Source organism: Arvicola amphibius, chromosome X, assembly GCF_903992535.2.
Source record: "Arvicola amphibius chromosome X, mArvAmp1.2, whole genome shotgun sequence".
Taxonomy (NCBI): Eukaryota; Metazoa; Chordata; class Mammalia; order Rodentia; family Cricetidae; genus Arvicola; species Arvicola amphibius.
The window spans coordinates 136,418,908-136,555,253 of NC_052065.1; the positions used below are offsets into that span (position 1 = coordinate 136,418,908).

General features: G+C 48.0%; 10 protein-coding genes and 1 non-coding gene across 17 annotated transcripts in view; 8 read left to right on the top strand and 3 right to left on the bottom strand.

Annotated features, from left to right (window-relative positions):
- Positions 1–3,094: 3,094 nt before the first annotated feature.
- On the bottom strand, positions 3,095–29,497 carry Flna (filamin A). Of its 2 annotated transcripts, XM_038316153.1 has the most exons (48): positions 29,396–29,497; positions 25,965–26,453; positions 22,831–23,079; positions 22,629–22,726; positions 22,393–22,540; positions 21,545–21,663; positions 21,377–21,454; positions 21,121–21,283; positions 20,837–21,037; positions 20,154–20,291; positions 19,950–20,073; positions 19,665–19,801; positions 19,371–19,564; positions 19,032–19,145; positions 18,797–18,940; positions 17,656–17,779; positions 17,408–17,568; positions 17,233–17,323; positions 16,978–17,147; positions 16,676–16,793; positions 16,289–16,551; positions 15,248–15,845; positions 14,991–15,164; positions 14,739–14,901; positions 14,498–14,658; positions 14,238–14,408; positions 13,758–13,881; positions 13,516–13,672; positions 12,748–12,937; positions 12,566–12,589; positions 10,103–10,350; positions 9,898–9,993; positions 9,637–9,739; positions 9,408–9,548; positions 8,961–9,089; positions 8,588–8,761; positions 8,340–8,501; positions 7,912–8,115; positions 7,680–7,832; positions 7,453–7,575; positions 7,097–7,363; positions 6,804–6,941; positions 6,472–6,587; positions 5,808–5,940; positions 4,977–5,153; positions 4,598–4,816; positions 4,310–4,513; positions 3,095–3,602 (listed from the first exon to the last, which is right to left on the bottom strand). In XM_038316153.1, the coding sequence occupies exons 2-48, from the start codon at positions 26,335–26,337 to the stop codon at positions 3,415–3,417; spliced, it is 7,944 nt and encodes a 2,647-aa protein (XP_038172081.1). In that variant the 5' UTR covers positions 26,338–26,453; positions 29,396–29,497; the 3' UTR covers positions 3,095–3,414. The 2 variants fall into 2 exon arrangements, with proteins under 2 accessions (XP_038172081.1, XP_038172082.1); XM_038316154.1 differs by lacking the exon at positions 12,566–12,589.
- A 5,030-nt stretch (positions 29,498–34,527) lies between these two features.
- On the top strand, positions 34,528–37,375 carry Emd (emerin). The gene is made up of 6 exons (XM_038316707.1): positions 34,528–34,861; positions 35,026–35,133; positions 35,272–35,349; positions 35,557–35,690; positions 36,502–36,548; positions 36,631–37,375. Exons 1-6 carry the CDS (start codon positions 34,780–34,782, stop codon positions 36,959–36,961), a joined length of 780 nt encoding a protein of 259 aa, XP_038172635.1. The 5' UTR covers positions 34,528–34,779; the 3' UTR covers positions 36,962–37,375.
- Positions 37,376–51,872: 14,497 nt separating this feature from the next.
- Positions 51,873–54,042, top strand: Rpl10 (ribosomal protein L10). Its single transcript, XM_038316817.1, has 6 exons — positions 51,873–51,971; positions 52,657–52,715; positions 52,800–52,907; positions 53,053–53,191; positions 53,545–53,707; positions 53,817–54,042. The coding sequence occupies exons 1-6, from the start codon at positions 51,949–51,951 to the stop codon at positions 53,967–53,969; spliced, it is 645 nt and encodes a 214-aa protein (XP_038172745.1). The 5' UTR covers positions 51,873–51,948; the 3' UTR covers positions 53,970–54,042.
- On the top strand, positions 53,361–53,496 carry LOC119805622. Its single transcript, XR_005283940.1, has one exon. It is a non-coding gene; the product is annotated as a small nucleolar RNA SNORA70 (small nucleolar RNA).
- A 70-nt stretch (positions 54,043–54,112) lies between the features above and the next one.
- On the bottom strand, positions 54,113–61,849 carry Dnase1l1 (deoxyribonuclease 1 like 1). The gene is made up of 8 exons (XM_038316816.2): positions 61,676–61,849; positions 57,197–57,501; positions 56,809–56,897; positions 56,432–56,518; positions 55,577–55,677; positions 55,314–55,426; positions 54,985–55,233; positions 54,113–54,862 (listed from the first exon to the last, which is right to left on the bottom strand). The coding sequence occupies exons 2-8, from the start codon at positions 57,347–57,349 to the stop codon at positions 54,740–54,742; spliced, it is 915 nt and encodes a 304-aa protein (XP_038172744.1). The 5' UTR covers positions 57,350–57,501; positions 61,676–61,849; the 3' UTR covers positions 54,113–54,739.
- A 1,284-nt stretch (positions 61,850–63,133) lies between these two features.
- On the top strand, positions 63,134–70,886 carry Tafazzin (tafazzin, phospholipid-lysophospholipid transacylase). 4 transcript variants are annotated; one of them, XM_038317104.1, is made up of 11 exons: positions 63,134–63,193; positions 63,320–63,518; positions 63,679–63,807; positions 64,060–64,105; positions 64,345–64,430; positions 68,603–68,683; positions 68,763–68,804; positions 69,035–69,100; positions 69,255–69,307; positions 69,694–69,771; positions 69,888–70,886. In XM_038317104.1, the coding sequence occupies exons 2-11, from the start codon at positions 63,410–63,412 to the stop codon at positions 69,987–69,989; spliced, it is 792 nt and encodes a 263-aa protein (XP_038173032.1). In that variant the 5' UTR covers positions 63,134–63,193; positions 63,320–63,409; the 3' UTR covers positions 69,990–70,886. The 4 variants fall into 4 exon arrangements, with proteins under 4 accessions (XP_038173032.1, XP_041910326.1, XP_038173033.1 ...); XM_042054392.1 differs by having other exon boundaries at positions 63,148–63,518; XM_038317105.1 differs by having other exon boundaries at positions 63,148–63,518; positions 69,038–69,100.
- Positions 70,887–78,622: 7,736 nt separating this feature from the next.
- Atp6ap1 (ATPase H+ transporting accessory protein 1) lies at positions 78,623–86,113 on the top strand. The gene is made up of 10 exons (XM_038317284.2): positions 78,623–78,830; positions 79,133–79,259; positions 81,605–81,679; positions 81,939–82,132; positions 82,707–82,747; positions 83,321–83,406; positions 83,770–84,008; positions 84,676–84,723; positions 84,809–85,037; positions 85,248–86,113. Exons 1-10 carry the CDS (start codon positions 78,688–78,690, stop codon positions 85,455–85,457), a joined length of 1,392 nt encoding a protein of 463 aa, XP_038173212.1. The 5' UTR covers positions 78,623–78,687; the 3' UTR covers positions 85,458–86,113.
- A 396-nt stretch (positions 86,114–86,509) lies between these two features.
- Gdi1 (GDP dissociation inhibitor 1) lies at positions 86,510–93,519 on the top strand. Its single transcript, XM_038317348.1, has 11 exons — positions 86,510–86,812; positions 87,949–88,056; positions 88,208–88,307; positions 88,466–88,600; positions 89,023–89,221; positions 89,474–89,605; positions 90,737–90,836; positions 91,690–91,861; positions 92,122–92,266; positions 92,369–92,423; positions 92,518–93,519. Exons 1-11 carry the CDS (start codon positions 86,768–86,770, stop codon positions 92,668–92,670), a joined length of 1,344 nt encoding a protein of 447 aa, XP_038173276.1. The 5' UTR covers positions 86,510–86,767; the 3' UTR covers positions 92,671–93,519.
- A 1,134-nt stretch (positions 93,520–94,653) lies between these two features.
- On the top strand, positions 94,654–101,705 carry Fam50a (family with sequence similarity 50 member A). The gene is made up of 13 exons (XM_038317307.2): positions 94,654–94,893; positions 96,071–96,155; positions 96,255–96,354; positions 96,844–96,989; positions 99,205–99,281; positions 99,397–99,463; positions 99,804–99,865; positions 100,031–100,107; positions 100,450–100,504; positions 100,693–100,741; positions 100,823–100,893; positions 101,023–101,133; positions 101,515–101,705. Exons 1-13 carry the CDS (start codon positions 94,783–94,785, stop codon positions 101,521–101,523), a joined length of 1,020 nt encoding a protein of 339 aa, XP_038173235.1. The 5' UTR covers positions 94,654–94,782; the 3' UTR covers positions 101,524–101,705.
- Positions 101,706–115,063: 13,358 nt separating this feature from the next.
- Plxna3 (plexin A3) lies at positions 115,064–131,075 on the top strand. Of its 3 annotated transcripts, none has more exons than XM_038316149.1 (33): positions 115,064–115,195; positions 117,002–117,624; positions 118,022–118,561; positions 118,999–119,181; positions 119,574–119,702; positions 119,773–119,873; positions 120,261–120,384; positions 120,468–120,624; positions 120,708–120,807; positions 121,066–121,180; positions 121,315–121,515; positions 121,775–121,871; positions 122,005–122,195; positions 122,281–122,426; positions 122,497–122,617; positions 122,739–122,875; positions 122,985–123,155; positions 123,372–123,510; positions 123,592–123,831; positions 123,922–124,065; positions 124,146–124,380; positions 124,469–124,611; positions 124,703–124,959; positions 125,084–125,150; positions 125,256–125,402; positions 125,483–125,642; positions 125,791–125,894; positions 126,083–126,179; positions 126,451–126,641; positions 126,868–127,037; positions 127,537–127,749; positions 127,891–128,041; positions 130,028–131,075. In XM_038316149.1, the coding sequence occupies exons 2-33, from the start codon at positions 117,028–117,030 to the stop codon at positions 130,121–130,123; spliced, it is 5,664 nt and encodes a 1,887-aa protein (XP_038172077.1). In that variant the 5' UTR covers positions 115,064–115,195; positions 117,002–117,027; the 3' UTR covers positions 130,124–131,075. The 3 variants fall into 3 exon arrangements, with proteins under 3 accessions (XP_038172077.1, XP_038172079.1, XP_038172080.1); XM_038316151.1 differs by having other exon boundaries at positions 123,417–123,510; XM_038316152.1 differs by lacking the exons at positions 126,451–126,641; positions 127,537–127,749; positions 127,891–128,041; positions 130,028–131,075 and having other exon boundaries at positions 126,868–127,019.
- Positions 131,076–135,590: 4,515 nt separating this feature from the next.
- Lage3 (L antigen family member 3) overlaps positions 135,591–136,346 on the bottom strand; it is a 1,295-nt gene continuing 539 nt past the window's right edge. The window contains exons 2-3 of the mRNA XM_038317220.1: positions 136,214–136,342; positions 135,591–135,914 (exon numbers count right to left, since the gene is read on the bottom strand). Of these exons, the coding sequence (XP_038173148.1) occupies positions 135,800–135,914; positions 136,214–136,342 (244 nt within the window). The 3' untranslated portion in view covers positions 135,591–135,799. The remainder of the gene's footprint in view (positions 135,915–136,213; positions 136,343–136,346) is intronic.

The window sequence follows — 136,346 nt, forward strand, 5'->3', positions numbered from 1 at the left end:
GTGTTCGGCCCCTTGGGCACCCCTCACTGACCATAGTAGCGGGGCCTCAGTGTCCTCTCTGGTCTGGGTGTTGTAGAGAAGGGACACATACTGTCCTTCTGTCAGGGGATGAGGAGAGGGCCACGGAGGCCACTGTCATACACTGTCCTGTCTCTGGTAGTCCTCGGCAGGCAACATGACTCGAACTGGTGCCCTCTGCCTGCCTTCACTTACCAGTCTTGGGACCCTGGTTGATCCCTCCTGTCACCCACCTGAGTCTCCCTGCCTTTCAGGCCCTGGCTGCCTGGCATGTGCATGGGTGTTTGCTCCTCCACTGATGTCTACAGCCCCCACCCCACACCGCAGCTGTCTTGTCTGTGGCCTCTGTGGGTTATTCAACAATCACCTGCTGCTTGTCCCCTCTGCTCTTTTCCCACCCTGCCCCCTTGGCCTGGGCCAGCTCTCTAGAAGCCCAAGAGACTACTGGCCAGTTCTTAGTGGAGTACAGGTGCTGTGGCCCCCACTGCCGAGGGGAGCTCTACTGAAGGCATTATCCCCCTTGCCTTATGGAGGTGATGGGGGGGGGGGGGGTTGAGCAGAGTGTCTGGGCTGTCAGGCTGACTAAGGGAGGAGGAATGGTCAGCTGGGCCTGCCCCCTGCCTCGCCCTGCCCTGAGTCCAGCCTGAACTTGCAGTCTATGGGCCCTGCTTTCAGCTGGAGCCAATCAGCCCCTAGTCCCCTTCTTGGTGTCACTGGGTGGGAGGGAGGTCAGGCTGTGGAAGGCTATGGCCATGTGGCCTTGACCTCTTGGCTTCTCGTACCTGTTGGCCAACAGAGCCAGGGCATGGACTCTGTTGTAGTTAGGTATCGCCACCCCACTGCAGACTCTAGGCCATGTGGCCTGGCTGACTTGCAGAACCAGCTGAGGCGGACACAACTGTACACCTTGCCTGCCTCTTCCTGGTAGCCTGTGGGACCTCCTGTATTTATTTCCTGAGTGGCTGGGTCTGTCAAGAATGGTAGGCATAGGACTGGAGAGACGGTCCAGCTGTGACTTGCTGTTCTTCCCCAAGACCCGGAATTGACTGGTTCCCAGCATCCATGTTATAGTGGCTCGCGACTATCTCTAGTTCCAGACTCAGGCAATCAAATGCCCTCTTCTGGCTTTTGTAGGCACCACATCCATGCAGGTAGACACTTAATACACATAAAACAGTTAATTCTTTTTAAAAGGATCCATTAAGGATGATAGGCATACTTGCAGGTGTCATATGCCTGGCTCCCGGCTGGGATGGAGCACCCATCTCTTTTCCTTTTGCCTCCCCGGCTAGGTATCTTCCAGTTCACTGCCTGGAGCCTCTCACCAGGTGTCCTCAGAAGCCAGTCCCATCCCCAGTCAGGCATCTTCTGCCCTGTCTACAGCCCCAGGTATTTCAGCCCCCTGTGTCCGATGTAGAGACAAGGAGATGGGGACCCCTGCTTAACTCAACTCAGCCTTGGGTGGTCAGTGGCTCCCCTGAGTAACTGCCAGGCCTTGGCTTGAGAAGAGGATGTGAAGGTGGGCCTGTGTAGGAAGAAGTGGTGCCAGTACTGGTTAAGAGACTCTGGGTGATTAGGGAGCAGGGGTTGTCCCAGGATGCAGAGTCCTAGCTATGTAGCATGGATAGCATTGGTCTTAATAATAAAACCCTTAGTCAGATATAGGATTAATGCTGAAAGCTCAGAGAAGCAGAGCAGCCAGCCACTAGTTCTTACCTCTGCTGAATCCTCAGACCAAAGGGGCCATCCTGTCCCTACAAATACTCAGACTGAATGCCATCTCTACGAAACCTCAGACTGAATACTGAGCTTCTGTCTCCTCCCATCTTATATTCCTTTCTCTGCCCAGCCATATCACTTCCTCCTTAGTGCTGGGATTAAAGGTGGTGTTTTAGACTGAGGGGGAAGCTGTGTCAACTGCCTCTGTTAGTGCTGTACCTCCTTGGATTTGCCTTTGATACCTCTCTTCCCCTGTCCAGGTGGGCAGCTTCTGGGGACTCCTAGAATGTTGGGCCCTCCTCTCTATCCTGGCTGTTTAACAATACCACCAATGGACCAAGGGAAGGGGTGTATCTAGTTGTGTCTGCCTGCCCCTTGGGCAGTGCCTTCTGGGACTGAGCAGCCTCAAATGCACAAAGTGAGAATCCCAGGTATACCTGATTCTGCCTAGTGTCAGTGTAGGAATGGGGTTCAGAACCTTACAGAGTCATGGGACTGTTTTGGCTCAGCACTTCAGTCCTTTATCCCCTTTATGTTTTTTTCTTAAATGAATAGCCTCTGGCCAAGTGCTCTGATGCCCTGCCTGATGGGGTTCAACAGAGGTCATGCCAATGAGTCAAGTGCTAGGAGCTGAGAGAGGACATGACCTACATGGAAGGTTTTGGCACTATGCTTCCCTAGGAGTAGACGTTTCCTTTTACTGATGGATAAGAAACATACCCTATTGTGGTAAGCATCTTTATAATGGTGCCTTATTTAAAGGGTTTATAGCAAGCTAAGCATGGTGGCTCACCCCTTGAATCCCATTTGGCAGGCAGATGCCAGAGGATCTAGGCTAGCCTAGTCTGCATAGAGTTCTAGGTCAGCCAAGGTTACATAGTGAGACCTTGTCTCCAAAAAAACCAATATAAGCCAGGCTGTGGTAGTACACACCATTAATCCCAACATTGAGGAGGCAGAGGCAGATGGATCTCTGAGTTGGATGTCATCATGGTCTACAGAGGATTTCAGGATAGCCAAAGCTGTACAAAGACACCTCTCTCAAAAACACAAAAATAAAAAGCTGGTATTATGTTCATGGTGTCTAATAAATGGTTAGGCACCAATGCTATTTCAAAGATTATTCACCTGATCATCACTGTTAGGGCTCACCAAATAGCTAGCAATAAATCTTAATGACCCACATTTTGCCTACTTGATCCTATATGCCATTCTAGGTATACCATATGCCCACCTCTGTGAAGCAAAGAACAAGTATAGACTGTGCTACCTGGAGATACCACAGCCTATGCTTGTGCCTTACTGGTGCCCTTGGCAGTTTGGCTTTCATCACTCTTTCCATGAAAGCTACAGACACTCACAGGACAATGAAAGCAAAATTTTATTCCTCCTGGCTGGGAAAGAGAACTAGCAGATGGTTGTACATAGGACTCCCACCGTCCCAGAACCAAAGGAGACAGGATCTGCCACCAAATGGCTCCCTCTGCCCAAGTGAAAGCCCAGAGAGGCAGGTGAGCACAGCGCAGGGCAGGGGCGACTGCAGTGACAGAGTGGCCAGAGTGATCTAGGGGAGGGAGGGCCCAGGGCTCAGGAAAGAAATATGGGGCTTCTTGGGGTTGGGATAGGTGTGAGGATACTCTTTGCCATGGGAGCTTCTGGCTGGAATAGATACCAGGCTCAGGGAACCATAATGCGGTATGGGCTGCCTGGGATATGCTCATCACCCCACTTGACCACCAGTGTGTACTCCCCTTTGTCTTTGAGCAGGTAGGAGACACTGTAGATGCGGCTGCCCATGTGTTTCACCAGGATCTCTTCACAGGGTGTCCTTGGGCCATGCACCCCCACCAGCAGCATGTTGTTACCTGAGGTAGAAATAGACCTCAGTGACCAACCTTAACCCCTTCCTTCATCTGTAATTGCTCTGAGCCCTTCTTCCTATTCCACATCCTGTCCCTTGCCTGTTCAGAATAACCCTTTCCCAACAAGCTTCTCATAACCCACCTAGGCCACCAGAGGATGGATTCCAGGTCCTCCAGGACATTTTCTTCATATATTTACATATTTATACCAACATATACACACATTTGGTTTTTTGAGATGGGCTTTCATTGTGTAACAGTCTTGGCTGTTATAGAACTAGCTCTGTAGACCAGGCTGACCTCAAACTCAAGAGATTCACTGGCCTCTGCCTCCCACATGCTGGGATTGAAGGAGTGTACCACCACCACCCGACAATTTATTTATGTACATTGGTGTTTTGCCTGTATGTTTGTTTGTATAAGGGTACTGAATCCCCTGGAACTGGAGTTATAGTTAGTTGTGATCTGCCATGTGAGTGCTGAGACTTGAACTCGAGTCCTCTGGAAGAGCAGCCAGTGAGTGCTCTTAACTGCTGACCCACCTTTCTCCAGGAAGCTCAAATAGAAGGTAACCCCAAAAGCAACAACCATAACCCTAAAGGCAGTTCCTGCACTTCCCACATGCTGACCGTCCTGTTACTTCTCGCTTTGCTGACTGTCCTGTTATTTCTGGCTTTGTACTTCTAGAATCTAGAAACAGGACTACTTACCTGCTTTGCTGCAGTCTACTGTGAAGCTGCTCTTCTGGCCTGCATAAGCCTTGTTCAGCCCCAGGCCTTTAGCTACTACCTTGCTCACATCAGCAGGACTTGGGCCTGCGGCTGCAAGCTGAGGAACAGTGGCAACTTTTGTCAGGGAGTCTACAAACACAGATGATGTCTCATGGAGGCTGTGGTTGCTAACAAGGCGGGGACCTGCAGGACAGAATGGGTGAGACTGAGAAATGACTGGAGTATCAAGGAATTGGGATGGCACCAACAGCTTAGGCTGAGACTTACCTGTGACCTTGGCTTTGAAGGGACTTCCCCCAATGTGATAGGGCCCACCATACTTGATGGAGATGAGGTAGCTGCCAGGTGCCATGGGGGTATAGGTGACACGGTAGCCCTCAGGGCACTCCTGGCAATCCATCTTCACCTTGGAGGGTCCATCAATGGTAACCGAAAGGGCACCAGCTCCCGCATTGCTTGTGTTCACGATAAACTCAGCTGGGCTCCCTGGGAGCATGGAAGGTCAGGCAGAGTCTACCTAACTGGGTTCCCTGTCTTCAACCACCCAGTACAGCCTTAATACTTCCACATGCCTCCTGATGCTAAGAGCTTAGATGCAGGGCCCCAACAACTGCATCCACACTCAGAGCTGTACCCGTGAACATACCTGTGACACCACCCTCCAGACCTGCTCCATAGGCGGACACCAAGCCTGGGTCCCCTCCATGCCCAGGTTCCCCAACTCGGATCTTGAAGGGACTTCCAGGGATGTGAGTACCATTGAACTTGACATCAATCAAATAGATGCCATTCTCTCGTGGGATGAAACGCACAGCATACTTATCTGAGATGTAGAAAGACATGTTAAGGGCCTGGGGTACTTTTCGGTATGTAATGAGCAAATAGTGTCTGAAAGGAATAGGCTTAGTACTAACCATCCCTTTCATTTCTTGCTACCAGCAGGAACCCAACTGCTCCATGGAGACTCCTCTGCTTCCAGAATTGTGCTGGGTGCCCACCCCAACAACACATACACCCTGAGGACTAAAGCTATAAATACCTAAGAAGTCTACCGGTGAGTCTTTTGGACTGACAAGCAAAATGCCCACATTGCTGCCTCCTTAGACAGTGTACTGTTAATACCATGCTGTCTACAGATTAGCAGGCTTAGCGAGGAATCCGCTCAGATCATGGACCTTGGGGGGGGGGGGAAACTAGTGTGCTTCAATACAATTGTTATTCCTCTAGCCACAGGGATAGACTGTCTCTCTTGCTCTTTGTATCTCTGTCTTTGTCTGTCTCATGTATGGAACTGCTAAAGCTTTCTTCCCAGTGGCCATGCTGATAAGCCCTATCTTCATGGGTGCTTATCAGTCTGGGAAGCTGAGGAGCCCAATTTTGGTTGCTTACAGAATCATTACTTTCCTTGTATACACTCAGCCTGGTTCTAGTCCGCTAGGGCAGATAGCTGAATGGCTAGACAGGAATAGAGCCTCACCTTGGTCAATCTCTGTAACATAGCACTCCTCCAGAGCTCCTGAGGGGCTGTGCACCTTGGCATCAATTGCCCCCTTGGCTCCATTCAGGCTGACTGCAAAAGAGGCTGGCTGGTTGACCTTTAACCCTGACTCCTAGAAGCATAGCAGATGTGGTTAGACAGGATGGCTAGAGCCAGGGTAAATGGAAGAGCAGGAGACCCACAAGGTCACTTACCCATCTTGTGTCCAACATGGTTTAAAGAGAGAGAGCCATTAATCTGTGAGGGCAGCAAGCCACAGGCACACCCCCAACCTCCTATCCCCTAGACATGTGGTCCGCAATCACACACCCAGGAAGCAGAAAGGGAAGGTGACCCCACCCTGTGGGTAGCACTCAGCTCTAGCAGGCTCTCCCTCTTTAAACCTTAGCCCTGGTGCTCAATGGGCACAGGCTTCTGTTCAAAGCCTTTAGACCTGAGACACGAGAAAAACGCCACGCGGTAGGCAGGGTACTTCCTGCCAACCCCAAGCGTGGGCTGTACCCGGTCAGAGCAGAAACCTAGCACCCAGAGTTGTTTCTGGGTAGTAGGCCACTCAGCTCACAGCCAAGGCCTGCTTGCCATGGTGACTCTGGTCTGGCCGGGCCTAGGAGCCCCAGGTGGGCAGTTTCTCTCAGTGCCTCACCTGAAGACTAGAAACAGTAAGGCGGCGGGCATCACCAGACGGAGAAGCCACAGGCACCACGAAGGGACTATCAGGTATGTGCTCCTCATTGAACTTCACTGAGACTTCATAGTCACCTGGATAGGAAGAGAACATAAGGCTGTGTTGGGGATGCCACATATCTCCAAGGACTAGCCTACGAAAGGTCTATCGCCTTCCACGGCCACCTTGGGTGTCCCTGGAACCTCAAGATGGAGAATCAGCACCAAGTGAAGACTATGTAGCACCTGGGGTCAACACACCCACACTCAGGTTCTACTTCCCCCTGCCCTGGCCAATTCTGTTCCCAGTACCTGGCTCCTGAACTACATAGGCCACACCACAGGAACCATCCTTGCGATCCTCGAAGGAGATCTCAGCCTTGCTGGGGCCCTCAACTGCAATGGCCAGGCCTCCAGCACCAGCTTCCCTGGTCCAAATGCTGAATTCGGCTGTGTGAGAGAGCAGTGGTATACATGGATTGAGAACTGATCTCCAACCTCAGCCAACTCCAAGCAAAGCCAAGATCAACATGATGGCCAGCTACTTCCTACAAACACCCACCTAGGCCCACCCAGGATAGCAAGAATTAGACAAGCACACCTACCTGGCACTCCAGCTTCAGCCCTCTCTAGGCCAGGGCCTCCAGCACGGACCTTGTGGGCGCCCCCTTCCCCCAGAGGCCCCACAGTGAACTGGAAGGGACTCCCAGGCACATGCTGGCCCTTGTACTTGACACTGACTGTATGCATTCCCATCTCAGCAGGCACAAATCGGATACAGTAAGTATGGTTCTCTCCTTCTACAATCTCTGCCTCGTGGGTCTTGCCTGATGGGCTGGTCACCTGGGCTGTCATATCATGGATGCTAATTTCTACAAGTAGAAGAACGGCTTGCTGAGCAGGATCCTGTCTCTACTTGTGCTTAGGGTTACCCAAGGAACCCTCCTGATCTTTTCCCTACCAGGAATCTTCAGGCTGAGGTCACAATGACTCCCAACATTGGCCACTGAAGGGGCACGTCGCCTGCGTGTAATACTTTCTTTCACCCGGCCCTCACCCGTTACCTTCACAGAGAAGGGACTGCCTGTAGGAAAAAAAAATGACAGTCCATACCCTGCACATTTACATGTGGGCACTGGGGTGTGTCTAGGGGCTGCCAAACCACAGGGGTGTGGCTGCCGCACTCACCAGGCACATGCTGGTCAGCAAACTTGATGTTTATGATATAGTTTCCAGGCTCTGTGGGACAGTAAGTGACCCTGCATGTGCCATCCTCCAGGTCTTCTGTGTTGATGTCTACTTTGCTAGGGCCTTCAATGGAAAGACTGAGTCCACCATAGCCTAGGGGATAGATAGCAGTTATAAGCCAGAATGCCAAGTGAAGCTGCATTGCCCTATCTGGTAGGTCACCACTGCCTACCTGCATCTCTGGTGTCAATAATAAACTCTGCAGGTTCAAAGGTACGACCTTCATGGAGGCCTTGACCAGAGACCCGCACACGGCTGGCATCACCAATCTCCGACTGGCTGATCACTACTGGGATGGGACTGCTTGCCACATGCTGGCCATTCTTCTTCACATGCACCAGGTGCTCCCCTGTCTCCTTGGGCACGAAGGAAATCCCTGGGCACAGAGTAGGGCCATCAACAGGGTGTGGGTGGGCCCACAGCCTCCCTCCTTCTTTCTTTTTTCCCTCCACAAGCCAGGATGGCTTTAACTCACTATGTAGCCAATGACTGATTCCCCCAATTCTCCTGCCTCCACCTCCAAATATTGGGATTATAGGCAATCATCACACTTGGCTCTCTCTCTTTCCCAGAAATGCTTGATCCCTCTTAACCTCTTACCCACGTGGCCATTGCGCAACCGCTTCAGCAGACAGGGCTCCTCTCGGCCTGAAGGTGGCACCACTGTGGCTGTGAGTAAACTGAGGTCTGTTTCTGAGATATTGATGGGAATATCAGCAGCAGAACCCACCTTTAAGTGGGACATACGCATGGAATCATCACCTGGTAAAGGTACAAGTCATCAGTCACTATGGATCCAGCCCCAAAGAGACTGTGCCCACCCTGTCATTATTCCTGATGTTCCCCACCTGTGACTCTGGCAGTGAAGGGGCTGCCTGGGATGTGCTGATCATTGTACTTGACTAGGATGCTATAGTCACCAGGTAGCACAGGTAGGTAAGAAACACTGCATGTTCCATCCTGGTTGTCAGTGCAGCTGATTTCTGCTTTAGATGGACCCTCGATGGCCAGAGACAAGCCCCCTGAAAAGTATTACAGGTAAGAGTAGGAACTGTGCCCAGACATGCATTGCTAGGCCTTCGTGGATGAGCTGACTTGATGGCTCAGCAGAGGCAGGAAGACACAGTAGAGAACTTTATTCAGGATCATCTCCCATACCTAGCCCTTAGCCAAGGGAAGGAAAGACAACTTTGGCAGGTCAAGCCTAGAGCTTCTCCTTACCCTCTCCAGCATCCTTGGTGTTGACAGTGAAGGTGGCAGGTTTGTTGACCACTCCGTGGGTAAGACCAGGCCCATAGGCAGTGACATGGCCACAATTAACATAATCCACATAGAACTGCAAAGGACTTCCTGAGGCAGGAATAGAAACCACAAGGAATAACAGCCTCATTCATGCACTAGTCTATTTGGTTTTGTTTTTTGAAATAGGATCTCATGTATCTCTGGATGGTTTTGAACTCGCTATGAAGCTGAGGATAACCTTGAACTCCCTAATCCGTCTGCCTCTACCCCCAGTGCTAGGATTATAGGCATGTGAATATCTAGTTTATTCAGAGCCTCATACATGCTAGGCAAGCAGTCTGACCTATAACCGTACTCCAACCTGTTCTTTCTAACATGGTAGCAACAGGGGCCTGGGATGGGGTGGGCAAGAGGCTGTGAGCCCACCTGGGATATGCATATTGTCATAGCGGATGTCCATTTCATGCAGGCCAGCTTCACTGGGTGAGTAGCGTACAGTAACAGTGCCATCCTTATTGTCCGTGATGGAAGGCTGGGCCACCTTGCCTGAGGGCATTCGAACTTCCCCTAGAGGTCAGAGGTTTTGAAGTCAGGACAAGCAAATGGCACACCTTGGTATCACTGGTTTCCAAGTTCCTTCCCAGCCCTCACTCACCAGTGATCTCTCCCTTCTTAATGGTAAAGGGGATAACAAGATCAAAGGGCCTCAGGCTAGTCACATCCAGCCCATTAACACCCACCATGGGTCTCTCTGGAACCTACAGTGGAGACAGAAGAATCAGGTGAGGAGCTACAATAAGATCTGAGGTTTCTCTGCTCATATGGAAGAACAGGGCCACATGCAACACCCAGATGGCCAGCTCCAAGTGTCCCTATGGGTCAGGCAAATTGAATAATAGACCAGGTCATGCCTTACCCAGGTTTGCTGGCTACCCTGAGGATATGTATACTGTGGAGCCAGTTGCTGAGGCCGTAGTGGGGTCTGCACTGTAGGTTGGTCCCCAGCCAAAGCCTGCAAGGCAAAATGAGAGAGCTGGAGACTGTTGTCACAGAGGGACCTGGAAGGACAAACTATGACCTTCCCAGATCTCCCTCCCCACCCGTCTTTGGCCCCTTCTCACTGTAACTTGGAAGGGGCTGTTGGGCACATGCTCGCCACCGAAGCGCACACAGATGACATATTTGCCCGGCTGGGGGGCTGTGTAGAAGATGTCAAAGGTGCCATCCTCATTCTCCACCACGTCCACATCTACCTCTGAGCCATCGGGTGTGCACACAGTGCAAGTCACCTTGCCTTTGCCTGCTGCTTTCGTGTCCACAGTAATCACTGTCTCCTCCCCAATCTGGATGGTGGGGCCAATGCCAGCACCTGGGAGGGCAGAGTGGATCCCCAGAGGGGAGCCAGCAGGTGAGCCTGATATTTTGGTTACTACCATTAGCCTGCCACCCATCCAGGTCTCTTACTGCTACAACCAAGCACAGCCAGCCCCAACCCCTAGCCCAACCCATACCCCAAGCTAGGATGGTGAGTGGTTTCTCAGAAGGCAGGAAGGATTCTCCTGACCACCTCAAGCCTCTTTATGAGAGAGGCCCAACAGGTGGTACCAAGGTACCTGGGAGGAAAAGTAAGGGACCATCCCATCCCAGCACAAGCATTTACTGCCACTTCCTCTGCCAACTCAGCCTCAGCAGGTACCATGGTCTATGCTGACAAATACCAGCACTCTGACTAGGCCCATGGCTACCTGCGCCCTCGTTTACTAGCCCTGGCCCCAGTGCTATGTGTGGACGCAGTGAGGCAGAGTCCTGCTGCAGTGTGGGGAGTGTGACATTTTCCTCCCTACCCACCCCCCAGGCCTGAAGGTGAAACTGGAGTTTCCTGACAACTGAGAATGCTTGCTCAACCAGAGGCTTGCAGTGAGAAGCAGCCCAGCACAGCCTGGCACAGACAAGAGCAAGCAGCAGGGAGACAGCAGGGTTAGCACCCATGCAATGCATTACAGCAGGCTTGGCAAAGCAGTGGCGGCACCCAAGGAACAGGGAATAGAAGGCCCAAGCCACCATTGCAGGGTTGCAAGGGTAAAGCATCTAAGCAGCCTCTAGGGCCCCATAATGCCCAAGGAAAGGGTAAGGACAGTGACATTATGATATGGGGCTCAGCTGTGGAGGCTTGGGAGCTGTGGGTTGTAAGGCCTGGCAGCAAGAGCACCCCTGCAGCCCAGCCTCCCACAAGGAAAGCAGCTAGGAGCACCAAATCTACTTGAGGACCAAGTTTAAGGGCCCTCCTTACCAGCCTACCAGCCTGCCACCAAGCCCCCATTGACCTTGGTCTCATACTGGCAACATGAGACTCAACACCTTTAGCTATATCGTTGGCTGCCTGCTACCCATGCTGCCCTGTAAGTTTTCTGAATACCTGCCCTGTATCATCTAGCTAATGATTTGAGCCCTCTCCTGACATCTACTTGATTCCTCATTTTTGTACCCAGGATCCAGGTGATCAGCAGGTCTTAACCATAGCACCCTCAAAGTACACCTGTTAATTGGACTACTGCTTAATGTCCCAACAGCCACCAACCTGGTCCAAGCCAACCTTTTAGCTTGTCCAAAGGTGATTTAAGTTCCCTTCCTGGCTTCCTGCCTCCATTCCACTCATAATGGTCAGAAAAATTGAAGTCATTCCAAGTCCATAGCCTGTTCTCCAATCTCCTATCCTATAAACACGTGTGTCATATCCTATCCCATGGACTATTCTACAAAGCAATCTAGTCTCTTGCCAAAAAGACCTAGCTATCTTATAATCCTGTCCTTGGCCACCTACCCAAGTGCTGGGCCTACAGCCTTCAGAGGGCTACAAGTAATTATAGTTTTATATCAGTATCCCTGGGGTGTCTCTGTCTTTGGGCAGACAAACCTGTCTGATAGGGGCTGTCTAATTAACGTCACTGCTGAGGGAATAGAAGGAGAGAGGGAAAAGAGATGGGTTGCAGAATGCACTTTGGGGCTCTGAGGCTGGGCCAGGCCCCACCATGCTGGCCACCCAAGCAGTTGACACTGGCACTACTGCATCACCAGCCAGCCCCACCCACTCATGCACCTCCCTCAGCCCAGGACACAGATGCCCCTGGGAGGCAGGGATGGAAGTCTGTGGATCTGATAAGGCCTAGAGACTCCCACTGGGTGGAGGAAACCACCTTGTCCCCTGAGCCCACACAGGAACCCTTGTGAGAAGGAAGCACCTGCTGTCCATCCCCAGGGGTACCAAGATCCCCAGACCCCAAAGTCCCCAGTGGGGTGCCTCCTAGGATACACTTTACCCCAAAGCTCTCAGCTGCAACCCGAGTTCTCAGATGGGGAAATGGAGGCCCAGAGAGGGGAGAACCAGAGCATTCATGCTTAGCTCCAGAAACCTCCCTGGGCCCTGACCCTCCAGCCCATGACCCTGTCTGCACAGCCTCCCCCGCTCTGTCCTTGCCTAGAGCTGCAGCTGGAACTGTCCTGGGAATGAATTAGCAATGAAGAGGAAAGGAAACTGCCTCTCTGGGCAGCAGGGGCATTGGGAGTGGCCCCAGCAAGCAGCTTACCTAGCCCGTGACCTCCGATTGACACTGAGGTGAGAGGGCAGAGAGCAAGGAGAAAGGTCAGGTGAGTCACTCAAGAGGGCGGCCCCCATTCCCACACGCCGCCCCAAGCAGCGAGCCCTTGCACACAGGCACACCCAAGCCCCGTGCTGAGCGTCACGGTGGCCGATGGTGGGCTAGCTCACCTGTAACTGTGCACTTGCTGGCATCTCCAGTGGGCACAGCCCGGACACGGTATGGGGAGAAGGGGATCTCATCACCACCATACTTGATAAGGATTGTGTACCGGCCTGTCACATCTGGCACATAAGCCACTGTGTACGTGCCATCATGGTTGTCTTGGATATGTGTTTTCTTGGGCTTGCCTTCAGGGTCCTATGTAGCAAAGCACAGGGGAGGAGGTTGGTCCAAGCCTAGCAAGGCCTGGACTATCTCAGGCCTTCCATAAAACACCAAATACTGCTATAATAGAAATAGTTTTCTGTTCCCCTCTACCCCCATGGCCACAGTGGCTGCCTGCCTGTGGCAGAGTCCAGAATGGAAGTCCCCAAACATCCAGCATTCCCTGACATGACAAGAGAGCAGCTTGGTGCCCAGCCTCAGTCCTGGGCCTGTCATAGGGGCACTAGGAGCTTACAAGATCTCAATGTTGTAACATTATACCTGTTCTGTGAGACTATTACATGTGAGGAAGCTGCAATAGCAACGAATGTATATTTGAGAATGCTTGTTCCTTTCAACTTGGAGAAAACTGCTACACATCCTAATGCAGTTATATTAGCAGACCAAAAGCAGAGGTCCTTCCCTTACAGTACAGCTCCAGGCAGACTAGTTATCTAGACTGGGCTGCCTGTCCACCTGCAGCCTTACACTCCATCTGCCCAGGTCTTGTTCCTCGCCTCTCCTCCCTTTGCCTGAAGCTACAGCACAGCTCAGGGAGCCAGCAAGCTCACCGTAATCTGGACAGCCAACAGACCCTCCCCAGCATCCTTGGCATCAATGGTGAACTCCACAGGCAGGCTGGCAGGTACACCAGTGGTGTTGAGTCCAGGTCCACTGGCCTTCACCTTACTGGCATCATGTGTAGGCAGTACCTTGACCTTGAAGGGGCTGTGGGATCAGGGTGTTATGAACCATCAGAAAAGTTTCAGTGCCCAGCCTGACCCCAGCATGCACAGTGAACCCTGCTTCTTACCTCCGTGGAACCTCTTCTTCCCCATATAGCACAGAAATGCTATAGGACCCTTCTCGGCTGGGCACATAGTTGACAGTCTGAGTACCATCGGCATTGTCCACTACATCCACTGGCTCCACCAGGCCTACCCCCAGTCCCAATGACAGAACCTTAGGTTGGCTCCTTGTACCCATCCCCAGCCCCATCTCACTGAAGGACTAGGAATGGGCCCAAAGCCTAGACCTTATCACGTCCTTAACTATCCAATTTCAGGAATGACTCCAAGACCCTGTAGTATAAAACATATCTAAGTGCCTCCTTAGGCCCTCTCTCTTGCCACATCTATTCACTGGCCAAGTCCTGTCCATTATACCTTCTCTAGAGTTCTGCCTGGTTCTGTGCTTACATGAAACCCTTCCACTATCGGCCCTAGCCTCCACATGCTGGTCTAAAAAGATGATAGCTCCATAACTCCCTGCTCCTAGGTATGTGAACTCTCACCTTTAGGCCCCTGCACTTTGACTTGCAGTGGGGCAACTCCAGCCTTGCTTGTGTCCACCTGAAAGGACTGAGGGAGGTTGGCACGGACCATGCCTGGTGTTAGGCCAGGCCCAGAACACTTGACTTTAGATGCATCTGTCACATCATGCACAGGGACCTTGAAGGGACTACCTAGGGGTTGATACAAAAGAATGGTAACTAAGAAACTGTGGGTATTAACAAACAGTCCTAGGGTTCCATCCTCATGATCATCTCCTCACCTGGCACTTGGTGACCACCATAAGTGACATTAAGGCTATAGGTGCCAGCTTCATAGGGTATATATTCTACCAAGCAGCTGCCATCTTTATTATCCATGCAAGACATCTTGGCCTCGGAGGGGCCCTCAACAGCCAAGCCCAGACCACCTGTGCCAGCTCCCCTATTCCAAACAGACAGTCTGTCATTACCTGGGATTCCCAATCCCATTGGCTGCCCTTGCCTCTTCAGTGACTCACTCACCTAGTCTCCACTGTGAACTTGTTGGGTTTGTTGGTAGTACCACTTTGGATGCCTGGCCCATGGACACGCACCCGGGAGGGATCACAGCCCTCTGTTACAGGCACCTTGAAGGGGCTGCTGGGCACAGGACTGCCATCATAAGTCACATCCACAGAGTGTACTCCTAGAGGGTAGAGCAAGTCAGGTCAGGAAGAACTGGGCTTCTCCACTTACTCTCTGCCCTGCCTAAGCTATATCCCAGCACATTCATACCTTCCTCATATGGGGTGTATTCCACTTTGTATGTGCCATCACCACAGTCCTGAACATAGGTTTCAGTCAGGTGGCCTGAGGGGTTGGCCACACGAGCCTTGACATGTGATCCTCCAGTCTGTGTAAGAGCCCGGGCATCCACACTAAACTCAGTGGTTGCTTCTCGGAAGACACCTGAAAAAGGCCACAGTGAGGAGGCTGTGGCTATAGGACTCTGCACCCCATAACTGCTACTCCCCTACAGCAGGCCTCCTTACCTTGACCCTCAATCCCAGGTCCATAGCACTGCACACCTGAGGTGTCCACAGCAGGCTCCACCTGCAGCTTGCTGGGGAAATTGGGCACAGGCTGGCCGCCGTACTTGATTGTAACAGTGTAAGCTCCAGGACAGAGAGGAATATAGGTGATGGTGTGTGTGCCATCACCATGGTCCTGAATGTATACTTCAGCTGGCAGTCCTGCCTCAGAGCAGATCTCAATAGTCAACTCAGCACTGCCAGCACTTGAGCAGTCCACTTGGAACTGGCCTACCTCACCAGCAGTAGCCCGCTCCAGCCCAGGACCTGAGCATTTCACCTTAGATGCATCAAAACAAGGAACCACATGGGCCTTGAATGGGGATCCAGGGATGTGGGTGTCAGCAAAAAGGATGTTGATGTTGTAGTCACCAGGCTCAGTAGGCACATAAGACACAGAGCATGTGCCATCCCCATTGTCCAGGCACTCAAGCTGTGCTTCACAGGGGCCTTCCACTGTCAGGCCGAGGCCACCAGTGCCAGCTCCCTTTGTATCAATGGTGAAGCGGGCTGGGGAGCCTGCATTGCCCCCCTGTAGCCCTGGTCCAAATGCTTTCACCTGAGAGAAAGAGGATGTCAGAAGCAGTTACCAGCCCAACCTTTCTTCTGCCTCTTTTTGCCCTAGCTCTCCTCCTTACCCAAACAGAAACATGAAAGGCATAGGCTGTCTAATAGGTAATCTACCCATCAACCATAAAGACAGAAATGACAAAGGATCAGGACAAATCTGGAGAATATAGGAAGATGGGAGCTGGGTGTGGTGGTGCATGCCTTTAATCCCAGCACTTGGGAGGCAGTTACAGGCAGATCTCTATAAGTTTGAGGCCAGTCTGGTCTACAGAGTGAGTTCCAGGACAGCCAGGACTACACAGAGAAACCCTGTCTTAAAATTATCCCCACCACCCCCCAAAAAGAGGGAATGAGGGAAGGAAGGAAGGAAGGAAGAAAGGAAGGAAGGAAGGAAGATGGGCCCTCCCCTTATAGACTCCCAAACCCAATTACCTTGCTAGGTTTGGTGGGAGCCACAGCTTCCAGTGGAAAGGGACTGCCAGGCACAGGAACACCATCATAGGTCACCTCCACCTCATAGGGCCCCTCTTCTCGAGGCACAAAGCGTACCACACTATTGTCAGCTCCCAGGCCTGGCTCTACCTTGCAGGGCACTGCTGCACCTGAGGGACTCACAATCTTGGATGCTACTTTGCCTTGACCACCTGCACCCTTTGACTTCACTGTAAACTCCTGATCTTTGCCAACATCCACTTCTGTTGCAATTATGAAAGTAGAGAAAAAAGAAATTATCCATTTATTTATGCAGCTCCAGGCAAGACTCAGCTGGATGGAGCTAAGTGGTTCTCAATGGCAATAGGAAGTATAGCAACTACTTACTGTCACCAAGGCCAGACACCTTGATCTTGCTGAGGTCCAGGGTTGGAGATACTCCCACTGAAAATGGGCTCTTGGTGATGTGATCTCCTCCATAAGTGACACTGACACCAACTGGACCCTGAAATAGGTACAAAAGGGCAGGGGTCACTAATCAGCACTCCAGTGTCTTTGGCCTACAGCTGCTGAGCTTTGCTCCTCGGCCCCGTTCCCAGGTGAGAAATTAGAAACTTCTTGCAGCAGCCTAACTAGCCCGCTATATAAGGAAGGGGAAGGGTATGGCTGCAGCAGATAGAGATAGCTACCTGCTGCACAGGAGTATACTTGACTGTGTAGGTATTATCGTGATGATCAATGATGTCCACATCTCGCACTGCATCTCCCTTAGCTGGTCCTGAGAACTGGACATCCAGCTTGCCTTTCCCAGCAGTTTTAGCATTGACCGTGAAATGGGTGGGTTTGCCAAGTTCAACACCTGAGGAGTCATAACAAAATTGAGGCACCCTACTCTGAACTCCCTGCCCTTGGCTCCACTCAACGTACAGAATACTCATCCTTACCAGTGCGACTTAGGCCAGGACCCTCAGCCTTCACCTTGCTGGCATCATGAGAAGGCTCCACTTTGACTCTGATGGGGCTGGTGGGTGTGGCCTACAAGTGATGGGAAAAAAAACAGCTGAAGACAGCAGCACTCCAACACTTAGCAGTCTAAGAACTGGGAGCAGTAACACCTACCTGGTCAGCAAAAAGGACCATGATGGTATAGCTGCCAGCCCCACAGGGTGTGTATTTCACAGTGAAGGTGTCATTGTCATTCCGGATTATATCAAAGTCAATATCAGCCTCGGTGGGACCCACCACTCCAGGGGCACACTTGATACCAATGCTGACATCTCCTGTGGTTAAGAAGTGGGATAAAAAGAGACTGGGACTTTGTAGAGACAGCCTACCCATCTGTCCTCCCATTCAAGGCTAGGCCTTACCCTGGCCAGCCTCTGTACAATCCACAGTAAAGTAGGTGGGTTCATGTGCCTTGAGCCCAGTTTTGGCCACTCCTGGACCATACACCCTGACTTTGTTTGGGTGGCTGCCAGCTCCCACATTCACCTGTAGGGTACGGGGCAAGTGAAAAGACATGAGTTTGTAGCAGGAGAGGTGAAAGGCTCCCTCAGCTGGTAGGCAGGACAAATATTGCTGCTGCCTTGGGACAACTGGAAGTTCCTCAAACAGTTAAAAGTGACTGCACGATACTTTGATTCTACTTCTAGAGAAGTGAACACCTAGGTCCACACAAACACGTACCCAAATGTTCCTACCAGAGCTATTCGCACAGCCCAAAAGTAACACATATCTGCCAAATAATATTTTCCACCTGCACAATGTGATGTAAAAAGTATTCAGCCATAAAAAGGTCTGAAGCACTGACAAAGGTCTGACAAAAAGTCACAGAACAAACATGGTGGCCCACTCCTTTAATCCCAGCACTTGGGAGGCAGAGGCAGATGAACCTCTGTGAGTTCAAGGCCAGTGTGGTCTGCAGAGCAAGGTTCTAGGCCTGCTTGGTCTTCATGGTGAGGTCTTGTCTCAAAAAGAAAACATGGGGCTGGAGAGATGGCTCAGAGGATAAGAGCACTGGCTGCTCTTCCAGAGGACCTGGGTTCAATTCCCAGCAACCACATGATGGCTTATAACCATCTATAATGAGATCTGTTGCCCTTTTCTGGCCCACAGGGATACAAGCAGGCAGAATATTGTATATTTAATAAATAAATAAATCTTTAAAAACTTTAAAAAAAACACACACAAAGATCACACTGTGTGTGTAATATATATAGTTAAAAATCTATATAGAATTGCATCTATATGAAAGGCCCAGAAAATGCAAATTCATAGATCAGTGATTACCAAGGCCTAAAGAAAGGGGAATGGAAAGCATAGAAGTTTCTTTGGGGATGATGAAAATGTCCTAAACTAGACTATGGTGATGGCTGCCAACTACCCTGTAAATAAGAAAACTGTATTGGTATGCAAGCTTGATCCTGTTAAAAAACTGTTATAGAAAAAAATTGCTATAGAACAAAAGGGTTCTGGGGAGATGGGCTAATGGCCCATGGGCTGGCTTACCCGGAAGGGACTGTTGGGGATGCTGACACCTCCCCAAGAAACCATGGCTGTGTGCTTCACTGGCTTTCTGGGCACATAAGAGCAGCTGTAAGTGCCATTGCCATTGTCCTTGACTGTCGCCTCCACAGGGCAGCCCTCATTGTCCTGTAAGGCAGGCAAAAGCAAGCAGCCTTCTGGTCAGTACCCAGGTCCAGGGGCCTACAAGTCCTAACCCTAACATTGGTAGGCATCCCACCTGAACTTGAACTCGGAGAGGGGCCTTCCCAGCATGCTTGGCATCAACTATAAACTCTGCTGGCTTGTTGACAGCCACACCAGTCTTCTCCAATCCAGGCCCACGTGCCTTCACCTGGTAAGAAGTCAATCCAACCTCAGAAAATCAAGGCAAGGCCACCAAAGGCAGGTAGGGCAGTAAGTAACACACACACTGGTAGGACATGTTTCTGGGAATACCAGCCAGGGTCTGAGCTCTTAACCCCACCTCACTGACAAGATGAGATAATGCCCACCCCCAGAAGCCTTCTCCAGAAGAGGTAGAAGGCCAAAGTTCAGGTCAGTGTTGTGTGCCATTTACCCTGTCTGGGTAAAAATCCTGAGGTGCCTCACGGATGTCAGCCATGAAAGGACTAAGACGGATGTCCTCACTGTTACACAGCACATGAACAGCATACTCGCCAGCCTCCTGGGGCCAATAGCGCACATCACAAGAGCCATCACCCTTGTCATCACATTCGATCTTGGCCTGTGATGGACCTTCCACGGAGAAACCTGAAAACAGTCATCAGTGGTATTGGTACCCTGGAGCCTTGGGATAGGCTTCCTTTGTCACCCTCTGCTTTGGGTGCCTACTCTGAAGCCTCCAACTTACCCAAGGTGCCTACATCATCACCAATAGCCTCTACCACGAAGTCTGCTGACTTGCCAACAACGCCACCTTCCAATCCAGGGCCCCAGGCTCGCACCTTCTGATTGCCACACTCAGTGCCCACCTTCACCTCGAAGGGACTGCAAGCGAAAGCACCACATAGGTAAGCATCAAGAGGCATTGCTCTGTGCCCAACAGCTGTGGGCCAGGCAGAAAGATGCCACTGGTCCCTTGCCAGGTAGGGAGATGGGAGGGCTCAGAAATGGTTGAGTAGTAGAGGGAGCTCACCTGCGGCCAATGTTCTGGCCACCCCATGTGATAGTGACAATGTATGTGCCAGGTATTGTGGGGTAATATTCAAAGCCATACACGCCATCCCCTAGGTCCTTCTGCTTTACACGCTCCTCGCCCTCTGCAAAGACAAGGAAGAACTCAGGCCTGTTTAACTATGACCTGAGGTCCATTACCCACCACCCCACCAGACAAACTTACTGGGGCCCTTTACAGTGACCTTTAGCTCCCCACTGCCAGCGCCCTTGGTGTACACCTTGAAGTCGGCTGTCTCCTTCACTCGCACACCTTTAGGCTGGAGGCCTCGACCAACTGCCCGGCAGGCAGCTGGGTTACAAGCTGTGGGCAAATAAGCCAGCTGAGTTGCTGAAAACTGGGGCTGGTTGCCCCTTCCCTTGCCACACACAGGGCCAGGCCATTGGGATTGGAGGGTTACTCAAAGTTTGGCCCAACAGACTGGTAAAGCACATGCAAGAAAACTGAAATGGGCCATGACCCCAGAACCTGCACCCCAAGCAGGGACATGGCAGGCTTTCTCCCAACTGTTTGACACCAGCCCCCAATACCTCCACCCAGCCCTCCACACCAAGAGGAACATGGATCCAAGTACCGTTGACCCTGTGGGCAGAGCAGAGAGCAGCAGGTTTCTAGACAACTGGAGCGAGCTCTTCCGAAGGTAAAAGCATGGAGAAGAGAGATGAGAGGGGCAAGGAGAGGAAAAGGAGCAAGAAGGGCCCAAGTATGGGAAAGGAAAGATAGTGCTTGCCCAGACAGTAGAAGCTCGGAGACTAGGGCTTCAGTGGGACAGCCCTAATGGGCTACTCCCCCCCCAGGAGGCCCAGACCACAGCACCACAGTAGAGGAGCATCCATGGCCAGGCCTACCTTGGCCAACAGTGACAGTGTAGGGGCTGCGAGGGATGGGAACACCGGCGAAGGTGACATGCACTGTGTGAACACCCTCCATGGTGGGCTGGTAGCTACAGCGATAGGTGCTGTCACCCCTGGCCTCCAGTTGAGGTTCCACTGTGCCTTTCTGTCCAGTAGGGTCCTGGATGACGACTTCCACTTCACCTGTGCCAGCTCCTGTCCCAAGGCACAGACTTAGCTCTGGGACTCCAGCACAGCTCTCCCCCATGGCTGGCTGGGCCTCGGCTGCCTCCCCTCACCTGCAGTGAAGATCTCAAAGTAGGTAGTCTTGTTGGCGATGTTGCCGCTGGGCTCCAGACCAGGGCCCTGGGCAGTCACTTTGCTGGCATCACCCTGTGACTTGTCCACATATACCTCAAATGGGCTCTTGGCAATATGTTGGCCAGCAAAGAGTACAGTCACCTATTCCCAGGAGGGGCAGGCTGTGAGGGTGAGGCAAGGGGTCCTCTGCCAACTACCCATGGCCACCAACCTCCTTCTCAGTCAAGGACTCACCTTATGAGTCCCTGTCACTTCAGGGACATACCACACAGAGAAGGTACGGTTCTTGTCATTATTGGCAGTCACTTTTGCCTGTAGTGGGAAGGAGTCTATGAGTGTTAAGAGCAGCCCTTCTAAAAGAGGATAATACCAGGATCCTGCCCTGCCAATGGATAACCCTACCTCTTCCTGGTGTCCAGCTGGGTCTTCCACATACACCAGCACCTCTCCCTGGCCAGCACTTCGGGTCTCCACAGTGAATTCTGCTCTCTTCTTCACCATATTGCCTGTAGGCTCGATGCCTGTCAGGAGAGGGTGAGGAAGCCATGGACCAGCTGGTAGGGCCACTCCCTCACCTCTATACAGTAAGAGGGACACAACATTAGAGACCCCATCCTTCTACAGGTTCAGTACCCCTCCCCAAGCTAGGGACAATCCAATCAGAAAAGTTTGTTCAATGTAAGCCCAATATATTGAGCCTGGCCTCAGAACCCAGCTGTGTGTGCTCTTGCCCATGCCCATTCTCTGAAACAGTCTGATTTGCTGCAGTGGTTTCCCAAACCCTTGTACTTGCTTCATCCTGACTGCTTCATCTCCAGTTATAGAATACCAACACACTGGGTCCTCTTTCAATCAAGAAACTTCCCACAAGCCAATATGACTTAAGGAACTTATTACCATTCCCTTGTCAAGGCATCATTTCTCTTTTTTTTTTTTGTTTTTTTTTTTGTTTTTTTTTTTGTTTTTTCGAGACAGGGTTTCCCTGTAGTTTCTAGAGCCTGTCCTGGAACTAGCTCTTGTAGACCAGGCTGGCCTCGAACTCAGAGATCCGCCTGCCTCTGCCTCCCGAGTGCTGGGATTAAAGGCGTCAAGGCATCATTTCTGATCAACCCTGATCCATTCATCCCCCTCAAGAGTGATTATTTCATTACCCAGCTGCCATGACCCCAAACCTCTTAGGACCCAAGTTGAGAGAAAATACTGTTCTATGGGCCATATATAAGTGTTCCGCCCCCTGGAATGTCACTGACCTGGCCCATAGGCTCTGGCTTTCTTTGGGTTCAGTTTGGGCCGAAGAGGAGCCCCTGGCTTCAGCTTGGCCTTGGGGAACTGAGACAGGTAGGTCATGACAGAATGTTCATCTACATTGGGGTCCACAATTTCCTCTGGGGTGATCACCTGTCATAGAAAGAAGATAAGAGGCATTGGGCCTCTCCTCACCATGACCTAGCACCCCTTAGCTGCTGGGGCCAGTCAGGGAACATACCTGAGGAATGCCTAGCCAATCATCAGCCTGCTGCATGGCTTCTCGTGCATTGTTCACAGGCTTACTAGCATCCCAGGAGTCCCAGTCAGGACATAGGCCTATAACACAGGAAAGGTCATGTTGTGAGTCTGGGACTATAGGTCCACCTTCTCGGTTGACCAGACAACCTTAGCCCAAGATCTCCCATCTCTGCGCCCCTCACCTGGGGCACAGCTATCAACAAGAGCACCCAGGGCCCGGCCACTCTGCCAGTCCCTACTGAAATTGGTAATGGGCAGCTGTGGTAGCTTGTTCTGAATCCAGCCTAGGAGCCTCTGTTTGGGTGTTTGCTTCTTGGCCTCTTCATCTTCTTCCTCATCCCACATGGGCATTGAAATTGAGTAGTGCAGGATCAGGGTCCAGATGAGGCCTAAGATCAGCTTCAGATTCCCATCCACAATGGCCTTGCTGTCTGTGGGAAGAGAGGGGAGGCAACACTGGGCAGTTAGGGATTTCCCTCACCAACAGCAGGGAGGAACCTGGGTGGACAGGCACAACAAGTCAATTAGGTGACAAAGGCTCCTCCTAGCTAAGAGCGAAAAGTGAATCAGGTACCCTCTGCTCAGGGCCTCTAAAGGGGTGCAAGAAATATTTAGTGCTAAAGGAAACTTTTGGTGGCCGAGGAAGAGACCCATAGACACATGATAACAATATAATGCAATAAGGGGATCGTGCCAAAAACCCCAAGGCCCAGAAGGAGGGTGGGAGAGCAAGTGACATGAATGCTTTGCAGCTGCTGAGATCAAAACCTGCCCCCACCTCTTGGGATATATGGGAATGGAGAGAAGTGGCCCAGCCCTAACTGGCCTTAGAAACAAGGCCCCTGACCTCAAGCTGAGCTGAGACCAAAGAAGAGGAAGGCTAGGTTGGCAAAGAGTAGTTAGGAAATACAACTGCTGCTCCAGGGTGGGGGATAAGACAGGGGAAGTGAACATGTTGGCAAGGATCCTTGTGTGAAGGGGTGCAAGCCACACCCTTTGCCACTTCCTTGTCCCCTTACCAAACTAGGAATCAGGAGGTGGCACAAAAGAGGACTGGTTTGGGGGAGGGGCTATAAGTCAAAGGAACTATATTTGGTCCTGACTCATTGATGCCTATCGGGAACTTCTGGGGTAACATGCCCCATTGCCCAGTCGAAGAAGGAAGAAGAGGAAGAGTAGAGAGGGGCTAGTTTAGTGTGCCCACTTGGGAACCCCTGTTGCAGAGACCTTAGGTGGGGTCCTCAAGTCCTGCTGCTTCAGCATAATCTGCCTAGCTGTTACCACCCAGCCTACTTGCCACCTAATGGGCTAGGTCTCAGGCAGTCACCAGGCTTACCACAAGGGAAGTGGTTAAGGCGGGCACTCTGAACACCCATCACCATGGTAACGCCTCTGAGCCCCACCCAAGGCCACCTCTAGATCTTAACCTCTTCAAGGGTGGATGGCTTATGGTGGGTATGGTTTTCTACAGCTCATCTTTGGAAACCCTACAGACCTTCCCTGCAATCATGGAATGTTTATCTAGTGAGTCAATGGGAGTGGGTCATGAAAACTAGAACACCAATGGAAGGGCAATCTAGAACAGGTGGTATCCCAGTCCAGTGGGACAGCACCTGGGGGACAACTACTTGAGCCTCTCCGAGCAGAGTGATCTTTTCCTATTCCCAAATAGGTTGGTCCTGGTCTCTTGTGAATGTTTTTCATTGTCCCAAAATGGTGAGAAGATTCAGGAAGAAGTTCAAAGAAGATCAAAGATACAATGATCCTACCCCAAGTTACAAGAGCTCCCAAGGAAACTATAAGTTCTTAGTGGCCTCCAAGAGGAAGCGCAAAGACAGACCCACCATCCCATGAAGGTATAGCTGGTCCCTCCCCTGGCTCGATTAGGCTGGCTAAGCTAGCTATTTCCCCCTCCCAAGAGGAGGAGAGGACCAGGGCCCACGGTTGGGAGGCAGCCTGGTTAGATGGCCCCGCCCCATCCCACCCCCTATCCCCAGCCCCTGGGCCAGCCGGCCCCCTCCCTCTCCTAATCACTGCTGCTTTCCAACATTTTTTTGCCTTATATGGCAAAGCTCTGGGAACTAGGCCTGCTCCAGCCAGCTCACAAGAAGGAGGGAGAAGGGAGGTGGGAGGAGACCCCCCCCCAAGAGCTGGGGTGTGGCCTGCCTCCCCACATCCGGCTGCCCCCCCCCCACTCCGAAATGACTCAGCTGGCTAGACTGAGGCTGGGACTAGGGGTGGGCCTCCAAACATCCACAGGCATGTCTCTATAGGCATTCCAAAGAAAGAGCTCAGCACTTGAAACCTGCTCAGTGAGGGGCCAGGAGAATCTTGATCCCTCGTTGCTTTAGCATGTACCATCTCAAAGTATAACAGAAAGCCTTTTCTATTATGGAGAAAAATTCATTCTCCTCCTCTCCCTGTTCCACATTCCCAAGTTACCAATTCTGGGGCCTGTCCATGAGAGGCCCCTACTCTGAGAAAGGCATGGGATCCTTCAAATGGCAATCCACTGCTAACCTCTCCAATCCAATGGCATGGGCACCGAGCTGGCAGTAAACCCAGTATACACTGCAGCACCTTTCAACTAATCTCTGCATTGTAGATGCAGAAGGTTTACACGGTTTTTTGTTTGTTTGTTTGTTTGTTTGTTTTACAAGATTTACAAGGTTTACATGACAGACAGCAAAGCTGGCAATCAAGCACACCACGGTCAGATGCCCAGGTGCCTTCAGTCAACCACACCCAACACAACTGGAGTACAGTTTTGCCAGCAATACATCTCTTTGCCCTCCTCCAAGTTCACCAGAAAGGATATAAACTGGGGATTTCAACTACCTCCAATGGGGGAGCATGTTCCAGGGCAAGAAGTTGAGGGAGTCCTATATAATAAGAGCCACAAACTGCACCCTCAACTTTAGAACTAGAGGCACCTAGAGATTAGAACTACTGTTGTAGGGGAAGACCCTGGACATCCCACTGCCCAAGGATGGGTTGCGGCTCTCAGGGACAGAAACCTAGTCTGTGCCTGTCCCACCACGGATGCAGCTTTGGGGGCGCGGCCTTTAGAGGATGTGAGCTCAGCCTGGGAGCAGGCCAGGAGGGCACAGCGGGCGGGGGCGCCTAGCGGTTCGCGTGCTCAGCAGGCCTGCGCGCCTTTGTTCTCGAGGACCTCGATGGCTGAGAGGCCTAAGGGTACTCTTGGTTGTGGGGCAGCTAGGAAGGGAGTCAGACAGAGGGCCTCTAGGGAGTAAGGGAGAATTGTGGTGACCCCACCCGCCCCCACGCGGTGCCCCAGTGTGACCCACGCTCTCACCTATGGACACAAGCTTGATGCTCTCACGGTCCAGGAACTCAAGCGCCACCGACACATTTTCGAGCTGCATCTGGCGAAAAGTAGGTCGTTGGTTGTGCTTGCGGTGCATCTTCTTCTGGCTGAGTACCTCGAGCAGCGCAATAAGCCGCAACCCATCGCTCAGGTCTGTCTGCAGATTGGCGATGCGCTTGCTCACGCACTTAAGGTGCTCATTGCACCAGCGGGTGAATGTGTTCTGCTGGATCTTCTTCCATGGTGCGTCCTCCGCTAGGTCTTTTTCAGTAGCAGGCATCTCGGCGTCCCGCGTATCGGTACCGCCTCCAGGAGCCGCACCCGCCGCGCTCTGACCGGAGCGGGAGTGAGAGCTACTCATTTTGAGGCGCGAGGAGCGGAGGGGCGGTGCTGCAGCCTCGGCGAGGGGGACGTCCCTTTAATTAAAGCCGAAGGCACTTCGGCGCCGCAGAGACGAGGCACAGAACAGAGGTTGCGCTGCGGAAAGAGCGAGCCCTTTAAATGCGGGCGAAGGGTGGAGCCAGAGGCAAGATTTCCTTGGGGAGGGACCTCCGGGTGGGGTTTCTGAGCTGTGCCCGCCCCACCTCGCCCCGCCCGTTGGAATGCTCCCACAAAGCACCCCTCCCCTGCTCCGTCCAAGGCAACCAAGTTCTGCTTCAGGGAGGGTCACTGAGCCCCAAAGAACATAAGAAGGTCCAACAACATCTGCTTACGGTACTACAAGAAACGGATCCCAAAGCTAGGAAAAGCTGAGCAATTCTGGCACAGGATTGCTCAGCTCCAGTTGGCACACCCTTACAAGGGACTCTCCCTAAGGTCTCGCAGGGGGTGGAGCAAATAGTGTGCCTGAGTCACTTGGACTCCACCCGGATCTAGCACCCTCCTCCGCTATCTTTATTTTTTCCTTCTTCTCGAGCTGAGGGTCCTCAGCCGTAGTCTGGTCACAGCAATGCGAAAAGTCCAATCCTAAGAGCGAACCCTTCCAGAGCGCCTGGTGATGCTGCGAGCTCTTTGTGTTGTGCGCACTAGTGCCGAGAAATGGCTGCCATTCAGCGCTCTCATCACCTAACGTAGCCACCCGCAAACCCCTGGCCCACCCCACCTGTCTCCGCTGGGCTTTCCAGTCTCCATGGTCCTGGCCTGGGCACCTGCACCAGCCCATTCCCACCGTCTTCTTTTATGGCCCCTAGTTCCATCCGGAAGGAAATGGGGCAAACAGCTGAGCCAGGAGGCTGCCAGCACTCCAGGACCAAGCAGTCTTCCAAAGGCCCAGGGCATGCCAATGGGCAAAATCAGAGGGCACCTCGTGCCTGCCTAACCCACAGTTTCATCCTCCTGGGGCCCTGAGGAACTCTGGGGGAGAGTTCTCGCGTGGCAGAGTGGAATAGCCCCCAAAGTTTGGTGTGACCCTAGATGTGGAGGGACTCAGGGATAGGTCCCAGATTGCTGAAGGAGAATCACCAGGGGTCAAGGCTTGCTAAGGAGCCTAGGTTGTGTTCCCTGAGTAGTATGAAGCTATTTACTAAAAGTTAATTTTATGATAGATAATTCTGGGGATAATGATGAGGATCTGTACTGAGGCAGAGATGAGCAAAGGTACAGAGGTAAGAAACTGTAGGGGACACTTACTACCACCCTCCAGTTAAGGGAATCCAGCTTACCTTCCCCAAGGTAGACTCCTTCCAATTACATTCTCTGTACTGAAGTACAGCCTCTCCAGAATGTTCCTTTCTCTATGTTTTTCCAGAAAGGCAGGCCTTTATCCCTACTTCTCAAATTCTAGCAATGTATTTACCCGTGGCTGAAGGAGGCCCTGGGTTGGCCAACATGGCATGCCCAAATATGGTTCGTTCTCCTATGGCCTGGAGTGTCTGCATTGCCTATGGTGGGACTATGGTAAGGCTATGACCACAATGGGCACCACCTTTGTCACAGCATGTTCATTTTGGGACTGTCTATAATCTCACCAGTCAAATAACATTTTCAGTACATAACTCCCCTATCCCACCTCCAGTCACCTGCATACCCTCTCCTATTCTATTTTCATATATACCTGCACCAAGTAAGCCAAAGGGAAAGTTGGGGAACAGGATGACAGAATTGTGAGGGGGTAACCCAAATGGAAACTTCCAGAAATGTCATTCAAGACATGATTAGAGTTATCTTTCTGGCCCCCCAGCCTACTGGAGAACAAATCCCCATGTGTGGAATCGCATCAATAATTGATTTTCCACTGTCATTTGTCTAGATCACCTGAGTTCATTAATTTGCAGGGAACAAGGAAAACGGAATTATAGTAATGGAACACACAGAAATTGGGTATCCCTGTTTCTGGCCCCATGATTTGACTATTTAGGGGAAAAGAGGAATGGGGGAGTGGAGTGTAGAGTTCTTGGCCTTACAGTAGACACAGTGCCACCACCAGATGTCGCTCCATCCTAAAGACCCAGATGGGCAGCCCCAGGAAGCCAAAATCCAGCTCTTTCATATTTTCCCTTATTTGGAGTAGATTCTTGGATGTTACACACACCCCGCCCACCTCCCCCACCCCTACCATCAGACCCCAGGCCAGGCCCTCCCACAGGAAACTATAGGCTCAAGCCCACCAGCTATACTCTAGATCCTTAAGAGCTGTTTCTAGACCTGTGTGTAGCCAGGGGGCGCCAGGAGGGAAGGAAACAGAAAATCCCCAAAGTAGAACCAGTGCCCATAAGGCAAATCCAGGTGTGACAGGAGAGAACGTTGATTTCTTGAACTCTCACCTTGGCCAGACTGCTTGGAGCTGTAAGGACTATGGGCAGATTTTACCCACTTTTTTTTTTTTTTTGGCCCGGGTCTAGCATTGGGATCTGGGGACGTTAGTGCTTATGTTCTGGCTGACAGTGACCATCATACTCAGAACCAACCTGAGACAGGACCCAAGATCTAGGCTGGAAGTCAAGCTGGTTATACCCCTGCCGTAGCCCCAGAATCGGCTCCCTGTGCCCAAAACCAACAGGGGACTCATCTCTCATATCCACCTTTAGCATTGGCTTTAAAGTGTCCTTCCAAGTTTCCACTCACCCTTATCCCAATCAAGGTACTAATCTCAAAAGACCTTTCTTTCCCAGATACCCACGCAATGACCAGTTTATGGGTACCCACACCTGTACCCATCTCCTGCCACACACTCAGATACCAGTCCCCTATTCAGAGACTCCCATGACCCCAAGATTCCTGAGCACAGACATAAGTTTGTGTGTGGCGAACTACGCAAGGCTACCTCTGGACACTAACGCGATGCCTGTAACCTGAGTCCACAACGAAGCTGCACCTGGCCTCGGCCTCTCTGCCTGCTTTCCAGACCTCTCCCCAGCTCTCGAGCAGCGCACCCACTATCCGACGACTATCCAGCATGGAGCTGGCCACGGAACCCTCACCTGCTGTCCCTGCAACCGCGGGGTGGCGCCCAGCTCTTCACTCTCAAGCCGGATGCCTCAGAGTTCTGCTGGTGTCCGCTGCGCGCCGCGCGCCTCCACGCGAATGAGCCGCTGCCGCCCGCCTTCTTGTTGGAGGCATCCCCGCCCCACGTCCGCCCAGCGCGGGGCCCGGCCGAGCCCGGCCCGGCAAGAAAGCCTTAATTGGTAAAATCGCCCGGGAGCCGGGGGCGGGGAGGGGATGCGGGGGCGCGCCACGAGCTCAAGTGCCCCAGCTGACTGACGACACCGCCCCCCAGAATGAGCTCACCGCTCCATGAGGGCCGCCAGGCTTCTAGGGAGGGGGGCTCACCTCCAGAGCGAGGTCTGCAAAACCTATGTTTAGGCCCAACCTTTAATAGGCTAGATGAGTGTAGGGGAGCCAAGTGCTTACTGGCTGGAAAGGAGGCTCTGCTCCAAGGCCACCTATTTTGGGGAGTTGTCCACAGTCACAGCCTTCTGTCTCTGCCCAAGCCTGGGTTGGCTTCACAGGTCAGGTCTTGTTCCATGGGAAGAGACATGCAACAGGTAATTGTAGTGAGCACCAGTCATTCCTGAGGCCCCAATGGGTCCTGAGCCCTGTAATGAACAACTCTGCCCCGCCCCTAACTATCACTGATTTGGTCCGTTCTAGGTACAGATGTGGCATGGGAGCAAACAGTAGAAATACATTGAATTCTCAAAGCAATCAGATGCAGTCTCAAAGCCTGGGAGTATGCTGTGTGGTACAAAGTGTCAAGTATATGTGAACTTGGTGGGCACAGCTATTACCTAATATTGTCAAGCTTTCTCTGCCTCTTCTATGTGCCCATTTCCTGGTAGCTTTAGATTCAATTCAAATGTCACTTTCTAGGGAAAGGATACATTAAAACAATGCCAGTTTTTAAACATTTTCTTTTACCATTTTGCCTGAAACCCCAATATGAGATACATTTGTATCATGCCAGTGTGTACACTTACACACGAAATTGAAATAGATGTTGCAAATGAAATTTTCCTTACCACCAATAATATATTCTGGTGTGTCTGTGTGTGTCTCTCTGTGTGTGTGTGTGTGTGTGTAGACTAAGTCTCACTCTGTAGCTCAGGCTGATCTGGAAATCACTATGTAGCACCCAGACTGGGTTTTGAAGTGGCAATCCCCCTATTTCTGCCTTCCAAGTGCTGGAATAACAGGCCTAATTGTTTTGTTTTCCTACTCTATATTATCAAAAAGAGAAGGTTGCATATAATACATAATAAGATAAAAGGGATGAAGAAAAAGACAGAAGGGAGGAAAGAAGAGAAAGGGAGGAAGGAAGGAATAGGAAAGAACAGTGAGGGAGAGTTTGATCACATCTGCGAAGTCAATTCAGTAATCTATAGTTTAACTTGAATAGCAAAGTGCAGGGGCGCCCTTCAGATATGATGCATCCATTGCTACCTTTGTTGGCTCTACTGGCAATGACATTTCACATTCTGGACTCTTAATAGGACCAAGGTCTCTTACTATACTGTCCAGCAGGAGACACCTCTGCTAGGGAAGCCAATGGATTATCATCATATGCTAAATTAGTGGCTTGATTTCAAGTTCATGAGGAAGCTTAGAGATGATGTAAACAATTGTCTTTCCAGAGGAGAAACCCTTTTTCCAACATGCACGGTAATCAGATCACTGAATAGGTAGATGGAAGGTGCATGGGGGAGGTAGTGAGTGTGTAGCTGCATTTCACACACACACACACACACACACACACACACACACCACATTTGAACTCTCTTTACTGTCCCTCCCAGTGCACACACACTCAATTTTCTTGCTGGTCAGTGGTGAATACACAGAGAAACCCTGACTCAAAAATACAAAACTAGCTGGGCGGTGGTGCACACACCTTTAATCCCAGCACTCGCAAGGCAGAGGCAGGCAGATCTTTGTGAGTTTGAGGCCAGCCTGGTCTACAGAGCTAGTTCCAGGACATGCTCCAAAGCTACAGAGAAACCCTGTCTTGAAAAACAAACAAACAAAAAAGGAAACAAATAAAAAACATTTTCTTCCTGTGTTAAATGTTTTCATGTAGAGTTTTCTTTACAATGGGGGTGGGGTCCAGATTGAACCCAGAATTTAATGCATGCTAGTCAAGTAATCTACTACCAAGATAACTACATCCCAAGCTCCCATTCTTTTTTTTTTTTTTTTTTTTTTTTTTTTTTTTTTTTTTTTTTTTTTGAGACACGGTTTCTCTGTGTAACAGTCCTAGCTGTCCTGGAGCTAGCTCTTGTAGACCAGGCTGGTCTTGAACTCACAGAGATCCACCTGCCTCTGCCTCCCGAGTACTGGGATTAAAGGCATGAGCCACCATCGTCCAGCTCCCCATTTTTCTTTTGGTTTTGAGACAGGGTTTCATTATGTTACCTAGGTGGCTTTGAATTCACCCTGTAGCTCAAACAGGCCTTGAACTTTCAATTCTCAAGCCTCAGAATCCTAAGTGCTGAATGGGATTTCAGGACCAATAATTTTCTTATTCTTAGAATAGGCCACTTTCAAGATTTTCCCCCATTAGCCACACCTGCCAATGGCTACTCCTTCCCAGGAGAACTTCCCAGATACTCACAGAATGCCTTGTACACGTCCTTCTAGTCCCTCTGATAAATCCTGACTGAGGTACTTCTTGGGGAAACTATTTACATGAATCACTCAACTCGGGACTATTGCAAAAGCCTCTTTTGACTCTGGGGTCTTGATTCTTCTACTGAATGATAGAGAAGGGATCTACACTGCAAAGGGGCTAGACTTAAGCTCCAGGTGTGTGCAAGAAAACCACAGTTCAGTTTCCTGGTAACATCTGTGATTGGATTTTATAGTGGGGTAGTGGGGGGATTAAGAGGCAGAATGCTGAGGCAGGTGCAGAGGGTTCTCCTTAGGGAGAAGGCAAACCTAAAATTCCTTGACCTCATAAGGAAGCAGCTTGATTCTGTATGGGGGGGGCATAGGGGAGTACTGAGCAATCACTCTGTATGCAGAGGCCTCTGGGAGAGGGGCCAGCACGGGATGGGGGGGGGGATGCTGGGAAATCTGATTTTGCCAAAACTAAAAAAAAAAATTCATGAAGCAGCCTCTGAATGGGCAGAATGTCTCTCACACACACACTCCTGTCTCTCCCTAAAATAGTATCTTTTCCAGGGATCCATACAGCTCCATTTCCAGGGACAGAGGAGGGCACTGTCTTTTAACTCCATCCAACAGCAACTCTATGTCTTCATTAACGACATTTTATGTGGTCAAAATGGGGCTCCATCTTCTCGCCATTACCTATTTTAAACTCCCATAAAGAATTGGCCTGTGACCTTCACCAAAGTGCCAACAGGCCAGTCTAGAACTCACCAGAGTACTCTCTATCACTACCATTTAAGACAGTGGTTCTCAACTTGTGGGTCTTGATCCCTTTAACAAACCCCTATCTCCGAAAATGTTTACATTAAGATTCATAACAGTAGCAAAATTACAGATATGAAGCAGCTGTGAAAATAATTTTATGGTTGTGGGGAGTCACCACAACATGAGGAACTGTATTAAAGGTGTTGTAATTTATTCTAAAATGCCAAGAAGAAAATCCATACCATGTAACAGGGCTCACATAAGAGGTTTATTGGAAGAGGACAGAGAAGGGGTAAAAAGGGGAACTGAGAAGGGAATAGAGAGGGTGGCAGAGACCAGTCCCTGGGGACAAGAGTCGTGGGAGAAAAAGAGAGAGGGGAGAGGAAGAGACAGAGAGGGGATGTGGGCAAGGCCCACCTTTTAAAAGGGAATGTAGTAACGGGCGGTGGTGGTGCACGCCTTTAATCCCAGCACTCTGGAGGCAGAGGCAGGCGGATCTCTGTGAGTTCGAGACCAGCCTGGTCTACAAGAGCTAGTTCCAGGACAGGTTTTAAAGCTACAGAGAAACCCTGTCCTGAAACCCAAAAGAGGGCGGGGGGGGGGGGGGGGGGAGAATGTAGCAAATGTGCACAGGAGGTGCTCTTAGTGGCTGCAGCTAAGGATATATCCTGTCAGGACCCCAAGGGCAGGCCAGGACAGATGCCTGAATGCTAACAAAAGGGTCTCAGCATTAGGAAGGTTGAGAACCACTGATTTAAGTGATCAGGCAGCCCAGGCACCCTTTCTGCACGTACCCTCCCTTTTAAGTCTGTCTAAGAAGGAGTAGGCAACCTAGTCCCAGATGACTTTGTATAGAATATAATGGTCATGGTTAATCTCGAGACAACCTTAGTAAGATTCCTCAGCCAATTCCCACGGTTTGTACCACGATGGCCTCCAAGGTCACACCAAACTTTGGGGGCTATTCCACTCTGCCACGCGAGAACTCTCCCCCAGAGTTCCTCAGGGCCCCAGGAGGATGAAACTGTGGGTTAGGCAGGCACGAGGTGTGCCTGGCTAGACGCATCACAAGGCGGGTGCCCTCTGATTTTGCCCATTGGCATGCCCTGGGCCTTTGGAAGACTGCTTGGTCCTGGAGTGCTGGCAGCCTCCTGGCTCAGCTGTTTGCCCCATTTCCTTCCGGATGGAACTAGGGGCCATAAAAGAAGACGGTGGGAATGGGCTGGTGCAGGTGCGCAGGCCAGGACCATGGAGACTGGAAAGACCAGCGGAGACAGGTGGGGTGGGCCAGGGGTTTGCGGGTGGCTACGTTAGGTGATGAGAGCGCTGAATGGCAGCCATTTCTCGGCACTAGTGCGCACAACACAAAGAGCTCGCAGCATCACCAGGCGCTCTGGAAGGGTTCGCTCTTAGGATTGGACTCTTCGCATTGTTGTGACCAGACTACGGCTGAGGACCTTAGGCGCTAGAGCACTGGGGAATAAAATCAGTAACAAAGGTACGTAAGATCCCAGTCTCCCAACCACAGACTGGTTTTGGCCAGTTGGGAACAAGCACTTCCCACCCCTCTAGTAGGTCTAGCTGTAACACATGCTCTAATGACGCCATCTAACCCCGCCCATTAGCAGCCGGGTTCCCAGAGCTACTCTCCTTGGTTGCCCCTCGGGCTCTGCGACAGGCCCCGCCCTCTTCCTGTTCTAGCCAATCCCACAGAAGTGTCACGTTTCCGCTCGCCAGCCCCGCTTGTTCCCTCTGCCAGACCGGTTTGTACCGGCCATTCTGGCGGGTTTGATCCTGCCTTGAGCAGCGCGCGCAATTCGCGTAGCCGCGGCTGTGACGCAAACGTGACGGAGGCGTGACGCGACCACAGTCGCTTCTGAGGCACTGGCGCTTCCTCTACCGCGCAGGGAGCTGTCCTTCTTTTGGGCTGTGTTCGTAGGCCTGGGCTGCCCCCTACGTTCGACACCGTCTCCCAGTTCCGGTCGTGTCTGCCATGGACGACTATGCGGTTTTGTCCGACACTGAGCTGGCCGCCGTCCTACGCCAGTACAACATCCCGCATGGGCCTATCGTGGGTATGCGGCAGCCGGTGGCGCGCAGAACCTCTCCTGGGCCCCGCTTTCCTGCGCTCCTCCCAGAGCGTTCTCCCCCACCTCCTCGTCCCCTCCCCGTGTACCCCGGCGCTCTCGGGGTGCTCAACTCGCACCCCCTGACCGCCTCACACCCTGTGTCTGGCCAGGCTCCACTCGCAAGCTCTACGAAAAGAAAATCTTTGAGTATGAGACCCAGAGACGGAGGCTCTCGCCCCCCAACTCATCATCATCTTCATTCTCCTATCGATTCTCAGGTGAGGCCCCCGCCGCAGAGCCCCGTTGAGCTGCTGGGGGGGGGGGCACAAGGTGGGAAGGGAGGGTGTGGCTGAAGCAACTGAGGAAGTAGGGGGAAGCCTGGAGAGCTAATGGTCTGTACCTCCCCCTTAATGCAGACTTGGATTCAGCCTCAGTGGACTCAGACATGTACGATCTGCCCAAAAAAGAGGACGCCTTACTTTACCAGAGCAAGGGTAAGACAGGTGTGGGGGTGGGCACTGATGTGTTTACCCCGTACTTCAGGGATTTGGGCACATGAAAAACGTCAGACTTCACTCCCTCATACTAGTTCTCAGTGGCTCTAGAGTGGAGAAACTAGGACAGCACATACACAGAATTTGGGGCTATGAGGCCAGGTACGGGACACCACTTTCTCCTCTACCACTGTTTTCCTCCCCAAGACTATAATGACGACTACTATGAGGAGAGTTATTTGACTACCAGGACATATGGAGAGCCCGAGTCTGTGGGCATGTCCAAGAGCTTCCGCCAGCCGGGGACCTCACTGGCAGATACTCACACCTTCCATCACCAGGTGAGTTGGCTGGCAAGCATACCTGGGTGTGGTCTGAGGGGGGATCCTAGCTAGGTCTGGATAAGTCCAAAGAGATACTAGGTGCAGAGAGTGGTCCTTAAGCCTTTAAACAGAGCTAGGGTTGGCATATAGCTGTTGGGTCAAAAGTTCTACTATGGGGCCTCCAAAACTATTAGATTTGGGGGTGGACATGAAGCTCAGTGGAGTACCACTTACCTATGGTTCCATCTCCACCAGTACACAAACTGTTTTTGGGCTTTAAGATTTAATTACTTTGCTGGGCAGTGGTGGCACACACCTTTAACCCCAGCATTTGAGAGGCAGAGGCAGGTGGATCTTTGAGTTTGAGGCCAGCATCTTCTACAGAGCAAGTTCCAGGACAGCCAGGGCTATAAAGAGAAACTCTGTCTCAAAACACCAAAAAATTAATTACTTTGTTACATTTATATGTCTGTGGTAGTATACATGAATGCTGGTGCATGCAGAGGCCAAAGGTGTTAGGTTCCTCCTAGAGCTGGAGGCACTCATCAGGCAGTTTACAAACTTTTTTGATCAGAGTACATGTAGCTAGCATTCCCTGCACTCTAAGTCTGGGATCGAGATTTAAGTAAGCCTTGTGAGAATATTGGGGAATAAAAGGACAGAGTTGACAGGGATAGTCACTGAGTGGCAAGGTCCCACAGATAAAAAGGTCATAGACCCACCAGAATGGTTTTTGAAGGGAGGGGGCAATGGTCTGGCTTCTAGGGTGGCCAGAGACATTTGTGGGAAAACACCCTTCTCCCAGATCCTAACCCCTACTGTCCTATAGGTGCGTGATGATATTTTCTCTTCTTCAGAAGAGGAGGGCAAGGATAGGTGAGTAGTGAATACACATAGGGACAGGGACAGGTTTGGGACTCAGGCTCTCCTGCCCACCTGTTCCCTTCTTTTGCCACAGGGAACGCCCCATCTATGGCCGAGACAGTGCCTACCAAAGCATCGCACACTACCGTCCCATTTCCAATGTCTCCAGGAGCTCCATGGGCTTATCCTATTATCCTACATCCTCCACCTCTTCCGTGTCCTCCTCTTCATCTTCTCCCACTTCGTGGCTTACCCGACGTGCCATCAGGCCAGAAAAGCAGGTCCCTGTTGCTGCTCTGGGCCAGGATCGCCACGTTCCACTCTGGGGCCAGCTATTGCTCTTCCTGGTCTTTGCTGCTTTTCTACTTTTTGTTTACTACTCCATACAAGCTGAAGAAGGCAATCCTTTCTGGATGGATCCCTGAGGGTATTGGTTTCAGAGAAGCTCTTAACAAGTTTTGGCTAATTGCCTTAGCAGTGTTTGCTGGGGGTGGGGTGGGTGGGGGCTTTTTGTGTGTTCTAGTTAAGGGGTTCAGAACCTAGCCTAGGGCAGTGCTTATCTCCCACCTCCTCCGGCCTAGGAGGCAGCAAATGCTGGCCTTCCTTCCTCAGCCCAGTGGGCCCACAGGTACCTTCCTCTGTAGCTTCCTAGCCCTATTGCCTCTGACCCTTAGGGCTCTGGGAGATAAAACTTTACTTCTTTAGAGGAAAATTTGGTGGTGGCAGTGGTAGTTGTTATGCATGCCTCTTTGTTGTCACCTTTTCAGGGTGTGTTAACCAAAGCCACCCTGGCTTTGTTTTCGTGGACACAATAAAAAAAAAAAACACTTTTATTTTTACTTTGTTGGCTCTTCCTACTGGGATGGAGTTGGGCAGCCATGGTATAGGTGCTTCGTCGTAGATCTTGAAGAACACTGTGGCTTTTCCCTTTGGTTGTGCATTTTACTTTGGTCTTGTGGAAGGGACCAAATGCTACCCAAAGATAAAAGTCTGTTTTGATCGTGGGTTTTCTTTCTGGGCTTACTCCTTGAAGCACTTATAACTACTTACAGAAATAACTCCCATGTAACCAAATGTGCCCATGAGAAATGTAGGCAAAACTGCATGTATTATGATACAGGCATTTTACCCAGGAAAGGTTCATGCCAATATCTGAGGCTACAAGGTTAAAAAAAAAGAAGGCATCTTGCCAGTGGATTGTTGCTCAGCCCCTGGGATTGATGGTCATTTGATGACATGGGGGTAGATTCAAGACTACAGTGTTCCTGTGAGTATCCTAATTCTTTGCCTGTTTATTCTTGCTCAGTTTCCAGGTTTTCTGTGCTAGATATAATATTAAAAAGTTTTTTTTAAATATTTATTTATTATGTATACAATATTCTGTCTGTGTATATGTCTGCAGGCCAGAAGAGGGCACCAGACCCCATTACAGATGGTTGTGAGCCACCATGTGGTTGCCGGGAATTGAACTCAGGACCTCTGGAAGAGCAGACAGTGCTCTTAACCACTGAGCCATCTCTCCAGCCCATATTAAAAAGTTTTTATCCAGGGCTAGTGGTACATATTTGGGAGGCAGAGACAGGAGGATCTCTTTGAATTCAAGGCTACCCGGATCTACATATCACAGTTTCAGAACAGAATCTCAAAATGAAAATTAAAAAATCAAATCCTGGGCTGCAGAGATAATGCTCAGTGGTTAAGAGCACTGGTTACTCTTCCTAAGGACCCAGGTTCAATTCCCAGCACTCACATGGTGGTTCACAAACTGTGACTCTAGTTCCCGGGAGCTTGATACCCTCTTCTGATTTCTGTGCGTATAAGACATACATGTTATATATAGACAGATGAAAGCAAAAGTCATACATGTATTTTCTTTTTAGTATTTAAAAAATAAAATAAAGGGCTGGAGAGATGGCTCAGCAGTTAAGAGCACTGACTATTCTTCCAGAGGTCCTAAGTTTAATTCCCAGCAACCAGATGGCTCACAACCATCCGGAATGAGATCTGGTGCCCTCTTCTGGCCTGCAAGGATACATATGGGCAGAACGCTGTATACATAATAAATAAATGTAAGAACAAAATAAAATAATTATTTAAAAAAATAAAAGTCAACCAGAAACCCAAGATTCTGGCATTTTTAAAAGTTCATTTGCCCTGTCATCTCTCTTTTGTTAATACAATTTTTATTTTATTCTTGTACTGTTTTTCAAGACAGGGTTTCTATACCTTTTGTTTTGTTTTTTTTTGTTTGTTTGTTTGTTTTTCGAGACAGGGTTTTTCAGCAGCTTTGGAGCCAGTCCTAGAACTAGCTCTTGTAGACCAGGCTGGTCTCAAACTCAAAGAGATTCTTCTGCTTCTGTCTCCCGAGTGCTGGGATTAAAAGTGTGCGCCACCACCGCCTGGCTCAAGACAGGGTTTCTGTGTAGCCCTGGCTGTCTTGGAACTTTTACTGTAGATCCGGCTGGCTCTGCCTCCTGAGTGTTGGAATTAAAGGTGTGTACCACCACTGCCTGGCTTAACATTTTTATTAATTGAGAAGTTTTGTACATTTATAGAACATTTTTACCATTTTCTCCCCAGGTAACCCTTATCTAACCCATTTAGAGTTGCTTGCATGTTCATTTAGGGCTGACCACTTGTACTGGCTGGTTTAGTGTCAACTTGACACAAGCTAAAGCCATTAGACAGGAAGGAGACTCAGTTGAGGAATTGCCACCATGAGATCCAGCTGTAAGGCATTTTCTCAGTTATCAATGGAGGAGGGCCCAGCCCATGGTAGGTGAGCTATTCCTGAGTGTCATGGATTCTATAAGAAAACAGGTTGAAGCCAGGTGGTGGTGGCTCATGTCTTTAATCCCAGCAATCGGGGAGGCAGAGGTAGGCAGATCTCTGTGAGTTCCAGATACCAGAGAAACCCTGTCTCGAAAAAACAAAAAAAGGAAAAAAAAAAAACCAGGTTGACCAAGCCCGTAAGCAGCACCCCTCCATGGCATCTGCATCAGTCAGCTCCTACCTCCAGAATACTGCCTTGCTTGAGTTCCTGTCCCGACTTCCTTTGGTGATGAACAGCAATGTAGAAGTGCAAGCTAAATAAACTCCTCCCCAACATGCTTTTTGGTCATGGTGTTACGTTGCAGCAACAGAAACCCTAACTGAGGCACCACTTGCGATTGGTAAACCTATCAAATAAAAAGAAAAACCTATCAGGAAGCTTGTACCTGAAGAAAACTGATTTTTCTTCTCTTGGCAGACATTGATTGCCTATAGTTGTTCACGTATGGATGGGACCTTATGAATTTTCCCTCATCCACATTGGCATGTCAAGTGGAGTTTTCATTATATGTCTTTTTTGTGAGGCAGGGTTTCTCCATAGGCTTTAGAGCCTGTCCTGGAACTCACTCTGTAGATAAGGCTGGCCTTGAACACTGTCTCCCAAATGCTGGGATTAAAAGCTTGTGCCACCACCACCACCCGGCTATACACATCTTATTTAACCAACCATATCTTATTTTTTTCAGTTTTGTTTTTCACATGTTTTTATTCATTCTTTCCCCTTCCTACCAACTCTCCTCGTCCCTACCTACTCAACTTTGTCTTTAAAAAAACCTTCCAAGGCCGGGCGGTGGTGGCACACGCCTTTAACCCAAGCATTTGGGAGGCAGAGGCAGGCGGATCTCTGTGAGTTCGAGACCAGCTTGGTCTACAAGAGCTAGTTTCAGGACAGGCTCCATAGCTACAGAAAAACCCTGTCTCAAAAAGCCAGAAAGAAGGAAGGAAGGAAGGAAGGAAGGAAGGAAGGAAGGAAGGAAAAAAGAAAGAAAGAAAAAAAAACCTTCCAGGCCAATTTATGCTGCTCAAATATTTTTGAATGTCTTCCAATTTAGGCAAAACTGTCTCCCTCTCCTAGAGGAATTTCAATTCCTATTCAATCCATGACTAGGGGTGGGACTGTATGACCAACTTCCCTCTCCGTGCTGAGATTTGTTGTTTTCTGGTCTTTTATTTTGGTGGTGGTGGTGGGGTTTTTTGTTTGTTTTTAAGATTTATTTATTATGTATACAACATTCTGCTTCCATGTATATCCACACACCAGAAGAGGGCATCAGATCTCATTACAGATGGTTGTGAGCCATCATGTGGTTGCTGGGAATTGAACTCACGACCTCTGGAAGAGCAGTCAGTGCTCTTAACCACTGAGCCATCTCTCCAGACCTGGTGGTGGTGTTTTTGAGACAGGGTTTCTCTGTATAGTCTTAGCTGTCCTGGAACTCTCCCAGTAGACCAGGCTGGCCTGGAACTCAAGGATCTGCCTGCCTCTGCCTCTTGAGTGTTGGGACTAAAGGCACGTGCCACTATGGGCATGCTAAGACTTGGAAGGTAAAAACAGCATAAGGAGTTCAAGGCCAGTCTGGGCTACATGAGACCCTCAAAAGTAGGGAGGGGGCTAGAGAGGTGGTTCAGTAGTTAAGAGTACTAGCTGCTCTTCCAGAGGAACTGGGTTCAATTCCCAGAACCCACAAGACAGCTCACAACTGTAAATCAAGTTCCAGGGAATCAACACCTCACACAGATATAACATGCAAGCAAAACACCAATCCACATAAAAATAACATTTCAGAAAAAAAGAAAAGTGGACAAGATAGCTTAGGGTAAAAGTGCTTTCAGTGAAAGTCTGACAACCTCAGAAAGCACACAATAAAATTTGAATTAAAAACAGCCAGGCAGTGGTGGTGTACACCTTTAATCCCAGCACGGGAGGCAGAGGCAGGCAAATCTAAATTCAAAACCAGCCTGTGGGGGCTGGAGAGATGGCTCAGAGGTTAAGAGCATTGCCTGCTCTTCCAAAGGTCCTGAGTTCAATTCCCAGCATACACATGGTGGCTCACAACCATCTGTAATGAGGTCTGTGCCCTTTTCTGGCCAGCAGGCGTACACACAGACAATATTGTATATATAATAAATATTTTTTAAAAAGCCAGCCTGGTCTACAAAACAAGTTCCAGGACAGCCAGTGCTACACAAAGAAACTGTGTCTTAAAAAAAAATCCAGAGTAAAATGTCAGACACTACCCTGCATGCCTGGCTCCATGCTGCCAACAGGGAAAGAAGGTGCACTGGCAAACACAAATTCCCCATGGGCAGTAGGAAATAGAAGTCCAGCCAAGGGTGTGGTCATGGCTTCAGTTCTTGCCCAGCTTGTTCCTTGCCCAGCTTTTTTTTTTTTCTCTGTGGCTTTGTAGCCTGTCCTGGAACTAGCTCTTGTAGACTAGGCTGGCCTCGAACTCATAGAGATCCACCTGCCTCTGCCCCCCCCCCCCCAGTGCTGGGATTAAAGGTGTGCGCCACCGCCTGGCCCTTGCCCAGCCTCTTATCTGGCATAGCAGCCACACAGTATTTGCATATGCATCCTGGGATCTTGGCTGTCTTGAGCCACAGGATGACCCTCACCACCTATTCCTGGGCTGGAGAGATTGCTCATTGGTTAGCAGCACTAGCTGCTTTTGTAGAGCACCCAGGTTCATATTTCCAGCATCCATTGATGGCTCACAAACTATAAGTCAAGTTCCAGGGAATCCAATGTTCTCTTCTGACTTCTTTCAGCACCAGGCATGCATGTGGTATACAGACAGACATGAAGTCAAACCACTCTTAGCCATAATTTTTTAAATACTGTATGAGGATGGCACAGTATGTAAGGACAGTCGCCACCGATCCTAACAATGAGAATAAACTCTTGCAAGTTGTCCTCTGACCTCCACATGAAAGCCATGACACACATGTGTGTCCATAGACATTTATAAATAAATAATACATTTTTTAGCCGGGCAATGGTGGTGCATGACTTTAATACCAGCACCCTGGAGGAAGAGGCAGGCAGATCTGAGTTCAAGGCCAGCCTGATCTACAGAACTCCAGGACAGCTAGAGCTACACATAGAAACCTTGTCTCAAAAAAAACAGTATATATATTCTAAACACTTTAAAATGATAATAGGGCCAATCTTGGTGGTGCACACTTTTAATCGCTGTACTGGAGAGGCATGGGTAGGGGATTCCCTGAATTCAAGGCCAGGCAGGGCTACATAGTAAGACACTGCCTTAAAAAATAATATATGGGATCTGGAGAAATGAAGACAGGTTCAGTTCCAAGCATCCATATCTTACAGCTCATAACACCTGTAACTACAGTACCAGGGTATCTGTCACTCTCTTATGGCCTCCATAGGTATCTGCATGCATGTGATATGAACACACACAAACTATATAGGCTGGGTGGTGGTGGCACACACCTTTAATCCCAGCACTTAGGGGGCAGAGGAAGACAGATCTCTGTGAGAGAGAAACCGCGTCTTGAAAAAAAGTGCATGATTTGTCTGGCCTATATATTGAGCTCCAGGCCAGCCAGAGCTACAAAGCAAGACTACTTAAAAATAATTTTAAAACTGGTATAGTGATATACAATTTTAATCCCAGCATTTCCAGGGGACTAGACATCATCTTCTGACCTCCTTACTCACTCTGTGTACATAGGTCCATGCAGGCAAAACAAACACATAAAACAAAAATAAATCTTTATAAAAAATAATTTATTTTATGTACATTGGTGTTTTGCCTATATGTATCTGCATGAGAATGTAGGATCCCCTGGAACTGCAATTGCAGATAGTTGTGAGCTATTATGTGGGTGCTGGGAAATGAACTGGGATTCTCTGGAAGAGTGGCCAGTGCTCTTAACCACTGCACTGTCTCTCCAGCCCCAAGACTTTTTAAAAAATGTGTTTATTTAAAAAAATAGCATGATGGCACATACCTTTAATCTCAGCATTCAGGAGGCAGAGGCAGGCAGATCTCTGAGTTCCATATTAGCCTGGTCTACATATTTATTGAGTTTCAGGACAGCTAGAGCTACATAGGGAAAATGTCTCAAAAAGGTGTGTTTATTTATGTATCTTTTATATATGAGTGCTCTGTCTGCATGTCACAAGAGAGTACCAGATTCAATTATAGATGGTGGTGACTCACCATTCGTGTGCTGGAAATGAACTCAGGAACTCTAAGAAAAACCAGTGTTCTTAACCTCTGAGCCATCTCTCTTTAAGACAATAAGTATGGGTTGGGGATTTCGCTCAGTGGTAGAACACTTGCCAAGCAAGCACAAGGACCTAAATTTGGTCCTTATCTATGGAAAAATAAACATAGGATGGGGATGTAGTTGGTAGAGTGCTTGCCTAGTATGCATGAAGCCCTGGTTTGGATCCCAGCACTACATTAGCTTAGTGTAGTGGTTCACAGGGTGATCACAGCATTCCAGAGATAAAGTCATAGAATCAGAGCTGCAAGGTCATTCTCAGGTATATTAGTGAATCCTAGTCCAGCCTAGGGTGTTCAGGAGACAGTCTCAGAAAAAAGAATTGATGCAGAAAAACATGAGCCAGCTAGACATGGTGGTATGGTGCATGCAATCCCAGCATTCTAGATGTGGAAATGGGGGTGGCAAGGTAGAGGCCAGCCTGGGCAACTCAATGAGACCCTTGTGCAATGCTTCCCCCAAGAAGGATGAGTTATGAGCTGTGTATCAGGTTTTGTTTTAGGCTACCCACCAACCAGCTCCCAAACCATGACATGGAGACTTCTTACTAATTATGAATACTTGGCCTTATCTTATGCTTATTAACTCTTTCTTACATCTTATATTAGCCCATTATTCTTGTCTGTGTTAGCCATGTGGCCTGGTACCTTTTTCGGTGAGGCAGTCACATCTTGCTTGCTCTGTGTCCAGCTTCCTCTGTGTCTCGGTGATAATTGCAGACTGACTCTTTCTCTTCCCAGAATTCTCCTGTTCTCATTGCCCCACCTCTACTTCCTGCCTGGTCACCCCGCCTATACTTCCTGCCTGGCTACTGGCCAATCAGTATTTTATTAAAATACAATTGACAGGTTACAGACCATTGTCCCACAGCATGCTTTGGGGCTTTTTACGTTTTCTTTCTTTTCTTCTTTCTTTTTCTTTCTTTCTTTCTTTCTTTCTTTCTTTCTTCCTTCCTTCCTTCCTTTCTTCCTGTCTGTCTTATTTTCACTGCTTCTCGTGTCTAGCTAGCTGGCAGCTGACTGGCTTCTGGCCCTGGTAGGTCCCTCTCTTTTTCCCTCATTTCTCCTCTCCTATCCTATTTATTCCCTCTGTCCATAAGCCCTGCCGATCCCTCTTCTGCCTAACTATTGGGCATTCAGCTTTTTATGCTGGCAAGATGAAATAGCAACACACCTTTACATAATTAAATGCAGCACAAACAAATATAATACATCTTCTATTTCCACCTGACTGCTTCCCCAGCACCTCACCACTGTTGTCTATGACCCAGGTTACTGCCTTCTGCTCCTTACCATCTCAGTTCCAATGCAAAGGGTTGAAGTCTGGCCCTACCTGCCCAGTGATCCATGTAGGTGGTGAACATGCTGCTTCCTTATAGATCAGTACTAAGGATGTAAAAGTTTTGTCAAGGATTCTGTACATGGGGTGTCAAAATAAGCAGACCAATTCCCAACAGCACCTTCGAAGGACATGATGACAGCATCCTGCTTCATCAACTGCTCACACAAAACACTGAGAAGGGACTACATGTTTGGGATGGCTATTGGACTGCATCTGATTTGATTAGAACCAGGCAGAAGTAGATGGGGTATAACACCTGGGACCTGTGGTTGTATCAAGGTTAGCCTCCCAAAGCTATGAGGGATCTAGGTTCTGAAAAGCCCAAGGATAGGGATCATTGTCAGTCAGGCTTTGGAACAAAAGGCTCCCTCTCTACCTCAGGTCTCAAATCTGTTGCAAGTATGGAGAGCATAATATCTCTGTATGTATCTATGTATCTATCTTTCTGGCATTGAGTATGAAAAGGAAGAGTGACCTTAATATGTCAAAATCTCCCAATTTTTATTCACTCATTAATTAATTTAAGGGTTCCTAGGTTCATCCATGGCCAAGGACCTAATAGAAAGTCCCCAGAGGCTAAAAAAATGGCTCAGGGGTTAAGAGCACTGACTAATCTTCCAAAGGACCTGGGTTCTGTAGTTGGTTGTTTTATTACCCTTTAACTTTTTGCTCTTTTGGGGGGCCCACTATCCAGGTCCCAAATAAACACATGGAGGCTTATTATTACTTATAAATGCCCAGCCTTAGCTTGGATTATTTCTAGTCAGCTGTTTCTTAAATTATCCTGTCTATCTTTTGCCTCTGGGTTTTAAATTTTCTTTATTTCTGTATATCTTTTCTTTCCTTCTTACTCCGTGGCTTGCTGTGTAACTGGGTGACTGGCCCCTGGAGTCCTCTCCTTCTCTTCTTGTTCCTCCACTTCCTATAATGTTGTTCTCCTTCTATTTACTCTCTTTATTTTATGTGCATTAGTGTGAGGGTGTTAGATCCCCTAAAACTGGAGTTACAGACAGTTGTGAGCTGCCATGTGGGCGCTGAACCCCAATCCTCTGGAAGAGTAGCCAGTACTCTTAACTGCTGAGCCATCGCTTCAACTCCCTAACAGGTGTTTGAGATGGGCAAAGAATCACAGCTTCACAGAGTTAAACAAATGTAGCATAAAAGAATACAACACATTTTTGCATCATTAAAACAAATGTTCCACAGTATAAACAAATGTAACACATCTTAATATTCCACAACAGGGTTCAGTTCACAGCACCTACATGGCTGCTCATAATCATCTGTTACTTCCATTCCAGGGAATCCGATGTTCTCTTCTGACCTCCACAGGGACTAGGCATGTACATAGTGCATATATATGCAGGCGAACATTTATGCACATAAAAATTAAAATAATAAAAATGGTTCCTGGGGATTTTGAGCCTTCTTTAAGACTCTAGCAACCTGCCTGGGCTTCTCTCAAATTCCCGAGGCCTCTCATTTTGCTTTGGTCCTCAGCCTCCAAGGCTTCTACAAGCTATGAGGTTCCATCTCCATGCCTCATTGAATCTTAAGGGTTCTGGTGCCTCAGAAAAGCACATGAGTACCCAGACATAAACTAAGTGTTGGGCCACCAACATGTGATGACTTTATAGACCTCCAAGTGAAATAAAGGCTGCCAGCTCTGTAGAACTTCAGAACCCACTCTCCAATACCTGAGTGGCAGCTGTGACTGTAACCCCTAAAAGTTTCCAAGGGTTCAGATTTCCAAGGGTTCAGTGGTCAAGACTTCTGAGGGATCTAAGAATCCTACACACACAAACACACCCCTCCCCGCCCTCAGGACTCTAGTAGCTGATGGAGACAGCAGGGTGTAGTTGCTCAAGTGTCAACAAGAGACTGTGCCAGACACTGATCAGCCTCCCAGTTTTCTCCCTCTATGACCATGAAAGTACAACCTATGCAAGTATGATGTGTACAGTCACCATTACTGTGTGCTAGACCCTGATGACCAGGGAAGAGTCTAACAGCTAGTGGGGGACATAGCAGAATTGACAGTGTGGGAAGACGTCCAGGAAGGTCTGTACCTATAGAGCAAGGCAAGCACAGTGTACATCTGATGGAGCGAACATATAAGAGAGGGTTAGCCAAAGGGTTGTTCTGCCTGACTTCTACATGACAAAGCCAGAATCTGCACTAGGAGAGCACCTACAAAACAGTGACAATTTGGCATCTGTTTGTTTTAAGATAGGGTCTCATGAACCTCAAGCTGGCCTCAAACTCATTGTAAAGCCAAGAATCATCTAGAATTCCTGTTTGTCCTGATTCAATTTTTCAAATACTGGGACTACAGATGTGTGTCATAATAATGAGAATATTAAGTGTTGGGGATGTAGTCCAAGGCTTTATGTCTGCTAGGCTAGAACTATAAAAATTGAGCCACATCCTGAGTTACCAGGATTTCTTCTGAAAAGAACCCAATGGTTGACAGGCAATGGGACACTTAAGAAAGGTCAAAAATGGGACTAGATCATCACTTTTTACTTACTTTTTGTACTGGATTTGTGCTGGATCCAGACTTTTTTTTAAGACAAGGTTTCTCTGTGGCTTTGGAGCCAGTCCTGGAACTAGCTCTTGTAGACCAGGCTGGCCTCGAACTCGCAAAGATCCGCCTGCCTCTGCCTCCAGAGTGCTGGGATTAAAGGCACGCACCACCACTGCCCGGCGCTGGATCCAGACTTTCTTTTTTGTTTTTTTGAGACAGGGTTTCCCTGTAGTTTCTAGAGCCTGTCCTGGAACTAGCTCTTGTAGACCAGGCTGGCCTCGAACTCAGAGATCCGCCTGCCTCTGCCTCCCGAGTGCTGGAATTAAAGGCGTGCACCACCACCGCCCGGCTGGATCCAGACTTTCTAAACCTAGTACTAGCATGCTTCATGGTCTGAGGATATCTGTTCACAGAAGGCACTGCCCAAGGGGCAGGCAGACACAACTAGATACACCCCTTCCCTTGGTCCATTGGTGGTATTGTTAAACAGCCAGGATAGAGAGGAGGGCCCAACATTCTAGGAGTCCCCAGAAGCTGCCCACCTGGACAGGGGAAGAGAGGTATCAAAGGCAAATCCAAGGAGGTACAGCACTAACAGAGGCAGTTGACACAGCTTCCCCCTCAGTCTAAAACACCACCTTTAATCCCAGCACTAAGGAGGAAGTGATATGGCTGGGCAGAGAAAGGAATATAAGATGGGAGGAGACAGAAGCTCAGTATTCAGTCTGAGGTTTCGTAGAGATGGCATTCAGTCTGAGTATTTGTAGGGACAGGATGGCCCCTTTGGTCTGAGGATTCAGCAGAGGTAAGAACTAGTGGCTGGCTGCTCTGCTTCTCTGAGCTTTCAGCATTAATCCTATATCTGACTAAGGGTTTTATTATTAAGACCAATGCTATCCATGCTACATAGCTAGGACTCTGCATCCTGGGACAACCCCTGCTCCCTAATCACCCAGAGTCTCTTAACCAGTACTGGCACCACTTCTTCCTACACAGGCCCACCTTCACATCCTCTTCTCAAGCCAAGGCCTGGCAGTTACTCAGGGGAGCCACTGACCACCCAAGGCTGAGTTGAGTTAAGCAGGGGTCCCCATCTCCTTGTCTCTACATCGGACACAGGGGGCTGAAATACCTGGGGCTGTAGACAGGGCAGAAGATGCCTGACTGGGGATGGGACTGGCTTCTGAGGACACCTGGTGAGAGGCTCCAGGCAGTGAACTGGAAGATACCTAGCCGGGGAGGCAAAAGGAAAAGAGATGGGTGCTCCATCCCAGCCGGGAGCCAGGCATATGACACCTGCAAGTATGCCTATCATCCTTAATGGATCCTTTTAAAAAGAATTAACTGTTTTATGTGTATTAAGTGTCTACCTGCATGGATGTGGTGCCTACAAAAGCCAGAAGAGGGCATTTGATTGCCTGAGTCTGGAACTAGAGATAGTCGCGAGCCACTATAACATGGATGCTGGGAACCAGTCAATTCCGGGTCTTGGGGAAGAACAGCAAGTCACAGCTGGACCGTCTCTCCAGTCCTATGCCTACCATTCTTGACAGACCCAGCCACTCAGGAAATAAATACAGGAGGTCCCACAGGCTACCAGGAAGAGGCAGGCAAGGTGTACAGTTGTGTCCGCCTCAGCTGGTTCTGCAAGTCAGCCAGGCCACATGGCCTAGAGTCTGCAGTGGGGTGGCGATACCTAACTACAACAGAGTCCATGCCCTGGCTCTGTTGGCCAACAGGTACGAGAAGCCAAGAGGTCAAGGCCACATGGCCATAGCCTTCCACAGCCTGACCTCCCTCCCACCCAGTGACACCAAGAAGGGGACTAGGGGCTGATTGGCTCCAGCTGAAAGCAGGGCCCATAGACTGCAAGTTCAGGCTGGACTCAGGGCAGGGCGAGGCAGGGGGCAGGCCCAGCTGACCATTCCTCCTCCCTTAGTCAGCCTGACAGCCCAGACACTCTGCTCAACCCCCCCCCATCACCTCCATAAGGCAAGGAGGATAATGCCTTCAGTAGAGCTCCCCTCGGCAGTGGGGGCCACAGCACCTGTACTCCACTAAGAACTGGCCAGTAGTCTCTTGGGCTTCTAGAGAGCTGGCCCAGGCCAAGGGGGCAGGGTGGGAAAAGAGCAGAGGGGACAAGCAGCAGGTGATTGTTGAATAACCCACAGAGGCCACAGACAAGACAGCTGCGGTGCGGGGTGAGGGCTGCAGACATCAGTGGAGGAGCTGCTTCAGACATGCATGTGGTGTGCTTACATGCATACTGTAAAACACCCATACACATAAAAATAACTGGCTGGGTGTGGTGGCACATGCCTTCAATCCCAACACCCTGGAAACATAGGCAGGTGGATGCTGTGAGATGGAGGCTAGCCTGATACACATAGCTTCAAGCCAGCCAGGGTAATACAGATCTTGTCTTAAAAAATGTTTAATTGAGGGCTAGCGAGATGGCTCAGAGGTTAAGAACACTGACTGCTCTTCCTGGGTCCTGAGTTCAATTCCCAGCAACCACATGATGGCTCATAACCATCTATAATGAGATCTGGTGCCCAGAACACTGTATACATAATAAATAAATAAATCTTCAAAAAGAAAGATACTAACCTTGAGGTTACATGCCGCACAGCAGTTGGGAATCAGCAAAGGGCAGTCCATCCCGAGTAAGCCTAAAGCAATGAAAGCCCAGAGGGAGTTGGAGAAGAAAGACAAGTGAAAAGGGAAAGGGTTGACTACCTGTAGGTGACTCTGGGAGATGATCTCTTCCCACAGCAGTAAGACGCTAGGTTCAGTCAGGGTGTGGTGGCACATGCCTTTAATTCCAGTCTGTGTGAGTTTAATGACAGCTTGGTCAGGCCAGCCAAGGCCACAAATAGTGAGAACTGTGTCGAGAAGAGAAAGAGAGAGAGAGAGAGAGAGAGAGAGAGAGAGAGAGAGAGAGAGAGAGAGAGAAGAAAGATTCTCATTTATCCCCCTCCAGCTAAAGAACCAGACACCACCACAACTGCACAAATATCAATCAGGGAAAGGACTGACTGGACACAGCTGTCTTCAGGGGATAGATGGCAATGTTTGAGAATGGACTGCTGTGCAGAAGCCTACAGGAACTCAGGGAAGCAATTTGGGAGAAAGGCAGAGGAAACCTACTAGTTCTGGGCTGGGGCTGGGACTCCTAAGCATGTTAGGACAAGCTGGGCCTGTGTACTCAGAAGCTGCACTATGAGAACTGTAGGGAGGGAAGGCTCCTAGTTCCTACCTTTACTTCTAGAAAAGGCAATGGCTTTCTTACAGTTACTGTCCCTATCATGTCTCCCCCAGGTGTTACTAGAGCCAGGAACTCAAGAATCTCAATGATTGATGGCCATACCTGTGCTCCTGGGTCAGAACAGTATTTTCCTGGTGTCTCCCTGGATAGTAACCTTGTATGAGAAAGCAGTCAGTGGTTAGCTGCCAATCCTCCTAGACACACCCAAATGCACATTTTGAACTCGTCATAGTGAAAGAAATAGTGTGCTACACTTTTTTTTTCTTTTGGAACCTTCAGCAAAGGAGTTCTGATGCCTCTATTGGGCATGGCCTAAGGCCCTCTAAATGGAAGCAGTGGTATTGCCACTGTCCTTGACCAGTTTACAATCTCCTTGGTAACGTAAGTTATCTTCCCTGAGAGTTTAGAGTGGGGGAGAGCCCAATTAGCGATGACGACCGCAATCACCTCCGGAGGCTTTTAGTTGGCCTCTTGAGAGCAACCAAGTACCTATCATGGTGCTCTTTGTGGGCTCTTCTGTGTAGGTAGAAGCGTTGTGGGTGGGTCTCCGGCTCCAACCTCCCAGCTGACAAAGGAACACAGAGTCCCAAGCATGGCGCTTTGCGCTGTTTCCTGTAGCCTTGAGGAAAACCAGAACCAGTGATCTGCAGCCCCATAAACTAGAGAAAGAACATCTGCGTGACAGCCCAGTTTCACTGAGGAAAAAACTCCTTTTTTTCAAGTCTTAGTATGTTGTTAGAATATTAGTTACAGCAAAGTCGGTGAACGACTCCCCGCCCAAAATGGCCAAACGGAAGCTGGTTTCTCTTGCCTATGTGTCGAAACCCCATTCGCTAACGCGCAGCTCCCAATTCCGGTGTCCAGTCATCAACGCGTTCTGCGTAAATTTAGGGCTGGCCTCATACACATGCGCAAAGCGTCGTTGCATCTATGATCCCTGCGTCTGCTAGAGTGTCAACACCACCCAATGGCTGGGACTCTATGGTTACTCGCTGGAAGATAGGCCTCCTATATAAGGCATGTGCAGGCGTGGGAGCGTCTCTTTTCCTCCGGCGCGGTGAGTGAGTTGTGTCGTTGTTGTGTTCTTGGTTCTTTCAGCGTTCGTTTTTGGGACTCTTAGATTTATTTTAAATTTCTATTCTTACTTTGGCCATTTCATTACAGCTACCGACGGTCCTATTGTCATCATGGGTCGCCGCCCCGCTCGGTGGTGAGTGCTAAATCTACATATTGTTTTTTCTACTGTAAATACGGGGAAATGATTACATTTCTTCCCAAAGACATTTCTTGGGGGCGGGCCCTCCGTTACTCAGCGACCCTGAACTAAAAACTGACCCCAGGGGTTCTTTTAATACTTTACTGGGAGCTTTGTCTTTTCAAGCTTGTGGGATGGTTGACTTAAGACTAGTTTTAAAACGCTTGTGTAGAACTATAAGCATGTGCGTATGCATCCAATCTTCTGTCTCTCAAGTAAACCTTATCACACAGATTCCCATGTCCTTTTGGTGACTTCTGTATCCATCTTTATTTCTCGGCCTTGTGCATTGTGGTTTTAACCGGACACCAAGTGCCGGCCAAGAGTTTGTAGGCGCCACCTAGCCGCGTGCCTGCAGAGGGCGCCATATTCTCTTCACGTGGTTGAGGCGGGTTTTATGTCATGCTCACACATGCTCACACATGCTCACACGACTTAAATTGTGCTTTCTCACCCTATTCTGATTAGGGGAGATATTGGTGCTTAGTTTCTGTCTTATGTTGCAGGCTGTTTAATATTACCTTAGTGTTGGTTTCTGGTAATGGAGACTGAATTCACGGTTGGTCTTGTCCCGTTCTCACTACTTAAGCCTTGCTGTATTTAGTTGCTACACCTAATCACACTTGACTTCCTCCTGCAGTTACCGGTATTGTAAGAACAAGCCGTACCCAAAGTCTCGCTTCTGCCGAGGTGTCCCTGGTAAGTAGTGACAAACTTGCAAATTGGATCTGTGGTGCTGTCTTATTTCTCACTTCATGGGCACTTAATACCACGTGTTTTCAGATGCTAAAATCCGCATCTTTGACTTGGGACGGAAGAAGGCAAAAGTTGATGAATTCCCGCTTTGTGGCCACATGGTGTCAGATGAATACGAACAACTCTCTTCCGAAGGTGAGATCCCTTTTGTTGATCGACTTTTCTTCCTGTTTAGGCATTAATCTGAAATTTTCTGCGTGATTTATTCCACTAACTACCTCCATCCCCAGTCCTGCCTCTACACTATCCTGTTTTAAGTGCTGTATTTGTCCCCACTCAGCTCTGGAGGCTGCCCGTATTTGTGCCAACAAATACATGGTAAAGAGTTGTGGCAAGGATGGCTTTCATATTCGAGTGAGGCTTCACCCTTTTCATGTCATCCGAATCAACAAGATGTTGTCCTGTGCTGGGGCCGACAGGTAAGATAGCAGTTTGCACCCTTTCTCATGATCTGGCCTTAATGTTGGGTTTGTTTCAGCAGTCAATCAAGGTAGATGGGCTGGAAACATGGCTTGGCTCTGGCTAGGAGCACTTGACTCATGTAGAAGACCCATGTTCCAAATGACTATTTGGGGGATTTTTTGTTTTTTGCAACTAATTAAGCCGACCAGCTACCTTTCCCCATGGGGGCCTGGTGTGCAATGGTTGCAAACAGCAGCCTCCTTGGTAGTGTATGCAGCCTGTTACCCTGTATGGGTTGCCCTAAGGGACCTTGGAGACAATTTTCTGGCACTTATTCAAGTCTCTGATCTCAATGCTGTCTCCAATGTAGGCTCCAGACAGGTATGCGTGGTGCCTTTGGGAAGCCCCAGGGCACAGTGGCCAGGGTTCATATTGGCCAGGTCATCATGTCCATCCGCACTAAGCTACAGAATAAGGAACATGTGATTGAGGCTCTTCGTAGAGCCAAGTTCAAGTTCCCTGGCCGCCAGAAGGTGGGTGATAATTCACTTCTGCTTGCTTTTTTTGTTTGTTTTTTGTTTTATCGGTTCAGAGACTGATCCTTGTCACTGAGTAATTTTTTTTTTGTCTTCTGTCTCCTAGATCCACATCTCAAAGAAATGGGGCTTTACTAAGTTTAATGCAGATGAATTTGAAGACATGGTTGCTGAGAAGCGACTGATTCCTGATGGCTGTGGGGTCAAATATATTCCTAATCGTGGTCCCCTGGACAAGTGGCGAGCCCTACACTCCTGAGGGCTTTCACGGTGCTCTCCTGTGTACCCTACCAAATCATGTTCAGTAATAAATCTCACATCCAGTCTGCTTATGTATTTGTATCTGATTCTTAAGTCCATGAGGTTTGGTTAAACAGGGCAAAGTAGTGGAGTGGGCATACACACAGTTAAAATTGGTGACTTTATTGGTTATATTTTGCTTGATATGTATATGAATACAGAGTAAATGCACCATACAGTGGATATGTGGCCCAGAGACAAGGCTGGCCCATATAGTTTAGCCATTTGAGAAGCAGGATTAGTTACATCTAAAAATTTTGAAACAAACCTGTAGTAAATAGTGCTATGAACAGTTCTTTATCTGGTTTTACAAAAACCAGAAGTTTTTGTAAATAAATTCACATATGAGTTTTCTTTTTAGTGTGAGCTCATTTTCTGTAAGGTTTCTAGGACACTTAGTCTTCCTATCTGGCTCTTGAGGTCAGTTGCATAAATCTTTTAGGCATAGTCTGAGTTCTTTAGCCCATTCCTAGTCCTGGAACCTCCTTTGTCTGTGCACCTGACTACCTGAGTTGGAGTTGCATATACTGACAAGTCCTATTTCAAAAAGGAATCAATCCCAGGACATTTGATATACTAGGTAAAACACTGCCAGCCCTGTCTTCCTCTTGAAATAGCAAGCAGCAGAAAGCCCACATAAAAACAGAAGGAAAAGCTGTATTTGAGGCCTTGCTTTAAGCTCCATAAGATGCCAATGTCCTAGTCAAGTCATCTGAAAGGCCAAGTTACCTAGCCCAGCTGAGATGGCAAAAGTAACAGCAGCAGAATAGCCCAACATGAAGGGTTGGGGATGCCCTGAGCTGCCTGGCCCAGCTCCACCTCCACAGGATAATGGTCACTGATTCTGAGAGCCTGGGGAGGGACAGCAAAATGGAAATGTCAGTGCTTGGGGTTGAGGGGCTTTCCTGTCAACTTCCCTCCACAATTCTGCCCTTAGCCATTGTGCAACCCTTGTGCCAACCCAATTTCTCTACCTCTTCCTCAGTCAGCTGAAAGCTCCTGGGGAAGTTGAAGGGAGCTGCAGCCCTCAGCAGTGTCTGACAGCCCTGCCCATGCATCACAATTCGGTCATAGGTACAGTTGGTGCTGGCCCTCACTGTAGTGTCCTCCCCATCGGAAATCACCCAGTGGAAGCCTGCTTTAGTACGCAGTAGCAGGCTGTTAAGACGCTTTTTAGTCAGTGATGCACAGTCAGCATTGAAGTCTCCAAGCAGAATCACATCCTAAAGATGAAAACAAGCAGTTGGGTTTTGCCACAGGAAAGTCCCACCATCCCCTCCTCTGTTCAAGCTATCACCCCTACCTCACTTTGCCAGCGTTGGGAGACATCCAGAAACACATCATATAGGGCATTCAGCTCCTTCTCTACATCCTTGGGACTAGTGTGGAGTGGAACCAGAACCACATTTGGAAGGACTGCAAAGCCCAGGAAGCTAAGGCTGCCACAGCTGCCAGCCTTTCTCACACACATCCACTTCTGTTTCCCCTTAGGAACAAACCCACAGGAGAGCCAGCCACACCCCCTCCTGTTTACATATGCCAGGCCCACCTTTCTTTCCCTCTTACTTTTGCTAGGGAGAGTAAACTGGGCCACAAATGGTTCTCTGGCGAAAACATCATCTGTGTCGTTGTACTGGTAAGAACTCAGGACCTGTGTCTTGTCAGACCTGGGAAAACCAAGAGGTGGGAAGTAGTGGCCCCACATCTTACGCAAAACAGCAAAGCTTGTCAAGGAGGAGCACTCTTGGTTCCTTGTTCTGCCAGTTTCATGTGGGTACAACCTTTTTTTCTAGAACTTCTGGTTCTTTTTTCTTTTTAAAAATTTTATTTATTTTTTTCTTTTAGGCAGGATCTCTATTATGTAGTCCCAGCTGTCCTGGAACTCTAGATCAGGCTGACCTTGAACTCACAGAGATCCTTGTGCCTCTGCCTCTGAGTGCTGGGATTAAAGGTGTGTGCCACCACTTCTAGCATAGAGTTTTTCTTTTTATCACCGGGGATAAATGTGTACCCTGCCACTGAGTTATGCCTCCGGCTCCCGGGAACTGTTTTTAAGATTTATTTTTATTTAATGTGTATGAGTGTTTTGCTTGCATGTATGTTTGTGCACCATGGGTCTGCAGAGGTCAGAAGAAGGTGTTCCATCCCCTGGAACTGAAGTTAATGATGGTTGTGTGCTATTGTGTGAGTGTTGGGAATAAAACAATAGTTTTCTGAAAGAGCAGCAAATGCTCTTAAACCACTGAACCATCTCTCCAGCTCTACCTAGAACTTCCATGAGATTTTTTTGAGATCCATTTTCATTATTGCCCATTTGGTCTTGAAATCATGGCCTCAAGCAAATAGGCTAACTAGGTCTTCAGACCACCAGGACCAGATAGAATTGTCTTTATGAAGGTAGAATTAAACCCCTGTACTCACCGGTAGATATACACATACTTCTCCTTGTATGTGCTGCGCCCCAGTAGGGAGCTGTTTAGGAAGCTGTAACTCCTGGAACCCTCAAATCTGCCAGAATAAGAACCCAGAGTTAGGGCCCTTGAGGCTCTGGGTGGAACCCCGATTAGATTGACAAGACCCTTCTTTTTTAATTTAATTTATTTTATTAGGTACAGGATTCTGCCTACATACATATATGCCTGCATGACGGACTAGGGCACCAGATGTCATTATAGATGCTTGTGAACCACCATGTGGTTGCTGGGAATTGGTTGCTGAACTGAACTCAGGACCTCTGGAAGAGCAGCCAGTGCTCTTAACCTCTGAGCTGTCTCCAGTCAGACAGGACCCTTCTTTACCTATTAAGTTCTTGAAGCAGAAGGGAGACAGTTTTCTGGGAAGAATCCACCACCTCCTGAAGAACCGTGATATCACATCGGGCCAGGATCTGCAGGGAATGAGGGATACCAACCCAATTAAGGGGTTGACATATAAAGACCAGGGTAGCAGAAGACAGGAGGACTAGGAAGAACCCAGAAAAACAAAGAACATCATTCCATTATACCTTCCTCTTTAGAGGAAGAGACTGGTAATTAAATGATAGTTGAAAGGCACTTTTCACATTTGTGTACTCACATTTCCTGATGCCCCTTCCTTTTTAGTGCATGTCCCTGGTCAGGCAGAGCTGAGGGCTTTTGGTCAAGGTCCTTAGGGACACAGATTTCTGCAACAATGAACTTAACTTACCTGAATTAAGGTATCCATCACTGACTTCTTGGCCACCTTAGGCTGTGCCAGTCTCTGGGCATTGAAGGCACAGATACGAAAGGCTTCAGCCCCACCAGCCAGAAGGATGAGCAGGAGAGACAAAACAAGGCCATGCATGGCCATATGTGGCATCAGGAGCCTTCCAAAGGAATCCAGGTTGTCCAGAGTGCATTGGCACTGTAGCTGATCTCAGCTAATTGGTACTCTTCCTGCTACTGGCCCTGAATGTTTCTTGCATCTCTTCCTGGGAAGTGTTTCAACTTCTGTACACTAGGCTTGACCACCTGATAAGATACATGTGGTATGGCATAAAATTTTCTAGGCATGGTAGAGAAGCACTCTGTCATTTAGCAATTCTCCAGTCCTGAGACCCTGTCTTTCAAAAAACAAAAACAAGGCTAGGTGTGGTAGCATACTCCTAAAATTCCAGCATCTGGGAAATGAAGGTAAAAAGATCATAAGTTTGAGGCCACCTTGATTTATATAATGATACCCTGCTTCAAAACACAAGCACAAGCCATGGGCAGTGGTGAAATGCCTTTAATTCCAGCACTCAGGAAGCAGAGGTAGGCATATCTCTGTGACTTTGAGGCTAGCCTGGTCTACAGAGTGAGTTTCAGGATAGCCAGGGCTATATAGAAGAACCCTGTCTGAAAAAAAAGCAAACCATAAACATAGCCACCATAAGCAAGGCCCACCATCTGTATCTGAAGAAATTTATGGACAAGAAATTATCATTGGCGGCGGCGGGGGGGGGGGGGGTGTGTGCTGGTCGATGATATGCCAATACACCTTTAATCCCAGCACTTGGAAGGCAGAGACAGGCAGATCTCTGTGAGTCTGAGGCCAACCTGGTCTACAGAGTGAATACAAAAAGGGGCTGGAAAGCCAGGTGGTGGCACACGCCTTTAATCCCAGCACCTGGGAGGCAGAAAGCAAGCAGATCTCTGAGTTCGAAGCCAGCCTGGTCTACAGAGCTAGTTCCAGGACAGCAAGGACTGTTACACAGAGAAACCCTGTCTCAAAAACCCAAATAAATAAAATGCAAAAAGGGGCCGGGGGGGAGGGGTGGAGGCTGGAGAGATGGCTCAGCAGTTAAGAACACTGGCTGGCCGGGCGGTGGTGGTGCACGCCTTTAATCCCAGCACCCAGGAGGCAGAGGCACGCGGATCTCTGTGTCTACAAGAACTAGTTCCAGGACAGGCTCCAAAGCTACAGAGAAACTCTGTCCCGGAAAAAAAAACAAACAAACACTGGCTGCTCTTCTAGACCCAGCACCCACATGGCAGCTCACAACTGTCTGTAACTCCAGGTCCAAGGGATCTGACACCCTCACACCAATGCACATAAAATAAAGTTAAATAAATTAAAAAAACAACAAAAAAGAATTATTGAAGTTAAATAGTGGCAGATATGTACAAGGAATCAAGCCTTTTAAAGACTCAGTCCACTAGCCTAAAACACAAGCACAGTGTACTGTTACCAGCCTAGATATGCAGAGTTTCTTCATCTTCTCTAGTTGAAATTGTGTACTCAGTAAGTATAACTTCTTTGCCAAAACTGAGGCCAGGAATTCACAGAGGGTCAGCGACAACAACAAAGTTTCTGTCTCTATGTTTGTCTTTAATCCTTTTTTTTTGTTTGTCTGTTTATTTTCAGACAGGGTTTCTCTGCCCTAGCGGTCCTGGAACTCATTCTGTAGACCAGGGTGGCCTCAAACTCACAGAGATCTGCCTGCCACGAGTGCTGGAATTAAAAGTGTGTGCCACTACTACCTGGCCCCATCTTCCTTATTAAGGGTAGTTAACATTTCAGTCTATGCTCAGACACACTTTGTCCATTAGCATTGGGGTATATCCACTACTTGGATTATTTTGTTTACTTTGTTTTTTGAGACAGGATCTCTTTGTGTAGTCTTTGCTGTCCTTTGCTGTCCTGGAACTCATTCTGTAGACCAGACCTGCCTCTACCTCCCAAGTGCTGGGATTAAAGTTGTGCACCATCACTGCCAGGCTCTTATTTAATTTTTTTTAATATGTGGTACTGGGAATTGAAGATGAGGCCTTACCCAGGCTAAGGAAGTGCTCTATCACTGAGCTATATTTCTAACCTTGTAGTGTTTCGTTTCTTTTTTTTAAATTTTTTTTTTGTTTGTTTTTCGAGACAGGGTTTCCCTGTAGTTTCTAGAGGCTGTCCTGGAACTAGCTCTTGTAGACCAGGCTGGCCTCGAACTCAGAGATCCGCCTGCCTCTGCCTCCCGAGTGCTGGGATTAAAGGTGTGCGCCACCACAACCCGGCTAGTGTTTCGTTTCGTTTCTTTGCCTGTTTTTTTTTTTTTTTGTTTTGTTTTGTTTTTGTTTTTCAAGACAGGGTTTCTCTGTAGCTTTGGAGCCTGTCCTGGAACTAGCTCTTGTAGACCAGGCTGGCCTCGAACTCATAGAGATACGCCTGCCTCTGCCTCCCAAGTGCTGGGGTTAAAGGCGTGCACCACCACCTGGCGGTTTTTTTTTTGTTGTTGTTGTTGGCAAGCTGACTTCAAACTTCTGATTCTCCTGCCTCTACCTCCCCACACTGGAATTACAGGTGTATACCACCAAGCTTGGCTTGTGCAGTGCTGGGGATAGAACCCGGGGCCTCATATGTTGGCTATGTAGGGAAGGATATACTATGTTAAGTCTCATAACTAGCCAAACACTGTATTATATGATTATTATATGATCTTCCAGCTCAGCCCCCTCCCTCTTTTTTTTGGTTTTTTGAGACAGGGTTTCTCTGTGTATCCATAGGTATCCTGGAACTCACTCTGTAGACCAGGCTGGCCTTGAACTCACAGAGATCTACCTGCAGTTGCCTCCTGAGTGCCAGGATTAAAGGTATGCACCACCACCACCACCCAGCTCTAGCTCAGCCATTTTGAGTAAAGCAAGCACCTCAATTTCCTAACATAGAACTGCTGATTCATATGATGGTTTTATTTTTAATTTTGAAGGAACACCAAACTGCTCTCTATTGCTGTTGTGACATTTTACATACCCACTAACAGTGCATAAGGGTTTAATCTCATTCTTTTAACCTACTTCCTCAAAATGTCGAGAAGCAGCTGGGCAGTGGTGGTGCATGCCTTTATCACCAACACTCAGGAGATAGAGGCAGGCGGATTTCGGAGTTCTAGGCCAACCTGGTCTACAGAATGAGTTCTAGGCAGCCAGGGATACACAGAGAAACCCTGTCTCAAAATATAAACAAGCAAACAAACTGCTGTGTACCATTTTCCACATAGGCCCACTTCCTAGCCAGGGCAGAGACAGTCCCAGATTCAAGAAGGTCCAGTTTATCCTATCCATATTAGAAAATCAAACATGAACCTCTTCAGGCATTTTTTTCTCCTTCTTAACCTTTTTTTCTTTTTTAAAAATATGTATTTGTATGTGTATGTATGCATGTATACATGCATCTATGTGGAGTCTGGTTTTTTACTTACAGCACGTGAGTTCCAGGGATCAAACTCAGGCCATCAACTTTAACAGCAAATGTTCTTTTTTTTTTTTTTTTCAGAGAAAACCCTGTATCTTTGGAGCCTGTGTTGGAACTAGTTCTTGTAGACCAGGCTGGCCTCGAACTCACAGGGATCCACCTGCCTCTGCCTCCCAAGTGCTGGGATTAAAGGCGTGCGCCACCACCGCCCAGCGACAGTAAATGTTCTTATCTGCTGAGCCATTATACTAGTCATCTCCCTCTTTCTATTTGTGACATGGTATGTACTTTCCTTTCCCTCTTTTCTTTTTTTTTCATTCTCTTGGTTCATATACAGGTCTCAATTTATAACCAAGGCTGACCTGTAACTCACTATGTTACAGTCCCAGGCTGGCTTCAACTTTATTGGGTGCTACTGGTGCCCCTTTTTGAGCATGTCTCTGGTTTACCTTTGTCTCAGGTTCACCTCTGCCTTACCATATCTTTTGGGCTCAGCCTTTTACTGTACTGTCCATGTCACATTCTGAAGCATGAGGCCCTTTGCTTCTGTCTGCTTGCTTTTCTCAGTCACCCTGTCACTTTCTCCTCTCTGTTAGTTTCATTCTATCTGTCTTGTTCTATCTTCCTGGTTCTGCCCATCTCAGTGTTTCTGTTAGTGTTTTCCTGCCTGGCCTTGATATTTGTTTCTCTCTGGCCATCTGCTCTGTCACTCATGCTTATTTTTGTCTCTTTGCACTGGTGCCTATTCTGGGATACATGTGAGCATTGGTGCAGCTTTGTACTGACCAAGCTACATCTGAAGACTGAGACCGCTAGGACTCTGGGAAAGAATCTCAAAGAATGACTGGACCTGGCCCCAGCCCAATGCCTATCCTAGTCTTCCAAGACCAGCCTTAGTTCTGGATCAAAGTTCCCTTCCCCTCTTAAGCCCCTCCCCAGGTAGTAGAGCAACCTCCTCCCTTTCCCTAGCCCTCATTTTCATACCTCTGCCGACCAACTTGGCCCCACGCCTGCCTCAGCCTTGAACCGATTGAAACACTCGACAGAATCGCAGCGCCAGCCAGGTTACGGACTTGGGGTGGGGAGAAGAGGAAGCCTGCTTTCAGACCCACCCAAGAGCCGGTCCCACAACCAACTCCCTAGTCCCCACAAGCAGGGTTGGTCTCCGCCTCTCCGGCCAGGAGGCGGTGCCTAGGAACTGGTCCTGCCTGTCCTCCCCGCCCAAGACGGGTGGTGCCTGTTCTGATCAGACAGCAGCCACTCGCGCCGTCCATCATTGAGTAGTTACCTGAATCTAGGGACCACGGTGAAGAGGTTTGCTCGCTCATTCTCTGACCCCTTTCCCGCAGCGGGGAGCGAAGCAGTCTTCTTTCTCTCTAGGTACTTAGGCCTTCCTAAATTATATTTGTCAGAAAACCCAAAGCAATGGACCTTCTGCACAGGATAGGCAGCGCGACTGGCTACCGAGTCCTTTCAGGTCCCCGTTGGATGACTATGGAGTTAGAAAAAACGTCCCATGGGAGGTCAGGCGGTGGTGGTGCATGCCTTTAATCCCAGCATTCTAGAAGAAGATGGATCTATGTGAGTTCGAGGCCAGCCTGGTGTGAGTTTCAGGACAGGCTCCAAAGAAAGAGAAACTTGTCTCGAAAAAAACAAAAACAAAAACATTTCTCATGGGCAGAAATTTGTTACTTTTGCTACCACATGAACGCTAGGCAAGTACTCTATCATGTACCCCCAACCTTCCACCCGCCAGCTCACTGGGGCAAATACTACAGTACTATCAATAAAACTGAATTTTAAAACAATACCAGGATGTGGTAGGTGGCATATGCTTTTAGAGTTTGGGGTTAGCCTGGTCTATATATTAAGTTCCAAACTAGCCAGGGATCACAGTAAATCCCTCTCTAAAAAAAATCCTCTTGTGATGCCCACAGAATTTGAGAGACAGAGGCAGGAGAATTGCTGTGACTTGAAAACGAGCTTGAAGTTAGTGTGGGCTGCATGGGACTAGACTGCTTTAAATGGATGGGGCAGATAAAAGGGCATCTCTGAGGCTTCCTGGACGCCAACCTGGTGGAAAACGTGACCCCAGGCTCAATAACAAACCTGGCTTCGAAAGTGGAAAGGCACAGAATGATGGTCGCAGAAGCTCAATGCCCTTTTCTTGCCTCTGCGGATAATCCGATTCACACGGGGTGGGGGAGGGAGAGATAATAAGTAAAAGAGTTCCACCAGCCTAGGCCTTGAGTGGCTTCAGATAATGGTGCTGCGCAGCTCTAGTCACCTACAGACACTACTAGAATTAAGGCACCAAAGAGACGCTTAGCTTCTGGTGGTATCTAATCAAGACTCTGACGGGGAAGAGGGCGGGGCGAGGATAGCGTAGACCTGCCCCCGGCAGCCGTCAAGCGACCTAGGTCTGTTTTGCGACAACAAGCATTCCCGGCTCGCTTTCCGGCAGGTCCGTGGAGTCTGAGGCCGCCAAGGCAAACTCTGGAAGTACGTTTGGCTGCCCACAGCCATTCTGTCTCCTGGCCTGAGTAGCAGCACTTTTCTGTCCGGAGAGCGGTACTAGGGAGGCTCTGAGCTGCCTCACGAAGTGACCTTAGTTTAGCCCTCTGCTAGTTTGTCGGAGTTCCCTCTCCTGAGCATTGGAGGGCACAGGCTGGCCCGGGGCAGGAGGAGCTCCGGGCTGCGGAGTCAGGACCGGAGGAGATGCCCCTCCACGTGAAGTGGCCGTTCCCCGCGGTGCCCCGGCTCACCTGGACCATAGCCAGCAGCGTCGTCATGGGCCTGGTGGGCACCTACAGCTGCTTCTGGACCAGTGAGTGGCCAAAGGCCAAGGGAGAGTCACAGGCCCCTAACCTGGCCAGAGTTGGAATTTGGTTTGGGTACTGGGGATGTGGCAGGGTCTCTTCTAGCACAGTAAGAATTCTCAGGCAGGTGGAGATGAGCAAGAGCTTGAGACTGACTTCTCTTCCCAGAATACATGAACCAACTCACCGTGCACAACAAGGAAGTGCTGTATGAGCTCATTGAGAACCGAGACCCTGCCACCCCCCTCATCACGGTCTCCAACCACCAATCCTGCATGGATGACCCTCATCTCTGGGGTACTGTACCAGTGTGCTTGGGTTCAAGTAGGCAAAACAGGAACAGGCCCCAACCAAAGACAGAATAGATTCGCTTCTCACCAGGCTCTTCGGGAAACCATGGAATTGTTTGTGGGATATACTGCCTAGTTGCTGGAAGTTTTGTGTTCCCCTTAGGATTGCTCCAAGGGAATGTTATTTGGACAGGATATCAGGAATTTAAAAGGAATATGGAAGTAGTCATGTCACATCAAGGGCTTTCCTTTTTCTTAGGGATCCTGAAACTCCGCCACATCTGGAACCTGAAGTTGATGCGTTGGTGAGGAGCAATAGACCCCTTGAAGTGGCCCATCCATTTCTGCCCAGATTTGCCTGCCTTCTCTGCTCAGTAGGAGGCATCCAGCAGTCCAGGAAGGGCATGGGTGGGGCCCCACAAGCCCTTCTCTTGAGCTTCATTCTGCATGACAGTGATGGCAGGCATTGTACTGGGTGGGGAAAGTTGGGGACAAAGACTAGAAGTTTTGAAGGTAGGGATGACTGGGTCTATTGCTGCTCTAGGACCCCAGCAGCTGCAGACATCTGTTTCACCAAGGAGCTGCACTCCCATTTCTTCAGCTTGGGCAAATGTGTGCCTGTATGTCGAGGTGAGCTGCTCCTCTGGTAGGCATGTCCAGGCCTCCTTTGGGGGTAAGGAAGCTGATAGTCAGTGTCTCTGTCTTAGAAGGACTCAGGGGAGCCATGGCATGACAGTATAAGTAACAGAGGGTAGGGAAAAGAATGACCTTTTAGATTCTCTGCTGCTGCCTGAGGATTGTCCAGAATTCTAGCATGAGAATTCAAGGAGCCGGGCGGTGGTGACACACACTTTTAATCCCAGCACTCGGGAGGCAGAGGCAGGCAGATCTCTGAGTTCGAGGCCAACCTGGTCTACGAGAGCTAGTTCCAGGACAGACTACAAAGCTGCAGAGAAACCCTGTGTCGAAAAGCCAAGAGAGAGAGAGAATTTAAGGAAGCTTTATTTGTTGTCCCTTCTTTATCTATTACTCCTCTCAGGGAGAATAGTGTGGTGCTATCACTTTATGATGGTAGTGGGGTAATGTATAAAAGCCAGAGGGTTTCTTTCTGGGAGAACAAACAAATTGGTGGGGTGAGGAACCTTGGATTGAATGATCACTCAGTGTCTTTCACAAGCCCCTAGAAGTTGGGGCCATCTTTTATGTTATTTTATTACTTAAAATAATACCAATCCAATTCCCACTCCCTCCCCTCCTCCCACTCCCTCCATACACCCTCCCACCCCACCCCCTCCAACCCTAAGAGAGGACAGTGCACCCCACCCTGTGGAAAGTCCAAGGCCCTCCCTACTACATCTAGGTTGAGCAAAGTATACATCCAAGGAGAATAGGATCCCAAGAAGCCAGTACATGCAGTAGAGACAAATCCCAGTGTTATTATCAGTGCCCCCTCAGTCTGCCAGTTGGGGCCATCTTGATCCCCATTTTCCAGATAGAGCTCAGAAGTCATGACCTTGGACAAATTTAGGATTCAAATCCACATTTCCTTTTTCTCTGGGGAAGCAGATTTGTTTTCAATGAAAAAATGAAAGAAAAAGTCTAAAAATGGGCAAATAAGCCGGTGGTAGAGGCACACACCTTAATCCCAGCACTCGGGAGGCAGAGGCAATTGGAGTTCGAGGTCAGCCTGGTCTACAAAGCAAGTTCCAGTACAGCAAAGGCTACAGAGAGAAAGTTTGTCTCGAAAACCAAAACAAAACAAAAATACCAAAAGTGGGGGGCATGTGCCAGGTTCCACAGTAGAGAAAAGAAAGGTAGAAAATGTCTAAAGGGATGGAAGTTTCTATTTCCTTCTTTCTTTTTTTTTCTCTTTTTTTCTTTCTTTTTTTTAAGATTTATTTATTCATTATATATAGAGCATTCTGCCTGCATGTATGCCTGCACACGAAAAGAGAGCACCAGATTTCATCATAGATAGTTGTGAGCCACCATGTGGTTGCTGGGAATTGAACTCAGGACCTCTGGAAGAGCAGCCAGTGCTCTTAACCTCTGAGCCATCTCTCCAGCCCTATTTCCTTTTCTAAGTGTTCCAGCAGAGACTACATCATCTTGCTGAATGACAGTGGCATTTTCTCCCAGGTCCTGCTCTGATAATGTCAGTATTCTGATAATTTACACCTGTCCCTGACTCTAAGATCCTCTTCTGCAATCTCAGAAGTCTTGTATGTATTTGTCTTGTTTTCATTATTTTTCTTTTGTTTTCAGTTTGGGGGACAGAACACAAAGACTTGTGCATTCTAGGCATATATTCTACCTCTGAGTTATATTCCCAGTTCTGTTAATTTTTTTTGATCTTTACCTAGAATTTATTTCAGTTAAAAACAGGATCTGAGATGGTCATGATGGCCTGTGTCTGTAATCCCATCCCATCACTCTGTAAGTAGGAACAGGGACATGAGGATTGCTGTGACTTTGAGGCCTGCCTGGTTTACACAGCAAGTTCCAGACTAAACGGGACTACAGGACTACGTGGTGACTCCTTATCTTAAAAAAAAAAAAGCTAGGCGTGGTGGTGCACACCTTTAATCCCAGCACTCAGAGGTCAGAGGCTGGTGAATCTCTGAGTTTGAGGCTATCCTGGTCTACAGAGCTAGTTCCAAAACTGCCAGGGCTAAGAAGAGAAACCCTGTCTTAAACAAAAAAGCTAGGTATGGTGGCCTATACCTTTATTCCCTGTATTTGGAAGGTGGAAGTAGGTGATTTACCATGAATTTGAGGCCAGCTTGGACTGAAGACAGAGACCCTGTCTCAAAAAAAAAAGCTCATGTGCACACACAAGTGTGTGTGTATACAACTGTGTGCCCGCATATACAGAAAAATTGAGGGCTAGAGATGTGGCTCATTGGTATAGTTTGTGCCTATTCTATTCCTAGAATTGTAAAAAATATAAAACAAAAGCTAGAAAATGAAACATTAATTTCAAGGACAGCAAAGATCTAATTACATGTGACTGAAACAGTTTGCAATACAATTTCTGTGTTAAAACCATTTTTCTCTAAGACTTTGTATGTTGGCCTTTAAGCACTGAAGAAGTGATTTTACACAAGTAGAAATAACATTTGCAAAAGCTAAAAAGTGTAAGCCTGTTCCAAAAGCATATTATCCTTTTTACTTCCCCATTTCAAGCTCAGCGGGTATATACCAGTGGGTTTTGCTAGAGGAGCAAACACCTTTAGTTACTACCCTTGCTCTGTGTAATGCCATCCCAAATAGGAAACCCGTGTCTCTTTCTGTTCCCTGAAATCATTCCCACTTCTGGCCCCTGAGTGAGCTGCCAGATCAGGTCCCTATTGAGGTTGGACTGAGACTCCTGAATTCCTAACCACATCTTCCAAACAGCAGGCTTAACAGAACAGAGGAAAGGCAATTCTTAGTGTACTGACCTGAGATAGCCCCAGTGTTGCTCTGTCTCCTGTGAGACACCCCCCTCGGTCCCATTTTATAATATTAGTATATTTACCTGTTCTGTCAGCCTCCTCCCTTCTGTTTCCTGGTTCTGTCCACCCTATGGTTATTCTTCCACTATTGTGGAGAGTCTTATTATATCTAGGTGATTCAAGGTTGCTAGCCAGTAAAAGGCATTAGGTCTCTACATCTATAGTGTGACTGATAGCTGGGCTACCTGGATGATCCAGGTTTGTGTTGTTATCTTTCCTCAATCTAGTGTGATTATCTCAGAATATATCCAAGGTTTTACTAGCCTCATGGCAGCTTGACTCCGGTTTTTAGTTTGTTTCAATCTTTTTGTTTGTTTTTTGAGCCTTGATCTCACAGTAACCCAGCTGGCCTTGAAATACCAATAGGTCCTCCCTCACAAATTTCCCAGTCTCTTCTATGTTTTCTGTTTACTAAAGTGTTCTACCTTGGTCCAGAAACCTCAAGCAAGGTCAAAGCAGTGGCTTCCAAAGAGTAGAGAGCCTCTGGAGCTGATTAGCAGTCAGCAAATGGGTGTGTGTTGGGGTGGGGCAGATTCCAGCAGGGCAGGCCATAGGGGAGGAAGGCGGTGGAGTTGCCATGGTTATCATTTCTGTAAAAGATACTGTTTAGCCAGGTGTCTTGACGAATACCCGTAATTCAGCACCTGAAAAACTGAGGTAAAAGGATTGTCACAAATTTGAGGCAGTCACTGGGCAGTGATGGCTCACACCTTTAATCCCAGCACTTGGGAGGCAGAGGCAGGTGGATCTCAGTGAGTTCGAAGCCAGCCTGGTCTACAAGAGCTAGTTCCATGACAGGCTCCAAAGCCACAGAGAAACCCTGTCTCGAAAAACCAAAAAAGAAAAAAAATTGATCCAGTCTGGGTTACATAGTAATATCTATCTCAGAAAAGAAAAGGAAGGTGCTGTTTGCACATGACAGGCACCAAGAGGTTGAGAGGACATTGTTTTGTTTTGATATAGGATGTTACTCTGTGACCCATCCTGACCTCAAACTCACAGCAGCTCTCCTGCTTCAGCCTCCCAAGTGCTGGGATTATAGGCATGAGCCTCCATGCCCATCTTGAGAGGAGGATATAACCAAACCAAAAATGTGAAGGGTCAGGGTAGCAGGGAGGAACAGACTCTGAAAATAGTTGTTGTTGGTGTCTATGGATCATGCTGTAAGAGATGAACTTTTGCCTCCATCCTAATGAGGGTGGATCAGGAGTGGGCCCCTGATGTGTGAATCTACTTCACTGAGGTTTGGAAAGCTTGATATCTTCCCCAGAGAATGGATCAAAGAGAACAGATCTTTCTCTGCAGGAGATGGTGTCTACCAGAAAGGGATGGACTTCATTTTGGAGAAGCTTAACCATGGGGACTGGGTACACATCTTTCCAGAAGGTCAGTTGGGTGCTTGGTCAGGGTCCTTCAGCATGCATGGTTTCAGATTCCAAGCCTTGTCTCTGTATTCTCTCACTAGGGAAAGTAAACATGAGTTCTGAGTTTCTGCGCTTCAAGTGGGGTAAGTGTTGCTGTTCAAGCTGACACAGCCAAGTACCCCATTCAAAGATGGCCCTGTGAGTTCCTGGCTTCATTCCCCTCTCTGGTGGATGTGTCAGGGACATTGGGAATGGGACAGGTGGTGAGTCAAGGACTAGTCTTTTAATTGAGAGACAGTAGAAATGACACTGGCCAGAGATTGGCAGGGCAGCTTGGCCCAACTTGTGCCAATGCTTCTGCCTCTCTCCTAAGTAGGAATTGGACGGCTGATTGCTGAGTGTCATCTAAACCCCATCATCCTGCCACTATGGCATGTTGGTGAGCCAGGGACTGGGGGTAGGGAGGGGACTTCCTTAGATGTTTTAAAGGGGATTGTGGGTTGGATGGCTGAAAGAAGTACCTGGGGCTCTCTTCCTGGTACCCTGGTGCACTACTTCCCCCAATGGCTGGCTTTCTATCCATTGTGCTACAGGAATGAATGACGTCCTCCCTAATAGCCCACCCTACTTCCCCCGATTTGGACAGGTGGGTAGGCACTTCTGACTCTTGTCTATCTATTTGCCTGTTATTTACCCTGTGTCTCCTAGCCCATACTATAAAGGATTGGTTGAGAATTTGCTGAACATGAGCATGTAGTGGGGGAGGGAGCTAGGTGGGACTTTTCTGGAAGTAAGGCCTTTAGAATAAGAATTGAAAATCAGGATGGGGTGGGATACAAGGTAGAGCAGGATAGGCCATCTCAGGATTAGGCTGTCCCTTGGATACCACCAAGCCCAGCCGCCTGTTTTAAAGAGGGAGAGTGGCCTTCAAGAGCACCAAACCCATTAGGCGAGGCTTGGCTCTGACTCACCACATTGTTTGGGCTGGAACTATAGGCTCCTTGTCATCCTTGATGGCCTACCTCCTTACAGAAAATCACCGTGCTGATTGGAAAGCCCTTCAGTGCACTCCCTGTGCTTGAGCGGCTCCGGGCAGAAAACAAGTCAGCTGTGAGTTATCACCCAAGGTCCCCTAGGTGTCCTTGACCTTCCCAGCCCCTCAGACTCCCAGGGTACCACAGTCATGGTCCCTGAGGAGTGCAGGCCAGCACCATCCTTGCTCTCAGGTGGAGATGCGGAAAGCCCTCACTGACTTCATTCAAGAGGAATTCCAGCGGCTGAAGATGCAGGCGGAACAGCTCCACAACCACTTCCAGCCTGGAAGATAGGCTATTCCTGCCCAGTCTGTGCCCTGAAGTCCTTAGCTGAGGGAGTACTGGAACCTCCAAGGTTTAGGAAGTAGTGGTGCAGGACCTTGCCCAAGCCTGCTTGACTCTGTACTGCCTTTGAGATTCTTCCCTGCACAAAACTGAGGCTGGAAGATGAACTGATGCTTTTAACTCAGATAGATTGGCATATAATCCCTGCTGGGTACTCTTTTTTGTTTGTTTTGAGACAGGGTGTCTCTGACTGTCCTGAAATTCTATTTGTAGACCAGGTTGGCCTCAGACCACAGAGATCCACCTGCCTCTGCCTCCCAAGTGTTGGGTTTAAAGGTGTGTGCCACCATTGCTCAGCCTGGATACTCTTTCTTATCCTTGAGCATCTGACTCCTCTTGGTCTCTTGGACTAAAAGAAGAGCCTTGGCTTTTCCTCACACTTGGCAGAGAAGGGAGGAAGACTCTTAGGCAGGGGCTAGTATTGGAAGGGAGCAAAGTAGGCAGTTGAGCAACTAATAGGAGAATAGGTGTCCTGGCCATAAATGCAGAAAGAGAACCCAAATGGCCCCTTGGATGGGCTACTACCACTTGCCTACCTTTGCCCAGGGGCTGCTTACAACATCCTCAGGGAAGGCTGTCATTCTTCCACCTGAGGTTCGCCCACAGCAAGGTTTATCCTTGGGTGGCCTCCAAACAAGAGCAAGTCTTGGCCCAGGATTCAAGCCCAGCTAAACTTAACTAGATGTTTCTGTTAGATGGCAGAAAAGGGGCCCCCAAGACCTGAACATGAACCACTCGCATCAGGGCCTACATACTTCTCTAACCTTTTTGCCTTGACATCCCCTATGTCCTGAGATCTGGATTTTCATGTTTTTAGAGTAATAAAATATTTGTGTTATGCCACTATACCTCTTTCTTCTGTGTAGGAATGCAGATGGGAAGTACCTTGCTGGACAAGAAAACAGGACCCTTGAGCCTGGATACAATGGGGTCATTTAAGTAGATGGACATTGGGATCTCACTATGCATTGGCCACTCAAGACTTCCATTTTCACCTGAAAAATCCCATAAAAATATGGCAGTAGAGATTCATAATGGTGGCAAAATAAGACTAATAACTAGATCAAAACCTCAAGTGAAGTCAGACATGGTAGTATACACCTATGATCCCAGCACTCAGGAGGCTGAAACAGGAATATTGCCAAGTGTTCAAGGTTGACCTGGGATACTGAGTGAGACACTAAAAAGAAAAAAAAAATTAAAGTCAAGTGTGGAAGGCAGGGGCAGGCAGATATCTCTGAGCTACATAGTGAGACCCTGTCTCAAGAAGAAAATTAGATGTGAATGGTGGTGCACTCCTTTAATCTCAGCACTTGGAGTGTGTCTTAGGGTTCCTTTTTTTAAATTTTTTCTTTTTTAAAAATTTATTTATTATGTATACAGTATTCTGTCAGCATGTATGCCTACGGGCGAGAAGAGGGCACTAGATCTCATTACAGATGGTTGTGAGCCACCATGTGGTTGCTGGGAATTGGACTCAGGACCTCTAGAAGAGCAGGGAGTTCTCTGAACCTCTGAGCCATCTCACCAGCCCTTATTTTTTTTTTTAATTTTATATACACTGGTGTTTTGCTATGGGTATTGGGTCCCTTGGAATTGGAGTTACAGACAGTTGTGAACTGCCATGTGGGAATTGAACCCAGGTCTTCTGGAAGAGCAGGAAGAGCAGTTAGTGCTCTTAATCCCTGAGCCATTTCTCCAGTCCTGTTTTAGGGTTTCTGTTGTTTTGATGAGGCACCATGACCACAGCAACTTTGTTTCTCGAGACAGGATTTCTATGTGTAGCTCTAGCTGTCCTGGAACTTACTTTGTAGACCAGGCTGGCCTCGAACTCAGAGATCCACCTGCCTCTGCCTCCTGAGTGCTGGGATTAAAGGTGTGCACCATACCTGGCCACAACAGCTATTATAAAGGAAAACATTTAATTGGGGTGGCTTACAGTTTCAGATGTCTAGTCCATTATCATGGTGAGACATGATGCTGGAGAAGAAGCTGAGAGATCTACATCTTGATACACAGGCAACAGGAGTCTATGTCCACACTGGGCATAGCTTGAACATAGAAGACCTCAAAGCCTGCCCCCACTATGACATATCAAACTACTGCAGGGTAGATCTCTGAATTTGAAGCCAACCTGGACTACATAGTTCCAGGCCAGCCAGGGCTATACAGTGAGACCTTGTCTTGGGAAAGAGGAAGGAGGGGGGCAATTAAAAATTTAAAACATTTTTCAGAAGGGGGGAGCATCACTTTGTGGGGATAGAATACATGTAAAAGCCAACCATACAACTTAGGTCCAAGGGTAACATTCCCTTTTCATATATTTTGTATCCCTTTGAGAAATGTTAGGTACATTGTTTTAAACTTAAATCCTATGTTACAATCAATTCCATTTGTTCAAACACACACCCCTCACTGGTGGTATGGTGGTGCAGGCCTATAATCCCAGCAATTAATTGTGAGATGAAGTTCAAGGTCTTCAGCTATATAGTAAGTTCAGGGCCATCCTGAACCCATGTGTGTGTGTGTGTGTGTGTGTGTGTGTGTGTGTGTGTGTGTGTATCCCAGCAAGCAAGATGCCTGAGCAAGTAAAGATATTCATTGCAAAGCCTGTCAACCTGAGTTAGATCTCCAGAATCCCCATAATTCAAGGAGAGAAGGAACTACTGAAAGTTGTTTCATCCAGTCTCTACATACATGCCATGACTCTCATGCCCATGTGTACATACAGAAGAAATTGTTCAGCAGTTAAGAGTGTTTGTTGCTTTTGGTGAGGACCCAGGTTCTATTTATCCCTAGCATCCATGTCAGGAGACTCAACCACCTATAACTCCAGCTCCAAAGAATCCAGTGCCCTCTGGCCTCCATGGGCACCTACATACAAACATACACATAAATGATAAAAATAAATCTTAAAACCTTAAAATACTGCCTCCTGTATGCTAGACAAGCAGTCTACCACTGAGCTACCTTACATGCTTCAAATATAGACTTTTTCAGTATGGTCTTACATTCACAACAAAATTAGAATATTGAACTCTTACATACCCCATATACTCTGCACATATAGTCTCCCCTACCGCCAGAATTCTGTACTAGAATACATCTGACACATGGATGAACTCACATGACATATTTCCCTGATTCCATAGTTTACTTAAGTACAGTCTATAGGTTTTGACAGACTCTTTTATGAAGCAGTAACCCCGAAGGATCGTCTCACCTTCTTTAAGCAAGTTCAGCAGTTGTTTTTCTGTGGGTCCTGCATGTCCAGTTCATACAGCATGCCATCAAGCAGTCCAGGCAAAAGGGTTTCTCTGTAGCTTTGGAGCCTGTCCTGGAACTAGCTCTTGTAGACCAGGCTGGTCTCGAACTCACAGAGATCCGCCTGCCTCTGCCTCCCGAGTGCTGGGATTAAAGGCATGCACCACCGCCCGGCTCAAAATCAATTTCTTACCCAAGTGTCTAGCAAACTCCATAAGGAGACTCTTCGATGCCTATCTTCTTCTTAAAGTAATTGCTGCCAGGAGCAGACATGTCTCACTGTTGAGAAAAGTCTAAGTTCTTAAAACATTTTAAATGCCCTATTCTGTAAGTCTTTGAAGTATTGGAGATTATCTATCTAACTGAAATATATTTCTGTATATCTAGAAAACCTAACTAATATGACTACAGTTTGACTATTATAGATGACTATTAATCTGTATTTCTTTTTTTAAAATGGGGATTTTCTTTTTCTTTCTTTCCCATGATATTTATTGAGCCCTACGTTTTTCTCTGCTCCCCTCCCTGCCTCTCCCCTTCTCCTTCAGCCCTCCCCCAAGGTCCCTATGCTCCCAATTTACTTAGGAGATCTTGTCTTTTTCTACTTCCCATGTAGATTATATCTATGTAAATCTCTCTTAGTGTCTGTATTTTTGTCTAAGTTCTCTGGGATAATCTGTATTTCTTAACTATACATTACATTTTTTTAAAAAGATTTATTTATTTATTATGTGTACAGCATTCCTTCCATGTGTGCCCGCATGCCACAAGGGGGCACCAGGTCTCATTACAGATGGTTGGGAGCCACCATGTGGTTTCTGGGAATTGAACTCAGGACCTCTGGAAGAGCAGTCAGTGCTCTTAACCACTGAGCCATCTCTCCAGCCCTATACATTACATTTTTAAATGAATTGCACAAACACAGTGCCTCAAACAAGAAGAAAAAATACTTGGTGTAGCAAATCATCCTTAAATTTGTATCAGTAAACCAAAGTTCATACCAATGTAAAGTATTATTCTCTATATATCACTGTTTCAAACACTGTAAGCCAGGCATGATGACAAATACCAATAATGCCTAAATTTTGGAGGTGGAAGCAGAAGGAGTAGTTATTCAGATCATCCTTGGCTATATGGCAAATTCAAAGCCTTTCTGGGCTACCTGAGACCCTGTCTCAAAAAATTTAAAAATTAATATAACCTTCTACCCTGTAGACATGGTGGCACAAGCCTTTAATTGCAGAACTCTGAAAGTAGAGGTAGGATGAGAATGCAAAGTCATCCTCAACTGGATGGCCAGTTCCAAACCAATCAGGGCTACCTAGCAAGATTTTATCTCAAAACAACAATGGCAACAAAGGACTGTGGTTGAAATAGTGTGTGCCTAGCATGTGAAAAGTTCTGGGTTTTATCCCTAGCATGACAAAAAAAATGACCTTAAAAAGAAAGGAGAGAGAACCCTCTCCTCCTTTGGTCTCGAAAAACCAAAAAGAGAGAGAGAAAGGGGGGAGAGGGTGTTGGGACAAGATGGCTCAACAGAACACTGGCTGCACTTGCAGAGGACCCAGCTTTGATTCTCATCACCCATGTGGCAACATAGAACTATGGTGATATTTTGTTAGTGATCTAACAAATAAAGCTTGCCTGAAGATCAGAGTATGGAGCTAGTCAAACAGGACAGGCAATGATGGCACACACCTTTAATCCCAGCACTCAGGAAGAGGAGGCAGGTGGTCTCTGTGAGTTCAAGACCACCCTGTTCTACACGAGATTGATCCAGTCTAAAAGAGAAACAAAACCAGACAGTGGAGGCTCACACCTTTAATCCTAGTACTTGGGACACACATGTCTTTAATCCCAACAGGAGCTCAAGCATTCAATCTGAGAATTTACAGAGACATGATACCCATTCGGTCTGAGGATTTAGTAGAGGTAAAAACTAGTGGCTGGCTGCTCTGCTTCTCTGAAATTTCAGCTTTCACCCCCTAGTATAGGACTCTGAGTTTTTGTTATTAAGACCAATTAGAAATGGTGCTACACACAACCATCAATGCTCTCTCTTCTGGACTCCACTGGCACCAGGCACACATGTAGTACATATACATACATGCTGACAAACACCATGCCTGAAAAGGTTTATTTTTATTTATTTGTTTATTTACTTTTGGTTTTTCATGGCAGGGTTTCTCTGTAGCTTTGGAGCCTGTCCTGGATTTCCCTCTGTAGACCAGGCTGGCCTTGAACTCACAGATATCCACTGGTCTCTGCCTCCTGAGTGCTGGGATTAAAGGTGTGTGCCACCACCACCTGGCTAACTTTTTATTTTTATATTTATTTATTTATATTTTTGTTTTTTTGAGACAGGGTTTCTCTGTGTAGTCCTGGCTGTCCTGGAACTCACTCTGTAGACTAAGCTAGTCTCAGACTCAGAGATCTGCCTGCCTCTGCCTCCAAGGTAATGGGATTACAAGCATACTCCCATCACCTCCTGGCTACTTAAGCTGGCCTTGAACTCCTTATTTACCCAAAGCTGGGTTTGAACTCCCTATCCTCTTGCGTCTAAGTACTGGGATCACAGGCAGGTACAACCATGTTCAGATAAGTTTATTACTTTTTGGTTTATCGAGACAGGGTTTCTTTGTGTAGCTCTGGCTGTCTTGAAGCTAGCTCTGTTAGACCAGGCTGACCTCAGATTCACAGAGATCTGCCTCCTGAGTGCTGGGATTCAAGGCACAACTGCAAACTAAGTAGCCTAATCCTCTCTCTCTTCCCATTTTATATTCCCTCTAGTGTTGGGATGAAAGGTGTGAGGCACCACCACTTGGGTATATTTCTGCATTGTGTATTTGAACTCAGAGATCCATCTGCTGTTTCCCAAATCCTGAGATTAAAGGTGTGTGCCACTACTGCCTGACCTCTAGTGGCTTAGCTTTATTAAAACATAAATAAAATATCACTATATTTCCCCTTTTGTCTAAAATAAAAAAGAAGGCTATAACAATGTAAGAAAAAACTATATACACTAAGTACAGTGACTATATAAAATATATACAGGCAATAAGTACATCAACAATATCTAATCCATTTGCATTTAACTTTTTTTTAGAGACAGGGTTTTTCTGTGTAACAGTCCCAGCTGTCCTGGAACTCACTCTGTAGATGAGGCTGGCCTTGAACTCATAGAGAGCCACCTGCCTCTGACTCCTGAGTGCTGGAATTAAAGGCAAGCGTTACCACTGCCCAGCCCAACAAACACTCTTGTATTTTTTTACTATGATATATGCCAAATAAATAGCATATTAGTTCCCTAGAGTGCTGTAGCAAATTGTCACAAACTAGCTAATTTAAAACAGAGTTCTAACCAGGCAGTGGTGGCACACGCCTTTAATCCCAGCACTCGGGAGGCAGAGGCAGGCAGATCTCTGTGAGTTTGAGGCCAGCCTGGTCTACAAGAGCTAGTTCCAGGACAGCTAGAACTGTTACACAGGGAAACCCTGTCTCGAAAAACCAAAAAAACAACCAAACAAACAACAGAGTTCTGATAATTTTGTAGACTACCAGTCGCAAATAAGGGTGTTTGTGCAGCTGAGTTTTCTCTGAAGGCTCTAGGAGAGAATTGGTTCCTGCTTCTGTTGTTCTGACAACTGCCAGAAATCCTTGCTTGTAGCTGCATCACTGCAGTCTGTTTGTTCACTTTTCCTTCTTCCTTGTCTGCATCTGTGTTTTCCTCTTATTTTAGAGGAGGTGGAAGCAGGAGGACCAGAAATTTCAAGTCATCATTACCCACATAGTGAGTTTGAGGCTACCTTGGACTATATGAGTCCATCACAAACAAACAAAAAGTAAATAAATTTTCCTTTTTCTTTCTCATCTCTCTTGAAAGTGTTTCTCTGTTTCTATTTGTAGCACTGGTTGTCCTGAACTCACTTAGTAGACCAAACTGGCCTTGAAATCTCAGAGATCTGTCTGCCTCTGCTTCCTAAATGCTGGTACTAAAGGCATCCACCACCATCACCCAGCAAATTTCCCTCTTTTTTATAATGACACCAATCATCAGACTGTGGCCCATCCTTCCATATTCTGACTTTACCAGTCAGTATGAGTTTATTATAAACTGATTATATGTGCAAAGACCCTGTCTGTTTCCAACCGGGCGGTGGTGGCACATGCCTTTAATCCCAGCACTCAGGAACAGAGACAGGCAGGAGGATCTCTGTGAGCTCAAGGCCATCCTGGTCTATGGAGTGAGTTCTAGGATAGCCAGGGACATAGAGAAACCTTGTCTTGAAAAGCAAACGAACAAAAATGTCCCTGTTTCCAAATTAAGACGCATATACAGTGTCTTTGGGGGTTGTGACCCACAGGTGGAGAACCACCTAGATTAATCACATATGTTTGGAGAGTTCATGATTTGGTTATACTCTTCCTTTTTTATTTTTCTTTCTTTTTCTTTTTGTAGTACTGTGGGAATGAATTTAGTGTTTGTAAAGGTAATCAACAACCAAGAAATAAAAATGGCTCAGAAATAAAGCATGTTTGGCGGCTCACAGTTGTAATCCTAGCACATGAAAGGTTGAGGTTTGTATAGTGAATTTTGTTCATACCCCAACCCTGTTTCAAAAAACAGAACATAAAAGTCAGTTCGTTTGTGCGGTTGACTTCCATTTTCTGACTCTAGCTGTCAGTCCTTCTCGGTCAAATCACAAAGAAGGATAATCCTCCCACAGGGAGTCTCCCCTGATTTATAGTGGGAACGCCCTTGCTGAAGTTGGCAATTGTTGCTAAGTAAAAAGAAACAGTGTTCTCTGCTCTCATAGTATTGCCCACTTTTTAGTGGCAAATGACACTGACATTGTTACTTAATGTTGTCCTTCAGACCGGGTTACCTCCTGAGTTTTCCCTTCCTTTCTGAAGCTGCAACTGTTCTATTTTCTAGATCCTCCTCCAACCTGCCCATTTTAGGTGCTGGCTGTTGTTCTCTGATGGTACGGTGGACCCTTTTCTTATTCTAAGTGATTGCAGCTTTTCATCTGTACCAGACAGAGGGTCTATCTTTAGAAAAAGATCCAGTTTTGCGATTTTTAAGACGAAAACAGAAAAAAATATTAGCGAATGGGGCTCTATAGAACCACCCCGCCCAGCAGAGCCAGGTAGCAGGCGGTAGCACCCGGTTCTGCTTCCTTTCTCACATAGAGCGTGCGCGACTGGAGACACGTACAACCAACCAGTGAGAAGGAGTGGTCATGAGTGCCACGATCTTGGCCCAATCACAGCAGAGTATTGGAGAAGGCCCCGCCCAGATAGATGGGGCGGGGCTCGGGTGGAGGTGACGGTCATCTGATCTGCAGCGGCCTCGGAGGCCCAGACACTGAAGGCTGAGGGTATGATGGCGGCAACAGTGGTGTCTCGGATGCGAATGGGAACACGGCGGCTCCCAGTCCTGTGGCTGCCTCTGTCGTTGGTGGCGGTGGCGGCGGCAGTGGCCACTGAGCAGCAGGTGCCACTGGTACTGTGGTCCAGTGACCGGTGAGCGGGTCGGGACAGGTCGGGTCGGGCTGGGCCAGGCCGAGTTGAGTCGGGCCAGGTGGGGTTCATGAGGATGGTACTGTGCGCCGCAGGGGATGAGCCGCCCTCGCTGAACTCCAGAGCTGTCCTTGGCCAGGGGCTTCGAGGCCCAGATGGAGTCTGTCTCTTATTCAGGGGCTTGCTTCATGACGACCAGTGTTGAGCTCTCAGCCTCCCCCACCCACGTGAAGCCGGGCGCCCATGGGCTTAGGATCTCAAGCCACGCAATCACATCTGACAGTTTATCTTTTGTCCGTTTCTAGGGACCTGTGGACTCCTGTGGCCGACACACATGAGGGCCATATCACCAGCGATATGCAGCTTTCTACCTACTTAGACCCTGCCCTGGAGCTGGGCCCCCGCAATGTACTGCTGTTCCTGCAGGACAAGGTGAGCCTGCCCCAGTCTATGTCTTTGTCATCGGGAAGCAGACCCCGCCCCACACCCACTGCTGGTTCCCCAAGCGTGGTGACCTTGTCCCACAGGTAAGCAGGTGTGGCTAGATTTTCGTGAAGATTTGTAGAATATGCTTCAGTGGGAACAGGAGACCCATGGAAATGGCAAGGACTTGATTTAGGAAGCAAGGAGTCGAACATCAGATACCTATCTAGTACTCAGCATTATTTTCTGGTGTCTAAGCATGGGGGGAATTTTCACTCAGTTTCACAGATAAGAAGATTCACTTTGGGAAAGATCGGTGACTTGCCCAATAACTAATTGTTGGTAGAATTGTAATTTTTTTTTTTATTTTTCGAGACAGGGTTTCTCTGTAGCTTTGGAGCCTGTCCTGGAACTCAGTCTTGTAGACCAGGCTGACCTCTGCCTGCCTCTGCCTCCCGAGTGCTGGAATTAAAGGCGTGCGCCACTACCGCCCGGTTTAGAATTGTAATTTTTAACTGTTACAATTGTAATAGGAATAACTAGAGAATGACTCTTTATTTAGCCATATATACTGTGCTCAACTGATATCATTTTCTTGGTTTAACCACTAATGAAAGTAATGTTAAAGAGGTAAAATGAGTTGCTGAAGGTCCAGATTTGGAGATAGCATAACACAATGCTTCCAGCTTGAGGGTATCAGACCTATCCCCCAGCTTTGTGCTGAGCCAGCATTCTATTTTGCTTTCACTCCAGGTGTGTGCACCCAGAGTAGGAGTATGGACTATGAGAAGGTTCTAGTGCAGTATAAAATTATTGTTCAGGAGGATGTCAAGTCTCTGCTTGTCCCTTCCTGTTTAGTGGCCTGGCTGGCTCATTTTGTTTGTGGCCTCCCTCTGTTGCTGTGTCTGCTGATGGTGGTGATTATGTTAGTCAATAGTCCTTTCGAAAGGTGGTAAATAACAGGGAAGACTGGAACTCAGTCCTACCACTTGTTTCGGCCTTGGGGCATGTGGAATAATCTTTGTAAACCACAGTTTCTACAAGTGTAAAATGAAGATAACCACCTGCCACAGTCTCCCAATCTTAGGGTATTTCCTTCTTTTGCCAATGATAGAGTGCTTAGTATGTGTTAGGAAGTAGACATTCTCGTGAAGGCAAGTGGTTAAGAGCTAAATTGGAGCCTGGTGGCAGTGGTACATGCATGCCTTTAATCCCATCACTTGGTAGACAAAGGCAGGTGGCTCTCACTGAATTCAAGGCCAGCCTGGTCTATAGCTTAAAAAAAATGAGCTAAGTTGGTACACGATATGATGTCAGTCCTTTAGTCTATAGAAGGAAGAAGGCTAAGGCAACACAATAAGGAAAGACACTTTTAGATAACTGTGTGGTCAGGCAGGGTCTCAGGAGGTAACATCTTGTTAGCAGGAGGGAGTCATGTGACTTGAGGAGGGACATTACTGGCAGGAAAGTAGCAGGTGTAAAGGCCCTAGGCATGGGATTGCTCTTAGTAAGTTCAAGGGAGTGCTTGTGTGACCAGAACCTAGTGAGTGAAAGGGTCCTGGGTAAGAGATGGTCCACTAGGTCGCCTAGAGATGGAGCCACTAGAGAAAAGGTTAGTAGCAGTTCTGAGTACAACAAAACCTTACATATGTAATACAGAGTATAGGAGAGTATAGAAGACGAGGAGACTAGGCTTATGTATACTAAACACAATGAGTTTAGGGAACCTGGTTAAGATTCTCTCTGGTTCTAACTGGAAAAAGCCAGAGGAAGCTAGCTGGCGGTTGAAGGGAGGAGGACTAAGATACTTACAGACTGTAGAGGGAGGGCATGAGATTGGAGTTACTGGGGTCCTCCATTGTGTTTCATTATTTTCCTCTCTCCTAACTCCCACCAAAAATGGTTGGGCAAGCAAGGACTTCTTCCCCTTAAAAGGATCCTATCCAGACTAAACATGGAAGTTCTCCTTTGCTCTGACTTCTACTTCCCTCTTAGGAGGCATGCAATAAATGTTCTTTGCTGTCCTCTTCCTCTTCCCCAGCTTCCCTTCCCAGTTCTTGCTGGCTGACTCTTGCTTTGTGCTTTATCATTAGCCAACTGTCTGTAGATCTCCCAACCCTATGACTACCTTCAATGTCTTGTCACCCTACCCTCAGAGTATTGGGGAGGAAAGAGTGAGCTTTCCACTCACCCCCACCACAAGTGCTGGTGGTTAACTCTCCTCCCTCCATGCCAAATCTAACTTGTAATGTTTTTTAGCCCTGAGAATTCTCGCCCCTGCATCCCTCCACAATTTTAGTTTTTGTTCCTTGCCCAGCCTCCTAGGATATCTCTCTCTTCTGCTTCCCTTTTAGCTAAGCATTGAGGATTTCACAGCATACGGTGGTGTGTTTGGAAATAAGCAGGACAGTGCCTTTTCTAACCTGGAGGTAAGGGTCTGCTCACAGCCCCAGCTAAGGGGACAGACGATAATACATTCTGTACTCTTTCTCCCAGAGAGAGGACCAGAGGCTTTGAGGGTAAAGGGCCTGGGATCTGAGTGTCAGATGTGAGACATTTACTTTATAACCCGTTGCAAGATCTCTGTGGGGTGCAGCTTTCCAGCAAGGTTTTTAAAGGTTATTAGGCCCATTGTTCTCTGGCTTACTTTGCCTTTACTTTGCCTTTCACCTCTCCCCCTAACATCAGAATGCCCTGGATTTGGCCCCCTCCTCACTGGTGCTTCCTGCTGTGGACTGGTATGCAATCAGCACTCTGACCACCTACCTTCAGGAAAAGCTTGGGGCTAGTCCCCTGCATGTGGATCTAGCTACCCTAAAGGAACTGAAGCTCAATGCCAGCCTCCCTGCCCTGCTGCTCATCCGTCTGCCCTACACAGCCAGGTACAGCCTGGGTGGCACAGCTTCCAGCCTTCCACTTCAAGAGATGAGTAAAGTCCTAGGCTGTGAGCTTTGGGGAGAGTTGAGCCAAATATTCCCTCACCATATGTTTACCACCTTCAGACTGTTCCAGAAAGTTCCTTGTATGCCCAGAAGAGACAGGAAGAACTTCCTGTCAGGCTGTGACTTACAAGTATCTGACACTGAGTTATGCCTATTGGACCTCCAGAGATGAGGCAGACATGGCCCTTACTTGTAGAAAAACATCTTCACCCACTAAGGCCCTCTTTATAGAACTGTGGACAGGGGCTGTACCTGCAAAATGGGGAAAGGGAAATGGGATTCCAGGCAGGGGCACTGAAGCAAATAGAAGTACAGGGGCTAGCTGCTACTGCTGAGCTGGGCCTCTTCATGGCTGTCAGGGCAGCAGCTAAAGTGCACAGGCTTGGTGAGTGGGGCTAGCAGGGAAGGAGATGCTGGAAGGGCTGAGAGAAAGGTAGTGAGCCACACTGAACTGCTCCAGGCAAGCTTGAGTGAAGAGCAACCTGCAGGCCTCTTGCTTTCTTCTTATCCATAGCTCCGGTCTGATGGCGCCCAGAGAGGTCCTCCAAGGCAATGGTAAGTGTGGTCCCAGAGGACTTATTTCCTCATCTTGCCTTTGGGCCAGGAAGATAGAACTGGTTTCTCTTCACTACAAGGGTGGCCCCATTTCTCAGAGCAGCTAACAGCTGAGTAGGGACATAGTGGCTGGCTTCTGTAGTTAGCTTTACCTGACAGAGGTGCCTTATGACCCTGTGTGTAAGAACCCTGGAACCTAGTTTCTGCACAGGTCTAATGATTCGATGGATTTAATAGACCAGTAACATTATGCAAAGCAATTAGGAGGACTTGTCTTTGTTGTAAAGGACAGTCTATCTGCGTGGAAAGGATGTTGGGTAGACATGGAGTTGTCTATATCACTATATTTTGTTTCACTTAAGGTTGGGCTTGGCATTATAGAGTCAATGATTAAGGCCACAGATGTTCCCAGAGAGACTGGCAAAGTGGGTAGGAGAGAAATACCTTGTTTTAGGGGTCTTCAGTGGAGACTAACACTTTTCTCAAGGTCTAGAAGGTCTCTATAAAGCAGAGAGTGGGGAGTATTTAAGCATACTACCTGGTGACTTGGCTCTATGTTCTGTCACTCTTCAGATGAGGTCATTGGACAAGTATTGAGCACACTCAAGTCTGAAGATGTCCCTTACACCGCGGCTCTTACTGCAGTCCGCCCTTCTAGAGTATGTACTGTTCTAGCAGGGGCCCTGGGGCATGGGGTTGTGAGGTTATTATTAGTGAGTGTGCCTGGAGATTGGAAGGGTATGTCGCAGACAGGGACTCCCAGGAGTCCTCAACTTGGGGGATTAGTGGACAAAGGATTGCTTCCTCTATCCACAGGGCCTTTTTTCCATCTTGTTTGTGAGCCACTTGGGCAGTGTTCATGCACACTTGCTGCAAGTGATCATAAGTTTAGGGAGATGGAATATCAGGGCTAGGGACTTTCAGATGGTGTACAGGGTACCCGGTGGGGAGGGAGACCATTATAGTAGATTAGACTTTATTTTTAGGACTGTTGAGAGAAGGCTTGTTGAATGTTTCTGCAGGTAGCCCGTGATGTACCCATGGTGGCTGGGGGTCTAGGTCGCCAGCTGCTTCAGACTCAGGTGGCAGCACCTATGATCCATCCTCCTGTGAGTTACAATGACACTGCTCCAAGGATCCTGTTCTGGGCACAAAACTTCTCTGTGGCATACAAAGACGAGTGGAAAGACTTGACTTCCCTCACATTTGGTGTGGAGAATCTTAACTTGACTGGCTCCTTCTGGAACGACTCCTTTGCTATGTAAGGGTACTAGGCAGGGAAGAAAGGACTGTTATCATACATGGCCTTCTTGCCACTGTGAGCCCAGTACAGGGCAAGAATATAGGATCAGGTGTACGTGTGTTGAGGGTGAAGAAAGTCTTCGTGTGGTATGTTCACCAAGGAGTTGGTAAAAGTATCACAGGATGATGTTGCTGGGAGGTTACTGGAGAGGGAGCCTCTCATAAGTTTTGCCTTCCCATGCTTTTTAGGCCTTGGATTATGGGTTCTGGGTTATTATCATTACACAGTCCCTTGGGACCCTGGCCCTTCTTTGAGCTCAACCCCTGGGATTGCATGTGGGCAAAAAGACCAACTGCCAAAAACCAGTTGTAGGCCTCCTACCCCTGAAACTTCAGCAGGCAGCTAAATGCCCTTTAAGAAGGGGTTGAAAGAGGTCCAGGGGACTCAGGACAACTGGATGAAGGAATCATAAGCTGGAGATGTTGGACCTAGGTCCTGACCCTCCAACTGCTCCTGATTTGGTTTTGACTGGAGCCTTAGTTTTCTCATCTGCTAAATGGGGACACTGTATTGGCAGGTGATTGTAAGGATGAACCTAGGGCAGTTTAGGTTGGAAACAATTTGTGGAGGACCTTGCTTAAGGTCCTTCTAGGGTCTGACAGCACCTCTCTACCTTGTCCTGCAGGCTTTCACTGACCTATGAACCACTCTTTGGTGCAACAGTGACATTTAAGTAAGTTCTGGTGACTGAAGTGTGTTTGGGCTGGTGTGTCCATTCTTTTCTGTTCATCTGACATCTCTGCTACTCTTACCTCTAGATTCATTCTGGCTAGTCGCTTTTACCCAGTGTCTGCCCGATACTGGTTTACCATGGAACGACTTGAAATCCACAGCAATGGTTCTGTTGCCCATTTCAATGTTTCCCAAGTCACAGGACCCAGCATCTATTCTTTCCACTGTGAGTATGTCAGCAGTCTGAGCAAGAAAGGCAATCTCCTTGTGACCAACGTACCCTCACTCTGGCAGATGACTCTTCACGACTTCCAGGTATTGGAAGGGGGATGGGCTCCAAGCTGGTGGCAGTAGGGGGAGGGAAGAAGAGCTCAGAAAATCTCAGTATAGCTTGAGGATATAGCTGAGAGTTCCATCCTTGTGCTATCTCTGAAGGTATAGACTGTTCACTGATTCTAGAATCCCAGCTCTTGCTGTCTGTAGGAACTTGTAATCCCTTCTGATCCATGTCTATGTGTCTCCTAGATCCAGGCCTTCAATGTGACGGGTGAGCAGTTCTCCTATGCTAGCGACTGTGCTGGCTTCTTCTCCCCAGGCATCTGGATGGGGCTGCTCACCACCCTCTTCATGCTTTTCATCTTCACCTATGGCCTGCACATGATACTCAGCCTCAAGACCATGGATCGCTTTGATGACCACAAAGGCCCCACCATCACTTTGACACAGATTGTGTGACCTGTGTCAGAAAGGAATTGAGGGAGTGTTGGTGTCTAGGTTGTCACCTTGGCACAGTGGATGGAAGGGTTTGTCCTCTTCCTATTATAGCATGAACCCTACACTACCCTCAGCCTGTTTTGCTTCCTCTTCAACCTGCTTAGGGACTTCCCTGGGGCTATCCCCCATCTCTTCCAACAAAGTGTATATATATTCTTCATAGATATTAGGCAAATCTTCCAGGTTCCACCATCATGAGGGGAAGGGACATTAATTCTAGGGTTCCTTTTCCTCCTTTCCCCCTTATTTATTCTTGCCCCTTGGCTACTATTCGTTGCTGTTTATAGTGCTTTTGTGTAGTTAATGTTCACTCCCAAAGCTTTATGAAGCTTCCAGCAACAGCAATGAACTTGAGGTTTCTTGAGTTTGAAAGGTGTGAAGACTACTTAACTGTCTGTCCAGCTTGGGTGTTGTTTTTTGGGTGATGTGTTAAGAATGAGCGGTACACTGGAGTTTATTTCTATGACCAGAGAAGGAAGAGACCTCTACGAGGACTGGTGAGCAGAGTGTGCTCACTGGGTTTCTGACTTGTTCCCACTAGGATTGCCTGTCAAGAGGCGGGGATGGGGCTGCTCTGTTGTTTCCTTCCTAATAAAATAAAGACGTATTGCCATGTGTTGGGCTTTGGCTTCGTGTCACTCATTTCTGAAAGTAGATTTGTTCTTGACCGAGGGGAAAAAGTTCCCACGTGTGTGGCCGTCAGGCGGGAGGTGAGACTGGAAAGGTGGGAGAATCTTCAGCAAGCTGATACTCTAACGAGTTAGGGTAGAGGCCTGTTATTTCTCCTGGCCTTGGGAGGAGTCCTGACGACGGCAGCTCTTTCAGTGAGATACTGGCAGCAGCAAAGACTCACCACAAGGCCTTGCTGTTTCTCCCAGGGGAGTGGGACGGGAGCGCGCTGGGCGGGACGGGGCGGGGCGCGCGCGGCTCCCGCGCATGAATCCTTTGCGGGCGCAGCACCTGCAGCGGGTCCGCCCCGCCCCGCCCCGCCCCGTATTTCTCTGGGCTCGTAAAGATAGTCGTTGTACCCGGAGTCGTGCTGCTGCTGGGTCTCAGGCGCCGGAAGCCCTTCCAGAAAACAAGCGGGGGAAACAGTGATTTCGGTAGGGCGTGGCAGGGCCCGAAGAGGGAGAGGGACTCTTTGACGCGGCGGAGGGATAGGGAGACGACTGATAGCCGCCATCTTTGGTTCAGTGCGGCCGGCAACGGCAGCGGCTGCTGTGGTGAAGGAGGAGGAGGAGCCGAGCGGGCGCTGGTACCAAGGCCTGACCATGGACGAGGAATACGATGTGATTGTGCTTGGGACAGGTCTTACCGTAAGTGCCAACTCCGGCGCTCATAACCATGCATCCTGCCTTTCCCATCCCCCGTGGTGATGCAGAGCTCTGGCCACCCGACTCATTCTCCCATCATTGCGGTCCTGTCTCCTGTCCTGGCAAAGTCAGCCCCGCGCCCACCCCTGTACCTCACCCTATGATGTCGGCTCTACTGCGCTGTCATGTTCTCAAGTCCCCGTAGAGGGCCCCCTTTCAGCCTGTACCCCCGCACCCTAGGCCTTAAACCCGGACCCCTCTCATTTTCCTTATCTGTGTCACTGAGATGGAAAACTCCCCCTCCCCCTACTGGACCGTTTGCACCCAGCACCCACCCATCGCCCGCACTCATCACTTGCTTAGCAACCTTGATTAGCATCCCTCACCATTTTGTGGTGATCACACTAGGGCACGGAGTGTGAAGGTTTGGGTATGGGGGCTTTCCAAGGGTGGGCTGTCATCCGGCCTTTCTGCCTTTTGGGAGGGGATGGGGAAACCCAAGTAATGTTCTAGAAGCAACAGCAGTGGGGGATAGTTCACATTCCCTCTACCCCAACCCGGTTTTCCATGGAGATCTCAGGCTGAATATATCCTCAGCCTTTGTCCTTGGGCTAGTGACAGTGACGGTGAGGGTGGGGTGTTTGTCTTCCCTGCTTCCTCTAAATCTTGTTGGTTTGCATCTTGAATCTGGACCGGTAGATAGGGCCAGAAGGGTCAGGGGCTACTATCCTTTGACGGAGGAGCAGCTCAGGGTGGGGTCTGGGATTTCAAGGTCTGGCCTTCCCTTTCATCGACCCTTTGAACTGGTTCTTCTCCAGATTCGTTGTCTTATCTTTTTGTGGGCTCAGAGCAGGTGGATACTTTCTTGGCTTGTTGGTGCTAGAAGACTGTCCTTGGGTCTGGTGGAAGCTCTGCCTCCCTAAGTCTACTTTAATGCTCTCATAGTTCACCGTTTTGCCCAGCAGGGTTATAAAGGAGACATCACATGAAACCATCTTCCCCTCTCCCTAGTGTTAGGCGTTACAAGAGCCAGGGCTTTACATTGTGAGATTTGTGGCGGGTTTGTGTCAGGCACAAATCAGGGATGCAGGTCAGAAGGCAAATGGGCGTGTAGCTGTAAATGCCACCCCCTTCCCTAGGAATGCATCCTGTCTGGCATCATGTCTGTGAATGGAAAGAAGGTGCTGCACATGGACCGGAACCCCTACTATGGGGGTGAGAGCTCTTCCATCACACCCCTGGAGGAGGTAAGGCTTCTTGGACCTAGGCTTAGACCTAGACCCCTTGTTAGTTTCTCACATAGGTGCATGGGGTGAAGTAATTTCCAGGTTCTGGGCAGGAGAGTGGGAGAGGGATGGGTAGTCCTTGACATTTTTTTTCTTCCTATCCTACTTTCAGCTATATAAGCGCTTTCAGTTGCTGGAAGGGCCCCCTGAGTCAATGGGCCGTGGCCGAGACTGGAATGTTGACTTGATCCCAAAATTCCTCATGGCCAATGGTGAGGGAGATTAAGAAGATGATGTATATGGTTGATTGGGGGGTAGTGGTGATTGGGAAGACCAGAGGGGAGGGTTAAGCTCAGGAATAAGGTCAGTCAGACAATTGGGAGCTTTTCAAGGAAGCCCCACTGATGTCCCTTCTTCTCTCTGGACACAGGTCAGCTAGTAAAGATGCTACTGTATACAGAAGTGACTCGTTATCTGGACTTCAAGGTGGTAGAGGGAAGCTTTGTATACAAGGGAGGCAAGATCTACAAAGTACCATCCACTGAGACTGAGGCCTTGGCTTCTAGTGAGTATGAGACTCCTTAACCAGAGAATAAGGGGACAGGAGGAGGCAGACTATTCTCAAGATTGGCAAAAGGTTCCCATTTGCCTAAGCCTAATCTTAGCTCCACATAGTACCAGAGGCCCCTTGCTTTATAGTACCTTTAGTGGACAGTACTATCTATCCTGGCAAATTGCCAGAAAGGAAGCTCATAGAGGAGGATTTCTTTTTGGCAGAGGGCCTACCTGATCCCCATAACATCCCCAAGTGGAGCTGGGAGGGCCTCTTCCTACAAACAGAAAAACTGAGGCTGAGAAGGGTGGGGCAGGGTTACATGACTGAGCTCTGGTGGGAGCCAGGATACCAACTTTCTTGGCCTGTTCTGGTGGAAAGAGGAGTTTTATGTCTCAGTAATACAAAGGGTCTTCTCAATAACCTTCCTTCAGATCTGATGGGCATGTTTGAAAAACGACGCTTCCGAAAATTCTTGGTGTTTGTGGCAAACTTTGATGAGAATGACCCCAAAACCTTTGAGGGTGTCGACCCCCAGACTACCAGCATGCGCGATGTCTACCGGAAGTTTGATCTGGGCCAAGATGTCATTGATTTCACTGGCCATGCCTTGGCGCTCTACCGCACTGATGAGTGAGGGGAAAGCTGGCTGGTGGCAGGAGCCCCTTTGTCTGGCTTGCACCTTACCTTCCCCATACCTGCCTATTGTATCCACTGCCCACCCTGCATATCCCTTTTACAAGCTCACCTGTTACATTCCCATCCCTCTCTTCCATTTGACCCATACCTTTGCCAGGTCACAAAGGGTGGTGGGAAGGCTGGGTGTTGTTATCTTTGATGGTGAGCAGGGGTGCTGCTGTCAAAGCATCTTCTCTTGTTCCCCAGCTACCTAGATCAGCCCTGTCTTGAGACTATTAACCGCATCAAGTTGTACAGTGAGTCCTTGGCCCGATATGGCAAGAGCCCATATTTGTACCCACTCTATGGCTTGGGTGAGCTGCCCCAGGGCTTTGCAAGGTGAGGACCTGTTTTTTTTTCTCCCAGCTGGCATTAATGGGTAATACTAAGGCCAATAAGCTAGGTGGTAGTGCAAGCCTCCCAACATTTGGGAGGCAGAGGCAGGCAAATCTCTGAGTTCTAGGATAGCCAGGGCTGCTACACAGAGAAACCCTGTCTCGAAACACCAAAATAAAATGAAATAAAGAAGAGACTAAGGCCAAGAATGGAAATTATCTCCTTGAGCATTTTTGTGACATCTCCTACCTTCCCATCTAATCTTCATGTACATTGTTCCATCTCTGGGTAATGAGGGCACAGCCCTAGTACATTAAAGTGCAGAGTAAAGTCTGGAGAGTTGGCTCAGCAGATAATAGCACTTGTTTTGTTTTGGTTTTGGTTTTTCGAGACAGGGTTTCTCTGTAGCTTTAGAGCTTGTCCTGGAACTCACTCTGTAGAACAGGCTGACCTCAAACTCACAGAGGTCTGCCTGTCTCTCCTCCCAAGTGCTGGGATTAAAGGTGTGTGCCACCACTGCTCGGCAAAAGCACTTATTTTTACAGAGGACCCAGGTTCAATTCCGACACCCACATGGTAGCTCACAACTGTCCATAACTCCAGTTTTAGGGAATCCAACACCCTCATCTGACTTCCACAGGCACCAAGAATTCATATGGTATACAGACATGAGCAAATAAAATACACATAAAATAGTGACTATAAAAATTATTTAAAAAGTAAATGAAATACAAAGTAAAGGAGACAATCACCATTAACATAGTTTCCCCAGCTCCTGGTAGCACGAGTACTGATTCTAGGACCCCAGAACCTTGAGGCTCGGCTTTCTTGCAAGCTGGCTCTTTTCCAGAGAGTCCTTTATTCTGAATTCCTGGGCTCTTTCTTTGTGGAGCTACTCCTTTATGCTATGCTCATTGGCCCTTTGCAAAATAGAATATTCTAGATGGAAGCTCCAGAGAGGAAGGAGTATGCCAAGATGGTCCCCAAGTTCATAGGAAGGATAGCTGAAATAGTTGGAGTTAACTATTGCCTACCTGGGCAGTTTTCTCTATCTCACTGGTAGGGTGGGAATAGTACAGTAGATTTGGTCCCAATTCGTCTGAGAAGACTTCCCCATCATTTTCCTTACTACAGATTGAGTGCCATCTATGGAGGAACATATATGCTGAACAAACCTGTGGATGACATCATCATGGAGAATGGCAAGGTGGTGGGTGTGAAATCTGAGGGAGAGGTAATTATGCTTTGTGCATTTGTTACTGTGGCTCAGTTAAGGTTTAGTCTTTTTTAGGGCTATGTTCATAGGGAGCCTTATTGCTGGTAAGTTTGCTGTTGCTTAACCCTGAGAACTTCATAGCTAGGAACTGGGTGATCAATAAAAGTCTACATAGCTATTCCTGTTGGCAGAAAGTATCCTTTAAATTGCTAGGTAAGGTGGTACATGCCTGTAATTCCAGTACTAGGGAGGCAGAGGCAGATGGATTTAAATCAAGACATAATCTTCAGAAGTCACATGCTGTGTCTGTTGTCTTGAAAGCATTCTTTTGGAAAGGGTATCATGTATCCCAGGCTGGCTTCAAATAGCATATATAGCTGAGGATGAACTCTTAATCCTTGCACTTCCACCTTCTTCATGCTGGGATTACAGGTGTGTGCCAACATACCTGGTTTATGCAGTGCTAGAAATCTAACCTAAGGCTTTATGCATGATAGGCAGGCATTCTACCAACTGAGACATATGCCTCCGCCCAAAAAAGCATCTTTCAGCCTGGTATAGTGGTGCATGAACACTGAGGTGGCTAAGGGAGGAAGATCCTAAGTTTGAGACCAGTTTGGGCCAAATAGACTCAAACAAAAACCCCATCAACAGCAAAAAAAAGTGTATGTGATCATTGTGTTTCAGCAGTAGGGTTACCACCTAGCCCTGTATGTGAGGGCTCATCTCTCTGAGCTTCAAGAAAGGGGCTATGTGCATAGGAGGGGTGGTGATGACAACCCAGCTGCCTGGCTTGACTTTTGACTTGTCTTATTACTATACAGGGCAAGAGGTAATCTGACAGGTGTAAAGTCTTCTGGTGCCTTTACAGGTGGCCCGCTGCAAGCAGCTGATCTGTGACCCTAGCTACATCCCAGACCGTGTACGGAAGGCTGGCCAGGTTATTCGCATCATCTGTATCCTTAGCCACCCCATCAAGAACACCAATGATGCCAATTCCTGTCAAATTATCATCCCTCAGAATCAGGTCAACAGGAAGTCAGGTAGGCCAAGCCATGAGGGACTACCTTCTGTTGCTATGCCTCTATTCTCTCAGGAAGTCTTGGGGCTTCTTGTGACATTTTGTTATGAAATATGCCTGGGATTGGATGGCCTTCCCTTTATGAGAGCGACAATTTAAATGCTGTTGCATGTTGGGCTGGGGAGGGGCAGGTAGGCCAGATTCCTGTCCATTTCCTAAGAACTACCTTTTTGTGTGGTCATTTCCCCTGGCATATGTTAACTGAGTGCTTCCTGTGGTCAGACATCTATGTGTGCATGATCTCCTATGCGCACAACGTGGCAGCACAAGGCAAATACATCGCCATTGCCAGCACCACCGTGGAGACTGCAGAACCGGAAAAGGAGGTTGAGCCTGCATTGGAGCTGTTGGAACCCATTGACCAGAAGTGAGGGGCTGAGCCAAACTGGGCAGGCTGGGTTGAAGACCAGGAATGGACAAGGCCTATTGTGAAACTTTAATCTACCTCTGTCTTCCATTTGCCCTGCAGGTTTGTGGCTATAAGTGATTTGTATGAACCCATTGATGATGGTTCCGAGAGTCAGGTAAGAAACCTGTCTCAGTCAGCCCTGCCTCTTGATACTCACCCAAGATCCCCTGTCTGACTTCTCTGAGCCCTGGATCTTTGCCTATTTACAGGTGTTTTGTTCCTGCTCCTATGATGCTACCACACACTTTGAGACCACCTGCAATGACATCAAAGATATCTACAAACGCATGGCTGGGTCTGCCTTTGATTTTGAGAACATGAAGCGCAAACAGAATGATGTCTTTGGAGAGGCTGATCAGTGATTGCTGACTCCCCTCCTCCAGCCCCTACTACCCTCTCCCCAACCTGTATGTTCTTCTCTGGGGCAGGGAAGATGGTATGGCTGGGCACATTCCCTGTTTTTAGCATCTTCTGCTTCCCCAACGCATTCCGATCACCCACCTCATTGATTTGATTCACAGACCAAATCCTTAACCTTAGTGATAGTTTGGGAGATGGGGGTTGGATAGTATCCTCTTTCTTGGCCTACCCTTGTTCTAGGAAAAGAGGATTCCTCTGTGTGTGTGTGTGTGTGTGTGTGTGTGTGTGTGTGTGTGTGTGTGTACGTGTACACCCTAATTCTGCTGTTTGGGAAGGAGTAGAGGAAAAACTGACTCTGCCCCCACTGTTCTTACTCCCAATGTAGTGGCCTTTGTCTTCTCCCCCAACTCTTATGTGTTGGAGAGAAGGGACCCCTCCCAGCACAAAATTGCATTCCTTCTCCCCCTTATAATTTATTCTAATTTATTAACTATAGCCTACCTGTCTGTCCCTCAGCCTTTCTATGCAGCCTGGGGCTGTAGAGTGAGCTCCCCTGGCCTCTCCCAGCCCTGGCAAAGTCTGGGTTGGGTGAAGGTTTAGGTGTGGCCTCCTCTGGGGGTTGATCTGTTTTTAATTTCTTGTCTTTGTGTTGTGTTCTCTGATAAAAAGCAAATATGAGCAAAGCAGAAGGAGGTGGGAAAGTGGATCCAAACCCCAGTATGCCCTGCCCCGTGTCTTTTCCTTTAGTGGTGGGAAACCCTTATCTTGCAAAGTGAATGTGTCCCTTTCCTCAATCTCTAGTGTATTTCACAGAAAACAAAAACCTCCCAATAAAACTGTTGAAACCTGAATTTGGATCTTTAGGTTCTTTGCTCAAAGTTTGTTGGGTTGTTTTGTAGGAATGTAGCAGTTTAGCTTCTGGAATTAGAATTGTATCCTCAAGTGTGAAGTAGGTTGATCAGCAACTGGTGTCATCTTTGCACTTGTGGCTTCTTTTTTTAAATCTTTTTAATATTTTGAGACAGAGTTTGTGTAACAGCTCTGGCTGTCCAACTCACTATATAAACCAGGTTGGCCTTGACCTCTGCCTACTTCTGCCTTCTGAGTGCTGGGATTAAAGGTGTGTGCCACCACTGCCCAGCTGCAGTAGTGGTTTCTAAGTCATAGAGAAGGCATCTAGGTGTGGAGACTTTGGGTTCAAGGCTATTCTAGGCTCTCTGAGGCAGGGAAGCACTCAGTGGATAAAGGCACTTTCCAGGCAACCTCTTTGGAGCTCAGCTCCATAATATGACCTCTGCACACATTCCATGACTTACACACACACACACACACACACACGAGCTGCTATGTGGTTCCTGGGAATTGAACCTGGGACCTCTGGAAGTACCTCTCCTCTAGTACCCATCTCTTCAGTCTCACACACAAATTTTCAAGAGTGGATTAGGCGCCAGCTTCAGTCCTAGGGAAGCAAAGGGACCTATACTTAGCCTTGGATGATAACAAAAAAATCCAAGCCACCAAGAGGACTTTAATGCTAGCATTTCAGAGGCAGGGACAGGCAGAGCTCTGTGAATTTGAGGCCAGTCTGGTCTATAGAGTGAGTTCCAGGACAGCTAAGGTTACAAAGAGAAATTTTGTCTCAGGAAAAAAAAATCCAAGCCGCCAAATAAGTGTTGGTCTGACAAAGTAGGGGAAATAGCCTCAGAGTTATGAGGACACCTGACCATGAGACATAGCTCAAAGAGCTCTAAGAACCAACTCGGGAGCGTTGCGCTCAGTCTTGGGGCCAACAGAGTTTGAGGGCGTGCAAGAAACTAGGGGACACAGCTCCGTCACAAAAGAGCTAGGAGAACTTGTAGTTTATCAAAACACGATGAGGGAAGGAGCCCAGCCTCCTGTGGGGCGGGGCGAGGCGTGATCACGTGCCAGAGTCACGGGGGGGGGGGCGTAAGGCAGGGCCGGCGTCCGTACGTTCCCTGGTGGGTGACGTCATAGTCAGCTGACTAAACCGCCGTCGCCAGGACTCCTTCAAGCAGAAGGCTCCACCGCCACTGTCGTCGTCGCCGCTCGTTGCCGCCGCCGCTACTGCCGCCACAGCCATAGCCATAGCCACTATGGCTCAGTATAAGGGCGCCGCAAGCGAGGCGGGCCGCGCCATGCACCTGATGAAGAAAAGGGAGAAACAGCGTGAGCAAATGGAGCAGATGAAGCAGAGGATCGCAGAGGTGTGGGCCAGGCCGAGGCGCCTCAGAGCATGCGCTTCGCGCGGGCCCCCTGGCGGTCTCACGCTGCTTGGCTCTGGGAGACCCCTAGGCGGGCTCGAGGGCGGGCCCCGCACCGGGGGCGGGACTTGGTTGTACATCTCTGACTTGGAAGCCAGCTGAGACAGTGTAATCTTAAAGTGGGCTCAGTGTTGGGCCGTGTCAGAGATTGAGACCACTAGCTTGTGAAAACTTCAGCAGGAGGGATCAACAGTGGTGGCACTGATGTTGGGTGAGACTTGAGCACAGAGTTTCCTAGTTCATGTTCCCAGCCTTCCAATACATGCAGGGAAGAGCTCATTTCCTGTGGAGAGGCACGGGAGTATGCCCCTGAAGCTAATTCCAGAGCCTTTAGCATCCCAGAGTACTAGTGTGTCCCTCAGGGCTTCAGTGAGTGGCAGCTGGATTCAGGGGCGTGGTACCAAGGAGACCTTGGCTTAATCCTTTGGGCAAGACTCCTGACAAAAGTAGGGCCTTAGCTCTCCAGGTGAGAACAGGCCCTATCTAGGGAAGTGAGAAGCCAAACCCAAGAACCAACCATCAGATGGAGGTATCATCAGCCCTCAGTCATACTTGGATTGACACGTAGTTCTCTAGTTCTGACCTCATTGCCTCAGTGGCAGCTGGAAGTATACTTCTGCTGGCCATTCATTAGGAGGTCCTGGTCAGAGAGGGACCTAAATGGTACCTATTAAGATAGGACTGGACTGAAGAACAGTGACCTGGGTAGCTGCTGACAGCATCCTGGGCCAAAAAGAAGGAAAATTCTCACAAGGATCCCTCATTTTCTTGTTTATTCTTTCCTGAAATCCCATGGTTTGGGTCTCAGGATCTTCAACTAAAGTCTGGGTAAGAAAAAAGGCCAAAGGTGAGTATGGTGGTGGCTGTAGGGTACTGAGTGAGTGCTGATGCCCAGCTGGAGACATGAAGGAGCCAGAGCAGCTTAGGGATGCCAAGGAAAAGATCACCTTTGGCTACTTTAGCCTTCCTAGCTTCATGGACCCTTCCACCCAGAAAAGGAAGGGTGTGTTATAAGATTATATCATAGTGTGTCTGGGTATTGATCTGGGACCCACAGCCACTCTTTCACTTCCACAGTGGAGTGGTGGATAACCTTCACTGATGTGTCCCTCCCCTGCAGGAGAATATAATGAAATCCAACATTGATAAGAAGTTTTCTGCCCACTATGACGCTGTGGAAGCAGAGCTCAAGTCCAGTACTGTGGGTAAGCAAGACACTTGTACCACCTTATTCCAGACCCAGGAGCTACCCCTTCACTGGCACTGGATGACCAGCCTTTCCTCCCCTATCTCCTTCCTCACAGGTCTTGTGACCCTGAATGACATGAAGGCCAAACAGGAGGCACTGGTGAAGGAGAGAGAGAAGCAGCTGGCAAAAAAGGAACAGTCAAAGGAGTTACAGCTGTGGGTCCCCCATCTTCTCTAAGCAGTCCTCCCCTTATACTACAGCTAGTGCTTGGGAATTCCTGGGGTGGGCCAGGCTGTTCCCATCCCCATTCCACAGGGAGACCCCATATTCTGCTTTGGGAGCAGTTGTGGTATCTATTGAGCTCCACACTGGTTCTCACTTTCCAGGTTTATCTTTCTTTCTGTTCCTCTGTAAAGGTGGTGAGTCCTTTCTGAGCCCTTTCTTTTTACTGGGTGCCTGAACAGCCTGCATTGTCCCCATTCCTCTCTGTCCCATGACCCCTGTGTCCTTTATGCTTGGTATGTCATAATCAGAGCCCTGCCCTTGAGCTTGAAGTAAACTAGGGCAAATAGAATCCCTCTGGGGTACTGGGGAGATCCAGCCTGTGCTAAGTGGACCCCTTGCTAGGCACACAGTGGCTCTGGGTCAGAGAAGGGGCCTCAGGGCAGGAACATGGGGCATGATGGCCATCCATGCCTTGGTAGGAAGCTAGAGAAGCTGCGAGAGAAGGAGCGCAAGAAGGAGGCCAAGCGGAAGATCTCTAGCCTGTCCTTCACCTTGGAGGAAGAAGAGGAGGGAGGTGAAGAGGAGGAAGAGGTGGCCATGTATGAGGAGGAACTGGAGAGGGAAGGTGAGGGCACTGCCAGCCAGAGCTCTGTCCTGGCATTTGGGCTAACATTTGGGCTGGCAAAGGAAGAAGCACACTCATTTTTTAGCCCTGGTCACCTACTGGGCTTGTGGTTCCCAGTTTCACACAGGGTAAGAAAAAACAACTGAGGCAGCACCATGGTTTTAAAGCTAAAGTACAAAGGTACTGGCAGCAGGAGACTGAGTCAGAGCTAGTCCATTAGTCCCTGTACAGGAGCCACCAGTGTGGGAAGTTACCAGAGAACTAGTGCCTGGTCTAAAAGGATCCAGAAGCTGTCCTTTGGGGCACACGGGATAAACTGAGGGGAGAAGATAGCCTGCTGAAACTTTCTGAACTAATGGGAATGTTTGTGACTACACTGCCAGGTATTGTAAGGGTTTTTTGTTTGTTTGTTTTGGTATGGTTTTGGTTTTCCAAAATAGTGTTTATCTGTGTAATAGTCCTGGCTGTCTGGAACTCACTTTGTAGACAAGACTGGCCTTGAACTGACACCAATCCACCTGCCTCTGCCTCCCTGAGTACTGGCATTAAAAGTGTTTGCCATGCCTGGTATTGTAACTGCTCACCACAGGTGGCGACTGGGCACTGGTAGTGATTGGTGAATTTGATCCTATACCTTCTGAAATCCAGTGCCGATAATGTACAGCCCTATTCATGTATCTGTTCTGTGTCTGGCCAGGCTACACAGTCAGTATGGACTCCGGACTCTCAGGAATGCTGCTTTCCTTAGAGCCCAGGGGAAATTACTAGATCCGAGTGAGAGAAAGAGTCACATGGGGAATAGTTGGGTTGGGTATGAAGGATGAGTATTTCATTAGTTGCAAAGATGGGAGGAGGTAGGACGAGTAGATAATGAAGTGAAACAGTTGGACTGAAATAACAGAACAAAGGATGCATTTGAGGGCCTGTAATAATTTAGGTAATAGCTGTTAGTCATGTAGGTTCTCCTTCCTGTGGTTGTTTCCTGCCACTGTAATTTTTTAAAATTTCTTTTATTGAGACAGGGTCTCATGTAGCTAAGGCTGGCCTTGAACTCCCGATCCTCTTGGTTTTCCTCAATGCTAAGATTATAAGTGTGTACTATCACACTGAGCCCTTCCACATTAATTTAGCAGTACATTTAACCCAACTGTATCTGAAATAATACCATTGAGCTAGATATACATTCAGTAGTGCTCAGGGCTCTAGGTGGCAAGTAGTGTTTGATTTATTTTGAGACAGGGTCTTACGTAGCTCAGTCTTGCCTTGATAGTCATCTTGCCTCTACCTTAGGAGCAATTCTATATTGCACTGCCTAGTGGAAAGGTTGTCAACTCACTGTGTATTAGTGGGATATTTTTCTTTCAGATAGTCTTACTGTATATCCTAGGCTGGGCTCTAAATTTCAGTGCTGTTGCCTCAGCCTTCTGAGTGCTAGGATTACAGGTGTGTGCCCCTACCCCGAGTTCACTGGGACTTTTGAAAAGCACTGGTGGTGGGTTTTCCCTTTCCATCATTTTTAGGTCTTAGCAACAGGAACTGGACACCCAGCTCCCTGGCATCTTTGATTATATCTTTTAGTTTATGCTTGTTATTTATTTAGGTTACTAGTTCTGTTTTTTCCCTTTATTTTTTATTTTATTTATTTATTTTAGGGTTTTTTGAAACAAGGTTTTTCTGTGTAATAGCCCTAGCAGTTCTAGAACTTGCTTTGTAGACCAGGCTGGCTTCAAACTCCCAAAGATCTGCCTGCCTTTGCCTCCCGAGTGCTGGGATTAAAGGTGTATGCCACCATCACATGAATGATTATTTTTAAGACAAGGTTTAACTGTAGTTGTGGTATGTCTGGCACTCATTGTTTAAGCTGGGCTTAAACTCTGATCCACATGCCTCTCCTCCTGAGAGTGCTGGGATTAAAGGTGTGTGCAACCATGGCTGTCTAAGTCAGTAGTTCTTAAAACATGTTCCAGTGGCCTGAGAGACCTTACAGACAGGTCCACGGAGATCAAGACCATTTTTAGTACAGGCATGGTGCCACATGCCTTTAATCCCAGCACTCAGGAGACAGAGGTAGGTAGATCTCTGAGTTTGAGCCCAGTCTGGTCTACATAAGAGAGTTCCAGGTCACTCAGGGTTACATAAATGTGACTGTCTAAAAACAAAACCACAGAATCGTTTTCTGAAAAATGGTAATATGTTCTTTGTCTCATTGCTCTAGAGATCACCACAAAGAAAAGGAAATTGGGGAAGAACCCTGATGTAGACACGAGCTTCTTGCCTGACCGGGACAGGGAGGTAAAAACTGCCTGGCTCTGGTGTTGACTTTGGTATTGATCATGAAGTTGACCTTGGTGGAGACTTTTGCCCAGGGAGCAGCCCTGAACCTCATCCTTTGTCCATTTCCTCTCAGGAGGAGGAGAATCGGCTTCGAGAAGAGCTGCGTCAGGAATGGGAAGCCAAGCAGGAGAAAATCAAGAGTGAGTACTTATATAGCTAGATACAGTTACTTAGGCCTGTTATCTCAGCACTCAAGAGCTTAAGGCAAGAGGCTCTGAAGTTTAAGATCATCTTTAGCTACATAGCTAGCTTGAAGCCAGTCTTGGCTACATGAGGCCCAATCTCGAAAAGTCAAAAACAAAACAGACACAAAATTAATAAGTTCTAGTAAAGTTAAATATGTGTGATCCAGAGTTGGGGCAGTGAAAAAATAGGGCTAAGACCCAAGAAGTTCTCTTGCAAATATTCACCTTGGCTATGTAGCCCAAGGGAACTCTGGGTACTTGGGTCTCTAGACCAAGAGGGAACTCCTCTTTGTAGGTGAAGAGATTGAAATCACCTTTAGTTACTGGGATGGCTCTGGACACCGGCGCACAGTTAAGGTAGGCAATGGAAGGGCTCCTTTTTCTTGAATTCAATAGAAGGCAGCTGACAGTCTTGGCTTGGGAAACCTCTGTGGATAGCAGGGTGGATCTTTGTCTTCTTGGAGGTATTTCTTTGGGCCGTTGTCTTTCCTTCCAAAATCACTGGTATACCTGCTTCTGCAGATGAAAAAGGGCAACACCATGCAGCAGTTCCTGCAGAAAGCACTCGAGATCTTGCGCAAAGACTTCAGTGAGCTCAGGTGAGTAAGCTATGCACTGTGTCTGCCTGTGTTATGCATCTGAAGAGCCTGCCTCCCCAGCCAGAGTATCAGACAACCATGCTGACTGCTCCACTGCTGGGAAGATGTTGTTCTGAGCACTGTGCTCCTCAAAGAGGAGAGTTGTGCTCTTTTTTCTTAACTTCCTGCTGTAGAGAGCTTAGGTGAGAGAGCCCTGCCTTGGTGATATGGTCCAGAAGTGGAGGACACTGGGACTCCTATCCCAGGTTCACTAAACTACACAGCTTCCCTTAAGCATTAAGGCTTAAAGTATTGTGCCAACTCACTGACTTCCAGGTATTCATCCCCACCAATCTCTCTCAGGTCAGCAGGGGTGGAGCAGCTCATGTATATCAAGGAGGACCTAATCATCCCCCACGTGAGTCCCTTTAACCCTGAGTCATGCACACTGTTTCATAGGAGAGTCACTGTACTGTTGTGCACTCTCCCAGGGCTAGTAGGCACAGTGGTGCCTGCTCCCACCCTGCAGGGAGGAGTGTGTGGAGTAGTGGGTGATAGAGACCTAGATGTATCATCAAGCTTGCCTTTCCCACCCTCTGCTCCTAGCATCACAGCTTCTATGATTTCATCGTCACCAAAGCACGAGGAAAGAGTGGTGAGTGATTCTAGCTTAGCTTTTTCAATATGTTGGGAAAGGCAGTAGTATGGCCTTGGGATTACTGCTTCTCCCCTCCAGGGCCACTCTTCAACTTCGATGTTCATGATGATGTACGACTGCTCAGTGATGCCACTGTGGAGAAGGATGAGGTATGATAGTGTCAGGGTACTGGGCAGACAAAGACGCCCTGAGCCTGACATTGGGGTTATCCTTGGGGAGAAGTCACAGGAAGGCAAGGTCAGGTAGGATGGCCCTGAATCACAGCCTTCATTCCCCAGTCACATGCAGGCAAAGTGGTGCTGAGGAGCTGGTATGAGAAGAACAAGCACATCTTTCCTGCCAGTCGCTGGGAGCCCTATGACCCAGAGAAGAAATGGGACAAGTACACGGTGAGGAGGCAGGGAAGGCAGGGAGGAAGGTTAGGTCCTGGGAATCTACTTCTTGGTATCCTACTGCTGGTTCTGGGCAGTTCAAAGTCAGGGGATGGGAGTCATCTCAGCTTTTAGTGATCTGCAACCATCCTGCCAGGAAACCAGAGATAACTAATCTGACATGGTAGAACATACCTGTAATCTCTCCACAGGAGAGATTGAGGCAAGAGGAGCACCAAGTTCCCAGATACTCTAGGCTACATAGTAAGACCATTATAACACATAAAGAGAGAGAGAAAGAAAGAGGAGGAGGAGAATCGGAAGTGACATGCTAGTCTGCCCCTATTTATTTCCTGGCTTCCATTCCTTGTTTCATGTGTCCCCATTTTTTCACACCAGATCCGGTGAGCATCCAGAAGTGGGCATGACCTTCACTTTCCCCAGAGTGTCCTCCATGTCTTCAGGGCTCCAGGTGCCTAGATTCCCTGGGATTATGCCAGAGCACTCTGGGAGGATGTTAGTTGCTATTCTCTGGCCCTAATATTGTCATTACTGTTTTTCTCTTTTACAATAAAAAAGTACACATTGGAGCTGGAGTGCCTACATTATAAGAACCTGTGCTTTATTTTTAGAGAGAGAGAGAGAGAGAGAGAGAGAGAGAGAGAGAGAGAAGAGAAGAGAGAGTGTGTGTGTATATGCATGCATGTGCATGCATGCCAGAAGGCAACCCTGGGTGTCATTCTGTTCCCATCTTTTTTAATTAATTGATTAATTAATTAATTAATTAATTTTTGAGATAGCACCTCCCGCTGGCTTGGAACTTGCCAAGTACACTAGGCTAGAAGGTTGGTGAGCCCCAGGGTGCTAGATACCTGTCTATCTCTCCAGGGTTGAAATTGCACATGTATGCCATCAGTGTTGGGCTTTTAAAAACACATTACCAGCTGAGCTATCTCTTTAGCCCTAAAACATTTTTGTTGAGATAACATGTAATATCTTGGTCATTTTACCATGTGTGTGGTTCACACCTACAATCCTAGCACTGGGGAAGTAGAAGCAGAGGAATAATGAGTTTTGAGATTAGCCTGGGTTGCACAGCAAGTTCCAGGCCAGCCTGAGCTACAGAGTAAGATCCTGTGTCAGTCTCTTTCACAGACCACACCAAAAGATTCTTTTTACCCATTCATTTTATTTATTTCTTTTTTTCTTTCCTATTTAAAATTAGACAGATTCTCTCTACATAGCCATAGCTATCCTAAGAACTCACTATGCAGACCAGGCTGGCGTCAAAGTCAGAGATCTATCTGTCTCTGCCTCTCAAGCACTGAGATTAAAAGCATGTGCAACCTTATCACCCATTTTAAACCATATAATTGAGTGAATAAATTAGTTTATTCACAATGCATGAAACCATTCCCTCCATATACTTCAAAATCATTTGCATCATTCCAAGAACTTCCTGGGTTTTTAGAGTCATTCCTCATATCTCCAGGCCTAGACCTTGACAACCTTTAAGCTTTCTGTAGATTGGCCTCTTTGGACCTTTCCTTTCCTGGAACCAGAAAGGGATATCATGGGAACTAATCTGAAAGGAAAAGAAGGGCTTTCTAAGGGAAGGCCCAGATGTTGCCATGGCTCAGTCCTCCCTTCCCCAGGATACTTAGCTGTTGTCTTTGAATGTGGGAACATATCCTCTGGCTTGGCCAGGGCTCTGGAGTGAAAAGGGAGTACTTCCTTAAGCCTTCCCAGGTCCTTGTGTCCTCTTAGCTGCTATGGGTGCCTCGAAGTCACTGTTCACTCGTCACATCTGTGCCTACCCTGCTCAGTCTGCATGGGGACTGGTCACTATTACAGCAGTGGGGCAGGATCCATCTGGGGGTGGGCAGTTCTTCAACCTCCAGTACCATTGGCTCTGCCATCTCAATGGCCAGCTCTCTCTGTTTCTCTTGGGTAAACTGAGACATAGTGAATGGTCTGGCTTGGAGGCTGAGATTTCCTTTGTTTGGGACCAGATGTTTGTCTGCACCTCTCTGGCAAGCATGATGGTACTTTGTAGTGAACTTTGCTATGATTGATTCTGTTCCTATAGTAGAGACATCTGAGATCACATTGAGGAGAGAAGAGAGTAGAGCAGGTCAGGATATCTTGGGAGCACATTGTAGTAGGTAGTTAGACCAGACCTCATCTACTTTTGATGTATGCTGCTGGGAGCCGTCCTGAATTTGAATTGTCTAGTCCTCTGTGACAACCCCAGTCTGCCTTTTGAAAAGCCATCAGAAAAGGTACTGTGGATAAATAGAGTCTGTTTTCAGTTATCTCCTCCACATATTAGTGCTTCAAATCCCCTCCTTAGCTCCCAAACTCCCTGAACTCTACATTCATATGGATGAAGCCTAAGGGACTCTGAGCCTGATATCTAGATAGGAGCTATCTCAATTCTGCATCTTCTGGAAAAGGAACTCCTTGAAGTTCAATCCTGAGTCTTCATGGGGGAAAGATCTATATCGTTGGTTGTTTTTATTCTTGACTCTTGGGGACCTGCCACCCAGCTCCCAAATAAATACACATGGAGTCGTATTACTTATAAATACTCAGCCTTAGCTTGGCTTATTTCTAGCCTGCTTTCCTTAAATTATTCCAGCTACCTTTTGCCTCTGGGCTTTTTCCTTTTCTTCTGTATGTCTTACTTTCACTCTTACTAAGTGGCAGGCTGTGTGACTGGGTGGCTGGCCCCTAGGGTCCTACTCCCCTTGTTCTCTTCTACCTTGCTATCTCTTGTTCCCTTCTCTGCCTTCCAGCCCCGCCTATCCTTTCTCCTGCCTAGCTATTGGCTGTTCAGCTCTTTATTAGACCAATCAGGTGTTTTAGACAAACACAGTAACAGCTTTACAAATGCAACAGATCTGTTTTCTGGAAACAACCCCAAGTGCCTGGGGAGTCCTTAGGATCAATACTAAGAGGACAAAGGTTTGTTGTGGAAAGAGAGGCCAGTTTTGAGTTTTGAATTTTTTTCATTTTTTTATTGATATTTATTGAACTCTACATTTTTCTCTGTCCCCCCGCCTCTCCCCTCCACCTTCAACCCTCCCCAAAGGTCCCCATGCTCCCAATTTACTGAGATCTTGTCTCTTTATACTTTCTGATTTCTGTGTAGATTATTAGATCTATGTATGTATGTTTAAAAACCACCTATGAGTGAGTACATGTGATAATTGTCTTTCTGTATCTGGGTTACCTCACTCAAAATAATGTTTTCTAGCTCCATCCGTTTTCCTGCAAAATTCAAGCTGTCGTTACATTTTTCTGCTGTGTAGTACTCCACTGTGTAAATGTACCACATTTTCCTCATCCATTCTTTGGTCGAGGGGCATTTAGGTTGTTTCCATTAGGTTCTGGCTATGACAAACAAAGCTGCTATGAACATGGTTGAGCATATGTCCTTGTGGCACAATTGAACATCCTTTGGATATATACCCAAAAGTGGTATTACTGGGTCTTGAGGAAGGTTGTTTGCTAATTTTCTGAGAAATTGCCACACTGACATCCAAAGGGGGCTGTACCAGCTTGCACTCCCACTAGCAATGCAGGAGTGTTCCCTTTACCCCACAACCTCTCCAGCATAAGTTGTCATCAGTGTTTTTGATCTTGGCCATTCCTATAGGTGTAAGATGGAATCTTAGAGTTGTTTTGATTTTCATTTCTCTGATGACTAAGGATGTTGAACATTTCCTTAAGTGTCTTTCAGCCATTTTAGATTCCTCTGTTGAGAGTTCTCTGTTTAGGCCTGTACTCCATTTTTTTAATTGGGTTATGTGATCTTTTGGTGTCCACTTTCTTGAGTTCTTTGTATATTTTGGAGATCAGACCTCTGTCTAATGTGGGGTTAGTGAAGATCTTTTCCCATTCTGTAGGCTGTTGTTTGTCTTGTCGACTGTATCCTTTGCTTTACAGAAGCTTTTTAGTTTTGGGAGGTCCCGTTTATTAATTGTTTCTCTCAGTGTCTGTGCTGCTGTGCTTATATTTAGGAAGTGGTTCCCTGTGCCAGTGCATTCAAGTGTACTTCCCACTTTCTCTTCTATAAGGTTCAAATGTGGCTGGCTTTATGTTGATGTCTTTGATCCATTTGGACTTGAGTTTTGTGCATGGTGATAGATATGGGTCTATTTTCATTCTTCTACATGTTGATATCCAGTTATGCCAGCACCACTTGTTAAATATGCTTTCTTTTTTTCCATTTGATTTTTGCTTCCTTGTCAAAAATCAGGTGTTCAGCCGGGCGGTGGTGGCGCACGCCTTTAATCCCAGCACTCGGGAGGCAGAGGCAGGCGGATCTCTGTGAGTTCGAGACCAGCCTGGTCTACAAGAGCTAGTTCCAGGACAGGCTCCAAAGCCACAGAGAAACCCTGTCTCGAAAAACCAAAAAAAAAAAAAAAAAAAAAAAAAAAAAAAAAAATCAGGTGTTCAAAGATGTGTGGATTGATATCTGGGTCTTCTATTCGGTTCCACTGGTCCTCCTGTCTGTTCTTATGCCAGTACCAGGCTGTATTACAGACTGTAGCTCTGTAAGAGAGTTTGAAGTCAGGGATTGTGATGCCTCCAGAAGTTCTTTTATTGCACAGGATTGTTTTGGCTATCCTGGGTTTTTTGCTTTTCCATATGAAGTTGAGTACCGTTCTTTCAGGGTCTTTGAAGAATTTTGCTGGGATTTTGATGGGCATTGCATTGAATCTGTGGAGTTTTGAATTCTTTTAGAAATAGTTAGAGGGGCTGGAGAGATGGCTCAGAGGTTAAGAGCATTGCCTGCTCTTCCAAAGGTCCTGAGTTCAATTCCCAGCAACCACATGGTGGCTCACAACCATCTGTAATGGGGTCTGGTGCCCTCTTCTGGCCTGCAGGCATACACACAGACAGAATATTGTATACATAATAAATAAATATTAAAAAAGGAAATAGTTAGAAATGTGTCTTTCTATTCTAAAACAGTATAGTAGAGTTCTTTTTTAATATTTCAGACTTTTATTATTATTTTATTACTTAAAAAAAATACCAATCCAAATTCTCACCTCCTCCCCTCCTCCCACTCCCTCCACACACCCTCCCACCTTTCCCCCCTCCAATCCGAAGAGAGGGTAAGACACTTTGCTTTGTGGAAGGTCCAAGGCCCACCCTACTATGTTTAGGCTGAGCAAGGTATACATCCAAAGAGAATAGGATCCCAAAAAGCTTGTTCATGCAATAGAGACAAATCCCAGTGCCACTGACAGGAGAGGTCACATTCTTGTTGTGGCTAATGGGGAGACAGAAGGCTGTGCCATGAAGGAACACAGAATCCCTTTGTCTGAAATGTTGAGCTGCCTTGGGATATCTTTCTGTATGCTGTGAATATGCATTGCTCTCATTGGTTGATAAATAAAGCAGCTTTGGCCTATAGCAAGGCAGGATGGACAGGTGGAAAATCCAAGCAGAGATACAGGAGAAGAAGGGTGGAGTCTGGGAGAAGCTAGCCAGCTGCTGAGGAAGGAAGACATGTAGAAAATGAGGTAACACTATGGCCACGTGGCAATATATAGATTAGGAGAAATGGGTTAAGTTGTAAGAGCTAGTTAGTAAAAGACCAAGCTATCGGCCAAACATTTATAAGTAATATTAAGCCTCTGAGTGGTTATTCGGGAACTGGCAGGTGGGAAACATCTGGTTACATTGTGCTGTATTAGTTATGTTCATTGTTGCAATAAAATGCCTGACAGAAGCACTTAAGGAAGAAAGCAGAATAGGGCTGGAGAGGTGGTTCAGCATTTAGAAGTACTGACTGCTCTTCCAGAGACCAGGGTTCAATTTCCAGCACCCACATGGCAGCTCAAAACTCTCTGTAGCTCTAGTTCCAGGGGATCTGACACCCTTACACCGACATAACATAACAAGTAAAGCACCAATTCACATAAAATAAAATTTTACAAAAAGGAAGGGTTTATTTTGGCTCAGAGTTTGATGGTACAGTCACTCATGGCAGAGAAAGCACAGTTGCAGGAGCTTGAGGCAACTGGTCACATTGTGTCTACAGTCAGAAAGCAGAGTGAGGTGAAAGCTGGTGCTCAGCTCAGTTCCTTCTTTTATTATTTCTTGGACCCTGGCCCGTAGGATGGTGTTACCTATACCCACAGAGAGGATCTTCCTATCTCAATTAACTCAATATAGAAACTCCCACACAGACACAACCAGAGGCTGGTCTTTTAGTGAATATAGAATCTAAACTGTAGATCCCGTCAAGTTAACAACATTAACCATCATGAAGCCAAGCTGGAAGAACAGAAATAGAGGGTCCAGTTCCTAAGATTCCTGTGTGGCCACTGGGACCTCATTATTGGAAGCTGGTGCTGGACTGAGGAGGATTAACTAGGTGTGACCCAGTTTCAGTAGGCCCTTGGGAGGTTCTCTGAGATGAATGTAGAGTTCAGAAGAGAAAATAGGGTTGCAGAAAGTAGTAAAGGGGCTGCTAGCAGAAGCTATTCACTGTTCAGGAAATTCGTGACTTCATAAAGAAAGGGTGTGGGCCATGCACAGAAGTAGTACAATGGGAAAGGAGGCTATTGGTCTGCTTGCCCAGGCTTCATTCCTGTTTCTTTTTGTTGTTGTTTGCTGTTTTGTTTTTTTGAGGCAGGGTTCTTCTGTGTAACAGTCCTGGCTGTCCTGGAATGTAGTGGGGGGAGCTGTGGGCCAGTTTCCCGCCGCCCTGCTCTCGCATGTTTAGCTTTACACGCGAAATATCAACACACAAACTGTATTCTTTTAAATACTGCCTGGCCCATTATTTTCAGCCTCTTACTCACATCTTGACTAACCCATATCTAATAATCTGTGTAGCACCACAAAGTGGTGCCTTACCAGGTAGATTCTAGCGTACGTCCATCTTGGGCTGGAGCTTCATCGCGTCTGGCTTCTCTCTCTGAGAGGCGTGGCATCTTACTGATCCTTCTACCTCACTTCCTCTTCCTGTTCTGTCTACTCCACCCACCTAAGGGGCGGTCTATCAAATGGGCCAGGCAGTTTCTTTATTAATTATCCAATGAAATCATCAGATAGATAGAAGACACACCTACATCACTGGAACTTTGAGAGTACTCTGCCACTAAGCTACACCCTCATCCCTCATTTTTTTTCTGTCATTTTGTGATGTGTGTGTACAACAAAGAAAGAAACAAAAACTGAGGTAAAATGATGGGGCTTTTCTGGCATAAGGACATCACTGACATCTAGCAAAATTATAGGAAGGTGTGGGCAGGAAAATTGTGTATTTGAGGCTAGCATGGACTACAAAGCATAACCTTGTCTTACAAGGAAGGGAGAAAGAAGGAAGAAAGGTTGGGAAAGCGGGATGATATTCAAATAACAAGCCACCAGTCAGATTTAGTGATGCACACAAAATTCACACTAGGGAGATAGAGGCAGGAGGATCAGAAGTTTAACGTCACCTTCAGATGCACGGTGAGCTTGAGACTAGTCTGAGCTACAAGAAACCCTGTCTTAAAACCAAACCAAAACAACAAAATGAAACCCAGAACCATGTAGGAGACACTTCTAGGTGTGTGTGAGGTTGTTTTCAGAGAGGTTTAGGTGAGGGAAGGCCCTGAATATGGGCTGAAGTTCCAGACTGAATAAAAAAAAGAAAAGAGAAAGTGAGTTGAGCACCAGCATACATCCCTCTCTGCTTCATTGTGATCAGATACCTTATTACTGGGTCTTTGTCTCATGCTGTGCAGTATTCTCAAACTGTAATCCAAAATAAACTTCATTCTTTAAGGTCTTTTTTAGGTATTATGTCACGGTAATGAGAAAAGTAACTAGTACAATACTTCTCCCCCTCCCCCATTTACCTTGAATGGTCAACCAGAAGCCAGCATGGATGGCAAATATCAAGGTATTTCATTCATTTTCAGCAGCAAGGTCCTGGACCAGTCTTGTTCCCATAATGGCCCCAACAAGGGTTTGATGTGACCCACCTATTGATTCTACATTCTGTCTCTTTATACAAAGACAAGGTCATATAAATATGCATCCTACTTCTCACCTTTCTATATAAAGTGTAGATTGCCTACACATCCATCTCCTCCTGGCCCCATGGTTATTATCATTTGATAGCTGAACATCTACATGTATTTTCTTTCTTTTTTTGTGGGGGGTTTCAAGACATGGTTTCTCTGTAGCTCTGGAGCCTGTCCTGGAACTAGCTCCTGTAAACCAGGCTGGTCTCAAACTCACAGAGATCTGCCTGCTTCTGCCTCCCAAGTGCTGGGATTAAAGGCGTGCACTACCACCGCCCGGCCATCTGCATGTATTTTCATATCACGTACATACAGATTTGTCATTTGTTGTTATACCCCATAGTGAATATTGCAGATATTGGCAGTTTCCACCCAAGGCTTGTCCTATTTTGCAACAGCAACAACAGTATGTAAGCACTGAGCTTTGCCTACAGAGTGCCAAGCTCTGCACCTATTATCTAAGCTCAGATCAGAGACAAAGAAACAATGTGTGAGGTTTCATATATATAGGGCGTGGTCTCAGGTACTATGTGTGGACTGATAAGTGCAGACGAAAAGCATGCTTGCTCTCTTGGCTGGTGGTCTGAGTTCTATATGCAGCTCCCAGCACTGACAGAGCAGAGGACTGCAGTGGCTTCCTTATTGTGAATTTTCCCAAATAAATAGTTGTTATCCTTTATTCTGGGCTCTTGTGAACTTCCTTAATTATATACAATCTGGTGTCCAATGTAGGGCATGAACCCATGACCCTGGGATTAAGAGTCCCATGCTCTACCAACTGAGATAGCTAGTACATCTGTAGAAAGTACATTTACAGTTGGTTTTGAAGATTTGTTTATTTTTATTTATGTGTATGGGTGTTTTGCCTGCATGTATATTTATGCACTTGTGTAGTGCCTACAGAGGCCAGAAGAGGGCAACATCTCCTGGAACTGGAGTTACAGATTGTCATGCGCCACAATTTGGGTGCTGGGAACTGAACCCAGGACCTCTGCAAGAGTAGCAACTGATCTTAAATTCTGAGCCATCTTTCCAGATTCTCTTTGTTTTAAAATGAGGTTTTATGTAGCTCAGGCTGGCCCTGAAGTCATTTTTTTAAAATATTTATTTATGTATACAATATTCTGTCTGTATGTATGCCTGAAAGCCAGAAGAGGGCACCAGACCCCATTACAGATGGTTGTGAGCCACCATGTGGTTGCTGGGAATTGAACTCAGGACCTTTGGAAGAGCAGGCAATGCTCTTAACCTCTGAGCCATCTCTCCAGCCCCCCTGAAGTCATTTTTGTAGCTGAGGATGTTCTTCAACTCCTGATTCTTCTGGCTCTACCTGCCTTGTGGGGGGACTATAGTCATGTACCACCATTCCCAGCTTTGGTGACCATTTTTTGTTATGTTTCTTTATTTGTGTTTTAGTGTGGGTGTGAACATTGTCATAATGTATAGGTAGGCCAGAGGACAACTTGAGGACAACTTGCAAGAGTCAGTTCTTTCTTTTTGTAATATAGGTTCTAAGAATCAAACTCACATCCTCCGACTTGGCAGCAAGTACCTTTACCCATTGAGCCATTGAGCTATCTTGCCAGCCTCTATAAATTTTCTCTTAGATTTATTTATTTTATATGTATCAGAGTTTTGTTTGCATGTAGATAGGTATCCATAAAGGCCAGAAGAGGGTATTTGATCCTTTAGAACTTGAATTACAAATGGTTTTAAGTCACTATGTAGACACTCAGAACCAAACCCAGGTCATTTGCAAGAACAAGTGTTCTAAACCACAGAACTACATGTCTATCCCTCCACCATTTAAATTTTTTATTTATTTATTTTTTATGTCTACAGTGGTCTACCTGCATGAATGCCTGCATGCCAGATCTCATTACAGATGGTTATGAGCCACCATATGCTTGCTAGGAATTGAACTCAAGACCTCTCTCTGGAAGAGCAGCCAGTGCTCTTAACCTCTGAGCCTTCTCTCCAGCCCCCTTGTTTTTGTTTTTTCAAGACAGGGTTTCTCTGTGCTGTCCTGGCTGTTCTGGAACTCACTTTGTAGACCAGGCAGGCCTCAAATTCAGAGATTTACCTGCCTCTGCCTCCCGAGTGCTGGGACTAAAAGCATGCACCACCACTGCCTGGCTCTAGCCCTCCACCTTAAAAGAATTCCAGAATGTAGGTACCTTCCATGTATGAGGAAAAATAGCCCTTGTGCCATCTAATAAAAGCATATAAACATTTTTTCTGGTTTTTCAAGTATATTAGAATGTTGATCTCCATTTTATTTATTGAGGCAGTGTCTGTCAATTGAACTTGGGACTCACTGGTAGACTGTAATTACACAAGAATAACCTCTGCAAACTCAATCCCCCCCCCCCTTTCACCTTCCCCACTCTCTCCCTCCTCCCCTCCCTTCTTACTCTGTGAACCTAGGTATAAGACAGTGGAGTAAGCACTCTATAGTTCAGCCTAGCCCACCCCTGCATATTTGCTATATACATCTCTGCCCCTTTGGCTTCAAAAATTTGTTTCTGGTGTCTTGTTTTTTGTTTTTGAGACAGGGTCTTGCTATATAACCTAAGCTGGCCTAGATTCCAGGCTTGAGCCACCATGCTTGGCATTATTTTAGGTTGAATATTTAACTGCATGTTCATAGGGTGAAAATCCAGGAAGTAGGTCAGTGAAAACCCAGAAGGGTCACACTTTAGGAACAGGGCTACACTGACTGTTGGTAAAAGCTTCCTAGACTTGCCCTACCAAAGCTTAATAACAGACCTTAACAGAGGATCATGTGCATCTCTAACCACCTGCCAAAGTCCAATACTCTTCAGGAAGACAACAAATCCAGACATTCAAACCACAAAAGAGTCATAAATGTCCAGCATGCAATAAAGAACTACCACATACTCAAAGATCTTTAGCTAGAAGAGACAGGCTAAGTGAGACAGAAAGAATTTCTCGAAGTATAAAATTAAAAGAATATGGAGAGTCAGAATACAGCCACACATCTTTAATCCTAGCACTCAGGAGGTAGCAAGGCAGGAGAATCAGGAGTTCAAGGCAGCCTTGGCCAGATAGTGGGTTCAAGCTGGGCATTAGTGGTGCCTTCCTTTAATCCCAGCACTCTAGAGGCAGAGGCAGGCAGATCTCTGAATTTGAGGCCAGCCTGATCTACAGAGTGAATTCCAGAACCAAATAAACAAACAAAAACAAACAAAAAACAAATGAATAAATAGATATATCAATAAAAGGAAGCTTGGGCACGGTGGCATAAACATGTAATCCCAGCACTCAGAAGCCTGAGACTAGAGGATCATTGTGAATCTGATGTTAGCCTGGGGTACATATTGATATCCTGTGTCAGAAAACAAACTAGGGTAAAGATGTTCACCACCAAGCCTAATAGCCTGAGTTCAATTCAAAGGACCCACATACTAGAAGGAAAGAACTGACTCGTGCAAATTAAGTTATCCTCTGGCACACATGCAAACACACACACATGTTAAAAAAAGGCCTAAATAGCCAGGCAGTGGTGGCACATAGCTTTAATCCCAGCACTCGGGAGGCAGAGGCAGGAGGATCTCTGTGAGTTTGAGGTCAGCCTGGTCTACAAGAACTAGTGCCAGGACAGGCTCCAAAGCTACAGAGAAACCCTGTTTTGAAAAACAAAAAATAGAAGCCATAGTGCCTCTAATTCTAGAATTTAGAAGATCACTGAGAGTTTAAAGCCAACCTAGTTTACTGCTATACATATGAGTTGCAGAGCTTTATAGAAAGAGTGTCTCAAAGATCCAAAAAGAAGGCTGGGGGGTTGGTTTGGCAGGCAAGAACTTTTACTCTGCAAGCATGAGGAAATGAGCTTGAATTTTCAGCACCCATGTAAATAGTCAATCATGGCTATACATGTGTCCACAACCACAGCTTTGGAGGAGTGGAGACAGGTGACAATAAGCCAGAGAGCAATAGAAGAAGATATCAAATGTTCTGCTCTGGCCTCGATGCATGTGCACAAGGGTACAGATGGTTGCCATACGCATGTACTCATATACATGTGAATCCAAAAGGAAGGGGTGCATATCTGTAATCACAACATTTTGAAGGTGGTGAAGGCAGGAGGATTAGGAATTCAAGGTCAGCAGTTTGGTGGTGGTAGTGGTGGTAGTCTAGGACTGTTACATAGAGAAACCCTCAGAGCCTATGTAGAAACAATGTATAGAAGTGTTCCTACTTACATTATGCACAATAGACCAAAGAGGAAAGCAATTTTGGCTTATCCATGCAACAGGATAATAGTTGGCCCAAAAAGAAAGTCTTCATCCATGGTTAACTCTGTCAAAACTTGAAAATATTAAGTGAAAGAATATAAAAACACATATTTATATTGCACAATTATGACTGTATTTGAGATGCCCTGAGGAGCAACTCTATTATCAGTAAGTACGTGAGTGATTCCCAGAGCTTGGGTATGTATATGAGGGGTATGGAGAATGATAGCTAACTGCTTGCTACAGTTTCTATTAGAAGTAAGGAAAATGTTTGGCAATTAGATAGCAGTGATGGTTGCACATCTTTGTGATTATATTAAGACGCCACTGAACTGTATACATTAAATACATGACTTATATGAAAGGTGAATTATATCTCAGTAAAGCTGTTTATAAAGAAAAAGAAGAGGCTAGAAAGATGGCTCAGTGGGCCGGGGGTGGTAGTGCACCTAACACTCACGTGATAGAGGCAGGTGGATGTCTGTGAGTTTGAGGCCAGTCTGGTTTATAAAGCAAGCTCCAGGGCAGCCAGACCAGAGCTAAACAGTGAAACCCTGTCTTGAAAAAAAATGAAAAGAAAAGAAAGAAAAGGAAAAGAAAGACGGCTCAGTGATTAAGAGCACTTGCTATTGTTGCATAGACTGAGGTTCCTAGCTCTCAAATCCAGTGGCTCACAACCGCCTTTAACTCCAGCTCCATAAACTCTAATGCCCTCTGCTAGCCTTCTTGGGCACCTGCACACATGAGGCATACACATACAGACACACAGACACACAGACACACACACACACATCACACGCAAATAAAAGAACAACTGGACTTGTTGACACACACCTGTAATTCCAAAAGATGGGAAGGTGAAGCTGGAGGATCGCTGGAAGTTCAAGGCCAGCCTGAGCTACAGTGTGAGGCACTGTTTCAAAGCAACGTGGGAAAAAAAAGCCAGCTGTGGTGGTACGAGCCCATAATAATCCCAGCATTGGGAGGGTGAGGCAGAAGGGTGGTCAGTTCGAGGCCACACTGTACTAAAGGAAAAAGAAATGAAAGGAAAAAAAAGGAAAAAGAAAACAAGGGATTTAGAATCCCAGATTCACAGTCAGAGTGGCTTGTTGAGGAAGGCGCTAGATGAAAATGGCTATAAGTTTCAGTACTCCAAGCTTTGTGCTGGGTACTTGTACATTATTAGCCCACCAGTTTATGGACCATTGGGGAAAGAGCCCTGACTTAGCAAGCGATCTTTGCTAGTATGCTTTTGATAGCTCCAAACAAAATCTTGCGACCTTAGCAGGTGGCCCAGGGCTCCGGAGGAGGAGCTGGCTCGTGCCTCAGGCCCTAGGGGGTGTGGTGCGGGCGCGCACAGATTCCAGGGTTGCTGGAGGGAGCAAGCTAGGAGCTGGGGGTGTGGAGAAGCGCGCTCCTAGGACTCAGCCATTGAGCGTAGGGGGTCGTTTCTCAGGAAGGGTTCCCCAGCGGCCCATGGGCGTTTTGCGCTGTGCACTAGAGTCTTGGGCCCGAGGAGCAGCGGCCTCATTCCCATGCGCTCTGCCTCTCAGGCCCGGGTCCATTCTCCCTGAGAGCCCCCTCCTGGTGCGGTGGTACGGTCCAGGTTTAAAAGGCCCAGGCGGCCTCGGGCCAGCCCAGTGTGTGGGCGACGGCGGTTGCAGTTTTCACTGCGCGCGGGGTGAGGCTGAGTGGCCACGCGAGTGGGGCTGCTGTAGGGCACGGGGACACGTCCACGTGGCCAGGAGTGGCTACCCCGAGTCAGCCACGTTGGAGGGACAGGTAGGTGGCCGCCATCCTTACAACTTGTATGCCAGTAGTCTGATGGATGTCCGGGATTCAGACAGCCTAGGGGTCCAGATGGTTTCAGGGGCCAGGCCCTGTCCCTGCATCTCGAGGCTCACTAAGCACTCACTATATGCCCTGAGTAGGAAGAGACGGTCAACTCTATTGTAGCACCATTGCCTGATATGATCCTTTTGTAGAGGAGGAGCAGTATCTCTGAGCATTGCTGTAGCCTCTGCATCAACTAAGGTCTCCACGGTTCTGCCTAGGGGTGCCTCCAATGGGGGCAGGACTGGTTGGGATGGTCGCACCATGGGGGAGCATTGTGGGAGAGCAGGAGCTGTGGACCCAAATATCTGTATGGAGCTTTCCTCATTATCATGCTCTTTGCTGCCAGGCCTGTAACAGAGGGGCTGGGTGCTTCTGTGATGCCTGAGGTTGCCACTTAGAGGTGGGGGCTGGGGTGAGGTCGTGGGCTGCAAATCACTACTTTCCAGGTCTCATTCCCAGTCTGTCCCTGGCCAGTTTCTAAAATTGGCTTTCTGCAGAGTGTAGAAGAGGTGAGGGCAGGATGCAGCTGCTTTTCTCTTTCTGCTTCCATTCTTCTGGCTGTTGCATGAGGGGTCCTGGATGCAGACCTGACAAAAGAACCCCAGAGAGCTGATCAATCTGAGCTGAAACTTGGCAGTTTCAAACTGGAATTGCTCCCTGTTCCTGCTTTTCTTTTTTCTTTTCTGTGCCTCCTTGCCCTCCTCGCATGCTGAGTCCCTCCTGTGTCCCTTGGGAATTGGGCAGTGAGAAGGTAGCACTGTGCTCTGCTCCATTGACTGCAGAGACTGCTCTGCTTTGCAGCCTGGGGCTGGCTGGGTGTGGCCTGGGGGTGAAGTGCACTTTCCTTATCCGTGTGGGCCTTGCCCCACATCGCTAAGGCTGCAATTGTATTTGGGGATGCTGCTTCCTACATATAAGACTTCTGGGACTCTCATAAAGTGGGTAAGACCCCTCTGCCCCTACCTCTCTCTGACTGACTTCTGGATTTTCAGGGAGAGCCACACAGGCCTGGCAGAGCATCTGTCTGCCTGTATCTGAGCAAAGCTTGACTTATGTCTGTCTCGGTGAGAATCTTGGCTTTGTGTTGCAGCAGAAAGGCCAGACAGCAGACTCGAATAGGCAGCCAAGGCCCTCAGGGGGAGAAAGCACCTGAGAGACCATGAGCTAGAGAAGTGGTGGCACTGAAACTAGCCTCAGGCCTTAATTCTCCAGAGCTTCACTCTAGGACTCCTGTTGGCAGCACCACTCACAGAGAAGCATCCCCTACCCACAGCATGTGATTGTTCTCTCCTTGCCTTTCTCCTTCCCCATTCAGGCAAGGGGTATTTGGGTCTAGGCTCCCCTGTGATGCTCTCCTGTGCCATCAACTGCTCTCAGCCATGGGGTGTAATGTTTGGGTCCCAGTTCTGGTATGGCCTCCCACCCCATCCTTTTAAGCATCTGGCTCTGCTGCCCCCTTGGGTGTGGCCCAGTTAAGACAAGGCTTCTTGGCTTCTTTCCAGTTCAGGGGTGGAGGATGATTGATAGCTTCCAAGCTTGCCTGTGCTTGTTACTCATTCATTTGCCCTATTAGAGGCCCTTCCCCTCTCCCAGCCTCAGTCACCATCTGGGGCTCTGTCATGTTGGATGAGTTTCCCTGCCGCTCTGTGGCATGGAGCCTGGCCTGCCAGGGTCCCTGGGCTGGGCAGGTCAGGGGGAGGGAGAAGAGCTTGGGCCTGGGGTCTCTGACTCCCATTTGTTGTCTCTCCTCAGGCCTGTCCCTGGTACAGCTGCCGGTCATGCCCACTGTCTGCCTTCTCCCATTGCTGTTCTTCACTATAGGAGGGTGCCTGGGCAGCAGCAGGCCCTTTCGTACCTTTGTGGTGACAGATACCAAACTGACTCACCTGACTGTCCACCGAGTGACTGGGGAGGTATTTGTAGGTGCAGTGAACCGAGTTTTCAAGCTGGCTCCAAACCTGACTGAGCTACGGGCCCATGTTACAGGGCCCGTTGAGGACAATTCTCATTGCTACCCACCCCCTAGCATGCGTGTGTGCTCCCATCGCCTGGTGCCTGTGGACAATGTGAACAAGCTGCTTCTCATAGACTATGCAGCCCGTCGTCTGGTAGCTTGTGGCAGTATCTGGCAGGGCATCTGCCAATTCCTGCGTCTGGATGATCTCTTCAAGTTGGGTGAGCCCCACCATCGCAAGGAGCATTACCTGTCAGGGGCCCAGGAGCCTGACTCCATGGCTGGTGTCATTGTTGAACAGGGCCAGGGGCCTAGCAAGCTGTTTGTGGGCACTGCAGTTGATGGCAAGTCTGAATACTTTCCCACCTTAAGTTCCCGTAAGCTCATCGACGATGAAGACAGTGCAGATATGTTCAGTCTGGTGGGTGAGATATTATGCCTGTTCGTTCTGTCCTTTTTCTTCTGCTTCTTATGAGTCCAGGCCTTATTCACTCCTTTCTCTCGGTCTTGACCCTACTTCTTGGGAAGAAAAGCTTTAGTTTGAGAGGGAATTTGTGACCCTTCACTGACACAGAAATGTAGATCAGCTGCTGAGAACAGGAAATTGGGCAGAATTCACCTGTGGAAAGCCTGTCTCTGGAGAGACTGAGGTCACCTTGCACTCTGTGGCATGGATTCCAGTAATTGCCCAGGCAGGGCAGGTGGGAGATCACAGGGGAAGCCTTTGGAAGGCCACATTGTTAGAGCAGGGTTGGGGAGTCAAGGTAGCGAAGGGAGCAGGTCTTTATCCTCTACTCATACTTTGCTCTACTCTCCAGGTGTACCAGGATGAGTTTGTCTCCTCTCAGATCAAGATTCCTTCAGACACACTTTCCCTGTACCCTGCCTTTGACATCTACTACATATATGGCTTTGTCAGTGCTTCCTTCGTGTACTTCTTAACACTGCAGCTGGACACCCAGCAAACGCTGCTGGATGCAGCAGGCGAGAAATTCTTCACATCCAAGATTGTGCGCATGTGTTCAGGAGACTCAGAGTTCTACTCTTATGTAGAGTTTCCCATTGGCTGCTCCTGGCATGGTGTGGAGTACCGCTTAGTGCAGAGTGCCCACTTGGCCAAGCCTGGCCTGCTCCTGGCCCAGGCTTTGGGTGTGCCAGCCGATGAGGATGTCCTCTTCACCATCTTCTCTCAGGGCCAGAAGAACCGAGCCAGCCCGCCTCGGCAGACCATCCTTTGCCTCTTCACCCTCAGCAACATCAATGCCCACATCCGGCAGCGAATCCAATCATGCTACCGTGGGGAGGGCACACTGGCCCTGCCCTGGCTGTTGAATAAGGAGCTGCCATGCATCAACACCGTGAGCCCTTTGTTTGCCCTGCTGTCCCTGTGCTACACATGACAACTCTGTCTTTCTGCTTCTCTGCTGGGTGGCTGTCTGTCCAATCCCAGGCTTGGCATGGTCCTGGGAGTGACTGACACCTTTGTTCTGACACCTACTTTACCCTTCTTGAGAGCCTAACTCTGTACTTATCTTGGCCAGTGTCCTGTTTTTATATTGTCACCTTCATTTTTCTGACTTTCTATTAATTCCCAGCTTGCTCTCTGTTCTGTATCAAGTCTTGTAAACCCAGGTTTCTCCTCCCTCTCCCTGCTTTCTGTCACCAGTCCCATTTTCCCATGGGGTCCTAGGGCAAACTGTCAGGCATGTCTGGAGGGCAGTAGCTTCCAGGTTCTGCTTCTTTACAGAACATGAGATCTAATAGCATCTCTCACTCACCCCTCCTGTGTCACCAGCCCATGCAGATCAATGGAAACTTCTGTGGGTTAGTGTTGAATCAACCATTGGGTGGCCTACATGTGATTGAGGGGCTACCCCTGTTGGCCGACAGCACTGACGGCATGGCCAGTGTAGCTGCTTATACCTACCACCAGCACTCTGTGGTTTTCATCGGTACACGCAGTGGTAATCTGAAGAAGGTTGGTCCTAGAACCCTTGTATTATGGGATTGGGAATGTTTTTTCACAGTATGGGAAGAAGGGCTGGGGAACAGAATGTGCCCATGAGCCTAGGTTACTCTGAACAGGGTATGATGACTTCCCAGGTTAGGCCCCAGGAGCTGAGTCCTACTCCTTGGTTGGCTTCTCTGCCTTATACCTTCATCAGCATTTTTTTTAGCTGAATCCAAGGTAGCCTTTGCCTTGGCCTAAGTCTGTGGCTGTTGGAGCTACAGTCCTCCTGACTGAGTGCAGGCTCAAGGAGGTCCTGTCTGACCAGCTCAGATGCAATCTAGAAAGTCCCTGGGTACTTACTGAGAACTATGGTAGGGTGAAGCTGACCTGGCATTTCTCTGTCCTTGTTTGTTGCTCAGGTGCGGGTTGATGGCTCTCAGGATGCCCAGCTGTATGAGACAGTCTCTGTGGTAGAGGGCAGCCCCATACTCCGAGACCTGCTCTTTAGCCCTGACCACCAGCACATCTACGTCCTGAGTGAGAAGCAGGTGGGCCCGTGGTGGGTGGTGGTGGATGGTGGGGCAGGGGTGGGCTGTGTGCTGATGTGGCTGTTCCCAGGTGAGCCAACTCCCGGTGGAGACCTGTGAGCAGTATCTGAGCTGCGCTGCATGCCTGGGCTCAGGGGACCCACACTGTGGTTGGTGTGTGCTACAGCACAGGTGAGGGCAGTGGGTGAGGGTCATGGGGCAGCAATGGGCTCCCTGGGGCCATTATCTTGGGAGACAGAAGGACTTAGGAGGGCCTTGCCAACTGGACAGAAGCCAGCCACACTTGCTATACTTTCCTTCACCCACCTGCTCCGTTTTCCTCAGCCTTGAGCCTTGAGCCTTCCCCTCCCTCCCTTCTCCTCCACTTTCTCCAGCTAATGAGCAGAACTTCTACCCTGAGTGACGTCCCTTGGATCTCAGGGGATGAGGCCAAGGCACACTGTTGCCTGGCAGTAGGAGCTGGGTATGCTGTCCCCTGCCCCCCTCAGCCTCTTACTGCAACCCCATCTGGTCCCTCCTGGGACAGTGCTCAGACTGCTCTGGCCTGTCCCCATGCAGGTGCTGCCGTGAAGGGGCCTGTCCAGGTGCCTCTGCTCCACATGGCTTTGCTGAGGATCTGAACAAATGTGTACAGGTGCGGGTCTGGCCCAATAATGTGTCGGTGACATCCCCTGGAGTGCAGGTAAGTGATATGGTGGGTACTTGGGCCCATTATGCTTCATGAGGGAGGGGCACATTCTGCTCTGAGCTCTCTGCCTTCCCCAGCTGACCATAGCCATGCGCAATGTGCCAGACCTTAGTGCGGGTGTGAGCTGTTCATTTGAGGAGGTGACTAAAAGTGAGGCTATTCTGCTGCCCTCTGGAGAGCTGCGTTGCCCTTCACCATCCCTCCAGGAGCTCCAGACACTTAGCAGAGGACACGGTCAGTGGACTGGGGCTGTTTTGGGTGTTGTGGGGTAGGGCAGGATCCCAGGCTAGTTGGTGATGGCCACCTGTTTCCTGCAGGGGCCACTCATACTGTGCAGCTGCAGCTGCTCTCCATGGAGACTGGTGTGATGTTTGCTGGGGTTGACTTTGTCTTCTACAACTGCAATGCCCTCCAGTCGTGAGTACCAGGTCCAGAATCTGTCCCTAGGCCTGGGGATAGATAGGTGCTCTTGGATATATAAAACTTGCAGTGTGGTTGTCTCTAGAACTCTCGGGGTGAGCTCTGTCCCCACTTCTGTTCAATCCTGATGTGCACTGTGTGACTTATGCAGGTTCTGCCTGCCCTCTTCATTTGTTCCCCAGTACATTTTGTGGGAAGGTGAGAACAGGGTGGTATAACCTTCTTTGTTATTTCTGAAGCCACTTCCCTCTCCAGGTGCATGTCCTGTGTTGGCAGCCCTTACCCCTGCCACTGGTGTAAGTACCGCCATGTGTGTACCAGCCATCCACACGAGTGCTCCTTCCAGGAGGGCAGGGTCCACAGCCCTGAGGTGAGGTGGTGCAGTACGCTGCAAAAGATTGGGCTCCTTGGCTGGCCTCTCATTTGTTTGTTTGTTCTACTATTTCCTTGGGTCTGGAGAAAGGTGGGTAGATCAGCATGCTCTGACTGCTGTTCTCCTTCCAGGGATGCCCTGAGATCCTGCCTCGAGGAGACCTCTTGATCCCTGTGGGTGTCATGCAGCCTCTAACCCTGCGGGCTAAGAATCTGCCACAACCTCAGTCAGGCCAGAAGAATTATGAATGTGTAGTCCGTGTACAGGGGCGGCAGCATCGGGTACCTGCAGTGCGCTTTAACAGCAGCAGTGTGCAGTGCCAGAATGCTTCGGTGAGGTCCAGGGTGGGTCAGCCAGGGACACTTGTTTTGTTGTTATTATTGTTGTTGTCAGTGGTGGGTTTTTTTTGTTTGTTTGTTTGTGGGTTTTTTTTTTTTTGGCATATACCCACCTTTCTGATCTGGAAGCCTTTGGTTGATCTGGTTTATCCTGGCAGGTACTTTTTATTCTTTTTTTTTAAATCGGGGATTACTAAATTGGGCAAGGATTTTGCTTATCTTATTTATACTCATGTGGTTCCATTTTTCTTAGTATTTCTATGAAGGTGATGAGTTTGGTGACACTGAACTGGACTTCTCTGTGGTCTGGGATGGAGATTTCCCCATTGATAAGCCTCCGAGCTTCCGAGGTAAGGCATGACATCGGTCCAAGGAATGTGCTCCTGGGGCAGGGTTGACACTACTGGGGGCAAGTCTGGAGGCCCTAGAGCCCCCTGCTTCTCTGCCACTGGTTGCTCCATCAGTAGTCCTCTGTGCCTGCAGCCCTTCTTTACAAGTGCTGGGCTCAGAGGCCTAGCTGTGGCCTCTGCCTCAAAGCTGATCCCCGCTTCAACTGTGGCTGGTGCATCTCAGAGCACAAGTGCCAACTGCGGGCTCACTGCCCAGCTCCCAAGAACAACTGGATGCACCCAAGCCAGAAGGGTGCCCGATGCAGCCATCCCCGAGTCACCCAGGTTAGCTTCACATACTAGTCCTACCTGGCCTGCTGGGCATGTATGAGTCTGGCCTGATCTTATTGCCTCTTACCCTGTTCTACAGATCCACCCACTCACAGGACCCAAGGAAGGTGGCACCCGGGTCACCATTGTGGGTGAGAACCTGGGCCTCAGTTTCCGTGAGGTTGGCCTGCGAGTAGCTGGTGTACGTTGTAACTCCATCCCCACCGAATATGTTAGTGCTGAAAGGTGAGTGTGGCCATGTTGAGTACCCTGTCCTTGTGTACCACAGCTAGTCCTGACCTTCTGTGACTCCTAGGATTGTATGTGAGATGGAGGAATCACTGGTGCCCAGCCCACCACCTGGGCCTGCTGAGCTCTGTGTAGGTGACTGTTCAGCTGACTTTCGCACACAGTCCGAGCAGCTCTACAGCTTTGTGGTATGTGGCCTACCAGTCCCTTCCCCTTCCCAAGCTTTCTCCCTCTTCTCTCTGGGGGAATGTGGAGTAGCCAATGGATGGGCTGGTTCCTACCTCCTCTTAAGGGCTGCTTCTTTCCCAGACCCCAACATTTGACCGTGTGAGTCCTACTCGGGGCCCAGCTTCTGGGGGCACTCGGCTCACCATCTCTGGAACTTCTCTGGATGCTGGCAGCAGGGTCACAGTGATTGTAAGAGATGGCGAGTGCCAATTTGTGAGGTGGGCCTGAGCACAAGCAGTCTGGAGTTGAGCATGTGGAGGGCTATGGGGACAGGCTTGTCAAAGGTGCCAGGCCACCTGCTTCAAGCCTACCTGCTTTCTTATGTAGGAGAGATGCCAAGGCAATCGTGTGTATCTCACCTGTCTCCACCCTGGGCCCGAGTCAGGCCCCCATCAGCCTTGCCATTGACCATGCCAACATCTCCAGCCCTGGAGTCATCTATACCTACACCCAGGACCCCACTGTCACACACCTTGAGCCAACCTGGAGCATCATCAAGTGAGACCCTGAGGAGGATGGGATTAAGGATTGAGTTGGGGCTCTGAGTGTCTCTCTTTGGGCCTTACCTGTTACTGGGGCCTTGGGGCATCAAATCCTTCCTGAACCCACCTCAGTAGGGGGCACAGAGTTGTCCTGCCCATATAGAGCCTTGCACCTACTAAATGATCCAAAGTTCGAGGCTCTGAGCTCTCAGAAAAACCTTGGTAACTTCAGGGCAGGGTGGTGGAGGGAGCCTGAGACCTTCCCTCATCTGTCCAGTGGAAGTACTGCCATCACTGTGAGTGGGACCCATCTGCTGACGGTGCAAGAACCCCGTGTACGGGCAAAGTACCGTGGTATTGAGACTACTAATGTAAGTAGCAGCTTCCTACTCCTCTCCCACCCTTTCTACTTAAGGCTTTATGCACTGAGGTGATTGCCATTGTCTCCACAGACATGCCAGGTGATCAATGACACTGCAATGTTATGTAAGGCCCCTGGCATCTTCCTTGGGCACCCTCAGCCTCGGGCCCAAGGCGAGCACCCTGATGAGTTTGGCTTCTTGCTGGATCATGTGCAGACAGCTCGCTCCCTCAACCGTTCTTCCTTCACCTACTATCCTGATCCCAGCTTTGAACCACTTGGGCCATCTGGTGTGCTAGATGTCAAACCTGGCTCACATGTTGTATTGAAGGTGCTGGGAATAGGGGTAGGGAGTAGAAAGGAGGGGAGGAGCAGAGACCTGGAGAGCTTGACTGTGTCTGTGTGGGTTATCTACTGTTAGGGCAAGAACCTGATCCCTGCTGCAGCTGGCAGCTCCCGCCTCAACTATACGGTGCTGATTGGAGGACAGCCGTGTGCACTAACTGTTTCAGATACTCAACTTCTGTGTGATTCCCCTAGCCAGACAGGCCGGCAGCCAGTCATGGTGTGTATAGGCTTCAGAGGCCACCGGAGCAGCCTTTGGGTGTACATGGGTGTTGGTTCACCTTGAGCCTCTTATTACAGGTGCTGGTGGGTGGCTTGGAGTTCTGGTTGGGCACCCTGCACATCACTGCTGATCGGGCACTAACTTTACCAGCTATGGTGGGGCTGGCAGCAGGGGGTGGGCTCTTGCTGCTGGCCATCACTGCTGTGCTGGTCGCCTACAAGCGAAAGACTCAAGATGCAGACCGAACACTGAAGCGGCTCCAGCTACAGATGGACAACCTGGAATCTCGTGTGGCGTTGGAGTGCAAAGAAGGTGCCTAAAGCTGGGAGTGTACCAGTATGTGAGAGCTGAGGAATTTCCCTGCCTCTTGCTCAACTCATTCCACCCTACTTTCCCCCAGCTTTTGCTGAGCTACAGACAGATATCAATGAACTGACAAACCACATGGATGGTGTGCAGATTCCCTTCTTGGACTATCGGACCTATGCTGTGCGGGTGCTTTTCCCTGGCATTGAGGCCCACCCAGTGCTCAAGGAGCTGGATGTGAGCCACCCCCTGCCCCCACAGCCCGTTCATGTTCTATTTTCCTCAGAGCCACCACTACCTACCTTCTGAGAATCTCTGGTCCCCACAGACTCCCCCCAACGTGGAGAAGGCCCTACGCCTGTTTGGGCAGCTGCTGCACAGCCGTGCCTTCCTGCTCACCTTCATCCACACTTTGGAGGCCCAGAGCAGCTTCTCTATGCGTGACCGTGGCACTGTAGCGTCACTCACCATGGTGGCCCTGCAGAGCCGGCTTGACTATGCCACTGGACTACTCAAGCAACTGCTGGCTGACCTCATAGAGAAAAACCTGGAGAGCAAGAACCACCCAAAGCTGCTATTGCGCAGGTATGTAACTATCTTGCCTGGCCTCTCCCCCAGCCCACTCTTCCATTTCCTATTTTGGGCCCTTCTGTCTGTTCAAGCCCCACCCTTGCCAGGCCAGGGCCTCAGGACCTATCTCTTACCACAGGACAGAGTCAGTGGCTGAGAAGATGCTCACCAACTGGTTTACATTCCTGCTGCATAAGTTCCTGAAGGTGTGCTTAGTAGGGCTGGGCAGAAGGGGAGGAATGTTCAGGGGTGGATGTAGTTGATTGGTAGGCCAGACAGGCAGCCAGCTATGCTCTTGACTCTGGGTGTAGGAGTGTGCCGGGGAGCCACTTTTCCTGCTGTACTGCGCCATTAAGCAACAGATGGAGAAAGGTCCCATTGATGCCATAACAGGCGAGGCCCGCTACTCCTTAAGTGAGGATAAACTCATCCGGCAGCAGATTGACTATAAGACCCTGGTGAGCATGGGGCCATGTGAATAGGAGAAGGGGTGGAGGAGCCTTGCTCAGGATTGATGCTGGGGTTCCTTCACTCTTAGACTCTTCATTGTGTGTGCCCGGAGAGCGAGGGCAGTGCTCAGGTCCCTGTGAAGGTTCTCAACTGTGACAGCATCACCCAGGCCAAAGACAAGCTGTTGGATACTGTGTACAAGGGTATCCCATACTCTCAGCGCCCCAAAGCTGAGGACATGGACTTGGGTAAGGTCTTTCCCCTTTCTCCTAAGCCCCCACCTTCCAAACCCTCCCGGGGGGTGCTCACACTCTGTACCTGAGCTCTATTCCTTAAGAGAAGTGAGCCTAAGGCTTTGTGGGGTAAATGTCCCTAAGAGCTGACTGTGGTCTGCAGAATGGCGCCAGGGCCGCATAGCCCGAATCATCCTTCAAGATGAGGATGTCACTACAAAGATAGAGTGTGACTGGAAGAGGGTCAACTCACTGGCCCACTACCAGGTGAGGAACTGAGAGCCTATTCACCCCCCAGGCTACCTAGGAGCCATGGCTAGGTCTGCTCGCAGCCCTTATCCTTATACACATGAGCCCTCCTCACAGGGCCTTGGTTACCACTACATTGAAGAGCCTGGATGAGTGGTGGCCCCTTGTCTTCCTGCACTGCCCCTTCTTTGTCTTTGGACCTCCAGGTGACAGATGGTTCCTTAGTAGCCCTGGTGCCCAAACAAGTGTCTGCCTATAACATGGCCAACTCCTTCACCTTCACCCGTTCACTCAGTCGCTATGGTAGGTATCCTCATCATGGTGACATCTGATGGCCCTATGCCCTTTAATTAAGGCTGTATAAGCCATCTTTGGAAGCCCTGAGTAGTTGTCTTGACCCAGCTGGAAAGACCATTACTTTGGACAGCCGTTCTGTAGAGCCTGGTAGGGAGGGGTGGCAAGAACACAGGGGTTCCACAAAGGCTCTTGGGCTCTTGGAGGAGAGTGGAGTAAGAGGGTGGGTAATGGCCAGGGCCTGTTGGAGCCTAAGGGTCACATCTCTCCTCTGCCCTAGAGAGCTTGCTCCGTGCTGCCAGCAGCCCGGATAGCCTCCGTTCTCGAGCACCTATGCTTACACCTGACCAGGAGGCAGGGACCAAGCTGTGGCATCTGGTGAAGAACCATGATCATGCTGATCACCGAGAGGGAGACCGTGGCAGCAAGATGGTCTCAGAAATATATCTGACAAGGCTGCTGGCCACCAAGGTGTGGGCCTGCCCCAGGCTCCCTTGGTATCTGCATAGACACCCTCTAGCCCAGTCTTAGCCATAAGATGAGCTGGTCTTACCAGTAGGACCTCTAGGCCTGAGGTCAAGAGCAGTTCCATTTTAGGAATGCTGGCCCTTCAGGAAAATTCTTTACTGAGCTTTTCTTCCCCTGTCTGTCAGATTTGGGGAACTCCTTGACATAGTGGCCTTACTGTCACTCATAGGGCACATTGCAGAAGTTTGTGGATGACCTATTTGAAACTGTGTTCAGTACAGCCCATCGGGGCTCAGCTTTACCCTTGGCCATCAAGTACATGTTTGACTTCCTGGATGAACAGGCTGATCAGCGCCAGATCAGTGACCCTGATGTGCGCCACACCTGGAAAAGCAACTGGTACTTATTAGTTCCTGGCTACTGCTGGCCCTTTTGAGGATGGGTGGGAGGAAGAGACTAGTGACTTAGCCAAGGCCCAAGGCCCATGGAGGCAGGTTGACTGGCAGCTGAATAGCCTATCAGGCAAAAGGGATGAGACAGTGTCTTGGCCTGGAACTGAATATGAGTATATAGAAGATGGGTACTGCTGGATTGTGCAGATGGAAAATGCTAGTCTAGCATTGGAATTGGCCATTTTCTCCAGGGTCCTGCACAACCTTTTATTGATAACTTAGCACAGGTGGAGACAGTAAAAACTTCAGGGGTGGAGATTGAGAACAGAAAGCCTGAGTCAAGCAGAAAGTTAAAGAAAAAATCATTTACCCTAAATGTGTTCTTCCTGTTACCTCAGGAGTAGTTATGAGCTGGCCAGACAGGAACAAGGTGTAAAGGAAGGCACTGGGGGAAAAGGGGCCCATACAGCTACTGGGGAGTCTCGAGTGTATATCCCTCTGTTCAGCTTACCTCTGCGTTTCTGGGTGAATGTGATCAAGAACCCGCAGTTTGTGTTTGACATCCACAAGAATAGCATCACGGATGCCTGTTTGTCAGTGGTGGCCCAGACCTTCATGGACTCCTGTTCTACATCAGAGCACCGTCTGGGCAAGGACTCCCCTTCCAACAAGCTGCTCTATGCCAAGGATATCCCTAATTACAAGAGCTGGGTGGAGAGGTGGGCCCTGGGAAACTGCTGTGTGTGCATGGTGGCAGGCTGGAACTGCCTACCTAAACAGCCTATCTAAGACTGGCCAAACACTGATGACTTTTGGCTTTTATGACATGTGCATGATTGACTCACCCAGGGTTTCTACAGGTACTACCGAGATATCGCAAAGATGGCATCAATCAGTGACCAGGACATGGATGCCTACCTAGTGGAACAATCCCGCCTCCATGCCAATGACTTCAATGTCCTAAGTGCACTCAGTGAGCTCTACTTCTATGTCACCAAGTATCGTCAAGAGGTATGTTGATGCATCTTACAGATCCCCAGTTGCATGGTTCTGATGATGGAATTAGGGGCAAAGGCAGGGAGGTTGATGGATTGAGGACTGCCAAGGATTTAAGCAAGATGGAACACAGAATCCATCTTGTATCTTGTCCACAATTCATTCCTTGCCTAGGGCCAGCATGGGTAATAATTTCCCTAGATGCTGGGATTTAAGGAATACAGGAGAGAAACCACTAGCTGGAGTATAGAATTACCACTGGCTAAAAGTTAAAAGGCTGGAGAATCAGAAGGAGTAGGCAAAGGTTATGGAGTGAAGCCAGAGGTAGGTGCATCTAGTTATTAGCAAGGCCTGTGGCTTTTGTGGTTGGAGATGCCAGCAGACAGAGGAACACAAAAGGGTGTGGAGGCCTGGATTCATGTTCTGAGTAGCTGGATGTTGGTCACAAGCTGGAATCAAGGATGACTGCAGGACTTCTTCAGCCTAGGTAGCTGACGGGATGAAGTTCACCATCATAAACTCAGTAACGCTACAAACCGCAGGAAAGACTGTGGATGGAACAGCCTTGTCAGGCTGAGGGAACAAAGTCAAGAATCTGCAGAACCACTCAAGCCATCCTAAATGCTAAAGCCCCGAGGGAACATAGAGCATCTTGGGGTGGGTAGCAGGGATGGAATCAAAGTTGATTGGGTCACACTGGGAAGGTTGAGCTCAGATACCATTCTCTTGCTAGCTAGACTTAAAATGACAAGTATGCAAGGCATAGGAGTCAATAGATTCAGGGGAAGTCTTGGAAGGAAGTACACTTTTGGAAACCATAGATGGAATTTAAAGCCCTGAGGCAGGGGGATGGGGAAAATGGCTCAGTTGATCGAGTACCTGGTATGAAAGCATGAGGACCTGAATTTGGATTTAGACCACCCATGTTAAAATATTGGGTGTGGTGGCATGTCTATAATCCCAGCACTGGGGAGTGGAGATAGACAAATCCTCATAGCTCCTTGGTCAGTCAGTCTAGCCAATCAATGAATTCTATGTTCCATGAGATACTGTATCTCACAAAATAAGGTGGATGGGCTGGAGAGATAGCAAAGCAGTTAAGAGCACTTTCTGTTCTTCCAGAGGATCCAAGTTTGATTCCCAGCACCCATATGGCAACTCCATATGGCAAGCTCCAGTTTCAGGGAATCCGGTCTCCTCTGACTTCTATGGTCACCACATGTGATACACATACATACATGCAAGCAGAACACTCACACATTTTTAAAAAGGTGGAGAATGATAAAGACACCAGGTATTGACCTCTTGGACTCCACATCCATGCATGTGTACACAGACAAGTAGAGATGTGCATGCAAGATTAAGCCCTGGACAGGCATGGTGGCACATACCTTTAGTCCCTGCACTTAGGAGGCAGAGTCAGGCAGACTGCTGTGTTTCAAGGGTAACCTGATCTACAAAGTGAGTTGCAGGACAGTCAGAGATACATAGTGAGATACTGTCTCAAAAAAAGGAGCTCACCAAGGGAGATCAAGGGGATATAGAGGGAGATCTGGCCAAGCACAGCACCCTGAGCCCCTCACAGGTCAAAGAGGAAAGAGGGAACTAGCAGAGGACTGGGAGGAACCCAGAGGTGACTGGTAGAGTCAGCTGGGTATCCTGAGCCAGGCCCTTGCATGGATCAAGGAGGATGGAATGGCCAGATTTGCCAAGGAGATGTTGGAGTTTTGGTTAGGCAGAAAAAGGAACTGATAACAGCAGGTATGGCTCACTCTTCAAAGAGGTTACACATGAGCAATGATAGGAGAGAAATCTCTGGAGTTGGGCATAGTATAGTCAAGGAAAAGTCGGTGGTTTTCCTGAGAAATTAGAGGTTTAGAGCTTGAGCTTGGCACAGGAACTCAAGCCTGTGGGAGGGAAGCACCCATCTGGGAAGCAAGGACTTTGTGCAGAAGTGGTGCCCTGCCTTGGAGTCTGCTCCAGTGGATCCTCATCTCCTAGATCCTTACCTCGCTGGACCGAGATGCCTCTTGTCGGAAGCACAAGCTTCGACAGAAGCTGGAGCAGATCATCAGCCTGGTGTCCAGCAGCAGCTGAGTGGGGAGATGGTGAGGAGGGGGCTTCTCACTTCTGAGCCATTCTCTGAGCCAGGGGAGTGGCTGGCTCTAGCATGAGTCTCTATGGCTGAGATCCAGATCTGGTGGTGTTGGGGAGGTTACCAGGCCAGGTTGCCTCCGTCACACCTGGGCCCCCTTCATTAGTGCCTTGCTTTGGGTCCTGCAGGGGGAGGGGTGATAGGACCAAGCTCCCCCCTACCAGCAGCAGCAATACCCCCACCCTCTTGCCTTGTGTTCCTATGTCAAGAGAGCCCTTGCCCTCCTAGCTCTACACCCTACCTACCTATTTATTAACCTAACCCCACCTTAATTTCCACATGTAAATATACATGTCCCTTGGGATATTTCCAGCCTCACAGACCTGCCTCCTTGGTTGATCTGGGCCTTGTTTCCTGTCCTGGTTCCTTTGTGACATTGCCAGCCTTGGCTCAGCCTCTGGCATTTCACCTTTGCTGTGTCAGGCCCCACTTGTCCTAAGAGAGCCTCAGTACCAGCAGCATTTGGTGTTGGATGATACATCTTGAAGCTGCCCTCAGATTGGCTGGGCCTGGCCAGCCACTGTTCCTCTACAGATGTTTCAGGAGTCAGACCATATTTTCATGGGGCCTGTTGTCTCTGAGAGTACTATAACCAGGTTGTGCTTGGGCCTGATGTGATGAGCCTGAGCCTCTGGGACATTCCTTGTGTCCCTACTGCCAAATTTCCTCATTGTTGTAGGCACTTGCCCTGAAGCCCTTCAGCCTCAGCTGCCCCATCATGTGCCCACCCCTAAGGGGCCAAGGTGGCAGTGCCTTACTGTTTTGTGTCTCCTGCCTCTTCTGAGGAATCTGACCCTATCTGATGGTTCCAGACCCCCAGTCTACTCTTCTTTTGTTGCATGAGTTTTTCTTTGTTGTTGTAATTTTTTTCCTAATTAAATGTTGGGAAATGGGGTCAGTGCATATCTTTGTCTTTGGGGCAAGTGGGTACACCTGCTGGGCTGTGGATGAGCCAGGCTGTGGGAGGAAATATAACTCTTTATAGTATTTCTGATGATTTGAGGAAGATCATAGCAATGGGTAGTCCATTAGGCAATCCTGGTGGTTCCTACTTCAAGACTGAATAAATCTGCTTCTTTTTCCTTGCATTCACTGTTTCTACTCAGATTTGCCCATCTCCCTGCTTCTATCCTGCCCTTTTAGCACATTATTAGTTGGAGTTGAAGACAGATGCTGCAAATAAGAGACGTTTCCCCCGTGTTACAAAAATTCTTCAGTGGGGGCTAGAGAGATGGCGGGGTGGTTAAGAGCATGGGTTGCTCTTCCACAGGATCCAGGTTCAATTCCCAGCACCCACATAGTGGCTCACAACCATTTGTATCTCTAGTTCCAGGAAATCTGATAACCCTCTTCTGGCCTCCTCAGGCACCAGGCATGTACACGATATACATGCAGGCAAAACATGCACACATAAAACATAAAATCAAACTAATTTAAAAGAAAAACTTTCAGTGGCTTCACTTGTATCCAAAATTCTGAAGATATGGCAACTCATTGGATTATAACTGCAGTGGATCTACCTGTATGTGAATTACCCCATCACTTGTTAGATGATGCATATGTGGTGAAGATACTGTACAATAAGAAAAAGGATAGCATGGGACTGAGGAAATGGTTCAGTGTCACACGAACTTGAAGACTGGAGTTTGGACAATAATTACAGTGCTCAGAAAGCAGAAATGAGGGTAGATATCCTGGGACAAGCTGGATAGCCTTGCTAGTCATATAGACAAGCTCTGGGTTCAACTGGAAAAACCTTGCATCATAGGATAAGTTGGAGAGTGATAGAAAAAACTCAACATCAGCCTCAGGCCTCCACATATATACAACAGGTGTTTCATAGATACTGGATCCTGCATATACACACAGATGAGAAACATCAAATAAAAGCTGGGCATTGGTGGTTCACACCTTTAATCCCAGCACTTGGGAGACAGAGGCAGGCCTGGTCTACAGAGTGAGTTCCAGGACAGCTAGGACTGTTACACAGAGAAACCCTGTCTTGGAAAACCAAAAATAAATAAATAAATAGATAAATCAATCAATCAATAAATAAATAAATCAGGGTAGCTTGCTCCTGGTGGTTTGGAGGTGACAACAAAAATTAAAGTACAGCCTCAGCTATATGCTAAACTCTAGGCCAGCATGGGCCCTATGATCTATCAAAAACAATATGAAAACCACACCTGGCTTCTTTTTTTTTTTTTTTTTTGCTAAAAGATTAAAGTCTTGTTTTGCTGCTTTGGCTGCCTCATAAGACCTGTTCAAGATCAAAGTAGCCAACAGTCTAGTATTAAGAGGGAGCATTTCATAAGCTCCCACCTATAACTGGGGAGCTATTAATAGTGTATGGCTTCCAGGGAGGGAAAATCAGATTTCTTTAAGGGTGTGGTGTTTTATAGATCAACCATGCTCCAGTGAATGGCCCCACACTCAGAAATACATGGGCAGTAAAAATTGGACTTGATGGTTATATTTAAAAAGAGGACACAGTTGGGGAGGGGGTTAAAGAAGCAGTGGTGAATCTGGGAGGAGTTAAGAGAGGGGTGGGGGTGAATGATTACAATACATTGTATGAAACTGTCAAACAATTAATTAAAAATATTGTAAGTGCTTCCTTTGGGAGACTGAAGAGATGGCCCAGCCACTAAGGGTACATACTGCTGTTTTTCCAGAGGACTTGAGTTTAGTTCCTGGCATCCACAGCAGTGAACTCAGCTACAGCTCCAGAGGATCTGACGCCTTCTTCTGGTCTCCAGGAGCACTTGCACTCACATGCACAAACTCAAACTTAATGCACACAACACAATTATTTTTTAAATTAAATCTTTTGTCTTAAACATGGTGTCTTCAGCAATAGGGACTTACATTCATCTCTCCATCCCCTGTCTCTAAAATAAAGATTAAGAAAAGAAATAAGAGAGAACACTAATACCAGAGCCCATCAGATAAATAACTGACATCAAGTTTAACAGATGAGACTCTGAATAGTAACTTGGAATGGCTTTTGGATTCAGGGCAGAATAGTGAAGAAAAGGCAAGCAGAAGGACAGAACCCTAGATGCACCCAGTGGGTTCTAGTTGAATATTACACAGGAGCACAAATGTGTGAGGAAAGAGACTGAGACCTGGGAAAAGGATCTGCCTCTGTGTTAACTGCCTAGCACTGTAAACAAGACAGGGACTAGTAGCGCCTCCTCTTTTGTGAGGCAGGGTCAGGGTCAGAAGAGTCATGCCTTAGTAGTGATAAAAACCTACTTCTATACACAGAAGGAATCCGCCCCATGCAGCACACCCTCAAAGTAACATACAAAGACTCAAATGCTTTCCAAGGGATACGAAGAAGCCGAAAAACTCAACTCAGATAGAAGGAAATAAATTATTAATCATTCAGAGTAGAAAGGAAGAGGCATTACTGCCTTTATTCTAAGAAACATGATAATCTATAGTGAAAATCTAATGGCATCTACAGATGAACCACTAGGCTAAATGTAGCCAAGTTGCAAGACATGTTTTATAGGGAGTTAATGTCTATCCCCAAATGCCAGTTGTCAGGCACTTTTCCTTGATAGGTGGAGAAACTACAAAACCTAAGCTCTGTTTCTGGGTTATTTGTTCTTACATGAACAAAGGGTTTTTTTTGGGGGGGGGTATATTGGTATTTGGTTTAGGAGGGGGAATATCAACAGTGCTAAGGATTTGGGAAACCAGTATCTGGTGAGTAGAGACTCATTTTCAGTAGTGCAATTCACTAGGGTATGTCAAGAACATTCAAAGAAATCTTACTGATAGCTCAAAAATTAACCAAGAATAATGATTTGTTCAAACTTTTTTTTGTTGTTTTTCAAGACAGGTTTCTCTGTGTAGTTCTGTCCTGAAACTTGCTCTGTAAGCCAGGCTGACCTCAAACTCAAGAGATCCTCCTGCCTCTGCCTCCCAAGTGCTAGGATTAAAGGCGTGTACTACCACTGCCCATGAATGAATGAAATGAATTTTTAAGTATTCAACAATTATATTAAATTGCATCATATATGTGCCTGTTCTACAATGCTTAAAATTCTTTTTATGTGCTGGGTAGTGGTGTTTCACACCTTTAACCCCAGCACTCAGGAGGCAGAGGAAGGCAGATCTTTGTCAGTTTGAGGCCAGCCTAAGCTATAAGACCCTGTCTCAAAAAATAAAAACAAATTGAAACAAATTGACTAGAAAGGGAAAATTCACTTTAGGTGAAAAAATACTTAGGAAGAACTACAATGCTAAACTTGCAAAAAGTTTGCGTTCTATATTGCTATTCACTTAAAAATTGTATTTCTTTAGTGTGTGTGTGTGTGTGTGTGTGTGTGTGTATGCACATGTGCAAGCTCTCCCCAAAGTCAGAGGACAACTTTTAGGAGTTGGTTCTTTCCTGTTACTTTGTGGGATTCAGGACTTAAATTCAGGTCATAATGTTTTCATGTGAGTGCTTTAAAAAAACTTTTCATTTTATGTGTATAGGTGTTTTGCCTGCTTGTATGTCTGTGTACCACATGAATGAAGTGACCACAGAGGTCAGAAGGGAGCATGGGATGCTTTGGGACTGGACATAACAGTTTGACTCCATGTGCATGCTGCAGATCAAACTGAGGCCCTCTGGAAGAAAAGCCAGTGTTTTTAACTACCGAGCCATCTCTACAGTCCCAATAAAAATAAATCTTAAAGTCAGGTGGTGGTGGGACAAACCTTTAATCCCAGCAAAGGCAGAAGGAGCTCTGTGAGTTTGAGGCCACCCTGGTCTACAGAGTAAGTCTCAGGACTGCCACTGGTACATAAAGATAGCCTGTTTTTAAAAAGTATTTTTTTGACAATTTCATACATGTTTATAAAGAATTTTGAGCATACTTATCCACTATTATCCTCTCTTATCCTCCTCTCATCCTCATTGAACCCTTTCTTCCTAACAACTACATCTCCGTTTTTATGTCTGTCTTTAGTGCCCTACTGAGATTAATTAGGGTTGTTTGCATAGTCATGGGTGTGGGGTTATTTACAGGAGTATGAGCAACTTAACAGTGGCTACATTACTGAAGAAAAACAACTCCCTTTCCCCAGCAGCCATTAACTGCCAATATCTCCTCAGAAGAGGGGCCTCATGATATTGCTATACACTTATTATACTGATAAAATTCTAATACCAAAAATTTCCCAAAGTGGAGGCACTAGTGAGCCTTGCATGAGAGGGTGCATGTAGTTTTAATTTTCCTTTATTTTTGAAATTGTCTTCATCTACTTTCAGTGTTGGGATTGAATCAAGGACCACATACTTTAGGTGAATACTTCTATCATGTACTAACAAATACCTGAATTCCACAGTCTCTCCTCTGACACAAGGAAAAAGCCAAAGAAAATCTAGAGGCTGAAAATAAACTCAAATACAGATTGGAAGCACAGCTTTATTTCTTCAGCAACAAACATTTAAGCACCAGACTAATCAAGTGGCCCCTAAGTACCTGAAGATCAAGTCAGGCAAAAAATATTAGGCCCCACATTTAAGTAGCAGCTACTATTTCTGGACTCTTGCGTGTACTGCTTAGGAGGGACCGGACATAAGGTCAAACCTGAGCACCTTCTCTCAGCCAGGCTTAACGAGAAACTGGGGGCCCAAAGCGTTGTATGGTGTTCACCACTAGGGAAAGCTGGTCAAGAAAGTTCATGATGGAAATTCGGAGGAGGCGAGAGTCTTCCGAGATCCAGTGTCTAAGACAGAGGGAAAATAATATTGTTATTAAGTTAAAAATCATAATTACTATCCCCCCCCTTTTTTTGGAAAGAGAGAATCTCACAAAGTAGCCCTGACTGGTCTGGAATTCATAGAAATCTGCCTCTGTTTCCTACCCTTTCTTGATCTCCCCCCATATCCTGCAGATAAAGACTCGTCCAGTGCACCAAGCCTCTCCTTAGAAGTCGCCCTAGTGTGCCATCTCTAAGGAAGTGCAGTCCTGGGTGGAGAACAACCCAGTCACCTACCCAGAATGCCAGACTATTTCAGCACTTACACTTCCAGCACGCAGCCGCTCACTTTAAGTTCCTTCCCCAACAGTCCTTGGTGCGGTTCGGCATCAGGAGCTAGGGACCCACAGGCGATTTCTGCCTCCAAAGAGGTCGGGAAAGGCACTGAAAGAGCGCTGA

Bases quoted from the DNA above. Each gene is read 5' to 3' on its own strand.
- Fam50a (XM_038317307.2), top strand. From the start codon at position 94,783: ATGGCTCAGTATAAGGGCGCCGCAAGCGAGGCGGGCCGCGCCATGCAC. The intron at 100,108-100,449 runs GTGAGTAAGCTA...AATCTCTCTCAG, and splicing joins AAAGACTTCAGTGAGCTCAG to GTCAGCAGGGGTGGAGCAGC. The intron at 100,505-100,692 runs GTGAGTCCCTTT...CTCTGCTCCTAG, and splicing joins AGGACCTAATCATCCCCCAC to CATCACAGCTTCTATGATTT.
- Atp6ap1 (XM_038317284.2), top strand. From the start codon at position 78,688: ATGATGGCGGCAACAGTGGTGTCTCGGATGCGAATGGGAACACGGCGG. The intron at 78,831-79,132 runs GTGAGCGGGTCG...GTCCGTTTCTAG, and splicing joins GTACTGTGGTCCAGTGACCG to GGACCTGTGGACTCCTGTGG. The intron at 82,748-83,320 runs GTAAGTGTGGTC...GTCACTCTTCAG, and splicing joins AGAGGTCCTCCAAGGCAATG to ATGAGGTCATTGGACAAGTA.
- Gdi1 (XM_038317348.1), top strand. From the start codon at position 86,768: ATGGACGAGGAATACGATGTGATTGTGCTTGGGACAGGTCTTACC. The intron at 88,308-88,465 runs GTGAGGGAGATT...CTCTGGACACAG, and splicing joins AAAATTCCTCATGGCCAATG to GTCAGCTAGTAAAGATGCTA. The intron at 90,837-91,689 runs GTAATTATGCTT...GTGCCTTTACAG, and splicing joins GTGTGAAATCTGAGGGAGAG to GTGGCCCGCTGCAAGCAGCT.
- Tafazzin (XM_038317104.1), top strand. From the start codon at position 63,410: ATGCCCCTCCACGTGAAGTGGCCGTTCCCCGCGGTGCCCCGGCTCACC. The intron at 63,519-63,678 runs GTGAGTGGCCAA...TTCTCTTCCCAG, and splicing joins CTACAGCTGCTTCTGGACCA to AATACATGAACCAACTCACC. The intron at 64,106-64,344 runs GTGAGGAGCAAT...TTGCTGCTCTAG, and splicing joins AACCTGAAGTTGATGCGTTG to GACCCCAGCAGCTGCAGACA.
- Plxna3 (XM_038316149.1), top strand. From the start codon at position 117,028: ATGCCCACTGTCTGCCTTCTCCCATTGCTGTTCTTCACTATAGGAGGG. The intron at 119,703-119,772 runs GTGGGCCCGTGG...GGCTGTTCCCAG, and splicing joins ACGTCCTGAGTGAGAAGCAG to GTGAGCCAACTCCCGGTGGA. The intron at 120,625-120,707 runs GTCAGTGGACTG...TGTTTCCTGCAG, and splicing joins GACACTTAGCAGAGGACACG to GGGCCACTCATACTGTGCAG.
- Emd (XM_038316707.1), top strand. From the start codon at position 34,780: ATGGACGACTATGCGGTTTTGTCCGACACTGAGCTGGCCGCCGTCCTA. The intron at 35,350-35,556 runs GTAAGACAGGTG...TTCCTCCCCAAG, and splicing joins CTTACTTTACCAGAGCAAGG to ACTATAATGACGACTACTAT. The intron at 36,549-36,630 runs GTGAGTAGTGAA...CTTTTGCCACAG, and splicing joins GAAGAGGAGGGCAAGGATAG to GGAACGCCCCATCTATGGCC.
- Flna (XM_038316153.1), bottom strand. From the start codon at position 26,337: ATGAGTAGCTCTCACTCCCGCTCCGGTCAGAGCGCGGCGGGTGCGGCT. The intron at 8,502-8,587 runs GTGGGGAACATC...TACCTTTACCAG, and splicing joins CTTCACTGCCAGAGTCACAG to GTGATGATTCCATGCGTATG. The intron at 6,942-7,096 runs GTAGGTGTGCTT...TCTCTCACACAG, and splicing joins GGCTGAAGCTGGAGTGCCAG to CCGAATTCAGCATTTGGACC.
- Rpl10 (XM_038316817.1), top strand. From the start codon at position 51,949: ATGGGTCGCCGCCCCGCTCGGTG. The intron at 52,716-52,799 runs GTAAGTAGTGAC...ACGTGTTTTCAG, and splicing joins CTTCTGCCGAGGTGTCCCTG to ATGCTAAAATCCGCATCTTT. The intron at 53,708-53,816 runs GTGGGTGATAAT...TCTGTCTCCTAG, and splicing joins AGTTCCCTGGCCGCCAGAAG to ATCCACATCTCAAAGAAATG.
- Dnase1l1 (XM_038316816.2), bottom strand. From the start codon at position 57,349: ATGCCACATATGGCCATGCATGGCCTTGTTTTGTCTCTCCTGCTCATC. The intron at 55,427-55,576 runs GTAAGAGGGAAA...TGGGCTTTGCAG, and splicing joins GTTTACTCTCCCTAGCAAAA to TCCTTCCAAATGTGGTTCTG. The intron at 54,863-54,984 runs GTAGAGAAATTG...GTCCCTCCCCAG, and splicing joins TTCAGCTGACTGAGGAAGAG to GCTCTCAGAATCAGTGACCA.